Here is a 144179-nt window from a genome sequence, read left to right as displayed (position 1 = left end):
ATTATTGTAAAAAAAAATAGCAATTTTATTCATTGCGTTATTTTCACTACAGTTTCTCTTTAAATGTGTTAATAAGTGTAGAATGTCAAACTTGCATGTAGGCGAATGCGTTAGGTAAGATGTTTGTTCTAAAAACGGCATGGTAAGTACTTTATGACACAATATGCCGGTACAGTGAGGTCCTATTCTAGAACTGCTCAGCATTTCAGGACTTCAGCATGGATTGCCTAAATAGGTCATGAGGCAGATTTCTAGTTTGTATGGAATGAATTAGTGACTCAGAAATATACTTGGGCAACAGTATACAGAAGGAATGACATTAGGTAATATACAGTGAAATCAGGATCGCAGATTGAGAAGTCCATTGTTTTATTTGGAATCTGCAGCACAGTTTCTGGGACTGTTGAGATTTTTGATCATTTTATAAAATATAAGAAATTTTAACGATGGTTACATCTCCGAAGGTCTCTGTTACAGTACTGCGCACACATAAATGGACTGGTCTTGTTCAATGGCAACAGTGTGCAATACACAACAGCATGTAACGGGCAATCATCAGTCAGCTCATTGCTGTAAACTGATGGATGATGAAATTTAAAAAGGAACTCCAGGGCCCTTACTTAATTCACATTTTCTCCTGAGTTTTCTCCCAGGTGATATTATACCTACCTAGTGTAACAGCGCTCGAGAAAGGGGAGCCCAGATGCAGAGTGGACTAGGTAAGTATAACATCACTCGAGAAAGAGGAGCCTAGATGCTGCGTGGACTAGGTAAGTATAACAGCGCTCGAGGAAGAGGAGCCCAGATGCAGCGTGGACTAGGTAAGTATAGAGATGGGCTGAACGGTTCGCCGGCGAACGGTTCGAGGCGAACATCGGGTGGTTCGCCTTCGCCGGCGAAGGCAAACTTTCCCGGAAGTTCGATTCGCCCCATAATGCTCTATGAGGGTCAACTTTGACCCTCTGCACCACAGTCAGCAGGCGCATTGTAGCCAATCCGGCTATACTAAGCCCTGGAGCCCCACCCCCCCCTTATATAAGGCAGGCTCTGGTGGCCATTAGCCTCACTCGTGTGCCTGCTAGAGACAGAATAGGGACAGCTGCTGCAGACTTGTTCTCCTAGGGACAGATTAGTCAGGCTCTTGCCTTCTTAGCTTGCTTAGCTGAATCTTATTGCTATAATAGCGCCCCAGAAAAGCTCTTTTCAGAGCTCATCCTGCTCGTGTGATCAATTTTTTTTTTCTGTGTTTGAAACTGACACTTGTGTTTTTTAGACAGCATTGCTAATTCATACTGTGTGTCCCACTGCCAGCAGCAGCAGCACATTCAGTGACTACTACCTGTGTGTGTGAGACACTTGTGTTGCTTAGACAGCATTGCTAATTCATAATGTGTGTGTCCCACTGCCAGCAGCCCACCAGCATTCAGCAGCACATTCAGTGACACCTGTGTGTGTGACAGGGAGCTGCACATTGTACTACCTACCCAGTACTGCATTTACCTACTACTAGTACCTGTTGTGTTTAGTTAACCCACCTCATCACTGCATACACCTACGTTTGTGTTGAGTGAACCCACCTCGCTGCACATAACTACCTTTTGTGTTGAGTGAACTTGCGTCACTGCATATAACTACCTTTTAAGTTGAGTGAATTCACCTCACTGCATATCTACCTTTTCTGTAGAGTGAACTCACCTCACTGCATATAACTACCTTTGTGTTGAGTGAACTCAGCTGACTGCATCTAACTACCTGTTGTGTTCAGTGAACTCACCTCACTGCATATAGCTACCTTTTGCATTCAGTGAACTCACCTCACTGCATATCTACCTTTTCTGTTGAGTGAACTCACCTCACTGCATATAACTACGTTTGTGTTGAGTGAACTCAGCTGACTGCATCTAACTACCTGTTGTGTTCAGTGAACTCACCTCACTGCATATATAACTACCTTTGGGTTGAGTGAACTCACCTCACTGCATATCTACCTTTTCTGTTGAGTGAACTCACCTCACTGCATATAACTACGTTTGTGTTGAGTGAACTCAGCTAACTGCATCTAACTACCTGTTGTGTTCAGTTAACTCACCTCACTGCATATATAACTACCTTTGGGTTGAGTGAACTCACCTCACTGCACATAGCTACCTTTTGTGTTCAGTGAACTCACCTCACTGCATATATAACTACCTTTGGGTTGAGTGAACTCACCTCACTGCATATATAACTACCTTTGGGTTGAGTGAACTCACCTCACTGCACATAGCTACCTTTTGTGTTCAGTGAACTCACCTCACTGCATATATAACTACCTTTGGGTTGAGTGAACTCACCTCACTGCATATCTACCTTTTCTGTTAAGTGAACTCAACTCACTGCATATACCTAGCTTCCCCCCGAGATGGACAAAATGGACAAACCAGGTAGAGGAAGAGGTAGAGGAAGACCCAGAGGAAGGCCACCTGGCACTGGCAGGTCTGTGCGAGGTGGTGTTGCTGTGATTTCGTGCGGACCTGGACCAAAGTACAGTGCTCAGAAGAAGGCCATAACTTCCCAAAATTGTGAGGATGTGCTTGAGTATTTAACACAGAAGACCTCATCTCCCGCAGCCAGTGCTACCAGCGCTAGTACAAGCACCACATCTGCTGCATTTGACACTTCGCAGGAGTTATTTGGTGGTGGTGGTGGTGAAATCACTGATTCACAGCCACTACTGCAACAACAAGAAGAAGGCGCAGGTACACCACCTCATACGTCTGAGTTAGGTGGCGATAGTATGGACGTAATGTGTAAGGAGGGGCATGATGAACCACCTGAAGTTGGTGCAGTTATGGAGTTGTCTGAGGAAAGCGAAGCTGGGCAGGAGGATTATGATGACGATTATACGGATGCCACGTATGTTCCCAATAGAGGAGATGAGCAGGGGGACAGTTCAGAGGGGGAGCCAGAGAGGAGTAGGAGGAGACGACTCCATGATAGAAGCAGAGGGAGCTCATCCTCAGAAACAGCTGAGGGCAGTGTCCAGCGCCATGTATCGCCAGCTATGACCAGCCAGCCAACATGCCCTTCAATGTCAGCTGCTGATGCCACCGTAGTGGCATCACCCTAGGGGGGCTCAGCGGTTTGGAAATTTTTTAATGTGTGTGTCTCAGAACGGAGCAAAGCCATCTGTTGTCTCTGCCAGCAAAAATTGAGCCGTGGAAAGGCCAACTCTCACGTAGGGACAAGTGCCTTACGAAGGCACCTGGAGAGAAGGCACAAACAGCTATGGGAAGAACACCTGAGGAAAAGCAGCACCCCTCAAAAGACAAGCCACCCTCCTTCTCCTCTTCCTCCTTCAGGTGCATCGTCTTCATCCGCTTTCTCCCTTGAACCTTCACAGCCACCCTCCTTCACACCGCCTCTGCCCTTAAGCGGTTCCTGCTCCTCTGCCCACAGCAGTAGCCAGGTGTCCGTGAAGGAAGTCTTTGAGCGGAAGAAGCCAATTTCGGCCAGTCACCTTCTTGCCCGGCGTCTGACAGCTGGTGTGGCGGAACTATTAGCTCGCCAGCTATTACCATACAAGCTGGTGGAGTCAGAGGCTTTCCATAAATTTGTGGCCATTGGGACACTGCAGTGGAAGATACCAGGCCGCACTTATTTTTCACGAAAGGCCATACCCAAACTGTACCGTGCAGTTTAGAGGCAAGTGGTGTCATCTATTGCGAAGAGCGTTGGGTCAAGGGTCCACCTGACCACGGATGCCTGGTCTGCCAAGCACGGGCAGGGCCGCTACATTACGTACACAGCCCATTGGGTCAACCTGGTGACCGATGGCAGCAAGCAGGGAGTACGTGGCTGTTCAGCGGACCGACTTGTCACACCTCCACGGCTTGCAGGCAGGCCTCCTGCCACCTCCTCTCCTTCTCCTCCAGCTACATCCTCTTCGCTGTCAACCTCCTCCTCCTCAGCTGAGTGTCAGTTGAACTCTAGCGGTGCAGCCATCTCCTCTTCCTCTCCAGCTACACAGCCCCATCTCCCCAGAGCCTACGCTGCATGCCAGGTACGACGGTGTCATGCAATTTTAGACATGTCTTGCCTCAAAGCGGAGAGTCACACTGGAGCAGCTCTCCTGGCTGCTCTTAACAAACAGGTGGAGCAATGGCTGACCCCGCACCAGCTGGAGATCGGCAATGTGGTGTGTGACAACCGCAGCAATCTCCTTTCCGCTTTGAATTTGGGAAAGCTGACACATGTACCCTGCATGGCACATGTGCTGAATCTGGTCGTGCAAAGATTTGTCTCAAAGTACCCAGGCTTAGAGGATGTCCTGAAGCAGACCAGGAAGTTGTGTGGGCATTTCAGGCGGTCTTATACGGCCATGGCACGCTTTGCGGACATTCAGCGGAAAAACAACTTGCCGGTGAGACGCTTGATATGCAATAGCCCGACTCGCTGGAATTCCACCCTGCTCATGTTCTCTCGCCTGCTAGACCAGGAGAAAGCCGTCACCCAGTACCTGTACAACTACAGTAGAAGGACACAATCTGGGAAGATGGGGATGTTGTGGCCCAACAGCTGGACACTGATGCGAAATGCATGCAGGACCATGCGGCCGTTTGAGGAGGTGACCAATCTGGTGAGTCGCGCTGAAGGCACCATCAGCGACTTGATCCCCTACGCTTACTTCCTGGAGCGTGCCGTGCGTAGAGTGGTGGATGAAGCTGTGGAGGAGCGGGAACAGGAACAGCTACGGCAGGAGGAGTCGTGGGACCAATTTTCAGCTGAACCACAGATTTCTTCAACACCTGCGGCACCACAGAGGGGGGAGGATTAGGAAGAAGAGGAGTCGTGTGGGGAAGGAGAGGAGTCAGACTCGGATGATTATGAGGAAGGTGTTTCTGTGGAGGAGGAAGAGGCAGAAGAACAACCGCAGCAGCCGTCACAGGGGGCTTCTGCTGCTCCACATTCCCGTGGTATTGTTCGTGGCTGGGGGGAGGAAGAGGAGTTGCGTGACGTCACTGTGGAAGAGCAAGAGGAGATGGAGAGTACGTCTGGATCCGACTTTGTGCAGATGGCCTCTTTCATGTTGTCCAGTCTGTTGAGGGACCCCCGTATCAAAAAACTCAAGGCGAATGACCTGTACTGGGTGGCCACGCTACTAGACCCTCGGTACAGGCACAAAGTGGCAGACATGTTAGCAATTCAACACAAGGCGGAAAGGATGCAGCACTTGCAGAACAAGCTGTCAATGATGCTTTACAATGCATTTAAGGGTGATGTGACAGTACAACGCAATAAAGGTACCACTGGCAGTATTCCTCCTCCTCCTCACCAGTCCACGCAGGCAAGGACAGGACGCTCCAGCGATCTCGGGGTGATGTCGGACATGCGGACATTCTTTAGTCCAACGCCTCGCAGCAGCCCTTCGGGATCCACCCTCCACCAACGCCTGGACCGGCAGGTAGCCGACTACCTGGCCTTAAGTGTGGATGTACACACTGCGACTGCGAGCAGCGACGATGAACCCTTGCTCTACTGGTTGCGCATGCTTGACCTGTGGCCAGAGCTGTCCCAATTTGCCATACAACTTCTCTCTTGCCCTGCCGCAAGCGTCCTGTCAGAAAGGACCTTCAGTGCAGCTGGAGGCATTGTCACTGAGAAGAGAAGTCGCCTAAGTCATGACAGTGTTCAGTACCTGACCTTTATCAAAATGAACGAGGCATGGATCCCTGAGGGCTATTGCACGACCAAAGACTAAGTCAGTCCCCACACACAGCATCTCTGCCTGCAGGCCGCTTGACTGCCTTCTCTGCCACCACCACCAGGGTCCAGGACTCTAGGCGGATTCCAGAATTTTTAAGGCCGCTGCTAGCAGCGGCTGCTATACTAATTTCTCTGGGGCGTGCACATGCCTGCCTAATTTTTCTGGCTGAACTGCAGGCGGCTGCAACAAAAATACAAAAGGCATGTACATGTGCCCATCCCCCTTCGTGATCATTACCTTGCCGCGGTGAAGGGGCTTGCGTATCACAATGAAGCAATGATCGCCGGCTATATGAGTGTCTCGGGTGGGGGTGGCACACCAAAGATAATAAGGTCGTTGTTTCATTGTGGTCAGACCAAATTTGATCAGCTGGACAGTCACTGTTCTGTCATTCAGCTACATCAGCCGGGAGACCATATGGGCTGAAAAGCCACCATCACCTGCACTCTCGTCATGGTGCGCACCAGTCCAGCATGCCCATCACTACACAAACGGCTGTTTGCAGTCACTGCATACCTTTCACTGCATCTGTGACTGCACATTATACCTGGCAGTCAGTGCATAACTTGCAATTGAATGGATACAGTTTTAAACAATTTAAAAATACAACCATCTACATTTTCAAACAATTTAAAAATATAACCATCTACATTTTAAAACAATTTAAAAATACAACCATCTACATTTTAAAACAATTTAAAAATACAACCATCTACATTTTCAAACAATTTAAAAATACAACCATCTACAGTTTCAAACAATTGAGAAAAAAAAGGCAAAAAACTTGCCCTCCGTAAAACATTCTTGGCAAATGCTTTCGACTTAGTTTGTCTTCCGCTGGGTCAAGGGTCCATCTGATCACAGATGCCTGGTCTGCAAAGCACGGTCAGGGCAGCTACAGCATGGGTCTCAGCAGGCTCCCACTTCGGGCCGGAATCCAACCTTCATTCCCCGCCCATTACCCGTGGTGACAATGTCAGACTTGCCCGCCTCCATATGATTCTCGTGAAAGGAATGTGGTGTCCTCTTTGCCCGCCATAACTGGTTCTCGTTAAAGGATTTAAAGTACATTCATTTCAAATACAGCAAGCCCTCGATAGTCCCCCTGTATTGTTATTTTTGGTCACTACCTCGGGGCGGGCGTGCATGCCTGCCTGCTGCCCTCCTTGCCTGTGTGGTGGTAGCCGTTGCTCAGGCTCCACACCGGATTCCATCCCTCATTCCCCGGCCATTACCCGGGGTCAAAAATGGCAGACTTGCCCGCTTCCATATGATTCTCGTGAAAGGAATGTGGTGTCATCTTTGCCCGCCATAACTGGTTCTCGTTAAAGGATTTAAAGTACATTCATTTCAAATACAGCAAGCCCTCGATAGTCCTCCTGTATTGTTATTTTTGGTCACTACCTCGTCATGCCTGACTGCTGCCCTCCTTGGATGTGTAGTGGTAGCCGTTGCTCAGGCTCCACACCGGATTCCATCCCTCATTCCCCGGCCATTACCCGGGGTCACAATGCCAGACTTGCCCGCCTCCATAGGATTCTCATTGTAGCGGTACTGAACAAGTACCGCTACAAGTAGAAAAGTAATTTAAAAACAAAACGTAAGCTTTTTAACAATGTCATGGAAAGTTGAGAAGGCAGTCACACATTACCTGACATCACTGAGTGAGGAAGAGCAATCTCGCCATGTTGCGCAGTAGTCCAGCATGGCCGTCACTACACAAACAGCTGGTAACTTGCGGTGCATTACACAGTTAGTTTGGTGCGTCAGTGTGAAGCAGTACTCTAATTACACTACCTGATTGATGTATACACATGCAAGATGTTTGAAAGCACGTTAGGCCTGCAATTTAGCATTCAATGTGATTTCTGCCCTTAAAACACTGTTTTGCTTCACATCCAGATTTTTCCCCGGGACTTTTGGCGTGTATCCCACTCCGCCATGCCCCCCTCCAGGTGTTAGACCCCTTGAAACATCTTTTCCATCACTTTTGGGGCCAGCATAATTTTTTCTATTTTTCAAAGTTCGCCTCCCCATTGAAGTCTATTGCGGTTCGCGAACTTTTGGTCAGACCAAATTTGAACAGATGCAGCGTGGACTAGGTAAGTATAACAGCACTCGAGGAAGAGGAGCCCAGATGCAGCGTGGACTAGGTAAGTATAACAGCACTCGAGGAAGAGGAGTCCAAATGCAGGCAAGTAAGTATAACAGTGATCCCTGCGCTTTACTCTGCACAACAGGGACCCCTATAGACCCTGGGGCCCCACAACAGAGAGAGGAGGAGGGAAGAAGCGCATGCAACACCGTGCTGCAGGATTTTTCTTTGACCACCCCATTAATAAGAATATGAGGTATGAGGAATCTGTTCTGTCAAATTGTTACATAAGTGGTCTGCATTTGTGTCTTCATGGAGACATCTGTACATTTCCAGCCAAATGATCAGGAAGAAAAAATCTGCTCAAGGAGTTAGCGCAGTACCATAGGAGCCTTGTAGGATGCTGGATTTTAACTTATAAACAATGAGCAGAACACAGTTCCAACATTTCTACTTGATGAGCTACACTTGATGGTGGTTCAGCTCAGCCATTCCCTTGTGTTAATAGGATTGTTTCCATCACAGGCACTTGACATACTTAGCCCAAATGCTTCAAGTATGTTGAGGTTAATAAGTGGAAAATTTTCTACTTAACCTCGCTCAGATGTCCAGTAGCAAATCCCAGCAGCACACGCGGTGTCTCCCATGTGGCTTCATTAGAATCCTCTATAATGAAACTATTTCACATGTAAAGTCCAAGCTGCGAGACAGACGTTCAGTTACTGGCAGTTCCCCCACTTCTTATGTCAGTGTTTTAGACTAAATTCACAGTAACAGCAGAAATGCAATGGAAGTGGCGTTGCACATAGTGAATCATTCAATGCAAAATACACTTCACTGCTACCATTAACAAGTGCGTTTTGCAGTAATGCTCTGAATGCAGTGCACTATGATGCCGCATGCTGTTATAACGCAACGAACCCGCTGCACTGTGCATGTAGCCTTATATACTTCCCCAATCATCAAAGCTTAATTCTCATTGGTTATAGGATAGAGATGGCCAATGAGATGCAAATAATTCTGAGTTAATGCTCTTGGAGCAACTGTTCATATTTCAGCAGGACAAAGACCCTAAGCACACAGCCAAGATACCAATAAAGTGGCTTCAGGACAACACTGTGAATGTCCTTAAGTGGCCCAGCCAGAGCCCAGACTTGAATCCAATTGAACATCTCTGGAAAGATCTTAAAATGGCTGTGCACCGACGCGTACCATCCAACCTGATGGAGCTTGAGAGGTGCTGCAAATATGAATGGGCGAAACTGCCCAAGGATGGTGTGCCAAACTTGTGGCAAAGGTGCATCAACAAAGTATTGAGGAAAGGCTGTGAATACTTATGTACATGTGATTTCTCCGTTTTTTTTATTTTTAAGAAATTTCCAAAAATCTCAAGTAAACTTTTTCACGTCGTCATTATGGGTGTTGTGTGTAGAATTCTGAGGAAAAATTAATTTAATCCATATTGGAATAAGGCTGTAACATAACAAAATGTGAAAAAAGCGATGTGCTGTGAATGCTTTTCAAATGCACTGTCATTGTTTTTTTTAAAGGTTTGTTATTTCTTCTTACATAGAGAAGCAGACAGTGCTTTCCTCACACTACAGAGTCCTGAGGAGAGACCAGATTTTCAGCAACTTCTGTTCTCCGCCTGTACATGTGATCACTGTGAATGGCCACTATGACTACCTGACTTGGAAACCGCGGATTGGCTGCTTTCCTGACAGCTACGGATACGTCAGTAACAACTGGTTTCGAAACCATTATCTTCGTAGGGGATCATTAGCTGTAAGATTCTGGGTGCCATTTTACTACAGTGCAGTAAAAGAGAGAAATTGTGTACCTTGTTACAATGACCATAAAATGTGTGAGAATATAGTTTTATGTTGCAAATAAGTGATCCTTTGAAGTGACCCAAAACAATTGTTTTTGTAGTATGATAACTTCTTAATGTGTGTGGTCAGAATAAGAGCAAGTTTACCAGTTATTAGCTGTGGTATTCGCTATACTATTATTAGAAGGAATTTTCCTCAAGGGTGTAACTAAGCCTATAGCAATGCATGCAGCTGCAATGAGGCCTGGCCTCTTACCCATGTCTCTGGCTGTACTCCATAGTGATGATGCCAGGCTTTGTATCAAGGTAACTGCCATTAATAGAATGTAGTTTGCACTGTAAAGCTATGTAGTGCCTAGGATGCTGATGATATCAAGATAGCTATTCCCCCACAACCTTTTTCTTGGTTAGGCCCAGTTCACTCTGGCAGAAATAAAAACTGGTCCACTCACGGATCATAACGGAGCGGATCCTAATGGATGCCAACGGATCCAATGTTAAACCTATGGATCCATTCACATTCGTCCATTCGAATGGATCAGTTCCACAGGCTCCACTGAACAGACCACAAGTTTGGTACTGTCTACAGAAAATTTTCTGGACAGTGGAGCTCAGCGGAGCAGAAACGGACGCTGAAGTACTGCAGTGGAGGCAATGAAAAACAGACCCTTAAAGGGGCACTATGGCGACAAATTGTAAAATTTAAAATATGTGCAAACATAGACAAATAAGAAGTACGAGTAAAATGAGTCATAAATTACTTTTCTCCTATGTTGCTGTCACTTACAGTGGGTAGTAGAAATCTGACAGGAGTGACAGGTTTTGGACTAGTCCATCTCTTTATAGGGGATTCTCAGCAAGACTTTTATTCTTTATAAAGATATTCCTTAAAACGGATTTAAACAATGATGCTGGCCAGCTTCAGTGCTCGCTACACAGTTTTTTGGCAGTTGGACAGAGCAACTGCCATTCACTGAGTGCTTTTGAAAATAAATAAATCCCTGAGAATCCCCTGTGAAGAGATGGACTAGTCCAAAACCTGTCACTTCTGTCAGATTTCTACTGACTACTGTAAGTGACAACAACATAGGAGAAAAGTAATTTATGGCTCATTTTACTCTGGAAAAACTATACTTCTTATTTGTTTAGGTTTGCACATGTTTTAAATTATACAATTTTTCGCCATAGTGCCCCTTTAACAGCACACTGTCTTAAAAACAGACCGTTCTAGCCAACAAAATCCACTCTGGTGATGGGGTCCATTTTCACTGATCCGTTTACCACTTAAGTGCCAGTGTGAACCGGCCCTAAACATTCAACCATAATATGTTCTTCCTGTAGGAACCTGCTACTGCTACCTCTGCAAGTATAGCTGCTCTGAAATATAACCAGGAATCTGCAACTCTTGGAGCTAGTATCTGCATCCATGCTCTCATTCAAACCTAGTGTTAACTCCACTTGTTATCTACCTCTTAAATACAAAAATACATTTTGCATCTATAAAAAATGCTCATGTTTCAAGGAAAGCAGGACTCACACCTGTGAAGCAGCAGTGATGTGCCTGATCAGTGGGTTCTGCAGCACAATGAGCCCAGTTTCACATAGGTAAAGATGAGATCGCCGGCACCATCAAATTCAGTAATTATTGCTCTTTAATTGAAGACAGGTAAGGCACGTCACAGCAATGTGACTTACCTGCCTTCAATAAAAGATCAATAATTACTGAATTTGATGGTGCCAATCTCATCTTTACCTATATAAAAAAAATGCTCATTCATACCTATATCCTTCACTACTGTAGCATCCACCTCTGTAGCAGAAGATTAGTACCACTCCAGTGGCTACTGAACATTTCTGCCCATCCACCTCTTCCTTCATGCCTCATACAGCTTCTCTGCCAGATCCTCTACTGGCTGCCATATAATCAAAGAATACAATTCATAATTCTATTTTTCCTTCCAAACCGATCTTGCCCATTACCTCCTTACATTTCCACACTAATTTCCTTATTTCATTCCATCCACAAGCTCCACTCTACACATGGAATTATCCTATACTCCACATTACTCACCTCCATATCCATATCCTAGACTTTACATGAGCTTCTAGCCTTCTATGGTATTCTTACATCCTTACTTATCCCTGTACAAAAATCCTTAATCCAACTGGTTCTGGTTCTCCACGACTTTATTATAAAGAGCAGCTTTATGTTATTATATTGTCCATCGAAGTATTCACATTGGAGCTCAGAGACATGGCAAACAAAAGTTCGCTTTCTTAGAACAGAAAGTATTTGCAAATGCAATAATTCAGTTTGGAGTGAGCTCCGATATGTCTCCCAGTGCATTTCGAAGCTCACTCCAACCTGAATTATTGCTTATTGTTTTACGAAAGCAAACTTTTGTTTTCCATATAATTTTAGCCAGAGGGCTTTTTGGTCCAGTGTGGCCCCTTATACACTCCTGGTTCACCATGAGCTTGCTGGGTACTCTGTAGCTCAGAGATATGTGATTGACCTTCAGTAGTTCTGTTCTGTTCCAGTGGGTGGCATGGTGGTGTAGTGGATACTCCATAGTCCATATTCCATAGTCCATACTCCATTCCATATCCCAGACAGGGCACTCTCTGAATGTAGTTTGGATGTTCTCCCAGTGTCTGCTGGGTTTCCTCCTGGCACTCTGGTTTCCAACCATCCCAAAAACACACAGATAAGTTAACTGGCTTCCTCCTCAATTGGCTTGAGATTCGGATGGACATATGACTATGGTATGGGGATAGATTGTGAGCTCCTTTAAGGGACAGCTAGTGACAAGACTACGTACTATAGTATACTACATATATGGAAGATGTCACTGCTATATAAATACTAAAAAAAAAAAAAAAAAAATCTCCCTGGCTATGCTGATTCAGAAAATAAAAGTTATAGGAATGGGATAGTACATCATATAACTGGGCCAAAATATCAGCATCCTATTATTATAAGAAATAGATTTCATTACATCCTGCATCTGTGACTAGGGAATCTCTATTCATATTGGGCCCTGTCCTGACTCTTGTCTGAATGTTTTCCCAGCATAAGAATGACATCTATGTCATCTGTTATGCGTGGTGCTATTTTTCTGGCAATTAATTTACATAATTACATTTTGTTTTTGTTAGGCTGCCTGATCACCTTTTTTTTCCTGATTTTGTGATTTTCAGAACTTCCTCTCTGCTCTAAAAGATAAGCAACAGCATAATAGCCTTTAAAGAAAAACATTTCTTTGTTACAGCTTACATAACTCCTGCAAAAAAATCTGCAGTGTCCTGCTTTCATGGAAGCAGACAAAGGGTTAACATCCTGTGTTTATATATAAGCTATGTCTGCCGGGGACTGCCAAATTTATGTGCTTGCTGACACCGCGGAGAGATCAAATTACACTTGTGATTACTTACAGATAAGGAGGTCAGGCTCTTTTCTCTAAAAACACACAAGGCACATTTCTCTCTGTTTTCCTTGTGTCCTGTGCAGGAGTTCAGGTGCACTTTAAAAAGCAAATCATCGGCAGGGAGAAGGACAGGGGAACCTTAGGCATTAAAAACACTCCTCAAGAGGCATATTCCTTAGATATTTGTCGGTAGGGCTGCATATCAAGATCACAAGTAAAATGATTTGGATTGTATTTTTCTCAGATATACCGTACACTCATAGGGGTGATCAGGGGTGCATTATAAATACAGTACTGAGATATGCCGTGTAATGGAAATGCAGGCTACAGGTCCTGGAAAACCCATTACATATTTGGATAGCAGCAAGAGGAAACAGTCCTGATAATTTACACAGTACATTCACCCCGTGATAGTGATGCCTGATTAATGACGTAAGATGAACCTAGTCATATCATGCAGTTTCTCTCCTGAATTGGCTGAACCAGGGAAAGATAACTTGTTAGGATACTGTGCCGCCATACGGCTAGTCAGAGAAATTAAACCTTGCTATCAGATGACCACAGCAAAAATATGATTCCTTTTCCTGCTGGAATGCATATATTTGTGGTTTTCTGGCCCTGTCATGCATTCCCAGACAGACGTGTTAACATCCTGCACATAATGAGAACTGGACATAGTCCAGATGGCTTGCTGTGCATGGAGCTCACCCTCCATCAGTATTGGTTCCCTAGGAATGCAATGTACTCTCATCTACACTATGCTATCATTTTCATCCTTTTATAGGGAGCCTGTACTGAGGAACTAGAATATGAACATGAGAGATAACATGTACATTGTGTGTAACTAAAGGTTCCTGCATGCAGTTACGTTTTCTGTGAAGTTTATTGGTGGTGACTGGAAAGGCCTGACGTCGATGACTTCTATACATTTCATACTAAAGTTGGATGAGGTGATGCAAATGTTTAGGGATTTCATGCAGCTTGGAACTAGATAAACAAATGCAGGAGCTGAAAATTCATTCGGTTGAATTCCAGGCTACATGCAATATTTGTCTTATGTTATGGCCAACCTCAGTTACTTAGCATCACTTAACACCAGCACCATGGTAATGGCTGTTTGGGTAGGGCTTTTCTGTAAAGCGAATTGCTGAGGATGTTTAAGCCATGCAGCTCCCAGTACGTGCCATAGAAAGACTGTGTGGCAGCTACATTGGCCTGTGTTGGGTCATAGTCAATTGTGTGGTTAATTTTTTAAAAATAGTTCTCCCAATCTTCATGCTCTTTAAGAAAAATGGGAATAATTATAGATGTGTAGCTTGATGAACTTTTCATTAATGTTACAAAGGGTCACACAGGTCATTTTTTCCCAGCCTGGTTCTTTCGGTTTCCAGGTCATATGTTCAACTCAAGTGAAGACTCCACCCTCTAGGCAGATGACACCACTAGTTTTTCCATATCAGCAGCTGCCGACACCAGCAAGTCCACAGTGGAAGTTCATGAAGAGAAGAGTTTTATCTGGTACCAAGTACTTGCCTTAGTTGGTTCTAAAGTAGTGTTCATCCAATATCCCACTTCAGCTCCACTGTTACAAAGTGCAACTTTTCAGGATAAACTCATTGGTAGCTTTTGGGAAGAAACGTTTCCTAACATGCAAAGCTCCTGTGGTTCAGCAGAATAAACCATAGAAGACACCAGTCAATTAACTAACTTCAATCAGATTTGATTAGGCAACTAACGTTTTTGACTGACTAGATTTCTTCAAAATGTTAACTCAACTCGATTTCAAAAGTCCAGTCAAAGGCCCTGTTGACATACTGTATGTAGGGACACTAAATATGCCTATACACTAACTTGATTTTCCCTGGCAGTGGCATATATGATCAATGCCCCAACATGGCCACCCAATCCTAATTTTAATAGATTTCTGGACACAATCTTTCCAATTTATGGATCGGTCCAGATGGTAGATTTTGGACAAAGGGGGAGGGGTATGCCAGTGATGGGCCTCCGGGTCTCCCCAAGCGACAGTGATGACAGACATGAGTATGTGCATGCCACAGGGTAACAGAGAAGAAGCATTGGGTAGATGAAGACAGAAGGACAAAGACTGGAGGGAACACACCGGCTGAGCAGGTATGACCTTGCTGGGTACTCTGTGACTCAGTGTGTGGCAGTAACTCTAATCAGAGAGGGATCTATCATTTGGCCATATCAGCTGGCCATCTGCCAGTGTATTGCACTCTTTAGGGCCCATTCACACTAGAAGCGCTTTTCTGAGCAGTCTGTGATTGATTAGGGTTTCCTAAAATTGCTCCCATTCACTTTCATTAAAATCGTGGTAAAAATCGCTGCGCTTTTCGTGTACGCGATCGCGAAATCACAGCAATTTTTACCGCAATTTTAATGAAAGTGAATGGGAGCGATTTTAAAAAACGCTAATCAATCACAAAACGCTCAGAAAAGCGCTTCTAGTGTGAATGGCCCGTAAGAGTCTTGATTCAGTAATGACATCAATACAGTTCTGTGCAAGATTTATTTCTACTATTTTTGGTTATTGCTTAGTGCAGGTTGGCCTGTAGCATTTCTATTCACTGGTGTGCAATTACAGGTTTTCGAAATGTAAAGGCAACTCCACTACATTATTATGGGATTATAGCGTAGAACTATTTACATACAATACAGTAATTTACTAATAACGCTGATCCATTATACCATAACTGGATAAATTAGATGTATTCTCAGATCTCACGTATATGAACCATAATGGATATAGGTGTAACTAGGAAATACGGCAACCTATAGTAACCCCTAAAGAAAGTAAGACCTTTAATTTTACAACTGTTTACCCTCTTTGTCCTAATTCAAGGGCTGAACTATGAAATATACTGTATGTACTCAATATACTCATTCATTCTAAGAGCAGTAAGTCAGGAAAAAAGTTTTTACCATTGGCATTTTGACAGCGTGGATGGGTGGTCAGAGAGGCGCATACACACGAGCACTGTCTCCCACAGTGATTGGGTCTCAATCCCTCAGGTGGCATTTCAGGGTCGAGTGCTGTGCAGGTACTTTTGCTATGGAGGGGAGAGGAAGGATGACACACAGCTGACAATGGAGTGGAAGGGGAAAGGCGAACAATGCCCTTGGCCTTCGCTCTAGGGCAGGCATGGGCAAACTTTGCCCTCCAGCTGTTGAGGAACTACAAGTCCCACAATGCATTGCAGGAGTCTGACAGCCACAGTCATGACTCAAAGGCAAATGCATTGTGGGATGTGTAGTTCCGTAATAGCTGGAGGGCCAAGTTTGCCCATGCCTGCTCTAGGGAGATGACCCAGCACTCCAGATCTCATGCATTGGGGACTACCATACACAAGCTAAAGTCTTGGTAGAGATGGCCCTGTCTGTCCGCCTCAGTCAAGAACCATCTAGTGTGTGTACGAGGCTTCAGTCATGACAAGCAGATGTGCTGCGCAGTGTGCATTGTTTGGCATCACTGCTAGAATGAAAGTCCATTATACTTCATAATATCAACCTCTATTTACATTTTTGGTCTTAGTGTTCTTTTAGTTCAATCTCTCATTTGCCGAGGTGGCTCTGGTGTCCATGGAAGACATTTAAGAGCTCCTCCGGCTATGAGTTACACTAACAAAGAAAGTTATAATGCTCTGGCACATTGTGATAAGACTCATTGGAGCCCTGTGTCTAGGTCAGAGCCTTTTTCTGCAAGGTACACACTGGAACTGGCTGATACAGGGCTTTGATGAGTCTTATTACTTACACAATGTGCTGGGGCATTATACATTTTCATTAGCATACACAATAGGTTGTTTTGCTGCCCATATCTGCATGTGACAGATACACCAGTTTTACTTGTCCATGATGCCACTTACATCTGAGATCTAATAAAGGGAGCACATTTCCTGCTTCTTTGGGCCTTGTAGCAACTGCTATGGCAGCTATTTCTGTATTTACATCCCTGGATATTTTAATGAAACAATCTAGGTACAAATGTCTAAGATTGTGTGTATACACCTCTGTTCAAATGGGTCTGTCGAGTGGTAAACTATTTTGAGACATCATATTGTGTGTGCACTGTAACCTATCTGCTAGCTCTGAGGTAACCAGTACTTCATCTTCTTCAGCAACAGCCAGGATATTACAGGTGAGGGTTAACAGTTTAGCGCTGTAGCATAATGCGGTTTCTGTGACTCTCCCAAGACCTGGCACAGTGTCAGGAATTCAGACGGAGGACTCATCTTCCTAATTTGGCGATATCTTTCAGAAGACAGCTTTTGGTGACTTAGGCAAGCGTTTTGGATCTTGAAGCTTGAGCACTGTTGACCTCTGCAGGTTACAGTCTGATACTGCACTGATCTTTTAATTATTATTGTGTATAGCATGACATCTTCCAACGCCCTTTACAAAGTACACAGCCATGTCACTAAAGCTATGTGCACACATTAGATTAAACTCGGCCGAGAGCCACACATTCATCTAGTGTGTGTACAGCAGAGACCTGACGTCACCTAAAGATGCGGCATGCTCCTGCTCACAGGAAGTTGCTCTGTCCTGGACGTTTGTTGTCCCTCAACTCCCCTCCATAGCATTAGATATGCCACTCGCCTACAAGCTAGTGTTTGTATAGAATTGTTGCCCAAGGTATCGAGCCCTGATAAGTAAAAAAAACACACTGCTTACACCTGACAGGTCTATAACTCCGAAGAAATTTCCTGGGGTGCGCTTGGGTCTGGGTAAACCTACTATACCCTCACTGGAGGGGAGCCAACCTCTGACAAAGGTCCTAAAGAGCAAAAAATCATTCAGAGGATGTCTGCAAAAGTAACAAATTTATTAAATACACATCATGTACAGCCCATTAAACAACCCTTATCCCCCCTTAAAAACACGGCCGTGTTTCCTAGTCAGCTGACCTCACACTCTTCCACCCACAAAACTCACACAACAACATGAAGGTATGAGCAATTGGAAAGGCCTCCCCTTTGTGCTCAAACTCCAATGGATGCAATCCTCTGTATGTTGATAATGGAGATTTATAATGGGTGAGACATGCCGCTTTGAATAACAATTAGAGTACTTCCCTTTTAAGCCAAGAGTTCAACGACAAAATTGTCTATGGTATAGAGCAACCAGTATTGCACCGTGGCACCTATGAGCTGTCCAAGATATAACAGTGGCATCACAAAAGTGTCGCTTCCATGGCAGCCTATCAATTGAATACACACTGTTGCCACCAATCAACACAGGATCTAGATGGGGGGTTTTCAGCTTTTGGACCTAGATAACAGGCAATCCACATCTCATGCTCGGCATTTTCCCTGCGCTTCAACCGCAGCCTTAAACATCAACGCCTTTGCTATGTCACAGCTTGTTGTCATGCAGATGCAAAGCCATGCGTATTAGTGAAGCCATAAGCCGAATGTAACATTGCCCGGTCGGGCTCTCACCCCTCAGATGATGTTGATTTCATCCTGAACTTTCAACATAAGTCCACAGTTCCCGGATCATCCGGTCTCCCAGCGCTCTCCACAGTAGAACTCACGGCAGGGTAGTTCACTAGGCGTTCAGCGTGCGCCGCTGTACGGTGTGCAGAGTCAGCCTTTGGTCACGTCCGTGTCACGTGACATGTTTCGCTTGGTATACACCCAGCTTTTTCAAACGCACTTTAGGATTGGATGGTAGTTCCTTTTTATATAGTCACGTGAATTGTATGTTAACCAATCATCTTTCCATTAAAATCTGCCTAGCAACTGATGATGCTGCTTACAGAGCTATTCATGCAGTGATTTTCTCTCGTGCTCCAGCGCTACCCTGTCACACCAATCATAGCACCTTGTCACAGTACTTACTCCTGATCGATCATGGCACACACATGCACAGGTACTGGACCAATATGGCATATTAGATATCAAATACACTTTATACTTTCTTTTACACATTGCTTCATTTTTAGTATTTGTTTACTTTTTACACACATACAGAGACCTCACAGCAGACCTTCCTAGGAGACTGGGAGGTATACAATCGCGGGCCTGACCATCAATTACGCCTAAGGACCGCAGATGCAACCTCCCAATCCCAATACTTTGAGGTCACCTGAACAGTTGAAGTCCACATTTATCCAAATACCCCCCGCTCCCAGAAGGGACCATGAACTTGTATTCCACATGACGCAGGATGTCCCAGGGCCCCCAGGGACTGCCCGGCTTTTAGATATTACACCGCAGCAGAACCTGAGCCCCCCGGGGCTGTCCATTACGCCCTAACAAGGCAAGAAAGGTACCAAGGACATATCGGTGTTTAAACCCCTAGGTGTCAGCGTATGTAATTTAAAAATCCATTTGATTTCCATTTGTTTTAAAGATCTTTCATAATCACCACCTCTTGGGGATAAATTCATCTTATAAAATCCCTTGACCCTGATTTGATCTGGATCACTTGCATGAAACTTCTGAAAATGTTCCCCTAGTGGTGAACCAATTGTAGCATGTTTAACATTACTCACATGTTCCTGAATGCGTTCTTTTAGGGCCCGTGTTGTTTCCCCTATGTACTTTAAACCACATGGACATGTAATCATGTACAGTACAAATTTACTGTTACAGTTTATAAATGACCGAATGTAAAATTCATGCCTCGAGTCTGCATCCTCAAAAACATCAGTTCTTTCAACCAGGTGGCAGACACTGCAGTTCGAACAAGAAAACATCCCCTTGGGGCGCTGAGACACACCCAGCCACATGGCTGCAGATGTTGCCGCCTTGGGCTGGTAGTCCGAGCGCACCAATATGTCGCGTAAATTGGGTGCCCTTCTAGCTGTCATTCTAGGATAATCACCCACTATTCCAGCAATCTTTGGATCAAGCTGCAGTAAATGCCAATGCCTGGACAGGATGCCCCTCAACTGACTCCAATGAGTGCCATACCTTGTAATTAATCTAATTGGATCATCTTTCTTTAAAACAGATTTTTTGTCCTTTCGTGCAATCAAATTCTCTCGTGGGGTAGATTCAGCCCTTATTCTTGCCTCATTTAGTGATTTGTCATCGTAGCCTCTTTCACAAAACCTTTTTGTCATAGCTTCCGATTCAAGGACAAAGTCCTTCTCCCTAGAACAATTCTAGGAAGCCGGTGCCCGACTCTTGCAGGTACACCACTCCTGCTTATGCACACAGTAGTCACAAAAACGGAGATGGCACACAACGTTGCTTCTTCAAGTATTACCAACATAGTTACAGAGCATGCAGAGCACATGACGTTTCGGGTGTTGGCCTTCCTCAGGTGTGATCTCTGCCAGGTGACAGTTGTGCCTCAGAGGAGTTTGCAATCCCTACCATAGTTATGGTCTAATTTCAGTATAATAGTCGAAAGGTGGCAACACATGATTATACATATATTTTTTTTTAATAGATTAGACATCTCATTCAATATGAATTTCAAATCTAATGAAATCATTTTGACTCTAAGCCATTTTTATCATGAACAAAATATCAATTGTAACCAAGAAACACCAGTTCTTTTTTTGGAGTAACCCTATTGGGAGCCACTATAAGCAAATGGGGAGGGGGCACTGGCAAAGTGCAGTTTAGGTGTAGCATAGCTTTCTAGTGAATCAGGCAGTACAAAGCTAGAAGTTGCAGTGATGAGATTGATATTTGACAAGATTTCAAAGATTTTACATTTTCTAGTATGTTTTTTTTAGGGATGCGGGAGAAAACAGGAGTGGCCGCAGGCCGGTCCTAGTTACAGCTTCTTGAAGGTTTTTTTTCACATAAAAACACCCTTTTTTGGAGAGGGACCTCCCCATTGAAGAAATCTACAAAGACTTAGAAACCATTGAACTTTAATGGTTTTACAGCTCTCTTGCAATAAGAGAGAAAGCCAGCATTCAGTCACATCTAGATGTGTTTTAAAGTGTAGATAATGTAATAAAAAAGTGCTTAATTTTTACAATAATTATGTATAAATAATTAAGGGCCTGTACACACTGAAAAACGCAAGCAAAATCGCAAGCACATGCGTTTTTAAAATTGCAGGTGCATGTAGTTTTCAAAAACGCATAGTATGCGTTTTTAAAAACTCATGTGCTTTTGCCTGTGTTTTTGATCCGTTTGCATTTTTCTTGTAATTGCTGATTGGCTAAAGAATCCATTTTTTTCTAGTTTACATTTCAACGAGAATCAGGAAATTGCAGTCTTCTGGGATACTGACTTCTGAAAAAAGCAATGGAATCGCATTGCGTTTTTTCATGCGTTTTTTCATGCGCTGCACTTAAAAAACGCAGCAGGAACTGCGATTGCGTTTTTCTAAAAACGCATCGCACCAGCGTGTACAGGTCATCATGATTTTCATTATTTTTCAAAAGACCTTGCGATTTTAAAAACACAGCGCAAGTGCAGCAGTGTGTACAGGCCCTTTAGTCAGTGTTTGATCATTGTAAAATGTTTTCCTCTCCCTGATTTACATTTGGACATTCATCACATGGTGACATTTTAACTACTGGCAGGTGATGTCACTGGAAGAGGGTTATCAGCTCATGATTGTGCTAAAGTTCAATTATTGGTTACGGTTTCTCTTTAAGTGGTAGAGCCATGTACCCACAGGCAGATGGATCGGGGATCTCCACCCACAAACAATCGTTCCCCGATCCATCTGGCCAATTCTGAAAGCATTGTTGGAAAAGATTGCGTAAATGATAGTTTACACAATTGTGGCAAATTACCAAGAAAGTCAATGGGTATCAGAACAATCCTTCGCAATATGATCCAACAAAACAATTGTTTGAAAACAAGCTATCGATGACTGGAACATGAAAAAGTACAAAACATCGGTTGTAAAACACATTCTCAATGCAGCCAAATGCTTACTGCTAAGACATTGGAAGAGAAGTGAATCCCCAGGCATGGAGGAATTAGTGAGGGAGCTGGATAATGTAGAGTTGATGGAAGACCTTACATACGCTGCTTTAGATAAAACAGAGTTATACAAAAAGACTTGGGCCTACTGGAACTATTTTAGATCCACGGAGGAGTTCCAATTGGTGCTGAATGGACCATAGCCCAGCCCTCACAGGACACGCTGTATAACTAGGCCTGAAGCAGACGTTGGTGATAATATAAAATTATGAAGCTACTTGCAGCTTCCAGGTAGCCGATGACCATACCGGAGACATTCACCCAGGGGACGGGATGGGAGGGGGGTGGGATAGGGGTTTGAAGGGTATCAAAAAACCTGGAACGTTGAAAAGATTGGGTACTTAAAATATTTTTGCTTGATACTCGCTGAATTTCTATGCTCTTAAGCTATATTGAAATGGGTATCCCGGTTGATCTAGAGTCCTTTTTGGACACATATACAAGCTTCATATACCATGTTTAACAAATATATAGATCTAAGTAGATTTATCTGTAAGCATATGGAAATTTTACTGTTTCTTAAAAAGGATTGTATATAAGCAGAATTGGTTGTGAATATATGCTACTACCTTACTTGTTTTTCCTGTACCACATGATTTTCACAATAAAGAATATATAAAAAAAAAAAAAAAAAAAGAAAACAAGCTATCGCCGTGGGTTGCCTGCGTCGTGACACATCAGTTAAACTTTTATTAAACAATGATACGCAATATCATGGATAAAAAGCGAAAATTGCATCGAGGAAGTTATATTAAATGGTCACTAGAAAAAATATGGAAACTTTGCTATTTCTACGGTCAGTGATGCATGCTACACCTCCTTGAGGTGCCCATACAGCACCCTACTGCCTCCCCCCCCCCCCCCCGTTTATTTGCAGCCATTAAAAGACATCTGCCTACATAAACATACACAACAGCATAATAAGCTTTAAAGAAAAACATTTTTGTTACAGCTGATAGAAATCCTGCAGTAAATCTGCAGTTTGTCTACATCCTGCTTTCATGGAAGCAGCCATATTGTTAACATGCTGCGTTTACCAATTAGCTTTCAGCCGTGGCAGCTTACAGCTAAGAGATCAAATTATACTGTGATTAAACACAGATGTGGGGGAATTAGACAGGCTTTAGGGCCTGTTTCCACTACACGCAGATTCTGCATGCAGAAAACTGACTCCAATGAATGCCTATGGGAAATCTGCATCAGAGAAATCGCGTTCAGTGGAAACAGGCCCATAGGCATTCATTGAAGTCAGTATTCTGCAAGCAGAATCTGCGTGTAGTGGAAACAGGCCCTAACTCTCTAAATACATACAGGGTGCATTTCTTAATGTTTTCCTTCAGTCCTGTGAAGAGTTCAGGTCCACTTCATAGGCAAATGCAGACAGCTTCCATTGTCTGCTAGTAAACTTACAGCATGGGGCAGTAACTGCATTCTGATCATGGCAGTAGGCAAAGCCATGTACTTTTCTGTTGCTCTTTGTGGGAGTAAAGGATAAGTGTACTAGTGTGTGAGCTGTCCTATCCTTTTATGTCAGGAAGGCCCACAGAGTATTGCTGCAAAGTATTTTTCTGCAGGCTAATATAAAATCAGCTGTATAATAAAACATTGTTTTATCATCAAGCATAATATTAATAATGCAATTACCAGCTGTCGTATAAAGCATCTGCCCCTCCCTTACATAAACACTACAGCCTAATCTCAACCTTTGTTGTCAAATAAAATAATCATGATGCAACACATAAAAACCAAGGAACTAGCTGCATTATGTTGTAATTGTGCATACACATGAAAGGAGAAAAGACCTTTGTCAGATCTGTCACCTACATTCAAGTCTATGTGTACGAGTTGCTTTCATATCGCAAAAGTGAACATTTCTTTTGGCAGGAAACCGTATGTTTTACCAGCTCAATGAACTATGGGAGAATGACAGCATCTGTAACCCGTACACAACGCATGCAGAGGCAGGGGGCGTAAATAAGTAAATGAAAGGCATCTATCGTAGAGACTACTAGGCTCATGAAAAAACAACATATTTGTTTCCTTTATGGTAGAGATGCGAAAGAGAGCCGCTTATTTAGCATCTGCAGATCTACCATAACCAGTGGTTATTTTATGAAAAAGAGTTACCCTTGAGACTTTATGGGTGTGGGTTTAGACTGGATACACTGTGGCATAGCAATAGAGGAAGCAGCGGTAGTGACTGCACTGGGGACCATGGACCAGAGGGGCCTCCTTCAACTGCTGTGTTGGCTCTTTATTGGTGCCAGTCTGGGAGGGTGAGATATGATTATTGTCCTTGTTGCGATGTTCAGTGTCTGGCCGCCGCTGTGGGTGGCCGCCAGACACCTAGCGTTCGTTTTGTCATTTGCTTTTTTTCAGATTTCTCTTATTGACTTTAACCATATGCGGATCTCCAATGCGGATTTCTGCGTGGCAATTGGATTGGAACGTGGTTTTACGCGTATGTTTTTACGCATAAGCATTGATTTTAACCATATGCGGATTTTCTATGCGGATTTCCGCATGACGGTTGAATGAAGTTTTTTCTATTTAGAACATGCTCTACCCTCATTGGTCGGCCCTCCAGTGGCCATTTTAAAATGATTGGAGTGTATAAATAGATGTAGTTCCCCATCAGGTCCTCCACCAAATAGGAGGGCCTACAAGCAGGAACTTAGCCTAATTGGTTGATGACAGGCCGTCCAGACCATTCTGATTGGCTCCCTAGTGGAGCAAGGAATATTTAAGGCTGATTGTGTTTCATGTATTCAGAGGGCTTGTCAGCTTGAGAAAGAGAGGAGTTGCCTCTCGAAACGTCGTACAGACTTGCCCTTTTTGTCTTTCTGATGCTTTAAATAAATAAAATAGCTTATAATACACTTGAAGACGGTGCTGGGTCTCTTCTCTTGGAGTTTCTGCTTGCTGTTCCTGGAGACAGAGGGACAACGACCAATAGCACGTCGCATCTAGATAGTTGGGTGCTGCCTGTAACTACTCGTCTACTATTGGTGCTATGGTGGTAATGATCACCTCTAGATGTGCTTTGAATAGTCACAATCATTAAACTGCTGCCCATCCCTCTGCTTATACCTCTCTAGCACTGCAGTTGTCTTTGGGAAGTTGTGATGTCCATGTTACTTGATATGTATAGAGTGCTTCGTGGGGCTCAATGTATAACTCGCACCAGGGCCCCAAGCTCCATAGCCACTGGGCATATATACAGTATAATTTTGCCCAGTGTTAGTAATGAATGACATGCCCCCATTACACTAAGGCCTGGGCCCCCATACAGTCCTTTACGCTGCGGTTTGGGATCACCAATGGATTGTCAGCTATACCAAACAAGTGCTATGCCAATAAAAGTGTGGTAAGGTGAACCCACAGGAGCGATTGCGATTAGAACAAATTGTAATTGTGGGTACGGCAGCATTTTTGGAATGTTTGCGACTCAATGTAAAGTATAGGAATTCTGCAAAATGTATTTTTAATTGCTCGTACAAAGCAATTTTGAAACCATTTTACTACCCAAAAAAAAAAAATCCATAACGAAAAGTGCATTTTGAAGGACCAATCAAATTTCTCCACACACCACTCTAAAATAACATCTACTGCTAAAAATGGCAGAAAACGCTGCAAAGAAAGTTGCGCAATACTTTCTGCAGTGGACCCGACCATACTCAGAATCCTGTCCTACCGTCCAGACAACTCACAGGAGGTTTCTATAAAGGACAGGTGACAATGCACATGCAAGTTCACCTATTCAAGCCCAAAACTAAAATGTCCTCATCTGTGATCTGCCTTAGGCTCAGTTCCCACCAAAGTGGATACAAAACGGTATGATAAAATCGCTCAGGAAGCACTGCGCTCTGTCGCAAGTCCGCATGGGACACGAGTACTTGTGTTTCGCATACGGCTACAAGCCTAATTAGAATGGACGCGGTTCTCATAGGCTTTTTTTATTGTGTCCCTGCAGCTGACATTTTGTGTTCCGTTCCAGAAAAATGCAGCAGGTCAGGACATTGCGTTCCAGTTGCTGCAACACGGCAAACTGATGCATTTTTTTTTATTTTTTAACAAATGGAAGTGGATTTTTAACAATAGGATCCACTTTCTCTGTTGAGCAGAGAAACGGGTTCTATTTTTAATGATCGGATCCTCTTCCTGCGTTGAGAGGTGTACAAAAACATACCGAACGGGTGCTTTTACTACACAAGTGGGAACCCCCCCCCCCCCCCCCCCCCCCAAGGCCTTCCCTGAAAAAAATTGTCTGGATAGCATCATATGTTCCTCAAAATCATCTGTATAATTCAGCATTAAAGACACCTTCCTGTGAAAGCCATCAGTGTTATCAGTACTAATACAACCCATTTCCCATCACAGGAGCAGATGGTTCTGTCTAATCTGGAGAATGCAATGTCTAATTTTTCCAAAATCAGATTTTTATTTGTTAGACCAAAGGACAGTTTACCACTTTGCCCCAGTCCATCTCGAGTGAACTAAGGCCCGGAGAAGGTGGGAGAGGTTCTGGAACCACACCTTTCCTGTTTCAACCCCAGGAATTACATTTGAACTGTGCCAAAAATGTGTGAGGACTGCTGCCAATTTGGTCAGCTCATACACATCTCTCCACAATATCCAGCAGCAGCACGCTGTTTTAGGAGCCAACATGAAGCACACAGTCAATGAAAGACTTATTTTAATGAGATTTTTGACCGATATCAATGCATTCACCAAATGTAAAATACAGAAGAAAACATAAAGCTATAAAAAGACTGAGATCAAATAAATATTTGTTATTTGTTTACCAATACTATATTTACATTTTTTTTTTGCTCTTTCGCTGAAAGCAGCTAAAAGTTTCTCAGAAACTTGAGTCTGTTGGTGCAGTAAAGTCAAGAAGCCAAAGCCAGGTCCTGGTGTTATCAGAGTGAGCATCCATACTGTGGTGCAAGATATGGCAAGCAGCATCTGGTCCTGCAGCTTTAGAAATCCATGGAGCTGGTGGCCAGGTAGTCCTTTCTTCCAATTGTGCTGACTTGTTTGGTCTGCATGGCTTCCAGTTTGGGACAGTCTGTGATGCGATGACCCAAACCTCCGCAAAATGCGCAACCTCGGTTTCCTAGGAATGGAAAAGGTCATATATTTACTTATCGTTTCATCTTTAACCATTTCACATGGAAAGATAACTCTGTAGCTGTTATTTTAGGTAAACCCTATAATGTGCAATAGCATACCAAAGCATCATATCCACATAAGAAGCACTGTTATAAAACCCTGTGAAATATTCATGCTGAGCTATGTGTACATTGGTGCTTCTTCACAGGACAGGCGAATACAAAGGATGCTGAATAGATGTGACCCAAAGTCCTCTCTAGGCTTTACTGAAAGGGAACCTGTCTGACACATCCTATGTGGCCCTGCTGGTTTCACAGCTGCAAATTTCAGAGTCATTCTTAGCCTTGTTTCAGCGTTTAGTGATCCACTTACATGCAAGAAGAATGCAGCAAATGAGTGCCAAGACGTTTGTATACCGTGTGCTTGTTCAAAGTCAAAGATTCGCTAATTAGCAAGCAATGACAGCCTTGAAGCGCGTAAGCATAAAACCGGTCAGTGCTTAACCCCCATCATTTCCTGGATGTGAGTGGGTCCTTTTAAAAGACCTGGCAACCAGTGTGGTTAGTGGCATTTGGTGCCCTTATTGCATGTGTGAAGGAGCTCTCACTAGATTCTAGGCTGGAGTGTGGTAGAGCGCCCTGCACACCAACACATCCAAGTTGTCACCTCTTGAACTGGCACTGCAGGTGAGCTGAGCCAACAGGTACTAGACCAGCGACCTTGTTGCATCTGCTGCTGCATCTTCCAATGCTATGCCTTGCAACTCAGTGCTACGTCTTTCCTGCATGAACTGTATTCTGCTGTCCCGCTCCCTAAACCTTGTGGAGTTCTGCGATTGGGACTTAATCCACATAGCCATTGCTGATCCCTGTTCTAATACCAACTGCATCTGCTTACTCTGCATGAATTGCATTATGCTCTACATTCAGCCATATCATCTGCTGCCACTGCTATCATTAAAGCAGGATTGTTACCACAAAAATCAAATTTCAACAGCAACTGGTCTGAGTGTATTAAGTGATAAATATGCTAATCCTGCATTTAAAACTTTAAAAACTTTTTCTGCTGTTAGGATTTGGAATTATCACATACTTAAGCAGCACTGGCCCTTTAATAGTCAGTGTCAAACAGTTGCATGCTGGGGGTTCTTTTTATCTATAATATATTTCTCCACTTCCATTTCCCTGCCTAGCTGCTTATCTGAAACATGATCCCCTGCTCACTTGTGTTTACGAGCAAGACTGAGGTGACTCAGCGATTGGAGAAGAAAAAAAAGTGTCAGGCAGAAATAACATCAGGATTCAGCCTAAACTGTGGGCAAAAGACATGGTTCCCACCAGGGACAAATTCTCTTTATTTACTATATAACATTCACTGAAATCAAAACGTGGACAGTACAATACATGTGTTATGTAAGTAGATCAAGTATTTATCTACTTATGTGTTTTTTTTCCCAGGCACAGTATGGCTAACCCTACTGCTTTAAAAGTGTGCCATTTGGAACTTCCTTACTACAGCTACTGATCATTTCTGCATCTTTACATACATAGCTCATGCAAAACATTGCAAGATCTGTGTGGTGTTGCTCATTCAAATCATTATCACAGCCATTCTGTGGGAGTCTGCAATTGGGAATTGCAAAAGAACTTTAGTGTAATGCAAATGAAGTTAATGCTGGACTTGCTATTCCAATCTGAATCCTCACAATTGGACGAATGCTTTTAGACGGTTTGCCCAGGCGCTTTACTATAGTTATCCATTATAGCCAACTGCTTGTTAAGTCCCTGTAGGTATGCATTATTTTGCATCTCGCTCCATCATATGGTATACAATTTCTGAGGTGTTAGGAGGTTTACATGTTTTTAATTGATCAGTTTTGTGTTTCACCTTGGTATTAACTAATATTGCCATTTACACTTTTTGATACCAATAAATTGAGTCCGTTATACCTGTGTGTACTCTTTAAGAAGTTTGGGTTGGACTCCCTTCTTATGCGCCATTTCCCATTTTATTACCAGACTTGAAGTGTGCATCTCTAAAACCATGTGAAAATGGCAGCAACGATATTTACTGTAACCACAAACCGGAAGTAAGTGTATCCAGCACTTTGGGTGGCGTTTCATGAATGGGTGATCAACACCTTGGAAAAAGCACACTGAGCAGGCAAACTTGAGCCCAGCACACACTGCCATCGCATCCAAAGCAATGGTATGTTTCAATCTTGTACAAAGTGTTTATGTAACATTCACACTGAACTGCAGCAGTTACACTTGCTTTGCTGCCATTCACAATAAACACTTTCTGCAGTTCCGCATACACTTTTCTTTCCTTTGTGATTACAAAGCCTATGCCCTCAACACCCTGAGCATGCAGCAATGGATACAGTGGATAAAGCCCTCTATTAAAGGCTTCCATCTGAAAGGCACTGCAAACCCTCCTATTCCCTCTTGTGCGCCACAATATTTACTGACAGTGCTATGTATGTAAATAAACAACTTTCTTTGACCAAATACAGCACTGGTCACTCCACAGTGAGATACTGCTATACAACGTCTTAGGACAAGGCTTGCAATCATGCCGCAATCCTGCTTCTGCTGTAAACTACATAGTCTATAGAACAGGGAACTGATGCTAAACCCACACAGAATTTCAGGTAGCTAAAAACATGATATTAGAAGGTGACCAAGTTACAGCACATCTATCAATGAGTTACGTAGCATTGCCTTTACTTTTAAACCTAGAGCACCTGAAGAAGTCATATGAATATGGAGGCTGCTATCTTTATTCCCTAATAAACAATGCCAGTTGCCTGCCATTTGTGCGGAAGCTCTGCTTCTAATATCATAAGTCACAATATGAGCATGCAGATCAGATGCTTTTACTCTGGTGTGACTCCATTGGCTGCATGCTTTTTGCAGGTGTGTGACTCAAAAACAACGTAAGCCAAAAGCTCAACATGACAGCCGCATGGCATTGTTTATATAAAAATAAAGATAATAGCCTCCATATTCCTCTGACTTCATGTTGCCTTTTAAAGGACAACTGGAGTGAGAGGGATATGGAGGCTGCCATATTTAATTTTCTTTTTAAGCAATACCAGTTACCTGGCTTTCCTGCTGAACCTCTACCTCTAATACTTTTAGCCATAGCCCCTGAACAAGCATGCAGCAGATCAGGGGTTTCTGATATTGTCAGATCTAACAAAATTAGCTGCATGCTTGTTTCTGGTGTGACTCAGACACTACTGTAGCCGAATAGATCAGCAGGGCTGCCAAGCTACTGGTATTGCATAAAAGGAAATATGGCAGCCTCCATATTCTTCTCACTTCAGTTGTCCTTTAAATAAGGGAACAGTGTGACCCACTAAAGAATAATGAATCAGCGGTGTGTTACAAGCCTTGCTTACATTTCAGTACATAACTGAGGACCAAAAGCTACTGCATAGCCCTAACGAATTACAGCAATGCTTTTAACCTAATTAATGATGCTTTCATTAGAGCCGCTGAGTTTGAACCTTTTACCTATGACAAGTAAAAGTGATTTATGTCATAAGTAACCCAGTGGCACATGCCATGAGTAACCCAGTGGCACATGCATGAAGACAAATCACAAAAAGGAACAATGAGCGGAGTAAAGATTTGGGGTTGCTTACCTTCGATATCCAGCATGGTCTCCTCACCATTGTTGAGCACCTGCAGTACAGGAGGTACGCGCTGCTTAGCCTCCATAAGCAAAGCCTTCAGGTCCATCAACACAGATTCATCTGTCAGGAAGAAATAACCAGGATTATAATTCAGCCACGGTTACCATACAAGAATGGCAGGTGAAGCATGTGTATACCTGCACACAACCACTTACCACATGCTTTGTTGATGAAGGTGGTCGCTATACCAGTGTTACCCGATCGACCAGTACGTCCTATTCTGTGGACTAAAATGGACAAGGAGATGTTACAGGATGCCAAACATTCTAATACATTAAAGGAACACATAATCAGTGTTCCTGTTATGGTATAAGAACATACCTAATGCTCAGGTGCTAGAAAGGTTTCAGTGAACAAAAAATATTTTTAATTTCAACTAAGGATTAATGGTCTTGTTATAAGAATTATTTTTTTTTTTTGTAATTATTTTGGGGGGACACTAGATGTCACCACACAGTCTCCTGATTGGAATGCTGAATCACAGGAAGTGACAGGTTTTATTTATTTTTTTCAGTGGAATGAGCACGGTTGCTGGTTGCAACAGTGATCATTTATACATTAATTAATTAACACTTTGATTGGCTTTGGAAACAAATGTTCCCATGCACCAATCTGAGCAGTACCACGTGATGCCGTAGGCGCACACATGCACCACTTGCAAACAGGAAGGGACAAGTATCTATGTCCCTCAGAGCTAAAGTGCAGTTTTCAGGGATATAGATACTCGACCCACAGGAAGGGAAACTGTTAGGAGGCATAATTAGAAGTTCTTTCATATTTTACTACTGTCTGGTTACCTGTCAAAAAGAGATTACTTTACTTCCTCACATAATAGTCTGTGTAATGCTCAGCAATAGAGATGGTAAATGGGATGCTAATCTTCCTGGCTTGCAAGCAGCTTTTTTTTTTTTGGGGGGGGGGGGGGGGGGTCAGTTCAGACTAGCAAGAAGTACAAAGACAGGCCTAATGCCAAGCTGCAAACAGCTTTACTAGTGGACAGCGCTGGAACGTTAGGCCAGGTGGAGGAGGCTTTATACTATCCCGAGCCTTCCCTCTGCTCAGGTAAGTATCAAACCTGAAGTGGATTTTCCTACAGTTTGCTTTAAACATACATACAACCCAGGCAAATTCTCATATCATCTTTAGTTGACAAGTGTTAAAATCCTGTGCTAAAAAATGTGTACGAGTCCTTCACAAAGCAGCAGCATTCACCTGAGACAGCAAACTTACCATAGTTCTCAATCTCCTCAGGCATATCATAGTTAATCACATGTTGTATTGCTGGAAAGTCCAGACCTTTAGAGGCCACATCAGTAGCAACCAGGACATCCTTCTTCTCTTCTCTGAAAGCCTCAATTGCTTTTGTTCTCTCCTCTTGATCTGATAGGGTGGAAGCATATTAGTTATGCAGTAGATGAAGTGTTGCCGTATTATTCTACTTTAGCAATATCAATACTGTATTATTCCTGCATTCCATACACTTACTACAATATCGCCTTTAGGGCTCGATCACACTATGAAGCCTCGGAGGACTCTGCCATTATAGCGGCTGAGGGTGTCATGCTCTGCCAGATCAATCAATAAATCTATGGATCGATAGAAAACCAAACCAATCCATCACTCAATCAATTAATTACTAATACTATTAACTTTATAAATATCACTAATTGTCACACCTGCAGAAATATAATTTACTTGCAATCAGACGCAGTGCCATAAGTTTTCTATGAGATCCATATTGAGGAAGAAAACAATTCCTAAAGAATTAAATCTCTTATCTAGATTCCCTCTGTGGCAAAGATTCTTATAGAATGATCGATCAGTTAATTAATTGATTGAGTGAGTGATTGGTTTGGTTTTCTATCGATCGCTTGATTTATTGATTGATCTTTGATTTTTTTTTATTCTATCATAGGGTAGATTACTACCATCATATTGTATCTATTAATCGAACACAAATTATGATACATCTGAATCAAAATATAATCACGAAAGTACATCTATCATGATGATTTAATAGGTTGAATATACAAATGCTTATTGTGTTATGTTTATATGGCTATACTGAGGAGCTTTTTTGCCATTGTAGGCACTGTTATTGGCCTGATGAAGCGGGCTCAGACCCGTGAAACGCGGTGCCTGTGAAATAAAAAAATCTTTTGTTACACACAAAGATTTTGTCATTGAGGTAAGCTACCTCATATCCTTTTTCTCATTTTAAGCTGTTTTTAGATGCTTTTATTCTACCAGGGCGCCTCTTTTCCCCTAATTGTGCTTAGTTTACCCCCGCACACTCTGACCGAGGGGTGGTGACAGTCCACCTGTGTGTTCCACCACGGTGGACACGTCCCCTTTTATCCGAAGAGAGCGACCACATCCAGGTCCCGGCTGGGACTAACCCGAGTGGAGTCGGGTTTATGGTCTCCACCTGCTTTCTGCAGTCGGTTGCCCCCTGCAATCCTCCTTTGTGAGTAGCATTTGGATTTATTACTATCTACTTGTACACCGACATACTTTGTTCTCACAGGGTGCCGAGACACCCCCACCACAAGACAAGTTTCAGGGCCATCTTCTATACATACATACATACATACATACATTATAGAAGAGGCACAACATGCATCCATATCCCAGCACTCACCTTTTCCTCCATGTATGGCTACTGCTTCCACCCCCTTCAGAAGCAAGTATTCATGAATTGCATCTACATCTGCCTTCTTCTCTGCAAAGATCAGGACCTGCAACAAAATCAGAAGATATTTTACATCTAGAGGTTAGACATGTACATGGCACAATGCCTGCCGGACTAATCCCCGAGATCATACATTACGGCTTCCTATCAGATTCCTTGTATTTTTGCTTCAGTGCACAATGACCATAAAGGAAACATCCCAGGAGACAGACATTCTCCAAGGAACTATGCAGTCTCCTGAGCCATTTCCTCCTGATCAATCACAGGCAAAGAAGCTGGACAAAGCAATGACATCGCCATGGAGAACCTAAACGGCTCTGAAAAAAAAAAGTTTTACAAGTGAGAATACAAGTCTGTTAATCTTTTAACAGAGCTATGAAACCTATTTGCATTCTCATTGCTTGCGACTCATTTCTATACTGTGTGGATACACAGTGGTAGCTCAGTCCCTCTGCGGTCTTTGGCACTTCTACTCTATAAATCTTCCCAAAATAAGCTTTTGTACCAAATGTGTACAACTTGCACCAGAAAAAAAAATTGTTTTTAAATGATACAATACTCAACACAATGGGCTCGATTCACAAAGCGGTGCTAACCTAGTTAGCACGCCTAAAGGCATTGGGCGTGCTAACTAGGGTGCTAAGTAGTTAGCTCGCACAACGCTTTAAGAAATCGCGCGCAAAGTTATGCGCACAAAACTTTATGCGCGCATAAAGGCTTACTGTGCGCATAACTTTGCGCGCGATGCGTTTCGCATGTGAATTCGCGCACGAAAAGCTCTTTTAGGCGTGCTAAGGGGCTTTTCACAGGCGTGCTAACAGTTAGCACCGCTTTGTGAATCAAGCCCAATATGCCCATTTTCTCATCAGAAATGCAGCTCCTGTGTTAATGTGAGAGTTGATCAGATTTTTATGGCCACTTCTTGCTTAAAATGGGATGGATCAAGATGGATTTTTGTACCTCATACAAACAAAACTGTGATTGCAAATTGATTCACTCTGACACCTAAAGTGGTCTAAAACTCAGCATTTCTTCTTTGCTCTAAAAGATTCCTTACAGCCTTAAACCTGCTAGCACAAACAGAAATTGTAGTAGAACAGCATTCAAACAGTTAAACACTGCACTTTGTCCTGCCATGGAACGCCCCTTCAGCTTAGGATCCAATCCTAAGTGGAGATAGTATCTTTTGTTTACATTCCTCAGTTGTTACATTGTGTGCAACAACTGAGAATAAGCTCTCTCTGTGCTTTAACCTCCCTGGCGGTATGATAAGTGTGGCTGCGCGGCCGTGGGAGTTTTTTTTTCAAATTATTTGTTTTTAGCATGTAGCTAGCCTAGCGCTAGCTACATGCTTCCCCTCTCCCTGCGGTGTCCCCCCCGTACCCACCGATCGCCGCCGGTGCCGCTTGCCCATAAGGAAATCCCGTTCTGAATGGGATTTCATTGAGGGCTTCCCCCGTTGCAATGGCGACGAACGGAGTGACGTCATCGGCGTCACAGGGAATCACGATCCACCCCATAGCGCAGCCTGGCTGCGATTGGCCAGGCTGTGCAAGGGGTATGCGGGGGGGGGGGGGGGGGCCTGTATCGCGGCGGGTAGCGGCGCATCAGCGATCAGACCAAACACGCAGCTAGCAGCGTGCTAGCTGCGTGTTTAAAAAAAATAAAAATTATGTAAATCGGCCCAGCAGGGCCTGAGCGGCACCCTCCGGCGGCTTACCCCATGTCACACACGGGGTTACCGCCAAGGAGGTTAACGGAGTTATCAGCCAAAAATAAGAGCTACAGGCGTAGTTGATCTGCACCTGAGCAGTCCACTCCGGTCCACGTGGCGGTGATTAACAGTGCCGCTTGGGCAGGCGCAGTACAGGCCGACCTTGAGGTCGGCCTGGCGTCATCGCCGGGGACCGGGAGAGCGCTGCGGCAAACGGCTGTGTGCAGAACTGCAGCGAGGGACATGCTGGGACCTTGGGGCTGGAGGAAGCCCCGGGTAAGTTGCTCTTTGTTAATTTTTGGCTGATAACTTCTTTAAGCATACTCACAGTTCAGATGAGCTCACTAGAAGATTTTAATATATACTAAAAACGCAGCTTGAAAAAAAATGCAATGGCAGCTTTCACAGCAGATAAACTATACTTTAGGAACCCGTAATTTGTAAACAGACAATATTACTTTAAAGAGAACCCGAGGTGTGTTTAAAGAATGTAATCTGCATACAGAGGCTGGATCTGCCTATACAGCCCAGCCTCTGTTGCTTTCCCAAACCCCACTAAGGTCCCCCTGCACTCTGCAATCCCTCATAAATCACAGCCGTGCTGTGAGGCTGTGTTTACATCTGTAGTGTCAGTCTCAGCTGCTCCCCCGCCTCCTGCATAGCTCCGGTCCCTGCCCCCATCCCTTCCCTCCAATCAGCAGGGAGGGAAGGGATGCAGGCGGGGACTGGAGTTCTGCAGGAGGCGGGGAGAGCAGCAGACTGACAGTATAGAGATAAACACAGCCAGCTCTGACAAGCTGTTTGTCAGCAGCGTGGCTGTGATTTATGAGGAATTGCAGAGTGCAGGGGGACCTTAGGGGGGTTTGGGATAGCAACAGAGGCTGGGCTGTATAGGCAGATCCATCCTCTATATGCAGATAATATTCTTCAAACCCACCTCGGGTTCTCTTTAACACAAAAGAAAATAAAACATAATAATATTATAATTACTGAATGTTATGTCAGAGTTTCAGACCACTTTAAAACGAGAAAAAATAATGCAAAAGAAAGATGCTTATCTCAGTAGAGGGAAGTCCCTGGATAGTCCAGAGGATTCTCCTCCACCCCACCAATTCAAGGTTGGGACCTTCTGAATATCTTCAACAAGTATTCAAATATGTTCACGTGGTCATACTCCCTGGCCTGCACCACTGAGGGTGCACAAAGCTGCCAGTCCACTGTGCACGAGTGGATCCATGCTATTACACAGGCCATCATTGTGCCTGTGCAGTCTGGCCAGGCTCATTCACGGCAGGAGCAAGACTGTGAATAAGAGGGTCCTGTAGAGCAGCAGTAAGGCAGAGGAGGATCACAGCAGCCTCTCCCGCTACTAAGCACCCCCTCCCCAGCTATTGTCTCTCTGGTAGCCATTCTATCCAGCGAACATGTACTTCTATTGCTGCAGGTTATTATACTGTAAATTATGTAATATTCTGTGCTGTGTGTGGACTATGTATTTTATGGTCCCTTCTACTGTCTGTTTTGTGCATTTGTACAGCTCCACAGAAGTTGATGATGCTCTATAAATAATAATTATGTCATCTACAAGGGTAGAATGATATATAGGCTGCCATATTTATTGTGTTTATAAACAATGCAAGTTTCTTGGCTATCCCCAATTCTGTGTTTCTAATACTGAATGCAAGGTATTTCAAGTCATTTTCAAATACAGTAGAATCCCTATTATCAGGTTCAGACGGGGAGTGCCTTATAGATGTGCTTGCCGGTTTCTTGAAAACTCAGGCAACCGGCCCTAAAATAACATGGCAGCCTCCATATCATTCTGCCCTAACCTCCTCAGAGGTACAGAGCAGTGCCCAAAAGTAGTGACTTACCAAAACTCTGGGCGTGTGTCTTCTACACTTCCTGAAGCTCCCAGTGGTCTTCCTGCATTATCCTATGTGTGTGCTTTCTGAATCGTGCAGGTGACTTGATGTTAGTCAGGTGACACACTGGGACTCGTACATGGAAACAGGAAAGCTGCAAGGAGCTGCAGGAAGTGTTAAAGACGGTGCCTGGAGGTTTTCTGCTGCGCACCGCTCTTCGAAAATCATAGTTCTATCACGTTCTCCCCCAGGCATACCGGTTAATTGAGACTGCTGGATGCCTGATGGACTCTACTGTACGTTTGTTGCACTACTAACCATTTACCTGTAAAGTAAACAAACAAAAATAAAAAACCTCTCTCCTTTCCTTTGTTTTCAAACTCTGAAACAGACTTGCACTGTCCCACCAGTTAAATAAATGCCCTAACTGGCCCTAGTGGATGTGCAGATAGTCATGGAAACAGTCCACTCACTTTACAAACTGTGTTAACGAAGTACAATACAATAAAGCTTTCTAGCATTATTCAATAAAATGCTATGAATTTCTAATAAACTGATTCACTCACTGGAGGTGGAGTCTTCTGCAAACACTCAAGTAGATAAACCATCTTGGCTTCTTCCTTAACATATTCAACCTCCTGTTCAAAAAGTTAAATGTGGTTAGTTGTAATGATTTATCTTATATCACTAGACAAAGAACATTTATATCACACTTTTTTTCATGGTGGACTCAAAGCACCAGAGCTGCAGCCACTAGGATGTGCTCTATAGGCAGTAGCAGTTAGGAAGACTTGCCCCAGGTCTCCTACTGAATAGGAGCTGGCTTACTGAACAGGAAGAGCCGATATTTGAACCAAGGTCTCCCGTGTCAGAGGCAGAGCCCTTAATTACACTATCCAGCCACTAGAGATTATCAACGCAATGGCTTCAATTCATCAAAGGGTGTTCGATAACAAAACCCCAGTCCTTAAAATACCGCATTCGGTATTTTACACTTCACTGTGCTAATTCATCAATATTTTCCCATGTGTGGTAGAGGTTCGTTAAGTTACCGAACTACTAGGCTTCAATTCATCAAAGGCTGTTCGATAACTGCAGAGTGGTGCAGAGCAGCTTGGAATGTCCGTGTGTTGTTACAAGCTGATAACAATAGAAGGCATCCAGACATCCCTTTAGATGTAAAGGTGTTATAGTTACTGTTATTTATACTGCCTCTGCTGCTCTGAATCTGTCGATCAGTCTTTCTTAACATTGTATTTATTTGCCACAACGTAGATGAACTTCCTGGAGACATTACAAATGCCATGCTTGGGGATTTCACCACCAGCATCTTTGCATTATCAAACAGAGCCTGAAAGGGTTACACCACCGAAGGGAATCTGGGGATATATTTTGACCCGTTCTCTCTGCTCACTGCTTGGGGGGGTCTGGAAGCTTGTGTGGAGAAGCCTGTGTGACCTATCAGCGGCACTTGCAGGAAAACAGGGGCTGTTTCTATTGGCTGCCTGCTCCTGCTAATCATGAAAACATTCACACAGAAGGCTTTCGAAGCCTGTAACGACAGGGGAGAGCTTGAGATAAACACCGAATGTGTTAGCGAATGTGGGAACCTTGATGAATTAACATTTGTTGAGCACATGTCGGTAATTTATCTCATTGCTGTGTCATTTCAGCTTCTCATTCGGTAACAGCTTTGATGAATTAACATTTTCTAAAGTGCTTCGTTAAGTCAGCTGTTTTCAGCATTACCGAATGCGGTAATGCTTGATGAATTGAAGCCAATGTTTAATTTTTGGTTGTAACTGGAATTAAGGCAATCATATGCAATTGCTCATGATTTGGATTAGTCCGATTTGGATTAGTTTCATGCAATTTACACTAAAATATGCATCAACTCAGAAAATTGGCCTCTCATTGTTTAACTACACATCCAAGCCATCGTAATGTTTACCTTATATATTAAAAAAAAAAAAAAAAAAAAAAAAAAAAAAAAAAAATGCACCAAAAAAAGGAGACAGAATTTAAAAAGTACCTGTATTACATCCAAGCTGGCAGCTCCTGCTCGCCCCACATTAATAGTAACTGGTTTCACGAGGGCACTTTTGGCAAAATTCTGGATCTTCTTGGGCATAGTGGCACTAAACAATAGCGTCTGTCGCTGACCCTATGCAAACAAGAAACAATGCGCTTATTCAGTAATCACAGCAACCAAAAATGCTGCAATAATTGCTTACACAGTATGCTGGAACGAAAACTAAGTATACTATACGTATCCTACCAGTACGCTTTCTTGTCAGAGCTACACATTGGGCCTACATAACTGCAGCAAAGAAAACTAATTGGAAGTACTGAAAGCTGCAGTCTCAATTTTGTCAGGAAAAAGTGACAGTAGCACAAAATTAAAGCTGTATTCTTGAATTTTAGGAATTATGTATGCAACAATCTCACCCAACTGTGGAACAGCAAAGCATTGATTTTTTTTTTTAAGTTTCAGAATATAAGCGCATCCCTGAGCTCCTGTACAGCTAGAAAAGAAAAACCTTTGTGGGAAAGGTGACAGAGTGGCTCTACGTGTTAATGATGATGTGTCCCTTATCTCTCTGCAATGCCTTATTGCCCAGACTGCCATTACTCTGACTGCTCCAGAGGTTGCCTGGCAAGCCATGACTGGCTGCTTAGGGAAACAAAAAGTCACGTGGCTGCTGCTATTCAACTAAAATTTAAGTACCATCTTATTTTCTGAGAAGTATTGAGCTTGCATTTTCTACATTGTTTACAGGTGGGTCTGACATGACTTATAACTGTATTAGCCAAAGTGCATGGTGTGTGAAGGAACAGCTTAGATGCAGAACCCCTAATACCCTGGAACTCCTCCTCCTGAGAACCGTTACCTTGAAGTATGAGAAGATTGTTCTAATATCCTCTTCAAAACCCATATCAATCATACGATCAGCCTCATCCAGAGCCAGATACCTACAGATGTCCAGGCTTACCATCTTCTTTTGTAGGAGGTCCATAAGTCGACCAGGGGTTGCTACCATCATGTGAACACCCCTAAAGGAGGAAATAAAAATCTTTACTTAAAACAGCAACTATCCTACATACTAAATATTCTGAAGTATTATTTTTTACACTGTAACAAGTGTTTAAAGCACTTCTAAACATACCTAAACACCCACAATGCAGCTATTGCCAGCTAGTTCAGTACTGCCAGTTATCTCCATTATGTGTATTTGCAGCTATATTCCAGAGTAAACAGCCCAGAGGCCTGGAACCCACTACAAATCGCTATGGCTTTAAATGAGCGTTTAGTAAGCAATTTCATGAGCGATTGCTGGCGATTTTAAAAAGTGTAAGCTCTTTGCCAGCGATTGTGTAGCGATTTGCGATTTTAATTCTGATTGGTCCTTTTACTTAATTTTTTTTTTTAGTGTGCAGTATTTTAAAAATACTAGCAAATCGCTCTGTGTAGGTTTTGATGAGTGATTACGACAGCGTTTATATACTTTACATTGCAGAAACGCTAACGCAAAACACTAACTCAAAAATGCTGCATGTCCTGTGTTTGCGATTTTGGTAATAGCAATCGCTCCAGAGGAATTTGGCCCATCCATTAACATTAGCTGAGTGTTTAGGAAAATCGCTAGCGTTTTGAAAACCTCCCTAAACGCTAAAAAAAAAACAAAAAAAAAACAAAAAAAAAAAACGATCTAGTGGGTTCCAGTCCTGAAGCTGTATACTCTGGGATTGACTCTGAAGTATGCTTTAGGCAGATTTCCTACATCCATGATTAACCATCAGCCCCATTTACACTGGTAAATATTGTAAATGGGACTGTCCTCCATTTACTATTGCTTGCTTAACCACTTCCCGGCCGCCCCCGTGCGTTAGGCGGTCGGGAAGTGGAGCCCGCAAGGACCAGCTCACCCACAGAGGCGGCGGTCCTTGTAAGGGCATGGGCGGAGCGATCGCGTAATCCGTGACGCGATCCTCCGCCGGCGCCTGTCTCCGCTCACCCGCCGCAACATCCCGCCGGCCATACGGAAGCGCCGGCGGGATGTTAACCCCGCGATCGCCGCATACAAAGTGTATAATACACTTTGTAATGTTTACAAAGTGTATAATACACTTTGTAATGTTTACAAAGTGTATTATACAGGCTGCCTCCTGCCCTGGTGGTCCCAATGCCCGAGGGACCACCAGGGCAGGCTGCAGCCACCCTATGTCGCACACAAGCACACTGATTTCTCCCCCCTGCCCCAGATCGCCCACAGCACCCCTCAGACCCCCCCCCTGCCCACCCCCCAGACACCTGTTTGCACCCAATCACCCCCCTAATCACCCATCAATCACTCCCTGTCACTATCTGTCAACGCTATTTTTTTTTTTACCCCCCCCCCCCCCTGCCCCCTCCTGATCACCCCCCACCCCTCAGATTCTCCCCAGACCCCCCCCGCCCTGTGTACTGTATGCATCTATCCCCCCTGATCACCTGTCAATCACCCATCAATCACCCCCTGTCACTGCCACCCATCAATCAGCCCCTAACCTGCCCCTTGCGGGCAATCTGATCACCCACACCAATAGATCGCCCGCAGATCCGACGTCAGATCACCTCCCAAGTGCAGTGTTTACATCTGTTCTCTACCCTAAACACCCACTAATTACCCATCAATCACCGCCTGTCACTGCTACCTATCAGATTAGACCCCTATCTGCCCCTAGGGCACTTAATCACCCGCCCACACCCTCAGAATGCCCTCAGGCCCCAGTCCTGATCACCTCGCCAGTGCATTGCTTGCATCTATTCCCCCCTCTAATCACACCTTGAGACACCCATCAATCACCTCCTGTCACCCCCCTAGCACTCCTATCCATCAGATCAGGCCCAATACAACCTGTCATCTAAAATGCCACCCTGCATATGACCGGTTCCACAAAATTCACCTCCTCATAGACCACCTGTCATCAAAATTTGCAGATGCTTATACCCCTGAACAGTCATTTTGAGACATTTGGTTTCCAGACTACTCACGGTTTTGGGCCCGTAAAATGCCAGGGCGGTATAGGAACCCCACAAACTGACCCCATTTTAGAAAGACACCCCAATGTATTCTGTTAGGTGTATGACGAGTTCATAGAAGATTTTATTTTTTGTCAAAAGTTAGCGGAAATTGATTTTTTTTTTTTTCACAAAGTGTCATTTTTCACTAACTTGTGACAAAAAATAAAATCTTCTATGAACTCGCCATACACCTAACGGAATACCTTGGGGTGTCTTCTTTCTAAAATGGGGTCATTAGTGGGGTTCCTATACTGCCCTGGCATTTTAGGGGCCCTAAACCGTGAGGAGTAGTCTTGAAACAAAATTTCTCAAAATGACCTGTGAAATCCTAAAGGTACTCATTGGACTTTGGGCCCCTTAGCGCAGTTAGGCTGCAAAAAAGTGCCAATCATGTGGTATCGCCGTACTCGGGAGAAGTAGTATAATGTGTTTTGGGGTGTATTTTTACACATACCCATGCTGGGTGGGAGAAATACCTCTGTAAATGACAATCTTTTGATTTTTTTTTTTTTTACACACAATTGTCCATTTACAGAGTTATTTTTCCCACCCAGCATGGGTATGTGTAAAAATACAACCCAAAACACATTGTACTACTTCTCCCGAGTACGGCGATACCACATGTGTGGCACTTTTTTGCACCCTAACTGCGCTAAGGGGCCCAAAGTCCAATGAGTACCTTTAGGATTTCACAGGTCATTTTGAGAAATTTTGTTTCAAGACGACTATTCACGGTTTAGGGCCCCTAAAATGCCAGGACAGTATAGGAACCCCACAAATGACTCCATTTTAGAAAGAAGACACCCCAAGGTATTCTGTTAGTAGTACGGTGAGTTCATAGAAGATTTTATTTTTTGTCACAAGTTAGCGGAAATTGATTTTTTTTTTTTTTTCACAAAGTGTCATTTTCCGCTAACTTGTGACAAAAAATAAAATCTATGAACTCACCGTACTACTAACGGAATACCTTGGGGTGTCTTCTTTCTAAAATGGGGTCATTTGTGGGGTTCCTATACTGTCCTGGCATTTTAGGGGCCCTAAACCGTGAGGAGTAGTCTTGAAACAAAATTTCTCAAAATGACCTGTGAAATCCTAAAGGTACTCATTGGACTTTGGGCCCCTTAGCGCAGTTAGGGTGCAAAAAAGTGCCACACATGTGGTATCGCCGTACTCGGGAGAAGTAGTACAATGTGTTTTGGGATGTATTTTTACACATACCCATGCTGAGTGAGAGAAAGATCTCTGTAAATGGACAATTGTGTGTGAAAAAAAAATTAAAAAATTGTCATTTACAGAGATATTTCTCTCATCCAGCATCGGTATGTGTAAAAATACACCCCAAAACACATTATACTACTTCTCCTGAGTACGGCAATACCACATGTGTGGCACTTTTTTGCAGCCTAACTGCGCTAAGGGGCCCAAAGTCCAATGAGCACCTTTAGGCTTTACAGGGGTGCTTACAAATTAGCACCCCCCAAAATGCGAGGACAGTAAACACACCCCACAAATGACCCCATTTTGGAAAGTAGACACTTCAAGGTATTCAGAGAGGGGCATGGTGAGTCCGTGGCAGATTTCATTTTTTTTTGTCGCAAGTTAGAAGAAATGGAAACTTTTTTTTTTTGTCACAAAGTGTCATTTTCCGCTTACTTGTGACAAAAATTAATATCTTCTATGAACTCACTATGCCTCTCAGTGAATACTTTGGGATGTCTTCTTTCCAAAATGGGGTCATTTGGGGGGTATTTATACTATCCTGGAATTCTAGCCCCTCATGAAACATGTCAGGTGGTCAGAAAAGTCATAGATGCTGGAAAATGGGAAAATTCACTTTTTGCACCATAGTTTGTAAACGCTATAACTTTTACCCAAACCAATAAATATACACTGAATGGTTTTTTTTTTAAATCAAAAACATGTTTGTCCACATTTTTTCGCGCTGCATGTATACAGAAATTTTACTTTATTTAAAAAATGTCAGCACAGAAAGTTAAAAAAATCATTTTTTTGCCAAAATTCATGTCTTTTTTGATGAATATAATAAAAAGTAAAAATCGCAGGAGCAATCAAATAGCACCAAAAGAAAGCTTTATTAGTGACAAGAAAAGGAGCCAAAATTCATTTAGGTGGTAGGTTGTATGAGCGAGCAATAAACCGTGAAAGCTGCAGTGGTCTGAATGGAAAAAAAGTGGCCGGTCCTTAAGGGGGGTAAAGCCCACGGTCCTCAAGTGGTTAAAGGGGAACTTCAACCTAAACAAACATACTGTCATCAAGTTACATTAGTTATGTTAATTAGGATAGATGGGTAATATAAACTCTTACCCACCCTGTTTTAAAAGAATAGGCAAATGTTTGTGATTCATGGGGGCTGCAATCTTTGTCATGGATATTGCCATCTTTTTGGTTGAAAGGAGGTGACAAGGAGCAGGAGACACAGTTCCAACTATCCTGTGTCCTGATTACACCCCCCCCCCCCCCCCCGCTGCACACGCTAGGCTTTAAATGTCAAATTCAAAAATTGCACCAAAACAGCAGAACGAGAACAACAAAATCAGAAATCCCATCATGCTTTGCACAGCATCAGGGGAAAAAAGCCCGGGCAATGAGGCTTGTATAAGAAAAGAAAAATTTCTGATGCTGTGAAACTGTTAAAGAAACACAAAGCCTTTTCAGTGCTGCTGAGTTGATTTTTAGCCCGGAGGTTCACTTTAAAGTGGTTTGAAACACAGCATTTCTTCTTTGCTCTAAAAGATTACTTACAGCATTAAACCTCCCATTAAAAAAAATAAAATGAATAAAATAAACAAAATAAAATTGTAGCAGAACAGCATCTAAACAGATAAACACAGCACTTTGCTCTGCAGTGGAAAGCCCCTTCAGCTTATGATCCCCATCTGAAGAGGAGATAACTATCTTTTGTTTACATTCCTCAGTTGCTACATTTTTATCTGTGCTGATAAGAAGTTGTCTCTGCTTCAAGAATATACACCGTACAGAAGTGGTCATTAGAAGATTTTAATATAGAATTACAGCAACTGAATAAAATGCAATGGCAGCCTTCAGAGCAGATAAACTGTGCTTTGGGAACTTGTAAATAAACAATATTACTTGTGCACAAAAGCAAATATGACAACTGTATGGGAGTTAAAAAGTAGGAAAATACATTTTCATTGAATGCTATGTTGTCCCATTACATTGGACAACAAGGTTTTTTTGCTTCCTCAACAATCCGAATAATAATAATAATAATATTATAATAATCCGAACATTTGAATAGCGCTTTTCTCCTGTCGGACTCAAAGCGCAAATGGGCTCAAAATGGGCTCAAAATGGGCAAATGTCAAATCACAAATGTTTTACATTATAACGTAAAACTTTTTTCTACTTCACCAAAACTTTTAGCTGTATCTTATCGATTTGCTGCTGATCACAAAAACCACATCAAAAAGCACCTAACATACCTTTCTAACATAAAAGTACATTTTACACTTTTCGCCATTGTAATGCAGGAGGGGCGGAGGGCCTGCAGAGTGCCGCAGATCTGATGTCATGCGTCGGGTAGGGTGTGTTGATACAGTCAGCTGGAGATTACATTATTGATCATTTTGAAGGGGTGCATTATTATTGCTCATTTCTGGCTGTATAGTGTAATGGTTAAAGGCTCTGCCTCTGACGCAGGAGACCAGGGTTCAAATCTCGTCTCTGCCTGTACAGTAAGCCAGCACCTATTCAGTAGGAGACCTTAGGCAAGTCTCACTAACACTGCTACTGCCTATAGAGCGCGTCCTAATGGCTGCAGCTCTGGCGCTTTGAGTCCGCCAGGAGAACAGCACGATATAAATGTCTTGTCTTGTCTTCTTGTCTTAAAGGAATACTATCGATCCCCAAGTGTTCTAAAATGACAGTGTGCAAATAATGTCTAAGTAGCTGTGTAAATATTTTCCTACTTTTCATGTTAAATATCAGAGGCAAAAGCTGTAATTTATTGAGGGTAGGATTTAGCTATATTGGGACAGATCAATTGCAGAAGGGGTGTCTGCTTCAATGCACAGCCAGAGTTGCACATCAGACTACAGAAAGCAAATATCAAACATATCAAACTCTGAAAGCAAAAAAACAATATGAAAAAGCTGTGAGAATTAGTTACATTTCCTCTGCTCTCTTCAGACACTTCAGTCAGAAACAGAGCTACCAACAGCTGCAGCTCCTGTGTCCTGTCTCTCTCTGTCACACACAGAGCTACACATAGAGTTAACTGATCAAGTGTGAGGGGAATTTCCCTTCTCCTCATGGCTCAGTCAGCCATCAGTTTTGGCGTCAGTAAACTTTGAATGTATTTTGCTAACATTAAACAAAGAAGTTGCTACTAAAATGTATACACCAGTACTTAGCAGCACTTCCCAAACAATTCCTGTGTCAATTGAAAAAAAATATGTGAATCAATAGTATTCCTTTAAGGAAGCAAAATGTTGTTGTCCAGTGAGATGTAACATATCTGCAGATCATTTAATGGTATGTTTCTAGTAGTCAGTGTAAAGGATGAGGACTTACTGCTTAATAGTCTCCATCTGCTCTTTGACAGACATGCCACCAATGCACAGCGCAGTACGCAGGATTGGGAAGTTGTCTTCCTGCAACAACTTGCAGTAATACTCAATAATGCTGTGCGTCTGACGAGCCAATTCTCTCTGCATGAGAAAATATATACGGGATCAGCAAATTATAGGACAATACATGGATACTTCATTCAGAAAAGAGAAGGCAATACAAATAGTGACTGTCAACTGCACGAGGGAAGCCAGAGTGTCTTAACTACAATTCATGGGGCCTCCCAGAAAAACTTGATGGGGCCACTCAATGTTCACACCCTTCCCTTGCCTCCCCTTGCTGCCCTTCTCAGCTTTGAGGCACATCTCACAAGGGTCATAAATAAGTGTGGCCACCATGATCTTCATGCCCATAACAAGTGTAGCCACAAAAACACCTGATCGGAAGTAGTCCCCTGTATCCCACACAGCTCTGGGCCCCCCTGCGGTCGCAGGGGCTGCTCCCCTTTAGATACACCCCTGGGGGACGTTCAGCATTTCTCAGGTAACGCAATTGCTTGGTTATGGAGTTTAGTTGTGAAAGCCGAGCACTCCAAGGTCTTTACTTTGCACAATATTTTATCAAGAGATTTCCAGCCAGTATACAATATTAAATCAGGGTACTACTAGATCATCCCAGAAGGTATGATATTACATGAGCTACAAAATATTTTTGTTGTAGTGATATTCATTCAAAAACGTAAAATTTGGTGTGCATTTAGATTTCATTCAAATTAGCCAATGAGCAACGTTTTTCAAAATCAATACACAGAGTGATAATATAACTTTGCAACAGTACTATTCAAGTCCATAGTAGCCTATGTGTAATGCAGCAATTGGCTCGGCTGCTGTTGGCAGTACTGGCACGTGGCCCTGTCAGGTGAACTGGGTATTTGTGGTGGACACCTGTGGATGTGACCTTCAGCTAGGAGATCCCTTGCATCTAGAAACCTATAGTGCCTTTGCAGTACTGTTGCAGTAAGCTGTGCCATAGCCAAACATTTGGAATGACCATTAAAGATAATGCTCATCCTGGTTATACAGAAGAGAACATCCATAGCTGTTGCCCACTTCCTCCCACATCACGAAAAAAAAAAAAAAAAAAAAAAGGAAAAAAAATGAATACTGGCAAGAGTGCCAACATTAGAGTGGAAAGTGCTCAGCATCAGAAAGTGGCCAACATTGGCAGGGAGTGGGATTAGAATAATGTAATACCAACAAAAATAGTGCCAAGTAGCCAAACAACTCTAGTACAAACTTACTTACTTACTGATTTCTGTAGCAAAATTTGCTATGTCGAAATAATATGTTCCCCAATTACCGGTAAGTATAAATACATTAATACTTTAAGACAAAAAAAAAAAGTAAGAAATCCAAAGAGATATACATACCGATGGGCAAATGATGAGTCCATAGGGCCCTTCCCTCTTTGTGAAAGGTAACCTCTTCTCTTGCTCCAAGCAAAACATTATAACAGGCAATGTAAACACCAAGGTTTTCCCAGAGCCAGTAAAAGCAATTCCAATCATATCTCTGCCGGACAAGCTGCAAAAGCACATGCAGTACAGTTCACACAAACATGTAAACAGAGGATATCTATCTTCCTTATTTATACATCTATAAGCCCTTCACTACACAACTGTGAAAAGATATTTGATATCTTGATTCAGAAGTTCAGAAGGACAAGACAAAGCTTTGCTTAGGAGCTTTAATAAGAAGCTTGTAATAAAACATTATGAATAAACTCTCAAGGTGCCCAAAAATGAAAAGAAGAAAAAAAAAAAGAAAAAGAAAGAAAGAAAAAAAGAATGTGATTTTAGCAAACAATTGAACTTCCGATCCAATAATTGTGATCAGAAGATCCAAAAAAAGACAATTGGAATCGATCCAAAAAACAGATTGATGAAACAAATTGCTTGTTGTCTAATGGCACCATTAATTCTATCCAATCTCATCAAATCAGAAGGTTGATCATTTGCTAAATTGTATCATTAATGGACATCTTAGAGACTCTGTAACAAAATGTTCAGCCTTATTTCTTCTATCCTATAAGTTCCTATATCTGTTCTAATGTGCTCTGAATTACAGCAGCCTTTTCTAGTTGCATTGTCTCTGTAATATATCTAATCTTTTCTTTGTCAAGCTTATTCAACCCAGAGAGGAATGCACTGCCTCTGCTGTGATAGGGAGAAGTTATGCACGCCCCCTCTAGGCTCTGTGTGTGTGCTTTGTTTATTAGTCGCAGACAGGTCTCTGCTCTCAACAAACATCACTTCCTGGTTAATGACCATGTTTTGTTTGTAAACACTGCCTAAAACTGGCGATTAAAAGCCAGGATCGCGGCGGGGAGCGGCGGAACGGCAAAGAGGGATCCAGGAGATCATAGGGACTCGATTGGCATGTTTTTTCTTGTACAAATCAGACAGTACAGATTCTCTTTAAAGTGAATGGGAACCGCATTAAAAAAAAAAATAAAAAATGAAGCAAATACTTAAGGATAAGGAATGCTCTGGGTTGTATAGAGCCTTCCGTCTCCTCTCTCTGTGCTCTCTATCCTGTGCTGGCTCCCCCCGTTTCAATCCCCCGCCGAAAGGGTATTTGGAAGTCTCCGGGAGCAGTGTCCTCCCAAAGACGTGCGGCTCCATACTGCACAGGCGTGAGCATGCAAGAGAGCGTGCTTGCGCAGGCGCAGTACAGGGTCGCCCTTCTTCGGGAGCACTCGGGCTCCCTGAAGACTTCTGAAGCCTCCTTCGGCCGGGTAAAGCAGTATTTGACTAATTTAGTCAAATACTGCTACCGGGTGAGCCAGCACTGGAACGAGGGGACCAGGAGAGGAGCGGGAAGGTTCTATAGGACCCAGAGCCTTCCCTCTCCTTGGGTAAGTATCTGTCTCATTTTTTTAAATGCGGTTCCCATTCACTTTAGGGGCTGTTTCACACCAAAAAGCAGTTTGCAATTAGCAATTTCATTAAAGGGACTTTTACAGAGTTTTTGCTTTTCTATATTTTGTACAGAATTGCAATTGCTGCAAAAATGCTACATGTAGCGATTTTGCAATGTAAAAAAACAAAACACTACAGTGTAAATTGCTTACAATAAAGCACCTTTCAAAATGCTAGCGACTGGAGATTGCTGAAAACTGCAGTGTGAAGCCTTGGTTTCCAAGAATCCTCATCATTAGTGATGGAAAAGTCTAGTAGAACTCATGGAGGAGCATGGGATCAGTTTGGTCAGGTGATAAGATATGTCAGTCTCTGATTTGCTAGCCATGATCATGCGATCACAGCAAATTTGGGTTACTTCTCTGCATTTATAGGTTGCCGACATGTAAATATGACTTTCTCTGTGTTTGAGTTCACTTTTCTTGACTGAAGTGTAATGGACTATCAGCAATCTACAAAATGAGCTCATTTTATGGATGTAGGTATGAAGAAATCCACTTACATCGTGGGGATACCTTGGATCTGGATGGGAGTGGGATGCAGTATTCCTTTTTTCTTCAGTCCTCGTAGTATAGCTAAGAACACAATTACAAATGTAAAACAATGTCCCATGAATTCATATGGAAAAACAATAAAATCAGAAAAAAAAATAAAAAATATATAATATATATATACATACACACACATACATACTCACCAGCAGGAAACTTCATTTCCTTAAAACTCTTGATGGGTGCCGGAATCCCTTCCCCCTCCACCAGAATGTGGTATTTTCGCCAGACACGCTCATGGCGTGCTTTAGACATCATTAGGATATGACGTGGCGCTCGCCAACTATTGTGAATAAGAAAAAAAATATTCAGAAACCTGACCCCTTTTTTTGTAATTTTTAATGTTAGCTCTTAAAGTGAACCAGAGACGAAGCACCCTTGTGTATTTTACCATAGAAATCAGTGGGAACATTAGAGAAAACATTTACCCTGCTCTCTGTTCCATCCTCACTGCTAAAAGTGTCTGTTATCTAGCTGAGATAAGAATCCCGGACTGAGCATTGAGTCTGGCTTTGCTATAATGACTCAGCTATAATGATTCCTGAGCAAAGCCAGCAGGGGGCAGGCTTGGACTTGAAGACAGCAAAGAACACAGTCTCAGCTATAATTATTCTGTAGCAAAGCCAGACCGACTGCTTAGTCGGGATTCTTATCTTAGAGGTGATAACAGGCAAATTAAACAGAGAACAATGTAACAAAGGGCAGATTAGGTGTTTACTGTCATGTTCCCACTGATTTATAAGGTAAAATACATAAGGTTGCTTCATCTCTGGTTCTCTTTAAAGAGGGATTGTCAGCCACAAAATAAAATTCCTTTTACCCACTGCTCTGTGTTCAGTGTGCAACCTGGAACCTCACCCTACATTGCAAGCACTCTAATCTATTCAGAAATGTTTTTGCTGTAATACATCTTATCTCAGTCAGCCTGGCTGTATTCTCACCATCCCCAAAGAGAGAGTGAGAGAAGGAAGCTTGTCATCTCCCCTCCCACATTCCTGCTCCTCACTGATTGAGGGTACGTTTCCATTGGTGCGCTGCGATTCCAGTGCGGAAAACGCATGTGCAATTTTGCATGCGGATGCAATTTCGCACGCGTTTTGTGGCAAAGCATTTTTAACCATGTCAATGCTGGTGTGCTTTTTACATTGTTTTTACACAAAAACGCATGCGAAAACGCATAGAAAAATGCATGCGTTTTTCCTATTAATTACATTGTATGCGATTCGCGAATTCTGATGGCTCTGCCGTGCGATTTTTTTCTGCACAGAAAACGCTAAGAAATCCTGACAAGTGAAAACAGTCCCATCCACTTGTATTGGTTATGCGAATCTGCATGCAGAAAACGCATGCAGATTCGCTCTAGTGGAAACGGGCCCTCAGTGTAGTTCAGTGTGAAGCTGATATATGATCTAGGCCTGTGCTTTAATGTGTTTACAAAGCAAGCTAGCTATGACAGAGATACTAGGAGAGGAAAAAGCATTGGCTTCAGTCAGAGGGAAGCAAGATGGCAAATGCCAGGAACTGAATTCTCTTATTTTACTATATAAAATTCACTGAAATGAACTTGGACAGTACAAAACATCTGTTATGTAAGTAAAGCAAGTAGTTATCTACTTATAAAACTGTACTTTTTTCTGGCATAGTACGGCTGATCCTGCTGCTTTAAAAAGATACAGAAAATCCATCACAGAAAACAAAAAAAACAAATCTATCGCGGTAAGTGGATAATGCAACAGTTTATAAAGATGAAATCTAAAGGAAGTAGTATAACTAGTATTAATAAAAGTATTTACAAATACAAAACTGGAAGATCAGAAAAGTCCTGATATTGTTTGCAGCAGACAGCCTATCTTATTTTTACAACATACAATAGGAAGAAAATCTTGACAAGTAATGTTCACTGTGGCAGGCACAGGCGAGTAAAGAGCAAACAGGCCCCGGAGGGGCCCGAGCACACATGTGCTTCTGTCCACCTTTCAGCAACACATCAATGTTCCAAATGCTGAAAAGCAGACAGAAGCAGATACAAGCATGTTAGTGTGTTCAGGCCCAAAAAGTGAGGACATTTTATATTTTTCCTTCAACTTTATTGGGAGATGGTAAAGCCCATTTACACTAAAAGTGCTACAGAGCAGTGCCCACCGCTCTGCCCAGTCTCTTTCCTGCCACTGCCTGGGCTCCTAATTTAATGACTACTGAATTGGATTCCATCATGACTCACAGTAATGCCAAGCTTGTGCACACTATTCAGCACTGCTGTCTGTGAGAACAGGCCATTAAAGGGAACCAGAGATGAACGATTCACACAAAATAAACATATCAGTTGATGGCTTGTAAAGAATAAATCCTCTACCTGATAATTTCGCCATTCTGGTGTGCCTTTTTGAGTGTTTTTTTATCCATTATTGCTCCAGGAAGTATCCAATATGGCCGCCGGCTCATACCTGTTCTGGTTCCGGGTTATGAGTTGTTCTGAATGTGCTGTCTAGCCTCTGAGACTATAGACAAGCAGGGCTGCTGCAGCCTTTCATCTGTCTACTTTCAACTATTATTCTGGTATGCTTTGTGGCTGCCTGTAGGAAGTGTCTCTCATAGAAATAAAACTGCATACAGTAGATAATGACAGGCTGCACACTGCACACAGATACACTGTTTCAGAGCTTCTTTCTCGGCAGCAGCAGCCCCTCCCATGTCAACAGCTCTGAGTAAGGAAATCTGATCCAGGAGGTGGCAGGCTTGGGCTTGAAAAGACTCCACAGAAGAGTGACTCAGCTATAATGATTCCAGGTCAAACCTCGACTGAATAGTCGGTGGATTCTTATCACAGTTGATAACAGATAGATTAGACTGAGAAGAATAAAACTAAAAGCAGGGTAGGTGTTTACTGTCAATTTCCCACTGATAAATGTAATAAAATACATGAGGGTGCTTCGTCTCTGGTTCTCTTTAAGCCTTGTGCAGACATCTGATCCAAATAGAGAAAAAACAAAAACAGTGCTGCATGTAAGTATTACTGTATGTGTCATCTCACTCACCTTTTAGAAACCCTCACTACCATCCAATAGGACATTGGTACAACTTGCAAAACTTTTTCTACCTAATAGAAGAAAATTTTCTGATCACACAGGCTACACACCCATAGCAAATCAGGGCCTACATATACGAGGTAAGGGGACATAGTTTGCTCCAAAAGGTGTGTGCTATTACAGCTGAATTGCTGACCGTCCATTTCTCAATTTTCCTAAATAAAGATTGGACATTTTACAATATTGGCAAGCTGATCTATTTGCCTGTGGTCTACGAATAAGAGTGTTGTAAGTAACCACAGCAGCACTCATTTTGTGACTGCAATGGGTGTGTAAGTCAAGCAGACATTAAAGGGGAACTTCAGCCTAAACAAACATACTGTCATCAAGTTACATTAGTTATGTTAATTAGAATAGATAGGTAATATAATCTCTTACCCACCCTGTTTTAAAAGAACAGGCAAATGTTTGTGATTCATGGGGCTGCCATCTTTGTCATGGGGGCAGCCATCTTTTTGGTTGAAAGGTGGTGACAAGGAGCAGGAGACACAGTTCCAACTGTCCTGTGTCCTGGTTACCCCTCCCAGCTGCACACGCTAGGCTTCAAATGTCAAATTCAAAATGTAAAAAAAAATAAAAAAAATATTTGCACCAAAACAGCAGGACAACAACAACATCAGAAATCCCATCATGCTTTGCACAGCATCAGGGGAAAAAAGCCCGGGCAGTTTTCTTCTGTGCAGCTAAAAATGAGGCTTGTATAAGAGAAACAAAGTTCTGATGCTGTGAAACTGTTAAAGAAACACCAGGCCTTTTCAGTGCTGCTGAGTCGATTTTTAGTCCGGAGGTTCACTTTAAGACTTACCTTGTTTTTATTGGATCATCATATGTAATTCCTTTTGCCATTTCCTTCACAGACATCAGGGCTATAGATATAGAAAACAAAATTACTGAAAGTAGTAGTTAGTCACTGCCATTCCTGCTCACAGATAGATAGATTCTCACACCATCTCTGTGGGGCAGAAGTGGGTTGGGAGGCTAAAAGTGTTAAACTAAGTTGAATAAAAAAATAAATACATTGAATCTTCTCCTAAGGTAGGTTTGTATATTGTGTTTTAGGGGGCAGCGAACATTTACTTACCTTAGGGGGATGCTGCTCTCTAGCTTCCTGTCTATAAATTTGCCTCCTTCTTGCATCTTCATGTGGCACAGATGAGGCAGTTTGAAGCAGCTGTAGTGGCTGCCGCAATGTATGCAGGGAAATGTATATACAGGTTCAATGATAGTTCCAAGTTACCTTAAGTTAGTGCGTGTAAAAATGGCTAGTGAGATATCAAAATAGATTGACCAATCTCTGATGACTTCATGTGAGATCATTGTCGAAGACAAATTTGGAGCCTTTTTTTATTTTTCCTATTATATTTAGTTATTTACAATATGTGATTGGATTTGATGGCATGGTGATCTCCGTGGTTTAACCATGTACTTGGTTGTCCCAATGCTTATTCTACATATTCTTTCCCAAGTGATTAGTCTTTATTATAGGAAAGGCATTAACCTCTAAACGAACGTGTCATGCCAATTGGCATGAACACGGTGGCTACCCCAGGACCACCTAACGCCGACTGGTGTCAAGTCCTGGGGGCGTGTCTTGCAGGAGATCCCACGGGCCAATGTGCGTGCATCTCCGCTTGAATGTCGGAGCTCCGCTCTGTCATCAGTCGCCGCTAGGAGACTGTTAGACGGTGAAGCCAATATCTATGTACATCGCTGCGGTCTAAGGCAGTGCTGTACTGGGGACAGCCGGGTCACTCAGCTGTCCCCCTGGTAGACACAGGAGCGATCGGCTCTTATAGCCTGACGCCTATGACAGCCGATCGTGGTGATTGGCTGGCTGAAGGGGGGGGGGGGGGGATTTAAAAAAAAAAAAAAAAAGGTAGGTTAAAAATTACAGTCAAAATGATTCTGTGTATTTGCTTGCTGGTGGCTTAAAAGGCTTTAACCCCCTTGGCGGTATGAAAAATACCACCAGGGGGCAGCGCAGCAGTTTTTTTTTAAATCATGTAGCGAGCCGAGGGCTCGCTACATGATAGCCGCTGCTCAGCGGCATCCCCCCAGCCCCGCCGATCGCCTCCGGCGACAGGCGATCAGGAAATCCCGTTCAAAGAACGGGATTTCCTGGAGGGCTTCCCCCGTCGCCATGGCGACGGGGTGGGATGACGTCACCGACGTCGGGACGTCATTGGGAGACCCGATCCACCCCTTGGCGCTGCCTGGCACTGATTGGCCAGGCAGCGCAGGGGTCTGGGGGGGGGGGGCGCGCGCCGCACCGGATAGCGGCGATCGGGCGCGCGGCGGCGGCGATCGGGGTGCTGGCACAGCTAGCAAAGTGCTAGCTGCGTCCAGCAAAAAAAAAAATTATTTAAATCGGCCCAGCAGGGCCTGAGCGGCACCCTCCGGCGGCTTACCCCGTGTCACACGTGTTACCGCTAAGGAGGTTAATTGACAAGATGTGAAAATATCACCTAGGAAAAAACTTAGAGGGAAAAAAGGGAATTGAAAAAAGGCCAAGGTCTCAAAGAAGCCTACTTGCTTTCCATGTAGAGGTTAGTTGATATTTAAACGGGGTGGCTGTGGATTAAGTATTTTTGGACTTCGTAAAAGCTATCAACTTAGTTTCTCAAAGATGTCAGAAGTACACGTTAGAGAGGAACTTCAGCCTAAACAAACATACTGTCATAAAGTTACATTAGTTATGTTAATTAACCACCTCTGTACCATGTGGTTTTTTTGCTGATCGGTGCTGCGTGGGCTCTCCAGCCCGCAGCACCGATCAGATAGCAGCCAGGCCGATCAGACTTCCCCCCCTTTTTTCCACACTAGGGGGATGTCCTGCTGGGGGGGTCTGATCGCCGCCGGCTGCTTGCGGGGGGCTCTTCAAAGCCCCCCTCCGCAGTGCTTCCTGGCCTCCTTCCCCTTCCCTCCCTCTGTGAGCGGCGCAGGACGGATTTCCGTCCTGCGCCTGATGGGATAGGCTTTAGCCTATCAGATGCCGGTTATCCCCGGCCAATCAGAGGCCGGGGATCGCCGATCTCCTCTACGGCGCTGCTGCGCAGCAGCGCCGTATATATGTAAACACCGGGGAAGATCTTCCCCATGTGTTTACATTTACCCTGCGAGCCGCGATCGGCGGCTCGCAGGGTGTTCACGGAGACACCCTCCGTGAACTGACATGGAACGTTTCCATGGAATCCACTTCAGGATTCAGGGGCGTACTTAAGCGTACGCAGAATCCTGAAGTGGTTAAAATAGATAGGTAATATAATCTCTTACCCACACTGTTTTAAAAGAACAGACAAATGTTTGATTTCATGAGGAAAGCCATCTTTTTGGTTGAAAGGAGGTGACAGGGAGCATGAGACAGTTCCTCCTGTCCTGTGTGCTGATCACCCCTCCCAGTTGCTAGGCAACGTGAACAACAACATAGGAAATCCCATCATGCTTTGCACAGCTTCAGGAAAAAAAGCCCAGGCAGTTTTCTTTGATGGGTGGAGCTTAGCTAAAAATGCAGCTAAAAATTATGCTTTGGTAAGAAAAAGTTCTGATGCTGTGAAACTGTTAAAGAAATACCAAGCCTTTTCAGTTCTGCTGAGTAGATTTTTAGTCTGGATGTTCACTTTAAGGTCTGTTGGTTTAGAAAAAACTATTAAGTACCCTTTCTAGAGAGCTATGATTAGGGATCCATACTCAGATTAAAGAAAATAATTAAAGTGGAGAGATTTAGAAAAAGGAACTGCTTAGTTAAAAAGGGGCATAAAAGACCTTTGTTACAAGGAAAGGCTTGCTGAATTAAACCTGATTTTGATGTAGAAATGTCTTATCTTCCAGTCAAAGTATGTAAAATAGATTGTGTGAACATATAATAGACACAAGAGGAACGCTCACCTCTTCCTTCTGTCACACTCTCCAAGATCTTCTCCTCTTCCTTCAGCTGCTTCTCCTTGGCTGATTCTTTTCTGGCTGTTATGAAAGACACAGAAGTACAACTATAATTTGTATTTTATTTTCAGGCTTTGCTAAGTGTACAGAAAATGATAAGGCACGTATTGATTAAAAAAATGCAAATAGAATGGTTTATGAACCTTCTGCCTTCTCCTTTAAGTGTTGATGTTGATCTAGGAGACTGACATTAGACCGGGGTCCCAGGGGAACATCATCTTCATCTCCCCGAAGGTCACTGCCACTGTCTCTCTGCTCTTCTTCTATCACACCCTTCCTTCGCATCTGCAGTCGCTTCTGGAGCTACACAGACAATGGAAACCACAAGTAGGTACGGTAACTATTTTCAGTAAATAAACATACAGTATATAACAGCACAAGTCATTTTGTAATACCTTAGATTACATCATGCAGCTGCTGTAGCACCCTAAAAAAATCAATACGTACAGAGACAATTTGCTGGAAACAAACTGCAGTATTTGGCTTAATAAGCTGGACTTCTTGGAATTCTCATCTCTATTTTATTGGTCGATGGCTTACCCAGGAATCTGGAGAAAAAAAATGGAACACTTCCCACATCACTTCCACCTACAGTGTCTCCAGTGCTGCTTGCTACACTGACCCATTCATTACACTAGGCAAGAGGATGGACGGCTGTTGGGATGCCATGGATATGCGTTTAGCAAATTCATTAACTACTCCTATTCAGGAGTTTATGCCAGGAAGATCAATACGTTATTTCTGTGTAAGACTTTACATACTTGATATTCCTCAATCAAAATGATTGTTCCTGAAGGCTGAAAAATGTACAGGTGTCCACACTATGCCTGATGCACAAAGGTGCATTCATAACATATCCTGTGCGGATACGATGTGCCACATTGCAGTGTCCATCAACATTCACATTACTCACCATTGTGTACGGTCCACCTCTACCACCAGCATTCGGGTTCAATGCCACTCAGCTCTGCTGCATGGGACAAGTGCTGGTATACTGATCGTGCTTTGGCAGAAGCATCAGGCTCCCACTGGATTGCAACAGACCAATGCGAATCCTCCCTCAAACCAAGGAGGATTTTTATTGGTTCACTCATTCAGTGAATCAATGAGAATCCTCCCTGTTCCGAGGAAGGATTCCCACTGGTGTGTTGCAATCCAATGGGAGCCTGATGCTTGTGCTAGGGCTTCCATCAGTACACCAGCACTTCTTCCCTGTAGTGAATCTGAGCAGTGGCACTGGAACCGAAGGCAGCAGATGACAGAAGACAAGGCAAGTCAGAAACGTGTGGAAAACAGCCAAACAAGAACAAAAGCTGTCTGTTCCCATAGGCTTTCAATGATTGTATTGGAATCCATAGCATCTGCAGTGTCATGAAAAATCATGCAGATCGGGATGCGTTCCGATTCCCGGAACAGAGACAGAGACATTCAACATGCCAAGTGTAAACGGATCCTACACCTAACATAGGATCTTTTGACACATCCGATGCTGTGTTCTGTGAAGCGGCCAATATTTGTCACAGCAAATGTGAACCAGCCCTAAATGTCTTTGGCCTGCCCTCCAGTGAGTTGAATTACTTTCAACCTACTGCAAATGTCCCACTATGAACGCTAAAGTTCCTGCCAGAAGGTGCTGTTTTCGCTCTTCCTTCCCCTTCACACTGCAGGACAAGCGACTCAGACAAGACATAAGCAGCATGACCATATAGCGCTCATTCTTAAACTGCTACATCGGTGTAATACAGCTTTCTAAAACACTTAAAGACACAGACATGACTTTGGCAAGGATTTTTTTTTTAGATACGGTGAAAATAGAGCTTTATAAAATATGAATAAATGACAACACGATACAGAAAAGAATAAAACCTCTTGCTCTACTTCACAATCTGAAAATCAGTACTGTGCACTGCTTTCACATGTAATTGCATTTGCTGCAGATATACAGGATTTAACTGATTTTATGAGCTTTAGGAAGGTATAGTCCAACTCCTAAGAAACTAAGAGACAACATACCATCTGCTGTCTTCTCTGCATAAGTGGAATGTAGGGTACATAGTCTTCATCTTCAGATGCATCAACCTCCTCTTCTTCTGCATGGGCTCTCTGTGGAAAAGCAAATACCGTACTAACATTTTTAAGTCAGATATGTAGTAAACTAGAGCAGCCCCTCACTTCCTGTTGTTGGTAAAATTGTCCTAAAGCATGCCACACACAGCTACGGATGCCTTGTGTGTCGTTGCAACAGAAATCACACACATGCACACCAGGTTCACCTGTATGTATGGCTTGTTCAAGAGTACCTTGGGGGGGGGGGGGAATTCATCTGATCTGACATCTACAAGTCACAGCCTCTTTGGAAACCTCCTCCCTCGTTGCCTGCCCCCAGCTTGGCAGCCAACTATGTACTCTGTCTTGAGCATACAATGAAAAGCATGCTTCACTCTTTTACCGCACATGGTTTGCAGTAATGCAATGCTGCTGCATGTGCGTAGGTTGAGACGACAACTATGCAAGTACAAGCTAAATTTTGTTCTCTGCAGGGCTGTGGAGTTGGTACAAAAATCTTCCAGCTCCAACTCCTCAGTTTATGAAACCACAACTCCAACTCTGTTTACCCAAAACGGCTCCGACTCCGTAGTCAAATACTTAACAGGGCTGTGGAATTTGTACAAAATTCATCCGACTCCTCAGTTTATGAAATCAACGACTCCCACTCCAACCCCAGGTGCCCAAAATTTCCCCGACTCCACAGCCCTGGTTCTCTGACAAGACTAGGGCTGTTATGTCCTTAGGAGCTAGACTCAACCCTTTGGGCCCATTCTGCTTCACTTATTCTCCTAGGTGATATTTTCACATTTATCAATAAAAATGCATTTTAAGCCCCTAGTAAGCAAGTACTTTTCACCTACTTTTTATTTGCAGAGTGCTGAATAGTTGTTTTAAACCGAAGATGAAAAATATCAAATGGTTGTAGCGCTCTGTGTGCTATTATAAACTTTAGTAGGTCTCCAGGAATAGTATATAGTGCCTTAGCATTGTATAGAAGATAGATGGCGCTGGCTTACATATGCACAGACGTGACCTGGAATATCTCACGACCTCTTCCCCCTATAGCTCGCTCGCCACTAACCTTTCTCCCGTTGCTGGTCTCCATCACGAAAACACAACGCACTATCCACAGCCACTGTGACAACAAGACCACTTCCGGGACCTGGAAATTACGTCACCGGTAGGCGGAACACACAGCAATAACAAAAGAATACTTCCGTGGTTGCTGATTTCCGGGTCCGGTGACTTCGTGCAGCTGAGCTGAATAGTAAATGTAATAAAAATAAACAAGCGAGCGGAGCGCCATTCTAGTGTTCAGGCGTGCGATGTTCTAAACTGGCGGCGAGCAACAGGGTTCCAACGTATCAGTTCCGGAGCTCAATCTGGCCGCGCCCCCTTCCCTACTATCCTCGTCATCAAGCATGAAGAAAAACAAACAAACATAATGTAATTAGTAGGACAATGAAACTCCCACAAGGCACGACGTTGAATTGAATAATTACAAATTATGGGGGCATGGGCAGCTGCAGCAGGTAGGGCAAAAAATTAAATGCAATAATAAATACTGACATGTGGCAAATGTACAGTCAGCCACAACAGTATAGAACTAGTGGAGGCAACAATATTAACTTGGTCATAGGCCATACACTATTCAATTGTTGCTCAATTTTATTTTCAGTCAGTATAATGATGGAGCGTACATGAAAAAAGAGCACACGGAAATTTGGGTGCCCAGAAAAGCTTATAGAAAATCTTTTTAAGATTACCGTTATTCGATTCTTACAGTGCAAATGACAATAGTAAAATATCAGTAATACATTTCAATATTTCACCACAGCTTTTCTCACACTGAACCCTCCCGCTACCGATACCTAACCTTAATATATAAATGCAAAATATGGCGAAATTTATTACTATTTCCCCTCCAGGGTGCCATGGACGCAGGGGAAAGACATAGCTATTGCTGGCAGCCGAATTACACTATTTTTATAGTAATAATAATCTGACCATTTGTATAGCTCTTTTCTCCTGTTGGACTCAAAGTGCTGCAGCCAATAAAGGACAACTGAAGTGAGAAGAATATGGAAGCTGCCATATTTATTTCCATTTTAACAATACCAGTTGCATGACAGCCCTGCTGATCTATTTGGCTGCAGTAGCCTCTAAATAACAGAAACAAGCATGCAGCTAATCTTTTGATGGTGCTCAAATCAGTGTCTGAGTGCCGCTATAGCCGTAATTCACATTACAGTCTTTGGCAGTGTATGGTGCACCCAAATTTCCCTGCGCCGTTTAGCTTTGTCTCAACCTTAACCACACCTCAACCACAGAGAACCCGAGGTGGTATATGATAATCTTAATAGGACCCAGAGGCATGTCATGTGCACAATGACATGCCTTTGGGTCATTGTACCGCCACACTGCCAACCACCCTTGCGCCACGCTGCACCCCCTTAACAGATCACCAGGCTAGCGACAATCTGCATGTCGCTAGCTAGCTTTATTTATGTGAGGCTGTCAGCCTCGTAGCATCTCCGCCTAGATTCCAGGCTCCCCCCGCCTCTGTTAGCTTCCACCAATAGGAAGCCAAGCCGCAAATTTAGTGGCGAATAGAAAATCCCACATGCATGCGATTGTCACCAAGATTGCTACGTATGATAAGGAGAGAAGTGGGTACAAGTCAAACATTTAAAAAAAAAAAAAAAAAAGACCCTGTAATTGTTGAGAAAATTGATTTTAAATATGCAAAGGTTTTTTTTTTTTTTACTTGTACCCACCATTAATGCTGGGTACACACTATTGCAATTACGATGTAGAATTGTAATGTGAAATTTCAGGTAATTACAAAAATGTACGTGAAACTTTGTGTAATCGTAATTAGCTGATTATAAATATCACTAGTAAACTGACATCCCAAGGAGCTCTGAAAGTAAACTGACATCCTAGGGTGCTCTGAAAGTAAACTGACATCCTAGGGTGCTTTGAAAGTAAACTGACATTCCAGGGTGCCTTGAAAGTAAACCGACATCCCAGGGTGCTGATATCTTATGCTGGGTACACACTATGAGATTTTCTGGTCGATTTACTGTCAGATCGATTATTTCCAACATGTTCGATTTGCTTTCCGATTGTCTTCCGAGCATTTTCCAATCGATTTCCTATTGAAGTGCACAGAAATTGATCGGAAAATGCTCGGAAATCGATCGAAAAGCAAATCGGACATGTTGGAAATAATCGATCTGACAGTAAATCGACCAGAAAATCTCATAGTGTGTACCCAGCATAAGATGTCAGCACCCTGGGATGTCAGTTTACTTTCAAAGCACCCTAGGATGTCAGTTTACTTTCAGAGCACCCTAGGATGTCAGTTTACTTTCAGAGCTCCTTGGGATGTCAGTTACGGTACTTGTCAAAGCATCCTGGGATGTCAGTTTACTTTCTATGCTCCCTAGGATGTCAGTTTACTAGTGATATTTATAATCAGCTAATTACGATTACACAAAGTTTCATGTACATTTTTGTAATTACCTGAAATTTCACATTACAATTCTACATCGTAATTGCAAATTTCAATGCGAAATTACGGTTATGCAAAACTTGTGCTCATCACTAGTTAGGAGGGAGAGGAGGAGACTAAGGGCTCAAACCCACTAGCAGCTTTTTATAAGCGCTAGTAATTTTAAAAAGCTCGTTAATGCAATGCTATGGGGGATTTTTTAAAATCACCTCCCTCTATTGGGATCACACCCATAGCACATTAGCAAGAGCTTTTCAAATCACGAAGCACTCAGAAAAGCGCTCCTAGTGGGTTCCAGGCCTTATATACTGATGGATCAGCTTGAAATTATCTTTCTGGTGTTTCCAGCTTGGGGAGGGGGCAGTCATAATCTCAGGAAGGGCCATCCTGGAAGACGATGGAAGGAACAGGCAACATTGAGGATCACAGCTTATTACCCTTTGAATCCGGAAGATGTCCAGCAGTGCCATCAGCTTCAAAATGTCAGAAACCAGTGGGACCCAGGTACACCCATCTACTGTCCAGAGAAGTCTGGGCAGAAGTGGCCTTCATGGAAGAGTCACAGCCAAAAAGCCATACCTCTCATGCAGAAACAAGGTCAAGCATCTCACGTATGCACAAAAACATAGGAACTGGGGTGCAGAAAACCAGCAACAGGTGCTCTGGATTAATGAGTAAAAATGTGAAACATTTGGCTTTGGCAGAAGGTAGTTGGTGCATCGAAGGGCTGGAGAGCGGTACAATAATGAGTGTCTGCAGGCAATAGTGAAGCATGGTGGATGTTCCTTGAATGTTTGGGGCTGCATTTCTGCAAATGGAGTCAGAGATTTGGTCAGAATTAATGGTGTTCTCAATACTGAGAAATCCATCAAGCAATTTCATCAGGGAGGCCTATGATTTGGCCCCAAATTAAGTCAGCAGAACAACCACCCCAAACGTACAGCCAAAGTAATTAAAGAAAACCTGTAACGAAAAAAATCCTCCCCTGGGGGGTACTCCGGATCCTATTGAGGCTTCCCCCGTCCTCCTCGGCCCCACAGCGGCGGCGATAAAGCTACCCGAACAGCGGGGATATAAATATTTACTTTCCGGCTCCAGAGCAGGCGTAGTATCGGCTCTCCACTCGGAGATAGGCGGAAATAGCTGATCGCTGTCAGGCCGCTCTACTGCGCAGGCGCCAGTCTCCTGCGCAGTAGAGCAGACCTGACGGAGATCGGCTATTTTCGCCTATCTCTGTGCAGAGAGCCGCAACAGCACCCCCGCTGGAGCCAGGAAAGGTAAATCAGCGCTTATCAGGCTTGTCGAGGGAGGATTCCGGGACACTTCGGGGGAACAAGCGATGGACTGCCTGCAGCTACAGGGGAAGGTGAAGCCTCATTGGGACCCAGAGGCTTCCCCCTCTCGAGGTGAGTACACCCCAAGGAAACTTTTGTTACAGGTTCTCTTTAAGAACTATCTTCAGCCTGAAAAAGTCCTGAAAGTAATGGTACAGCCTCCCATAGAGCCCTGATCTCAACATCAATGTGTCTGTGATTACAAGGAGAGACAGAAGGATGTGAGGAAGCCTACATCCACAGATCATCTGTGGTTAACTCTCCAAGATGTTAGGAACAACATACCAGCCGAGTTCCTTCAAAAACTGTTTGCAAGTGGATCTAGAAGAATGGATTATGTTTTGAAGGCAAAAGGGTGGTCACACCAAATATTGCTTAAAGGGGTACTTAAAGAGACTCTGAAGTCTCTTTTTTTTTTAACGTTTTTGTAATAAAATCCTATTAACCTCCCTGGCGTTCTATTAAAATCGCCAGGGAGGCTGCCGGAGGGTTTTTTTTAAATTAAAAAAAAACTATTTCATGCAGCCAACTGAAAGTTGGCTGCATGAAAGCCCACTAGAGGGCGCTCCGGATCCGCACTTTCGATCGCCTCCGGCAATCGAAAGTAACAAGATAGGCCGCAACGAGCGGCCTATCTTGTTTTGCTTTCCTCGTCGCCATGGCGACGAGCGGAGTGACGTCATGGACGTCAGTCGACGTCCTGACGTCAGAGCCGCCCGATCCAGCCCCTAGCGCCGGCCGGAACTGTTTGTTCCGGCTGCACTGGGCTCGGGCGGCTGGGGGGACCCTCTTTCGCCGCTGCACGCGGCGGATCGCCGCGGAGCGGCGGCGATCGGGCAGCACACGCGGCTGGCAAAGTGCCGGCTGCGTGTGCTGCTCTTTACAGAATGAAAATCGGCCCAGCAGGGCCTGAGCGGCGACCTCCGGCGGCATACCCCGAGCTCAGCTCGGGATTACCGCCAAGGGGGTTAAGCATGAATGCCCCCCTTGAATCGCTGCATCCCTGCGGCAGATGAAGGATTTATTACAGGGTAATAGACCTGCAAAGTTCTACGACTGCAGGTCGCAGATTCTGCTGCCCTGGAGAGGCAGAGCTTTAGGCTGTAGCTCTGCCTCTCTGCAATCAATCTCCGCAGATCTCCACCTCCTACCCGCGCTGCTGAGTGAAAGAAGACAGAGGGGCGGGGAGAGGAGGCGTTCAGCAGAGATTGATTGCGGAGGAGGCAGAGCTAAAGCCTAACGCTCTGCCTCTTCTAGGAAGTAAAGCCCTGCGAGCCCGGGAACTTTGCAGGGCTATTACACTGTAATACATCACCCATCTACTTCGGGGATGCAGCAATTCAACAGGAGCATTCATGCTTAAGAGGATTTTATGACAAAAACATGTAAACAAAAAAAAAAAAGCGACTTCAGAGTCTCTTTAACCTCCTTGGCGGTAAAGCCGCGCAGGAGGTTTTCTCAGGCCCTGCTGGGCCGATTTGCTTAATTTTTTTTTTTGCTGCACGCAGCTAGCACTTTGCTAGCTGCGTCAGCACACCGATCGCCGCCGCCCCGCGCTCGATCGCCGCTATCCGTCGCGCTGCCCCCCCCCCCAGACCCCGTGCGCTGCCTGGCCAATTAGTGCCAGGCAGCGCTGAGGGGTGAATCGGGACTCCCAATGACGTCCCGACGTCGGTGACGTTATCCCGCCCTGTCGCCATGGCGACGGGGGAAGCCCTCCAGGATATCCCGTTCTTTGAACGGGATTTCCTGATCGAAGCGGGCAGGATGCCGCTGAGAAGCGGCTATCATGTAGCGAGCCCTGGACTCGCTACATGATTTAAAAAAAAAAACAACAAAAAAAAAACTGCTGCGCTGCCTCCTGGCGGAATTTTTTAGACCGCCAGGGGGTTAAAGGACTTACGAAGCCAAATTAGTGAAAAAAGTTAATTACCTGCATAATCTTTTACGGCACGGAGGACGCCGTCCGCGCCCTCCGTGCCTATCTGCCGGGTTCCCCCGCTCATTAGCCCCCCGGGCCGGCTCCTGACCCCACGGCCCGGGTCAGGCTCCCCTGCCTCTCCCAAAATGGGCGCTTGCTCTGGCCGCGGCTGCACAGTCCGCATAGCCGCGAGTGCGGCTGCGCAGCTCTAGGGACACCCCCTCGATCCACGCTACGTAGACCCGGCGGATCGGCACGGAGGGCGCGGACGGTGTCCTACGTGCCGTAAAAGATTACGCAAGTAATTAACTTTTTTCACTAATTTGGCCTTAGTAAGTCCTTTAAAGGAAAACTTAAGTCAAATAAAAAAAAATGACATTTACTCACCTGGGGCATCCCTCAGCACCCCGAAGCTGGATGGTGCCCTCGCAGCCCCGCTCCGATCGTCCTGTCCCCGCTGGCGGCTACTTCCGGTTCGGCGACAGCCGCCGACAGGCTGGGAACGCGGCTGATTTTCCGCGTTCCCAGCCGCTGCTATCACCCTCTATGCTGCTATAGCGTATATATAGACGCTATAGCAGCATAGAGGGTGATAGCAGCGGCTGGGAACGCGGAAAATCAGCCGCGTTCCCAGCCTGTCGGCGGCTGTCGCCGAACCGGAAGTAGCCGCCGGCGGGGACAGGACGATCGGAGCGGGGCTGCGAGGGCACCATCCAGCTTCGGGGTGCTGAGGGATGCCCCAGGTGAGTAAATGTCATTTTTTTTTTGACTTAAGTTTTCCTTTAAGCCATCTGGGATAAAAAAAAACAAAAAAAAACAGTTTCACTTAACTGGGGCTTCGATCAGCCCCCTGCAGCCGTTGGATGGCTTAAGTATCCCTTTCAAAGGAAGGTCCCAGCTGAGATAGATTGAGCTCGGACCTTCCCTTGAAAGGGAAAAACCACACTACTTCTGTGCCCTCGCCACAGCTTCGCATTCAGCTTGTGGCCCTGGTGAGGTCAGCATCTAGACCAGAGGAGACTGGCTGGATGCAGAGCTGCGGCGAGGGTACAGGACGGCTGCCTGGGGCTGGAGGACGCCCCGGGTAAGTAGATTTTTTTTTTCTTTTAATCAGCTCACATCTTTCCTTTAAAAACTGGGTTCCACGGCTTCCCCAAGGTTAATATAATTTTAATTACTGTATTTTAACATTTAATATAGAGTTCATGGTATGTATATAGAGTGGGGTATACTACTTTAATAGCTGGGCCTTTTTTAACATTGAGTCTCTGGTGAGTCACAAACAACCAGAAAGCATACTTATCACTTAGGGATGGTCAATGACATGCAAATAACAGGTCTGCGCCTAAAAAGCCGTTTGATTATTTTCATCAAATTTTCATGTGCTGAAAACTAATCAAATGTTGAAAAAGAAAAAAAACCCTAAACGTCATGATTGCCACAGAATGAAAAATGGTCTTCACATTTATCAAATTTTTGGATCCTCAAAAAGAAGGGTAGATTGCATTTAAAGAAGAAGTCGTACAGAAATTTTTAGGCAATAAAGATCCTCATTACAAAAACAAAGCATTTAACCCCCTTGCCGTTCCAATTGTTGCGGCAGGGAAGCAGCGCAGCACTTTTTTTTTTTAAAATCATGTAGCTAGCCTAGCGGCTCGGCGCGGCGGGTAGCGGCGGCGATCGCATACCACACGCAGCTAGCAAAGTGCTAGCTGCATGTAGGGGAAAAAAAAAATTATGAAAATCGGCCCAGCAGGGCCAGAGCAATCCTCCCGCGCGAGTTACCCCGAGCTCAGCTCGGGATAACCGGCAAGGAGGTTAAAGGGATACTGTAGGGGGGTCGGGGGAAAATGAGTTGAAGTTACCCGGGGCTTCTAATGGCTCCCCACAGACATCCTGTGCCCGCGCAGCCACTCACCGATGCTCCGGCCCCACCTCCAGTTCACTTCTGGAATTTCTGACTTTAAAGTCAGAAAACCACTGCGCCTGCATTGCCGTGTCCTCGCTCCCGCTGATGGCACCAGGAGCATACTGCGCAGACCAAAGACCATACTGGGCTTGTGCAATACTCTCCTGATGACATCAGCGGGAGCGAGGATGCAGCTGCGCAGGCGCAGTGGTTTTCAGACTTTAAAGTCTGAAATTCCAGAAGTGAACCGGAGGCGGGGCCGGAGCATCGGTGAGTGGCTCCGTGGGTACAGGATGTCTGCGGGGGGGCATTAGAAGCCCTGGGTAAGTTCAACTCATTTTCCCCCGAACCCCCTACAGTATCCCTTTAAAGCTTTAAGTTGCCTGATGAGTTTGAAAGTGCATGTCCTCCAGGCCCACCTTGACTACTTTCATAGATCCTAAAGGTGCCCATACATCTAGCAAAGTATGGGCAGATTTGATCAAAAGACAAATCTCTCTCATTCAATCTGATGAGAGAGCTCTGTCAACTGCCCATACACCACAGGCAGATTCCCAATCAATTTCAGCATGAAATCTCTCAGGAATCAGGCCTTGTGCGCTGCATACATCCGCATTGCCGCCCCGACACTGTCCACCCAGTGTCCGTGTAAAGTGTATACATTACCCCTCCGCAGCCTCCACTTGTCCCCCCACTGTCTTCCGGGATTCCTTCTCTCCATACACGCACGCCCCACGTGGTTTCCTAGTAAGGGCGCACGTATGACGTCACATGCGCCCTTTCTAGGAAACCACGTGGGGCGGGCGTGTATGGAGAGGAGAATGCTCCCGGAGCAGCTGAGGGACAGGTAATGTATACACTTTACATAGGGGGTGTACATTGACATTAGGGGAGACTACGTCAGGGGGGGGATGTTAGTCGGGGAAATTGCACACTGTAACCGCCGCGCACCCGATCGAGCAACATCTTGCAGTATGCGCAGTCAAAAATGCGACCCATTTTCATCCCAAAATTGCTGGTCGGGCATGCACTTGGTGGCATTGATTTTCATCCAAATCGATTATAATAATCGAATTGGATGGTCGATCAGCCAAGTCGCTTGATGTATGGCCACCTTAACTGTTGCTATTTTGGAGGGACAGTCCCCTCTTTGGGAACCCTGTCCCTTAATTTGTCCCTCTTTCAAGACTCATGTACAGATCTATATATATGTATTTTATCTTCTGAAATATGTGTTTGACTCTAACAAGACTAACCATTTCAGCCCGCAGGGATTTTTCACTTTATGCAACAGAGCAATTTTCACCTCCCATTCATTCGCCAATAACTACCACTAATTATCACAATGAATTGATCTATATCTTGTTTTTTCTGTCACCAATTAGGCTTTCTTTGAGTGATACATTTTGCTAAGAATTATTTGTTTTCTAAATTCATTTTAACAGGATTAAGAAAATTTTTTATTTCTCAGTTGTCTGCCATTATAGCTTTAAAATACATACTACCATAATTAAAACCTATTTATTTTATTTTTCCATTTGTCTTGGTTATTACACCATTAAAATTTTGTCCCCATCACAATGTTCGGTGCCAATATTTTATTTGATAATAAAGGTGCATTTTTTTCAGTTTTGCGTCCATCACTATTTACAAGCTTATACATTTTCAAAATGTTCGTAATATACCCTCTTCACATGTATATTTAAAAACTTCAGACCCTTACGTAACTTTGTTTTTGTATTTTTTTCAATTAAAAATTTTATTTGGGTAATTTTTGGTGTGGGAGGTAAACAGTTAATTTTACATGTAATAATGTGGGTTTATTTTATTAAAAATGTAGATGTAGTTTTACTATTTGGCCACAAGATGGCCACAGTGAGATTTTTTTTTTTTTAGTCCTGGAAGTGAGAGCTCGCTTCCAGGAAGCACTAAGAGGACAGGAAACTCTGCCTTTTTCTGCCAGGCACTTAGATCAATGAATGGGAGCTATATTCCCATTCATTGATCTCAGGGCTAACAAGGGGGGGGAGGCACAGGAGTGCACATGTGCAAGAGCGCGCAGTAGCCGCCTAGACATGACAATCACATCCAGGTGGCAGGAATGGTTAATTGACTCCCTTCCTTAGATTAATAAAGAAAAACTTTGAGATGAAATATAGGAGGGGTGCGGCCTTATTAACCACTTGAGGACCCACCCTTTACCCCCCCTTAAGGACCAGCGCTGGTTTGATTGATCTGTGCTGGGTGGGCTCTGCAGCCCCCAGCACAGATCAGGGTGCAGGCAGGGAGATCAGATTGCCCCCCTTTTTTCCCCCCTATGGGGATGATGTGCTGGGGGGGTCTGATCTCTCCTGCCTGCTGTGGGTGGCGGGGGGGGGGGCACCTCAAAGCCCCCCTCCGCGGCGAAATTCCCCCCTCCCTCTCCTACCTGCTGCCTCCCCTGGAGATCCGGGCTGCACAGGACGCTATCCGTCCTGTGCAGCCATTGACAGGACGTCCCCTGTCACATGGCGGCGATCCCCGGCCGCTGATTGGCCGGGGATCGCCGATCTGCCTTACGGCGCTGCTGCGCAGCAGCGCCGTACAAATGTAAACAAAGCGGATTATTTCCGCTTGTGTTTACATCTAGCCTGCGAGCCGCCATCGGCGGCCCGCAGGCTATTCACGGAGCCCCCCGCCGTGATTTGACAGGAAGCAGACGCTCGTACGAGCGGCTGCTTCCTGATTAATTAGGCTGCAGCTGGCGACGCAGTACTGCGTCGCTGGTCCTGCAGCTGCCACTTTGCCGACGCACGTTATGAGTGTGCGGTCGGCAAGTGGTTAAATACAAATGTATTTCATTAAAAAAATTACAAAACGTAAGTTTTTTTTTACATAAAACACATGACCGCAAACGTTCTCATCCCCCCCACACCACCCCCAACCCCAGTTACCCCCAGCTCAATATCCAATACTCCCACCCAATCGGTTGGTACTCATGTGCACATGGATCTTTAATATGGCTGCGCAGCCTAACATAAAAAAAGTCCAGCCTGACACGTACAGGATAATGACAGGATCCGCAAATGGCATTAGAACTCCAGAGCCAAATCGTGGAACACGGTGGAAGCACCAAGTATTGCTGAGCCTCAGCTCCTCACCCAGAGTACATATTACTTAATCTCCGCCAGTGTCAACTGAAGGGGGTAAGTTGGTATAAATGTGATTGAAATAGGAATTGCGAATAGTTAACTTCAACAGCGCCTGCAAGGCGTAATCAGCAGATTCCAGATAACAATTTATTCAATCATATGATATAGCCAGTTGACCTGCAGCATAAAAACCCACAAAGATCTCTTCATTGGCCTCAATTCACAGAGCATTATCAAACGTTTATCAAACACTTTATCAAACGTTTGATAATTTACCTCATGGGTAAAATCTCACTAAGGTGTTATATATTTGTTGAACGTTTTATTGGTAAAACATTCGATAAATATATAACACCTTAGTGAATTTAAAATGAGATTTTACTCATGAGGTAAATTATCAAACGTTTGATAAAGTGTTTGATAAACATTTGATAATGCTCTGTGAATTGAGGCCATTGCATCAAGCAACATCAGCTCCATTGTGTCATAGTTCATATGTCAGCAGCTAATCAAGCAAAGCATAGCCACATGCGTAATTGTATATGCTGCATAGAGCAAGCTAGCTAAGCTCATAATGTGTCAGCCAGCTATACAGCAAAGTTCAGGAAAGCACAAGATCGGATGCTGTGTGCAGCATTCAAGTTGCCTGGTAGTGTGAGATCGCCCAGCGGGCTCTTACTGTGTCATGGTTGCCGAGGCTCAGAGGAGGAGGTGGATCTTGGGGCTAGGGAAGGCTGGAGGACTGCACAGATGCAGTCATGGAAGAGGACAGCGTCCTCGATCGATTTCGCCGGCCCGATGGAAAGAGCAGGAGAAGCCAATCAAAGCGCAGGGCAGCCGGGTCAGACGGCGGGGACACAGAGCAGGCACGCCTCTCAGCACAGCAACAAACAATGCAAACATATGCAGCAGGGACAAAAGCCCATAGATGTAAAAAACAAACAAACGGAATTATGTATATAAAGAGGCAGCGGCACATCAATGAATGGATCATTCAAAAACTAACAACATGCCCGGAAACAAGGAAATGGTAAAGCATGTATGCATAATGCCAAACCTATAGAGCCAGCCCATAATGGACATAAATGTGGTCTATATAACCCAAATTACAGTTTACTAATAGTAGCCAAGTGACGTATGTGAGATGCCCCGGCGAGACAAAAGCGAACCCCCAGCCTCAGACTGAGAGGAACGCAGCAACAGTGGTGGCCAGGTACACAAACTTAAAGGAGACCCATGCTAAAGTGGCAAAAAAAAAAAGGGAAGCATAGCTAGTATTTACATTTAAACCTGGGTGCTTAGTTGCATCCAAGTCAAAGATCCATCTGGCTTCCTTCTGTAAAAGTAAGCGATCCATATTTCCACCTCTTTGTGAACCATGGATTCTGTCTAGACCCACAAAACGCAAAAAATTGAATTTCCCACCATGAACTGTTTTGAAGTGTTAATTGTTAATATGAAGGACAATGAACCAGGATAGAAAGGTCCAGTGTGGTTTGAATAAAAAAAAAATATTTTTCTTATGAAATCTTTATGGGATGCTTGACTAAGTGTGTGCTGGGGGCATGGTTAGGGGTGTGGCAAGGGCAGTCCCTCTTTCTTATCTCAATAAAGTGGGAGGTATGTACTTTTTGGAAAATGTGGGAGCTGTGAGGGAGGAACAAGGTGAACGATTCCACCAAGACATTAAAGAGATAGAAAGGAGATACCAGGGAAAATGGAGCCTTACAATGAGGGCAGTTGTATCATCTGGAATGTCTCTCTGAAGCATCCAAGTGTAAATGCACCAAAAGGAGCCTCACAGGGAAGACTAATCGGGTTTAGTCTGTGTAGGTGATTGAACTAATTTCAATTCAAATAAAGTTTTATTACAATTTTTCCCATGAAAATCCTTAATTTTATAAGTCTTTTTCCATTTATTTTAAGGTATTGCCTTAGATAAGTTACATAAATTGTCAGGAAACGTGATGTCCTATAACAAAATGAAGGTCATTTTTGGATTCAACGCACAATAATACAAAGATTAGGTGGAATGACCAAACCAACTCTTGAAAGAATGTTTGCAGACCTGTGTAATTACAAGTTGGCAATTGGCCATGGAATCTTGTATACAGCTTGAAAATGGACCCATCAAATCTCACTAAAGTGGAATTGGATTGGTCCATTTAACACTGCATCAACTCCAAAACATTTGCATCTTATTAAAAATCCCTACTTCTTGGTTCTGCAGTTCTAGCCACACCCAAAGCAAGTAGTATTTATTTCAATTGCTCACAAAAGTTTTCTACACATACTTCGTGTTTACCGCCAAAAAGTGCTAGCAATTTTGTTGTTTTTATAGCAATTTGGTGTGAAATAGCCCATAGGATTTAATTGACAAAGTGCTTTTCAAAACACTGGAAAGGGTTGGTGGTCAGAATAGCTGTTCAAAAACCTGCCTCTTATTCCACTCCTCCAAAAGTGAAGATGGTTAGAAATTAATTTTCCTATATCTTCCTAATGAAACACTTGCACACACCAAGCAAAGGAGCAACGCACCAGGTCTTTTTTCAAAACTTGAAGGAACTTTATTTTTCGCCTTTTTTCACACCAGACTGAGGCCTTGATGAGAGACTTCATGTAGACTTCCTGGTACTGTCTTGAGGACTAAGGCCCCGTTCACACTGCACACGTTTCCAGCCGCGTTTTGGAACCGCGTGCACTTGGCTGACACGCATGACATCAGACATTGCATAGAGTGCAATGTCTGATGTTCACACTGCATGCGTTCGACCTGTGCGGTCCGGGAACGCATGCTGCATGCATTTTTTGTAAAAACGCGTGGCTGTCCCATTCACTTTTCAGTGATGGGACCAGCCACACAACGCACACAAACGCGGATGGCGTGCATTCGTACGCGTTGCGTTCCGCGTGCGTGTCCGCGTTTGTAATGTGAACAGGGCCTTAAAGGGAACCAGAAAAGGTGATATGAAAAAGTAGTAATACATACCTGGGGCTTCCTCCAGCTCCATACACGCTGATCAATCCCACGCCGCCATCCAGCGCTGCCCGAAGCTACGAGAACGGGCTCTCGTCGCTGACGTCAGAGCCAGGCTACGCAGGAGAAGTGCGCCCTCTACGTACCCGTACACTCCTGCAGAGATATGCGAAGAGCGCACCTCTGCTACACTTATGCTTCATACACACTTGAGATAAAAGTCTTTGGAAAATGAAAGATCACAGACCAATTTTACCCCCTTCCATGTAGTATGAGAGCCATACTCTACACAGTCTATTCTATGGAGCTGCACTCCCCATCAGACAGAAATCTTTGCAAGATGCTGCACACAAAGATGCCCGTACACACTCAAAAGATCATTATCTGCAAAAGATCTGTTCCTGCAAAAAATCCATTCCTGCAAAATGCATTCATAGTCTGAGATCTGCAGATCCTCACACACACTTGGTTTAACAGACTTCATCTGCATATCTGGCAATCATCTGCAGATCTGAAAATCCATCCTGGTGGATCTGATCTGCAGATGATTGTCTGTTAAACCAAGTGTGTATGAGGATCTGCAGATCTCATAGACTATGAATGCATTTTGCAGGAATGGATTTTTTGCAGGAACAGATCTTTTGCAGATAATCTTTTGAGTGTGTACGGGCATCTTTGTGTGCAGCATCTTACAAAGATTTTATCTGATGGGGAGTGCAGCTCCATAGAATAGACTGTGTAGGTATGGCTCTCATACTACATGGAAGGGGGTAAAATTGGTCTGTGATCTTGCATTTTCCAAAGACTTATCTCAAGTGTGTATGAAGCATTAGACTGAATCCGACTGATGGAACAGCGGGGAGCCGGTTCTCGTAGCTGCGGGCAGCGCTGGATGGTGGCGTGGGATTGATCAGCGAGTATGGGGCTGGAGGAAGCCCCAGGTATGTATAACTTTTTATCCTTCAGCTATGGTTCCCTTTAAGAGATACCCTAGGGCCACTTAAGGTCTCCTCTAGAGGCTAAAGGTGCGTACACACACACTACCGCCGGCAACGACGGGTCCACCGGACCCTCCCGCTGGGCGGACGGTCAGCCGACAGTAGTGCGTGTGTACACGCTGTCGGCGGACTGATAAAGCAGTCTCTGAACGATCTGCTCGGCAGATCGTTCAGAAACAGCCTTATCAGTCCGCCGACAGCGCGCATACTGCCGGCTAAAGACCGCCCAGCAGAAGGGTCCGGCGGACACGTTGCTACATTTAGTAGTGCGTGTACAGACCTCAAAAGCACTAATCAATTTAGAAAACGTATGGCGTGTACACACTTGAAAGGTTAATGAAAGATCTTAGATCAATTTTACCACCTTCCATGTAGTATGAGAGCCATGCTACAGTCTATTCTATGGAGCTGAACTCCCCATCAGATAAAAACCTTTGCAAGATGCTGCACACAAAGATGCTGTACACATTCAACAGATCAGTATCTGCAAAAGACCCGTTCCTGCAAAATACATTCTTATGCTGGGGATACACGGTGTTTCTGTACCGTGTATAGACCAGCTGATCCAGCCAGCTGATAATATTCAGCTGGCCTGATCAAGCCACTCGACTCCCACCGGCGGACAATGGCAGGGAATAGAGCGCTGATAAGGAAGCGCCGGCGGGGACGAGCAGCAATCAATCCGCGCAGACGAGCGGGGACGCGGCTGGGGTCGATGCGGCGGCTAATCGGCCGCCGGATCGACCAGTGTATTCCCAGCAATAGTCTGATATCTGCAGATCCTCATACAAACCTTGTTTAACATACATTCATCTGCATATCTGACAATCATCTGAAGATCCATCCTGGTGGATCTGATCTGCAGATGAATGTGTTAAACAAGGTGTGTATGAGGATCTGCAGATAAGACTATGAATGCATTTTGCAGGAACAGATCTTTTGCAGATACTGATGAATGTGTACAGCATCTTTGTGTTCAGCAACTTGCAAATATTTTTATCTGATGGGGAGTTCAGCTCCATAGAATAGACTGTGTAGAGTGTGGCTCCCATACTACATGGAAGGGGGTAAAATTGGTCTGAAATCTTTCATTAATCTTTCAAGTGTGTACACACCATTAGATGTACAGAGTAACTCGAGGGAAGGGAGGGGTTGGGGTAAGGGGGAGTTATTGAAAATGCAGTTTGTCTCACTGCGTCCTTGCTTTTCTCTGCTTTATTGCTGTATTTGACATTTTTTGTGAGCAAACTAAATTTAAAAAAAAGAAACAAGCCTCTTTCAGACAGGCAGTTGAAGGTAGTAAATTCACTGCCTGTTAGCTGCTCTCATGCATTGGCTGGGGACTTACCATTGCTCAGTACTGGCGGTCTACAGGCATACCCATATCCAGGGCCGGATTTGTACTTACCAGTGCCCTAGGCCTGCTGTCACCAAGCGCCCCCCGACACCACCAAAAAACATTCTGTCCAACTATCTGACTAGCGATCACTGGTTTGAATGGGCTCATTTCAGTTGTGCTGCTTTGCCCCTTGTTGGACAAATAATCAGTGGATGCTCTGTCCTCTCACGATTCCTGGAATTTGCGCTCCTGCCCGAATGTGCACAGCAGCCGATAGTGTTCTGGGCATGCATACTTGAGAAATTACAGTGATGTATGACCGGTACTAGTCAAGAATGCATAACACTATACTGGCCTCTGTTGCTGTGCACATTTGGGCAGGAGCGGGAAATTACAGGGAGCGCAAGTGGCCAGAGCATGCGCTGCTTCTTTATCCTCTGTGCGACTGGCTGCAGTCAGAGCCACAAACAGGTGACAGGGAGCGCGAGTGGCCAGAGCATGCGCTGCTTCTTTATCTTCTGTGAGACTGGCTGCAGTCAGAGCCACAAACAGGTGACAGGAAGCGCAAGTGGCCAGAGCATGCACTGCTTCTTTATCTTCTGTGAGACTGGCTGCAGTCAGAGCCACAAACAGGTGGCAGGGCAGAGCAATGGAGAGAAGCCCATCCAAAACAGAGAACCAGTAAGTAGCAAACATCCTGTCAAGACCAACTTTGGATGCTCTGTTGTAATTAGAGCAGACCTAAACTCAGAACTTCCTCTCTGCTCTAAAAGATACTCAACAACATAATAACCTTTAAAGAAAAAACATTTCTTTGTTACAGCTGATACAAATCCTGCAATAAACCGGCAATGTGTCTAATTCCTACTTTCATGGAAGCAAATATATTAACATCTTGTGCTTTAAAATAAGCTTATATGCTGTGGCAGTCAGGTGACACAGGGAAGATATCAAATTACAACTTGTGATTAGACACAGATGTGGAAGAATTAGAAAGGCTCTCTAAATACATACATGGTGCATGTCTCTGCATGTTTTCCCTCTGTCATGTGCAAGAGTTCAGCTCCACTTTAAAGCATCTGAATGACATTTATTTATATTTGCTGAATAATCGATGTATCTCTTTTGAATGCTGAATGTACATATGGTGGTGTGCTCTAACATATTGGCAGTATACAGGAACAAAGTATGAAGAAGGCTTATTAGCAGAAAGCTTACACTTTCTTTTAACCACTTGCCGACCGCGCACTCATACCGCGCGTCGGCAAAGTGGCAGCTGCAGGACCAGCGACGCAGTATTGCGTCGCCAGCTGCAGGCTGATTAATCAGGAAGCAGCCGCTCGCGCGAGCGGCTGCTTCCTGTCAATTCACGGCGGGGGGCTCCGTGAATAGGCTCGCAGGCTAAATGTAAACACAAGCGGAAATAATCCGCTTTGTTTACATTTGTACGGCGCTGCTGCGCAGCAGCGCCGTAAGGCAGATCGGCGATCCCCGGCCGGGGATCGCCGCCATGTGACAGGGGACGTCCCGTCACTGGCTGCACAGGACGGATAGCGTCCTGTGCAGCCCAGATCTCCAGGGGGGGCCAGGTAGGAGAGGGAGGGGGAGGATTTCGCCGCGGAGGGGGGCTTTGAGGTGCCCCCCCCCCCCCGCAACACCCGCAGGCAGGAGCGATCAGACCCCCCCCAGCACATCATCCCCCTAGTGGGGAAAAAAGGGGGGCGATCTGGTCGCTCTGCCTGCACGCTGATCTGTGCTGGGGGCTGCAGAGCGCACCCAGCACAGATCAGCTACAACAGCGCTGGTCGTTAAGGGGGGGTAAAGGGTGGGTCCTCAAGTGGTTAAGCTAATAAATGGTATCATCCTGATTCAAAACTCTCTGCTTTTGCTGATGGCTAAGATGGTACAATGCTCTACTGCTACAGGAAAGCAGAAGGATGCCAAACCATAAACACCAGCATAGAGGTAGCAACAGCTCCGGTGACAGTTTAGCAATGAAAGGGAAGCATACAGCATTTTTATTCCAGGCTGCAGCAGTTCTCATAGATGATCGGAGCTGAAGGACAGAAAATGAGTCAGGAAAGCGTTAACTGAAGCAGAGACGAGATTACTGGCTAGGAAGAAAAAAAGCAATAAATTAGGCCTAGATAAGAAAGTGTAATTTACAACTGCTGGGGTCAGTGTCACAGCTGTAAAAGAGAAGGCGAAGAAACTAGCAGAAATGTTTGTGAATCCCTGCATTAGAATTCAGCGGAACTTAGTTTTATCTGCTTTGTAATGTAAATCCCTGGTATTTCTCACATCCACTTGTACTGTATGTCAATCATATAGATAATTGTATCCTCAGGTGACAGTTATGATTGATCCTGATTGTTATAACACACCAGGAAGTGAGAGATGCAGGGATTGGGGAACTCTGGAATTCATCTATTAGTGCAGAGCAGGGCGCTGGCTGGCTGCGCTGCGGGAACAGAAGAGATTATTTACTTTGACATATGACCTCTTCTCTCTCCAAGTCCTGCCGCCCTTCTGATCCTATCGCCCTAGGCCATGGCCTTTGTAGAAATCCGGGCCTGCCCATATCACATCTGAGTGTGACCGTGCTCAGATGACACTTTTACAGCCGCTGCCACTTGGCTGCATTTAAAGTGAACCAGAGACGAAGCACCATCATGTATTTTACCATATATATCAGTGGGAACAGAGAAAACATCTACCCTGCTCTCAGTTCATTATTCCCTGGTCAGCTTGCATCTTATCAGCCCTGATAAATTCCCTGACTGAGCATGCAGTCTGGCTTTGCTCAGGAATTATAGCCAAGTTTCTTCTGTGAGGTCTTTTCAAACCCAAGCCTGCCCCCTTCTGGCTCTGCTCAGGAATTATAGCAGAGTCATTATAGCAAAGTCAGACTGAATGCTCAGTCGGGGATTTTATCAGGGTTGATAACAGGCAGGCTGAACAGTGAAGAATGAAAGAGCAGGGTAGGCATTTTCTCTAATGTTCCCACTGATATATATGGTAAAATACATGAGGGTGCTTCGTCTCTGGTTCACTTTAAAGGTAACCTGAAGCTAGCATATGGAGGCTGCCATATTTATTTACTTTTAAACAATACCAAATGCCTGGCAGCCCTGCTAATATATTTGGCTGCTGTAGTGTCTGAATCACACCAGAAACAATCATGCAGCTAATCTTGTCAGATTTGACAGAGATGTTAAACTCCTGTTCTCATATGCTTATTCAGGGTCTATGGCTAAAAGTATTATGCTGGGCATACACGGGTCGATCCGGCGGCCGATTAGCCGCCGGATCGACTCCCGCCGCATCCCCGCTCGTCCATGCGGATCGATTCCCGCTCGTCCCCGCCGGCGCTTCCTTATCAGCCACTCGATTCCCTGCCATTGTCCGCCGGCGGGGATCGAGCAGCATCATCGGCCCTGCTGATTATTATCAGCTGGCCGCATCAGCTGCTCGATACATGGTACAGAAACGTACTGTGTATCCCCAGCATTAGAGGCAGTAGATCAGTAGGACAGCCATGCAACTGGTATTGCTTGAAAGGAAATATGGCAGCCTCCATATACCTCTTATTTCAGGTTCCCTTTAAATTGCAGCTCAATGGTGCTAAGGGGCGTCAAATAGGACGCTGAACTGCAGTCCATCTGAAAGAGCTTAAGAAGGCTCCTGCTTCCTCCACCTTCTCCCTGAAGGTAGCCATACATCTAGTGATGTATGGGCAGATTTGACCAAGAAAAATCTCTCTCTGATCGAATCTGATAAGAGATCTGTCAGCTGCCTATGCCCCGCAGGCCCATTCCCGATCAATTTCATGCTGAAATTGATCAGAAATCGGCCTTGTGCGCCGCCCTGATGCTGCGCCCCCCTAAATGAATGTTAACACCCCCCGGGGCTCCGTATAAAGTATACATTAACGGTCCACAGCCTCCACTCGTCCTCTGTTGCCTACGGTATATCTCCTCTGCGTACAAACATGCCCCATGTGGTTTCCTAGTAAGGGCACGTGTGTGTGGTGTCGTACCCACGCCCTTACTAGAAAACCACATGGGGCGAGCGTGTATGGTGAGGGGAATGCGCCCAAAGCAGTAGAGGGACGAGCGTAGGCCATGGACAGGTAATTTAGAATTTACACTAGGGGAATGCGGGGAATGACACATTCTTCATTGGGGGACAGCGCTGGGTGTTTAGCCGACAAATTGCATGCTGTTCCCGCGCACCCAATCAAGCAAGTCGGCCCTATAATCTTGCAGCATGCGCGATCGAGAATGCAACCAATTTTCAGCCCGAAATTGGTTGCATTGTCGGTTGGGCATGCACTTGGAAACACAGATTTTCATCCAATTCGATTATAATAGAATCAGATGGTCGATCGGCCGCCAAGTTGCCTGATGTATGGCCACTTTTAGCTCGCTGCTTTATGTTGGCAAGCCTTTGAGAGGAAAGATCAACAAGCCAACTGCTAGTGCTGCCTGTATACAAGTAACAAAAACCTCACACTAAAGTCTAAAGGAGGAGAGGAAAGGTTCAGGCCAAGTTTAGTACATTAACATATTAATCAAAGGTGTCCTTTGAATATAGACTTTTAAAAGGTGGACCTGAACTCTTGCACAGGACAGAAGGCAAACAGAGAAATGCACCCTGTATGTATTTAGAGAGTTTAGCCTGTTTAATTCCCCATCATTTGTGTAATCACAAGTGGTAATTTGGTCTCTTCCATGTCACATGACTGCAACAGCAGAGATGGCAGATAAGCTCATATGAAAGCCCAGGCTGTTAACAATATGTCTGCTTCCATGAATCAGGAAGTAGAAAGTGCAGATTTTAGGATTAGCTATAACAAAAATGGTTTTGTTTAAAGGTTATTATGCTGATGTGCATCATAGAGCAGAGAGGAAGTTCTGAGTTCAGGTCCACTATAGAGGATTCACGTTTTCTGAACAGGTATGCAAGAGACTAGTAAGTGAAGCGTCACATACAAAAGAAATACCAGATTCAAATTCACCTGTGTCCAAATGTCATTTAATCTTCCTGAATGAAAGATTTTCACAGTATAAAAAAATAAAAAAAATGAACAAAAAAACAAAACAAAAAACACAGCAAAGCCAATATACACTTGGCGAACAGAACGGTAAGAAAATCCAATGCCAAATCCAGAGAACTGGACCTGCTCATCCTGCTTATAAGTCCAGCATTTCATGGTATATTCAAGCATAGCACCAGCTGTCAGGTAAAAATAACTTGGAAAAAAAATACAGAAAAACAAACAAAAAAAAAAAACTTTTAAAAAGTCATTATTTCTGTCTCGCTCTACTGTAGCCAGATGCATGATTTTGGTTGGTAAAAGATGCAGGGAAAATACACACAGCAGAGGTAGAGGGAAGGTTAAAAGGTGCTCTAGTTAAAATGGTTGCACAGCATCCCCAAAGTAACCTCCGGAAGGCTTCACAGAAGATGCACGGCGGTGAAACAGGAGTGGTACAAGCGCTTGATAAAAAGGATAAAATGTAAGAGATGTGATAACAGATTCAAGACGGGTCCTCAAGTCCTTTGTACATTATGGATACGAATGTCATTACAAAGTTTCCAACCTGTCATTTCAAAGGAATTCATTATAAATATCAGCCTTTCAAGATTTACTTTATTATGGTACTTTAAACACCAAGTCATGCAGTAAGTTTACTTATTTTGTCTGCATCTTTTTACAGACCTTTAGAGGAAGATTTACTAAAGTCAAGTTTCCCTGTGATCACAAGTAAATCATTCTCTAAAGGTCCGCAGACAGTGAAGCTTGATGGCCCTTAAAGGTGGAGTCTAAAAATTAGCATTTGGTGCTATGAATGTCAGACTAACCACAGAACAGATTTTAGCAGGCTGACTAGAGAGACTTGCAGTAATGGCAGAGCTGGGCCCACCATCATGCAAAATTCTAGGTATGGAATAAAAAGGGATGCGGTCAATTCATTCTTTGCTACAAGACGGGGTTACAGTAAAATTGTGTGTCTAGGGAAATGCATCCTCTAAGAAAAAGGATTTCTAGCAGGTTAAAGGAAACAGGTGATTAAAAAAATAAAAAAAAGAATATACTTACCTGGGGCTTCCTCAAGCCCCTGGCAGCATAAGACTCCCTCGCCGCAGCTCTGCTCCCAGACGGTTTCTCGGGGTCCGCTCCATTGCAGAAGCAGAGCCGGTGAGGTCAGCAACTTCTGCACCTGCGCAAGTCTGCAGCTGCGCCACTCACGGTCCCGCGGCAGGGAGTGTTTTGCGCAGTATTTCTGCGCAGAGTGCTCTCGGCCACGTGAGCGTGATCGCGAGCGACTCGGCCACGCGCTCATAGGCGCAGACGCCGCTGACCTCGCCGGATAGGTATCTGCAATGAAAGGAAGATCATCTGGGAGTGGAGCTGTGGCGAGGGACTCGTAAGCTGCCAGGGGCTGGAGGAAGCCCAAGGTAAGTAGATCTGTTTTTTTAATCGCCTGATGTTTCTTTTAGGTAATGTAGCTAGCAGTTATGTCTCTGGCTGTAATTCCACAGAAAGAAAACTACATGTAGTGTTTAGATGCAGCCCCTAAGACTAGCGATCGTCTTCCTGGCAGTTGAAAAATGAACACAAAATTGATAGTTTTCATATTTTCACTTGGCGTGCTCCTAATGACTTAGGAGGCTGGCATTCATGGTTTACGGAAAGTAGTGATCCAAGACAATCCAAGCAAAACAGCATAAAAAGATTTGTTCTTCAAGCAGGCAAATATCTGTACCACTTCTATACAGGGGAGTGATGGGGAAGGAATATCATTCCATACAGTTCCAACAATGGGGAGAGGAAAGCAAGGGCCTTAAAAAACAGTGGATGCCATGATCATAAAAAAGTAAATTAAAAAAAGGGTAGAGGGATGTGGATATAAAAACCATTTAAAACTGCTTGTGAAAGTTTGTAAAATGGAGTAGTGGGGATCCAGAGGTCATGTGTCTCGTTAAAATGTGTATTGGTGACGGAGGATAGGGCATGTAGGAGGTGCAGGCATCATTGTGCCACATTCGAAGTGGTTTTCTTCAGGCTAAAGTTGGTCCAGTTTACAGCAACTTTCTGTCGTGTCTGCTTGGCAGAGTCCAGACAGAACCTAGAAAAGAAAGGCGGATTCAGGTTAAAGCCAAAAATTTTATAGAGTTCAAACTCGCTGTGTTTGGAGGAAGAAAACTGCTGCCCATGACCCCCAAAACACCGTCCCCACCGTCAAGCATAGGGGTGGAAACATTTTGCTTTGGGGGTGTTTTTCTGCTAAGGGCACAGGACAACTTAATCGCATTAACAGGAAAATGGACGGAGCCATGTATCGTGAACTCCTGAACGACAACCTCCTTCCCTCTGCCAGGAAACTGAAAATGGGTCGTGGATGGGTGTTCCAGCACGACAATGACCCAAAACATACAGCAAAGGCAACAAAGGAGTGGCTCAAGAAGAAGCACATTAAGGTCATGGAGTGGCCTAGTCAGTCTCCGAACCTTAATCCAATAGAAAACCTATGAAGGGAGCTCAAGCTCAGAGTTGCACAGAGACAGCCTCGAAACATTAGGGATTTAGAGATGATCTGCAAAGAGCAGTGGACCAACATTTCTCCTAAAATGTGTGCAAACTTGGTCATCAATTACAAGAAAAGTTTGACCTCTGTGCTTGCAAACAAGGGTTTTTCCACTAAGTATTAAGTCTTTTATTGTTAGAGGGTTCAAAAACTTATTTCACTCAATGAAATGCAAATCAGTTGCTATCTTTTATTTAAGGTTATTTTTTTCGATTTTCCTTTTGATGTGCTATCTGCCACTGTTAAAATAAACCTACCATTGAAATGATACTGTTCTGAGACTTCATTTCTTTGTCATTGGACAAACTTACAAAATCAGTGAGGGGTCAAATAATTATTTCCTCCACTGTACATAATGAAATATGACAATTTTTGTATTGACAAATTATGTTGATGACATTTTTTAATGACTCAAGTGTGCAGGTCAAATATCGTGGTGGACTTATACGAGGTCGACTTCTATTCCAGGATATATAATATATATTTGATATTTATTACTTTCTATGTAGCTGCCAAAGTAGGTTGTACTAATCTGACCATCTTACCGGACTAGTTATCACTTCATGGGGGATTCTCAGTATTTCCTTCATTTTTAAAGCACTTCGTGGATAGCAGTGCAACAGTCCAGCTGCCCAATTGGTGGCATACAAGTAGGCTGGCCAATAAGTATCTATCCATCCATCTTGTATGCCACCAATTGGGTCCATTGCCATATATCGTTTACAAGAAATGCTTTGGAAAAAAATAAACGAACAGAAACCTTGAAGATTCCCATAAGATGGACTTGTCTAAAACTTGTCAGTAATAGGATAGGAATGGTCACACTACTACCAAGTTACGTGGGAAAAAGGTAACTTCGAGTGCATTTTACTCTAGGACAAACATGCAAAATTTGGCATCTCAAATCAGGAAACAACAACATGTAAAATACTACTATGTTCTTGGGATGATAGACGTTTGAGCCAGTACCTACATAAAAAAATAAAATTACCGCAGCACATGAAAAATTGTAGAGCTGCAAAGCAAAAACCTAACTGGGTAATGGACAAAATAGTGGCCAACTTTTAGCAGGTTTACTTTCCATTTTATACACCAAATATTGAACATTTTGTTCAGACGCACCCAATTGCATTAAAATTTCAGCGAGTCATTTATTGCTCACCTCTTAAAATATTCTACTTCTCTATCAGTCTCATCCATCTCCATGCTGTCCAAATCTTTAGGGAGGAACACATCATCTAGAAGGGAAAGGTAAAAAGTAAATACATCAAAATCGCTAATAAGGGGTCCCTTATTTCATCTAAGTAGATTAAAAGCACAAGACCTCTGTCACGGACGGTTGCGGGGCCGCAGGCGCGTCCTGTAACCGCCCGTGAAGAAAAAAGCGATCGCACTCGATTCCCTGCATCGATTGCGCTTCAAATCGATACAATCTGGGTTGAGTGTGTAGGGGGAGCTGAAGTCCTTTTCTTAGCAGAGAGAACACCATCCTAAAGGCTGGATGGCTCTTTTGATATGCTAATGAGCCTGGGCCCAGAGAGCCCCTGGCTTCAAGCTGTGCGGATGGCCCATCCATCAGGTATAAGGTGACACCTAGCTGATCTCATGTAGATGTTAATTAACCAAGGGGTGATCAGGATGCCTAGGTGCAGCCAGGCAGGCTACAAATCTCCGGGAGGTCTTGACACCTTGCTCACTGGTAAAGATCAAAGGGAAGTTAGCAGCTAGAACACATCCTGAATAAACCTGAGTCTCATAGCATAATCCATAACTTCCCAGATCTGTCATATTTCTGGGGTTCCTGAGATGGCAGCTTCGCCAAACGTGGGGGAAGTGTAGCATGAGCCCCGGTGCTGGTTCTGAGGAAGTTTCAGAACATTCTGAGGTAAGGACTGCCAGTTAGGCAGTTTGAAAATGCCCTGATGATACCACAGGGGTCCCACCCCTCATGTCTGGTATCAGGGCGCTGGGTAAATCGAGACAGACCTGAAAATGTTAATAAATCTGCCCTGACCTGTACGGTTCGGTGAGATAGAGCCCATATATGGGTAGATATGATTTCTAGCCCCCAGGATAAGGGGAGGGCTCATCTCATCTTCTAAGGGGGTGTATGGCTCCCCGCCCTCACTCCCTCCTACTGAAGCAGGGGCATAAGAATGGCAGAGGACCCAAACTCAGTGTCCTTCACACTGAAACATCTTGAACTCATCAGATGCCAGCTTGAGGATATGCTGGCATCCACCTGGTCTGAACTCTGAACTCAAATTGAAACCCAGAACTCTGTTTTCCCACAAAAAGGACATCTTTCCAGGAACTAAGTATTTTTCTCCCTTCTTTTATTTTTTATACTGGCTATTACTGTCTTAATAATTGTGATTTTAATAATTGTCTGTATATATTAATTATTTATATTGCGTGAATAAACTACTTTCTCCAAGTCATTCACTGTCCGCTACCCTGCTTATCAGCACACACACAGAACTGATCCCGGGTCTCTGAAGATACGCTACTGTTTGTTTGTTGTTGGCTAGACAGAATACCGTGTGTTTAACCGTTTTATTCGCAGGACTAGTCAGTCAGTTAGTGGGCTCCACGGTCCCATGGTAACCGCGGTGGTGGCAGTTTACTCTGAACCAGTAGGTGACGTTGTAATTACCCGTGTCTCACAGGCTCCCTTCTGAGTTGTCTGCGGCTAATTCTTAATGGTTCCTGCGCATTGACTGCGACCAGAGTTCGCACGATCTGTGCGCTGGCACCGTTTAGAAGGCTAAGTGCGGTCAGCCACTAGGGCTCCTGTGACAGTGTTAGGCAGCGGTTGGGACCTGTGTTGTGCTGAAAGTATCTAAGATAGCGCTAGCGCTATCAAGAAACGAACTAATTCGTTGGTGTAGCTGGAAGGCAATATTTTTTTTATATATACAGAGAGACTGTGTAGCCAGTACCCCTCCCCAAAAGTTTTATTTTATTTGGCGTGGAAATGTCCGGGAACTACAAGAAAATGTGCCTGGCGGACCTGCAAAATCTTTGCCAAGAGAGGCATTGATGTCGGCCGCAAGAAACAAGGGGACCTGGTAACGGAATTGTTTCAATGGGATACCCAGCAACTGCAGGAGCTGGATGTGTCTGCTGAGGTAGACGCTGACCCATCTGACTCAAGGCAAGGGGAACCAGAGACTGAGACTCCTGACCGTACAGAGGTTGTGCATCCTGAGGGCCCTGCATCAACAGTTACGCGGGAGAATGTCAGTGTGGACCCCAATCCCAGAGTTTCTGAAAGTACTCGCCTGGAACCGGCCCGTACTGGACTGTCCGTTTGTACTGATCCGCTAATGCAGCAGGCATTACAAAAGCTGATGGACACTGACCTGGACAAGTACCTGCAGTACATGCGTGAGGAGCGCCAAATGCGGGAGGAACGGGAGCGGCAAGCCGCTGCTGCTGCAGCCGCAGAGGCGCGGGAGAAACGACAGCATGAGCTAAACATGGCAAAAGTGCAACAGGCCAGCCGGAGTTCACCGCCCAGCCTCCCTGCTGAAGGAGCTGCACCACCCGTAAGTGCAAAATTTAAATTTGCTAATATTGAAAAAGACACAGACATTGACTTGTTTTTGCGGTCTTTTGAAAAAGCATGCCGTCAGTATCGTCTGTCCCAAGACCAGTGGGCCAGACATCTGACACCTTTGCTGCGCTACAAAGCGCTTGATGCCTTCGCAGAATTGCCTGCGGAGAAGGATAATGATTATGCTGCTATAAAAGACGCTATCATTACTAAGTACCAGCTGACGCCAGAAGCCTATCGGAAAAAGTTCAGGGCCTGGCAGAAAAAGCCTTCGGATTCGTACCGAGATGTGGCCAGCAGCTTGCTCACCACACTCCGCCAGTGGACACTAGGCCTCACCAAAGGGTCTTATGATGTCCTGGAGGACTTGATAGTCCTGGAACAATTTCTGAACAATTTCTGAACATTTGCCCTGCTGATGTACGCCAGTTTGTGCTAGAACGCAGGCCGGCTTCAGCAACTGTCGCTGCAGACCTTGCTGAGACTTTTGCAACTACCCGGGTGGCTGATACCCGCAGAACTGTCCCATCCAGCTGGAGAGGAGGTCAGCCCAGTACCTCGGCAGACCCTCCTGCCCCTGTGAGCCGTCCGCCACAGAGGCCACCCAGCGCAGCTGCTGCACCCAGGCCTGCAGCGCCTGGAGAGGTCACCTGTCACTACTGCCGCCAGCCCGGACACATGAAATTCGACTGTCCGGAGCGGAGACAGACACCACCAGCACCTGGATCATCTGCATCACCTGCACCTCACCCACAGCAGAGGCAGCCCGCCAGCGAACCACAGCCTGGATCATCAGATTTTGTCCTGTTTGCCCGCGGAAAGGAAATCCGCGACCGAACCGACCAGCAGCAACTTGTTAGAGTGAACGGCAAAGTTGTCACCGGATTTCAAGACAACCGAGCTGACATCACGTTAGTTCACTCACATCTTGTGCCAAAGGAGAGCATCAGCTCCAGCCGATCCCTTGCCCTTACTGGAGTAGAGGGCACCCTTTTTCACATAGCCCACGCGACAGTGAAGCTGGATTGGGGAGTGGGAGGAATCCAAGAAAGGGTTGTTGGGGTTATGAAGGATCTCCCAGTCCCTGTGTTGCTGGGGACTGATTTGGGCAAGCTTGTGTCCTACTATGAACCTGCCACGACCGCCTTGTCGCTCACGGAAGGAGACGGACTCTCCACCCACCACCAGGTACTTTATACACTTGGGGGAGCACCAGGGGGAGGTGGGTTGAATGTGCCCAGTTCAAGGGTACCAGGTTCAATAGTGCCTGCTTCAAAGGCACCTGAGTTTGATGTACAGACTGTCTGTTGTGATGATGCTGTAACTGTACCTGAGTTTACTGTACAACCTGTCTGTAATGAAAAAATGTCTATACCTGTCAATGTCATTACTGCATGCAATGATGATTTGAGTAATGTCCGTCTGTGCCATTCTGACAGTGTACCTGTGCTAGCAGTACCGCGCAGCTGCACTGCTCAGAACCCGAGCTCAGAACAGGTGGAGGGGGTTCCGGCCTCCTCCCCCTCCTCTGACCGCAGGGATGAGACCTTTCAGCCGCTGGCCTCGTGTGACATGAGCCAGTTGGCTGAAACTGACAGCGCCGTATTCTCAGCCGCACTACAACGTGACCCAAGCCTGGAGGTGCTCAGGCAGCAAGCCGCTGAGCCCCTCGCAGACGGGGCCGCTTTCAAGGTGTACTGGGAAGGTGGGAGACTGTACAGTGAGTCTGTACAGCCCCCTACAGGTAGATCCCACGCGAATACCAAATGGCTTGTGGTCCCGAGTGCGTTCAGGGAACATGTGCTGAAATCCGCACATGGTAATCCTCTGACAGGGCACTCAGGGGTCCGCAAGACACTTGCCGGTATTCGGAAACAGTTTTATTGGCCCCGGATGAACAGGGATGTAGCAAACTACTGCAGAGCATGTGCCGTCTGTCAGGAGCTGGGAAGGTCCAGGGATCCCCGCGGGGTTCCCTTAGGTCCACAGCCACTTAGCAGGGGAACCCTGCGTGGGCTGGCTGTTGACCTAACCAACCCACTGCCCGTTGTCAGCAGTCCCGGCAGACACCACGTCCGACTGCAGTGGCGCAAACGCCCTGTCCAGAATGGTCCATGTCGGGTCAACCCTGAGGGTAGCAGACCGCGCCCGGTCCAGGGGAACCGAGCCACAGGCTCCAATAGGTTTTCCCGCCGCACCGGCAACCCGAGACCCGTCAGCCAGGTTGGCCGACGCGCAGCGGGCAGCCGACCCCAGAACGCCAACGGGGAACTAGATCAGATCTCGCAGGCTAGCGGCAACGACACACATCTTGCTGATGAATGTCTATCTGCCTTCTCCCCAGGGAGGGCTGTCACGGACGGTTGCGGGGCCGCAGGCGCGTCCTGTAACCGCCTGTGAAGAAAAAGCGATCGCACTCGATTCCCTGCATCGATTGCGCTTCAAATCGATACAATCTGGGTTGAGTGTGTAGGGGGAGCTGAAGTCCTTTTCTTAGCAGAGAGAGCACCATCCTAAAGGCTGGATGGCTCTTTTGATATGCTAATGAGCCTGGGCCCAGAGAGCCCCTGGCTTCAAGCTGTGCGGATGGCCCATCCATCAGGTATAAGGTGACACCTAGCTGATCTCATGTAGATGTTAATTAACCAAGGGGTGATCAGGATGCCTAGGTGCAGCCAGGCAGGCTACAAATCTCCGGGAGGTCTTGACACCTTGCTCACTGGTAAAGATCAAAGGGAAGTTAGCAGCTAGAACACATCCTGAATAAACCTGAGTCTCATAGCATAATCCATAACTTCCCAGATCTGTCATATTTCTGGGGTTCCTGAGATGGCAGCTTCGCCAAACGTGGGGGAAGTGTAGCATGAGCCCCGGTGCTGGTTCTGAGGAAGTTTCAGAACATTCTGAGGTAAGGACTGCCAGTTAGGCAGTTTGAAAATGCCCTGATGATACCACAGGGGTCCCACCCCTCATGTCTGGTATCAGGGCGCTGGGTAAATCGAGACAGACCTGAAAATGTTAATAAATCTGCCCTGACCCGTACGGTTTGGTGAGATAGAGCCCATATATGGGTAGATATGATTTCTAACCCCCAGGATAAGGGGAGGGCTCATCTCATCTTCTAAGGGGGTGTATGGCTCCCCGCCCTCACTCCCTCCTACTGAAGCAGGGGCATAAGAATGGCAGAGGACCCAAACTCAGTGTCCTCCACACTGAAACATCTTGAACTCATCAGATGCCAGCTTGAGGATATGCTGGCATCCACCTGGTCTGAACTCTGAACTCAAATTGAAACCCAGAACTCTGTTTTCCCACAAAAAGGACATCTTTCCAGGAACTAAGTATTTTTCTCCCTTTTATTTTTTATACTGGCTATTACTGTCTTAATAATTGTGATTTTAATAATTGTCTGTATATATTAATTATTTATATTGCGTGAATAAATGACTTTCTCCAAGTCATTCACTGTCCGCTACCCTGCTTATCAGCACACACACAGAACTGATCCCGGGTCTCTGAAGATACGCTACTGTTTGTTTGTTGTTGGCTAGACAGAATACCGTGTGTTTAACCGTTTTATTCGCAGGACTAGTCAGTCAGTTAGTGGGCTCCACGGTCCCATGGTAACCGCGGTGGTGGCAGTTTACTCTGAACCAGTAGGTGACGTTGTAATTACCCGTGTCTCACAGGCTCCCTTCTGAGTTGTCTGCGGCTAATTCTTAACGGTTCCTGCGCATTGACTGCGACCAGAGTTCGCACGATCTGTGCGCTGGCACCGTTTAGAAGGCTAAGTGCGGTCAGCCACTAGGGCTCCTGTGACAACCTCTATACAGCTGGAATCTTTATTTAGCTTGGCAACCAGTGCATTATGGTTTATATGCATCCCCGTGAGCAACAGATGATGTCACATCTAGGAGGCTGCTAACACCTCACAAAACCAAGGAAGTCTTGACATTGCAGCTGTGCTCCCAATGATTCAGCAACTACTTGAATCCCCATGTACTACTCCTAAGTAATATAGACCGTGTAAAGTATTCGTTTCAGAACAAAATATTAGTTAAAATACATGCAAACATAACAATCAGAGGTATGTTTCTTTCAGAGTAAAATGAGCAATAATTTACTCCTTACTTTTCTATGTTGTGTAAGCTATATCAATGCGCTATAGCAATAAAACAAATCCAAGTCCGTACAGAGTGCGCTATCACAAGGTCAGGCAAACCTCTAAAAATCTATATACAATCGTTTAAGCACACATCCTAAAAATTTTTGGATGTGCGCTTAAACGATTGTATATAGATTTTCTCCTATGTTGCTTTCACAACAACTAGTAGAAACCTGAGAACTGACAGGTTTTGAACTAGTCCATCTCTTCATGGGGGATTCTCAGCAAGGCTTTTATTCTTTATTAAGACATTCCCTGAAAAGATCTAAACAATGATGCTTGTCAGCCTCCCCGCACACTTGACAGTTGGACAGAGCAATTGCCATTCACTAAGTGCTTTTAAACAACCCCCCCCCCCCCCCCCGAACCCCCATGAGGAGATGGGCTAGTTCAAAACCTGTCAGTTCTCTCAGATTTCTACTAGTTCTACTACAGCAACACAGGAGAGAAGTAAGATATGACCAATTTTACTCTGAAACATACTTCGTGTGTGTTTACATGTATTTTAAATTTTATGATTTCTGTGATAGTGGCCCTTTAAGGTTTTCACTAGAGGCATCCTGTAACTACTTTTCCCCACCACCATGCTCCATTTATACTGCCTAGATTTGTGACCAATTTATGCTAAAAGTAAGCCTGACGCGAGGAATACTGAGGCTGCCATATTAGCACTTTAGAAAGATTACCCTTTGCCTGGCTGTTCTGCTAATCTTGACTTAGAGAAACCATAACCTAGAATTGAACTTCATCCCTATCAGTAGCGGATACCCCCTTTCCCACAATAAATTTTTACCTTTCTCAAAAGGATCATCAGGGGGCTCTGTATGGCTGATATTGTGGTGAAACCCCTCCCACAGTGTGATGTCAGCGCCTCAGCACTGAGGTGCTGACATCACACTGTGGAAGCCTTGACCTCAATTCACTAAGCAGTTTAGACTAGTCTACTGATGGTTTTAGTCTACTCATGGTTTGGTGTAAATCAGTTGCATCAAAAGGTAATTCACTAATTATCGAATGTTTTAGACCTGGTCTAAAACATTCAGTAATTGCACAATTCAAAGGCAAATAAGGAGTTACCACGTCCAATTTTTTTGACAGATTAGACCAGCTGATTTCTGTCGGTAAAGTACTTCTGTGAGGTATTTTAGACGGGAGGATGGAGCTTTTTGAAATAATTATGCAGAAGTATAATTGTATCCAGAGGAGAGCTCGTCAGAGGAGAAGGATGTCAGTCATAGCTAATCATATCTTTAGACCTCATACGGTAATTAAACCTAATTACCAAATGTTTTAGACCAGGTCTAAAAACATTCTGTAATTAGTGAATTCCCTTTTGATGCAACTGGGTTTACACCAAACCATCCGTAGACTAAAACCATCCGTAGACTAGTCTAAACTGCTTAGTGAATTGAGGCCATTGTGGGAAATAACAGCCATTTCCAACTGCCAAAAAAGCAAGCAGCAGCTACTTCCACCAACATCACCTGCCAGCAATAAAAAATATTGCCATGTGATAAAATGTCAGAATGTAAAGCAGGGAGAGGAAAGATTTTACAGTCGGCAAACACTGAAAATCTCAACCTCCAACCATACTTCTTATTTCAGGTTTTCTATAACTAGCAGAAAGTTTACTAATTGTAACATACCAACTGAACCACTTGGTCTATCCGCTCTGTTCCTACTCTTCTTGGATTTGCTTTTGGATCCAGCTGAGGCTTTGACCTCTATCCTTTCAGATCCAGCTGGCTCACTTTTTTCTTTCTCTGGCCTGGAATTAACAGAATTCACAGTGTCTGGTCCATGTTTTGAAGTATCTTCTGTTTTCTCAGGTAAAGGCCTCCGCTGGGCTTTTGTTCCAGCTGTTTGTATTTTGGAAGGCGCTACTTCTCCAGTAGAAGGCTCACACTTTCGTGCTTGGAGTTTCTGTTTTTTTTTGTTCTTTGTACGCACCCCAGAACAGGAAGCTCCTGTTTGGCTTTCAAGTCTCTGGTTTTCAGAAATGCTCAAAACCTTGTTATCTGGAGGATTGGCAGAGTTTTTCTCTCCACTCTCCCCAGATTCTGAGTTCTTCTGGGACTGAACCCAGATCATACGAGAGAGATTAGGAACAGCACTTAGCCTTTTCACAACACCATTTTCTGCAGACTGATTAGATATACTGATGTCCTCTTCAGTCAATTTTGTATCCTGGCATTTTGAAACACCAAGATTAAGTGGTGACAGGTCAAGGTCAATCTCTTGGAGATCAGAAGAACCATTAAGGTGGGAGAGCAAGTCTGTCTGCTCCAGCACAGCTGCTTTTTTGGGGAAATCATTGACATCAAGATTTAAATCGTAGACACTGAAGCTCGCTCTAATAGAGTCTTTGATGGTATTTTTGATTTCTTCAAGTCGACTGGTTAGAAAACTATTTACTCGCTCCAACTCCAGCTGAGGCCAGTGGAGCAACTTGTCTTCTACAGACTGAGCTGCTGTGTCTTCCACAGATGAACTAGAATCGTCACATGACTTCGGTGCACTAGTTTCTTCAACGGTTTTCTCCTAGTGAAAAGGAAATAATGTAATCAGCAGAATAATCTTTAAAATGCAGATTAGCCTGTTATCACTGGATAGATAGACTACATACACATGTCAACAGATTCAATATTCAGTTTATAGTGCTGCGCTTATCCCTTCACTAAGGTCACAATCATATATTAAAAATACCAAGTCTTAATATGGTGGATCGCTCCACTTCCAGATTACCAATCCGCACACAATTCACTTCACTCTATAGTAGTGCGATCACTTCCTCCAATATCACAAGGCCATCCCTAGGCTGTGCTGCAAGAAAACACCTTAAAAGACAAAGAAAACATATATAGTGCAACCTGTTTTTACTTCTATTATATCACCCTGAAGTGACAGCCATTCATTTACATACAGGATGTGACAATACAGAAGGGGCCCACCACCTGCGGGTCTCAGGCGCTCCCCCCCCTTTGTGTCCCTGCTCACTAAGTTCACGCCTGAGTCAGCGTTCAAATCTGCCACCAGAGCACTTCCACATGGACTTTATCTAAAAGCAAACTTAGAAGAGCGGACCATGTGTAAAACCTCCTTTAATACTTAGATTAAAAAAGCAAGTAATGCCCGTACATAGTTAAAAAACAAACAGCATTGTATATCACCATCCATCTGGTCAGGCAGGATTTCAGCGTCTCGCGTCTCCTCTAACCTCCAGACCGCCTCATAGACTCGGCTTCCGTGTGCTGTAGCTCCGCCCTACCGGTTTCGTCACGCCACGTGACTCATCAGTTGAGTCACGTGGCGTGACGAAACCGGTAGGGCGGAGCTACAGCACACGGAAGCCGAGTCTATGAGGCGGTCTGGAGGTTAGAGGAGACGAGAGACGCTGAAATCCTGCCTGACCAGATGGATGGTGATATACAATGCTGTTTGTTTTTTAACTATGTACGGGCATTACTTGCTTTTTTAATCTAAGTATTAAAGGAGGTTTTACACATGGTCCGCTCTTCTAAGTTTGCTTTTAGATAAAGTCCATGTGGAAGTGCTCTGGTGGCAGATTTGAACGCTGACTCAGGCGTGAACTTGGTGAGCAGGGACACAAAGGGGGGGGAGCGCCTGAGACCCGCAGGTGGTGGGCCCCTTCTGTATTGTCACATCCTGTATGTAAATGAATGGCTGTCACTTCAGGGTGATATAATAGAAGTAAAAACAGGTTGCACTATATATGTTTTCTTTGTCTTTTAAGGTGTTTTCTTGCAGCACAGCCTAGGGATGGCATTGTGATATTGGAGGAAGTGATCGCACTACTATAGAGTGAAGTGAATCATGTCAACAGATTGCCTGTGCTCCCTAGTCTACAGTCACTGCTGAAACAAATATATCAGGGCTGATAAGTGATCTCTACCACATGCCACTGGTACAAAACATGGACAGGAACCACAACAATTTTTTTTAGAGAGCATGCTTGAATTGAGGCTGGGAGCACCCTTGTCTGCATTCCTGCTTTTTATTCTGGATTTTGATAGATGCATTTTTAGGCTTTTGTGCCGGTTATGCTTTTTTTTTATAATCTGTCTTTCCGGTGCTTGTCTGGTCGCTAAGTAGGTATGTGACTAAGAATGAATGATAGAGGGCGCTCATGCTATACAGCCTGTTTTAGTTTCTATCGATGGTATGGTTATCAGCCTAAGGACTTTGTGGTCAAATAAAAAGTATCTGCAGAGTTGCATTATTTTCTATAGAACGTATAGGTATAATTAATTTAAAACTTGAGCGATTTTTTATGCGCATATAATTGATTTGATTTGTTTAATTTTTACATTTTTAAGGGGAACCAGCATGCTCAAGGATGTGTGTGTGAATGAATGGGAAACAACCATATATACAAGAGATATTATATATCAAAGTATTTTTATGCATAGGCAGTAATAGGTTGTGATTACTTATGTCCAGTGCACCTCTTGCTATTATACAGACCTTGTACTTTTTAAGAGGTGGGGAAAAGGGGAAAACCCCACCTTAGATGGTTGCAGTAGGAGGCAGAATATGGTTATTGAAGGATTTATTTTATTGTAATATCAGTAACTTATATGACAAGAATTTAGGCAGCGTCCTCCAGTGTCTAATTTATACTTAAAAGCACCCAATGCATAAAAAACAAACTTATTTTAAGCTGTCGCATAAATAAGGAGAGTTAGTGCAAACTTGCCTCTCCTGAAGGATTTGTTTCAGTGTATCTTCAACAAGGTCTCATTCAAGTACAAAAATCTACATGTTTCACGGGTGCTTTCCAGCTTCATGTCGATAGAAACTAAAACGGGCTGTATAACATGAGCGCCCTCTATCATTCATTCTTAGTCACATACCTACTTCGCGACCGGACAAGCACCTTGTTGGTACCATTTTATTTCCACAGCACAGACCTGTAAGGGTGCAAATACACCTTCGAGAAAAACTGCTGCCCAAAATGACCACACAGTTTTGTGATCAGCTTTGCATGGACACTGCTCAACTCAGCAAAGCACTGCACAACCTCAGAAAATTCTCGTAGCAAAAAACTACGTGGTGAGTGCAATTTATACTACCAGATTTCTGGAGGAGGCAAACCTAATAAAACTCAAGTGAACATGTAGCCTCAATGATAAGGAGGGTCCCGACGAGAGGTGCCAGGACAGAAGAGGAACCAGGAAGCCTGTATGTGATCCAGAGGCTTCACTCTTAGGTAAGCATTTACTTTTCGCCCCAAGCTTTGGCTCTGGTTCATTTTAAGAGCTAACTCATGTCCTACACTCCCTCTATCTTCACTCGTCTGGGACAAACCACTTAGAGAAAATTGATATTCAACTATTTTTGAAAATGTAGAGTGGATTCTTTAATTTATGCAGGGCTATAGCGCCGACCTGGAATTTCATGTGTAGATCTAGTTATCTAGGGTTATCCATATGCTGGATGAGTCAGAATTGTGGCTAACACATCAAGTAAGGTGATGAGTGCAGCATGTACGGTTTCAACACCATGCACCCAAAGCAAACAATTTTGGTTGGAAGGCATATAGTTTGGGCAGCAGAGTTGTACCCAATCACGGCACACAAATATACTTAATCCCCAGTGCTGAAGCCATGCTCCCTAGGTAATGAAGGTGGAGGGGAGTTTACATCCTCCTCTTTGGGTCCCACGGGAAAAAAAGAGCTTTACAAATGTTTTGTTGTTGGCTATATGGTTAAACATTGAAATAGGGTTAAAATGTAAGCGTGCGTTAGGAATGAATTAAGCTTTGTGGAGGGTAAGTAAGGCATCGTAAGGTGGGTAACATGGGAGGGTTAGGTAGGTTTAACAGGAAGGACAATTGGCTTTCTGATCATAGTCAATTGTAAGGTAAGCAACGAGACAGTAGTGACTAGACACTGCTGAAGAATACATTGACCAGCCAAAGCACATGTGTAATGAGAATGCCACTCCAGATATGGCCACCATGCAGATTTTAGCTTTCATTATTGACCAGTAGATCCGGTAGCATGCCATTGGAACTTATCTTTGCAGCTTTCTAGAGCTTTTTGTTTTTAACACAGATGACCGTTGTCGCGGCAATAGAGGTTTACTTCTGTTCCCTAAAAACTCATCTTATTTTGAAGGTTATAGCTGGACATGGGGGAACTCACCTTCTTCCTCTGCTTGTGTCGTGCCCTCTTTGCAGCTTTATTGCTGCTGGTGGCCTTAGGTTCAGTACTGTTTATAAAATCTAACAGTTCATCTACATCACGGTGGTCCACAGCCTGCTCCTCTAGAGGTCGCTTCTGTGGAACCTCTTCTTTCCTCTTTGTCAAACGTGATCGAAGCTTTTCACGCATTTCTGGGTAATTTCGACTTGTAGGTGCAGGTGGTGGCTAAAGTAAAAGTAAAAACTTCTATTAAAGAAATGTAAATACATAAAAAAATACAGCAAAAATGTAATTGTAACTCACTGACGTTCACAAATTTATAAACTTTGAAGTAGTTGGTATAGTTGTAGGAATCTCAAGCTCTTCTACAAAGAACAAGGAATAGGTCTTACTGTGTTGTGGCCAAAAAACTCGCAGTAGCAGCAGTCGCAGAACTTGCCATCCCGCTGGTTGGTGGAAGATGATGTGCAGGAACTACGCTCTGAGCTGCTGTCTTCATCTTCCCCCAGACCCTCATCTGTCGTTTCACACGGTTGTAAAGTAGAGCAGCTTGATGAATTAGAAAACTTGTGTCCTCGACAGGTTGTATCCCTGAAACATTGAAAGGAGCTACATATGATTATTTTAATGAGGATGACTGCACTTTACAAGATATAAAGGTTCAGTTATCCTAAAGTCTGGCCCTGCTCAAAAACGCAAAAAAAAAAAAAAAACTCAAAAAAAAAAAAAAAAAGGAACTGCCTGTGCTGAACTAGTAACTAGCTTTTACCAACTGAACTGGTAGTCAGCGATTCCAGGACGCCCACCTGGCTGCTGGTCATTTCTCCCCCAGCAAAAATAACCCTCAGCAATCAGCTGGGGGTCAACCTTGTGGCACTTTCTGTGGGGAATAATGAAAAAATACAAGTCTTGCCCAAAACCTGTTCCATGATGTCCATAATATTTGCAGTGTGGGGAGAGGGAGGATTGCTTGCTGAAGTTGCAGTTAGGTGGGTTGTGGTAATGTGGGGGTAGATGAAGGCACTTTTTGGAACGTCCCAAGTCAGAACTGCTTCCTTTATGGGCAGAACCCTACAGTATACAAGGCTAGCTGCACTTTCTATAACTTTAGTTAGCATGAAAGAAATCAATATTTTATCGGATAAACTAGTTTTGTACCATAAAGAATGCAACAACTAATGCATAACTCATTAGTTATTCCTAAGACTGTAGTGTAATATATTAAAGGGAAGGTTCAGGGAGGGTGGGGAAAAAATAAAAATCAATTTCCACTTACCTGGGGCTTCCTCCAGCCCGTGGCAGGCAGGAGGTGCCCTCGCCGCCGCTCCGCAGGCTCCCGGTGGTCTCCGGTGGCGCGCCCGACCTGGCCAGGCCGGCTGCCAGGTCGGGCTCTTCTGCGCTCCAAGTCCTTGTACTTCTGCGTCCCACGCCGGCGCTCTGACGTCATCGGACGTCCTCCGGGCTGTACTGCGCATGCGCAGTAGTTCTGCGCATGCGCAGTACAGCCCGGAGGATGTCCGATGACGTCAGAGCGCCGGCGTGGGACGCAGAAGTACAAGGACTTGGAGCGCAGAAGAGCCCGACCTGGCAGCCGGCCTGGCCAGGTCGGGCGCGCCACCGGAGAGGCGGCGAGGGCACCTCCTGCCTGCCACGGGCTGGAGGAAGCCCCAGGTAAGTGGAAATTGATTTTTATTTTTTCCCCACCCTCCCTGAACCTTCCCTTTAAAGGAAAGTTTAAATGGATGCATACCCAAGATGAACTGTTAAGACTGACTGTGGCAGCTTCTAATATGCAATATGCTCTGATGCAACTTAAAATCTATGCCACCAAACCATGTCTGATAAACCCAGTCCAGGTTTGTTGGATCACATAAGCCTTCCAATAGGCGCCATTATGCCTTTGTGGATGCCAAAAAGACTAAAGCTCCAGTACCCTCCTTGTCAGCCATTGGTTAGATGTATTTATACAGTACATGTTAATTAGGTCTCCTCTAATAAAGGCTCAGACACATCCCAAAAAAAAGCGTACAATCAACTCAACGACATGACTGACCGCACAACAACCTGTTCACACAACCTGTATTTCCACACAGCCAAACCAACTACACTACCAACTCATACATAATGTGCACAAGTGGGACAACAGACTGCACAATATAGCTGCATTCTAAACAAGTACAAGTCGTTTAAACAATTTGTACACGTGGCCAATTGCACTATAACAGCCCAACAGTGGATCCGCCGGTTGGATTGGGCAAATGGCCTGTTATCAGTCGCTTGTCTAGTTTGCCACACGTACACACCCAACTATCGTCCAACAGATCAGGTTTGGACAATAGCTGGGTGGAAAAGTTGCACATATGTATGGGCCTAAATTGGTCTTTTCTCCAGACAAAATAAGCCCAGTTTATCTAACCTTTCCATTTTGTTACTAGTCTCTGCACCTGCTCTAAAACTGCAATATCCTTCCTGTAATGCAGTGCAGTGCCTATAAATGAATTCCATATTCCAGATGCAGCCTTACTAGAGTTAGAGTTAAACAGGGGCAGTACAGTAAAACCCCAGTTATCCAGAGCTCCATTAACCAGAAGTTTCAAGCAACCAGAAAAATAAAATCCTGGACTTGCAGGAGCTACTTTTACACTTCTTTATACAGTAATGTCCCGCGCAGCATCTCCGCTCACAGCCACTAGCCCATGGTCCCTACCGGTGCAGAGGCCGACCACCTCTTCTGTGTCTGCGCCGCTGTCAATCAAGTCCTCGTACTGCTCAGAAGCAGTAGTTCTGTGGTCAATGTGGACTTTGACAGCGGCGCTTCACGCAGGCGCAGTAAGGACAACCTCGAGGTCAGCCTCTGCACCGGCAGGGCCCCCTGGCCGGTGACTGTGAGCTGAGATGCTGCGTGGAACAGGTCGGCTTTAAGGGGCCGGTGGAAGCCCCCGGTAAGTATATCATGGGGCAGCAAAATTTGCTTTGTTTCCTTAAAGTCTGTCCTTTGTTCTGTATTAATGTCAAACTAATGTAATTAAAAACAAATTGAGTTTATGACAAGTAGACAGTGTGGAGTATAGTACTTTTTTTTAGCTAGGCCTCTTTTTAACAAGCAACCAGAAATTACACTTTACAGTTTTCATTTCCCTTTTAATGCATTCTAAAATTTTATTTGCTTTAGCTGCACCGGATTATTTAACATGTCAACAAGTACTCCCAAGTATGATGTCCCCCATTCATATCCCGTTTATTTTCTGTGGTGCTAGACTGTTGGTACAACGAAAATGTATGACTTTACATGAGTTGATGGTTCTGCACAATTTTGCATCATCAGCAAAAATTGCAACATTATCTTCTACTTAATCAACCAGGTCATCAGTAATTAAACTGAGGAGTGCTGATTTAGTACTGACCCCTGTGGACACCAATGGCTAACGTCACCCATTTTGATTAGGATCCATTGACCACAACTCTACCTTCTGTCCATTAGCCAGTTCCCTATTCATGCACACACTCTTCCCCAGTCCTTGCATTCTTAACTTTTGCACCAGACTATTGTGGGAAACCGTATTGAAGGCCTTTGCAAAGTCCAAATTTATTATATCTGCAGCATTCCTAATATCCATGTAAGCATTCAATACAATACCATAACATTTCTATAGCGCTTTTCTCACATAAGACTCAAAGCGCTTAGGCTCTCTCAGATTCAGTAATTTGTAGTAGGATGAAGTATTCACACAACAAAAGTTATATTTCTGCAAATGCCAAACTGAACAAGTGGGTTTTCAGTCTGGATTTAAACACGTCCAGGGATGGAGCTGTCAAAACATAGGGGCAGCATGACAGAAGGCTTTAGGACCAATAGTTTCCAAGTGGACTCTGGGTATGACTAGATTATTAGAACCTGTGGATCTGAGAATGCGGGGATTGCTATGCAGCTGTAACATATCTTTCAGGTATCCAGGGCCCAGATTATTCAGGGATTTAAATGTCAGTAGGCCGATCTTGAATAGCACCCTCCATTCTATAGGTAGCCAGTGAAGGGAGTGCAGGACTGGGGTTATGTGGCAGTGACGGGGTTGGTTGGTTAGCAGTCTGGCAGCAGTACTCTGTATCAGCTGTAAGCGGTATAAGACCTTTTTTGGAAGGCCAGAGTAGAGAGTATTGCAGTAGTCCATTCGGGAGGTAATGAAGGCATGAACTAAAGTTGGTAGATCTTCTGGGGGGGAGGTGAAAATAGGATGATTTCACCACAGCAGAGATGTGCATTCTGAAGTTTAAATCCCCATCAATTAGAACTCCCAGGCTACGCACATGATCAGAGCTGCACAGATCCGTGCCTCCTATTCCCAGTGGTGAAGACTGCAAGTTAAGTTGTTTTGTTGTCATACGCTGCCCCCCGATCAGAAGGACTTCAGCTTTGTCTGCATTCAGTTTCAGCCAGTTGTCATTCATCCATTGCTGTAGTTCACGTAAGCAGGCGTTTATAGTTAGAGTTGGGTCTGTAACACCAGGCTTGAAGGAAAGATATAGTTGGGTGTCGTCCGCATAGCAGTGGTATGTCAGGCCATGTTTTTGGATTAGTTTTCCAAGCGGTAACATGTAAATCGTGAAAAAAGGGGGAGAGAGGCTTGAGCCCTGGGGCACCCCATACTTAACTGGTACAGGGGTGGACAGGAAGGGCCCCATAGACACTTTTTAGGTTCTGTCACTCAAGAAGGATTGGAACCACTGAAGAACTATGCCATCAATGCCGCAGTATTCCTGTAGTCTGTTTATCAAGATGTCATGGTCAACTGTATCAAAGGCTGCAGAAAGGTCTAGCAGTATGAGGATCGAGCACTCTCCTCTGTCTCTTGTCATGAGCAGGTGGTTGCATATTTGGATGAGGGCAGTTTCAGTGCTGTGGTGTTTCCTGAAGCCAGACTGGAATGGGTCATAACTGTTTTGTAGGATTTTGGCTTCTAGCTGGAGGTATACAGCTTTTTCAATTAGCTTACCCAGAAAGGGAAGGTTAGAGACAGGTCTGTAGCTGGTCATTGCATCTGGTTCCAGGGAAGGTTTTTTTGAGGAGAGGCCTGATTGCCTTCTTCAGTAAAGCAGGAAATATCCCTGATTGTAAGGAACAGTTAATTTTGAGGAGTACCGGTACAAACAGGTTTGGGCAGTTCAACATGAACTGTGTTGGGCCAGGATCTAGGTCACAGGTAGTTAGGCGGAGGTCAAGAAGGATGCTTAATGTGACTTCATCAATTTCTTTGAAGTTTGACCAAGGTGTTACATTGTCTCTGCTAATGATCTTCGGCACTATATTAGGCTCAGATGCTGTAAGTTGTATGGCGGACCTTATAGCGGAGACTTTGTGAAGAAATGGGCAAATTGCTCACAGAGGTCCTTTGAAGACTCGATTTTAAGTTTTTGACATGCCGGGTTGCAGAGTTTTTCCACTGTGCGGAACACTTGGGCTGGTTCGTTATCTGCATTTGCAATATCTTGTGATAGGATGATTTTTTTCCCCGTGATTACCTTTTGGTAGTTCTTCAAGCGGAGGATTAAGGCATGTTTGTCTTCTGGGGACTGAGATTTGCGCCACAATCAAGTTTTCGGCCTCATCTTTTCAGCTCTTTTACAGAGTTATCAAACCACTGTGCATGATGGTATGGAGTAAGATATTTGTTGCACAGAGGAGATTCAGGGTCTAAGCTGGAGTCAGTAAATTCATCAAAGCTAAGGTTATCTCGGATATGTTGAGGTGTTAGGCCTCTTGCACACTGCAAGTTATTCCGATTCAGATTCCGCTTTTTAATCAGTTTTTACATCCGATTCAGATTCCGATTTGCAGTGTGCAGGGAGCAAACTGCAAATCTGAATCTGGATCGGATTTAAAAACTGATTAAAAAGCGGAATCTGAATCGGAATCACTTGCAGTGTGCAAGAGGCCTTAAGCTGCAATATTTTATTTGATTCTTGAACTGGTATTTGACAGCTGGTATTGAGAGGGAGAGGTGGATAGTGTAATGGTCTGACCAGGCAACAGGATTAATTTCCACATTGGCTATTGACAGCCCAGTATGGAATTGAAGGTCCAGAGTGTGACCTTTCCTGTGAGTAGCAGAGCTGATTGATTGGAAGAAGGCCAGTTCATATAAGGCACGAGGTAGCACTATTCCAAATTGTGAAGAGGAGTCATCCACCCATGTATTGAAATCTCCAAGAACAATCCATCTGGGGTGTTCCAGTGTTAGGTTGCATAGGAGATCTACAAGTTCAAGTCGGAGTCCTTTTCTGGTGGGCGGTAGATCAGGCATATGTTAATGTTTTTCTCAGCTGAAAGTTGCACCCCCAAACATTCAAATGAGTTGGTAGGTCCTACGGTAAGTGGTCTGATTTTAAAAGCTGATCTAAAGCAAAGTGCAATCCCTCCACCCCTGCGTTCTTTCCTGTTGCAGTATATCACGGAATAGTATGTTGGTACGGCAGCCTCCAGGGTGGGGCCAACTGGTTCAGAAGTAAAGGTTTCAGTCAGGCAGGCCAGATCAGAAGACTATTAGATCATGTATGATTGCGGTTTTGTTGTTTATCGATCTGACGTTACAGAGGACAGCCTTAATGGGGCTACCCTGGGAGCTAGGGTCTGAGATTGAGGACTCCAGGATACAACAGTCTCCAGATGTGTGGCTGTCATCTCTGCTGGATTGTGCTGGAGCTATTAGGGTTGTTGCCTGGGTGTACTCTGTAGATTTTGTCAGAGATATTTTGGTTCTGCAGTGAAGCACGTCTTTTCCCACGTCCTCTAGATCCTCTTGTCTTTCTGAAGATTCCAACAGACTTAAGTAGAATTATTGTTGATTTGTCAATTGGATAAATATTTCTTGGTTGGTATACAGCGAGAAGTGTCTCTGCTGAATATTGATGTTTACACATTAGAATGGACAAGAGACAGCTCAGGGCTCCTGCTGAGAAAGGCCCTATTTAGAGTCAAGGTGTGAACTTTCTCAGCTCCAGCTGGTATCCTGCAGAGATCAAAGGGCCTGTGTAGACTGAATTGTCCTTACACAGAGATGTATGGATGGACAGCATGGATTTGAAAACACAGTCCTTTATTTAGGAGTTTGAAGATATATATAACATATGTAGAAAAATATAGTCTATTGAGCATAGATGCTGTAGATAATCGATGAGTTACTCACAGGATAGGGAGAAGGCGGGCACAAAGACGAAAGTCTTTAAGGTCTCAGGTCAATTCCAAGGAAGGTGTGCAGTGTACAGCAGTGGGTGATTCCAAGGAAGATCCAATCCAGCTTAAATCTTTGCCGTCCCAAGTAATCCAGGTGTTCTGAAAGGTTATAGGTGTTGCTGGAGACATGAAGCTTTAGAATACACTGAAATTTCGGTCCAGTCTTTCCATTAAGAGGTGTAAAGTAGCAGAAATGAGATGTAATGCCTGGAGCAGCCTTAGAGAGCAGCAGCACCAGTCTGGGCGCGCTCAGTACCTCCAACCCAACACGTTGATAATCACCACCTCATAAAACTTGAGCAAGTTAGAAAAACAATACTTGTTCTTGGTAAACCCATGTTTATGCTGAAAAATTTGATTATTTTCTGCCATGAAGTCTTGTATAGCATCTCTTTGGGATAACATGTTATGCTTACAAGCCTATATAGTTCACAGGATAGGATTTTGTACCCATCCAAAATAATTGGAAAATGCGGGCTGTACGCCAATCTATTGGAATTATCCAATTTAAAGAGTAACTGTTGGGCATAAAATCAAAAACCAATTCTTTACTTTTATCTGGTAAACAATAAGGATGCTAACCAGGCAATCCGAAAGTAAAAATCACTATCACTTTTGTTGATAAATGATCATTCCCCCCCCCTCCAATTTACCTGACTGATTTGGTATGCACAAAATTTGATACACAAAAAGGAAGTTGCAGGGCATGCTGGGTTGTCCTTTTTTGCTTCTGTACTTGCCTTCACACTTAACTAATGCAGCCTGATTGGCAGAAGCCTCCTCCCCTACTGTTATTCCCTCCCACACCTCTGTTCATCTCGGATTGGCCAATATTTCTCATGCTGAGACAACGCACTTTCTATAGTGAAGGGCGGCCAAATCAGGCAGAGGAGACTAAGGGAGGAAATGACATCAGAATTGGCTTCAAAATAGTCACACTTGGGAAAGGGAAAGGCTACGGATGATTTTCTCTTTTTTTTACTGTAGAAAAATCATTAAAATCACAAACGTGGACAGTGCAATACATTTTATGCAGAGCAAGTACTTATCTACTTGTGTTTTTTTTTCTGAGATCATATTGATGACTGCTCCTCTGAGTCACAAAAGATAATGTAAAGATATAAAGGGGTTTATACTGTAGATAACCAAACTTAATTCCCTTAGCACCCAAGGATTTATTTCTTCCGGGCAAGGTGCCTTATTAACACGCAATCAATTTTGATATTTACCAAAACTGCCGAAAGGAGTCATCAGGCAAAAAAAACAAAAAAAAAAACCACTTTACTCACCTGGGGCTTTCTCCAGCCCAATGCAGCCGACTGTCCCGCACTGACCGCTCCTCTACGCTGCCGCCCTGGTCTCCCTGCAACGGTGCAGAGGCCCTTACTGCGCGAAGCATCATTGTCAATCATGGACACGTTGTCTGCGGCGCACTGCGTGGGCGCAGTAGTTTTGCACCTGCGCAGTACTCCGTGGGCAACATGGCCATGATTGACAGCGGCAGTAAGGACTACCTCTGCACCATGCAGGAAGCCTGGGATGGCAGCGGAGAGTGGAGCAGTCAGTGTGGGACAGTCTGCTGCTAGGGGCTGGAGAAAGCCCCAGGTGAGTAAAGCTTTTTTTATGTTTTGCCTGATTACTCCTTTAATATGGCAAGATGATGTCCTATGAGACCACAATGTTCACTCAACACAAATTAGTAGAAAATACATACATAAAAATGTGCATAAACACATTCACATGCACCATGTCAACCATAGACAAAGTATATGAACTCTTTCCCTAGTTCATATACACAATTTTGATATTTACTCCCTTCTTCATACTCCTAATCGTCATTCTGCTCCTCTAAAAAGGTCATCCTGCAATGATCATTTCTTTCTAAAGATGCATTCAAGCCCTTCTTGTGAGTCTATGTAGTGTGGATTGTCATATGTAGCTACATTGTATTTAATGCAAATCAGCCAGCTATGCTTTTCTGTAAATTCTACCAGAGAGAATTTGAACTCTTAACGCCTCATTAAAGTGGACCCAAATTAAAAATACACGATTTCACACATCTACTTTTAAAGACCATGCCTCAAGCAAAATAATTCCAGAGGTTCCTCGAGATCCAAAAATGATTTGCTGGGTTGCTCCAGGGTAAAAAGGTTGAGAAAGGCTGCGATAGAAGATCGGGAGTGTGATTTTTCTGGTCAATTTTTATGAAAATTGTATGGTGTGTGGTAAATTGTCAATTACTTAATGTATAGACCCAAGCAATTTTTCCTGAGTTTTCAATCATTTTTCTCATAACTGGGGAAAAATTGAACATACGTGTGTGGTACATTGGTCAGATTTTTGAATTGTTACATTCAATCAAAAATTGACTGATTCTTGAATTGAAAATATTTTAAAAAAATTGTATCGTGTGTGGCCACCTTCAGATTGCCAGCTATATGTTTAGAATTTCCTTGAACTAATTTTTCTTTTCTATAAAGGTTATCATGCTGTAGCTAATCTTTTAGAGCAAAGAAAACATTCTGAGTTTACGTCCAATTTAACTTATAAACATTTGCATATTTCAAGTAAAGTACAAAGTTAACTGTGAGCCAAAACTTTGTACTAAAAAACCTGTTAGTCGTCCATGGGAAAGGAATATGGGGACAAAAAAAATTCCCATAAACGTCCGCTGAAGTAGTTTTGTATAAGAAATCTTTTAGACATCCATGGATTATAGATGCAAAAAAAAAAACACGTATAGATAGTGGCTGAAGTCTAAGGGTTGAAAACAGTGAAAATTCTGGTCTTAATCCGGCCGAAAAATCAGCTGAAAGCCATTTCTGAACCACTCTAGTAAGGGACAGGAAAAGAGTTGGAGGACTCGTGTAGAGGCTATGTAGAGCCATCTCACTCAGTGGCATTGCTAAAATCTGGTCTCTAATATACAAATTATTTTAAGGAAAAAGAGCTCTTCAATTAATTGACAGTTTCCAGTATGCAGTCTTTATTACCTGGTTGTGGTTCCAGGAGTACTTCCACCCTGTAGTGCATTTGTGCCACTACAGTGCCCATTGCAAGGATGGCTACAGGCAGAGAGTGGTGGGGGAGGTGGGTTTACTTTTAGGAGCGATGAGCTGGACCCTGTTACATGAGGACTTCTGTGAGCTCCTGAAGATGGACAGACCGTGCCTTTAGAGGCCGCAGTGTGAGACGGGAGGCTTGTTGAGAACGGTGCTACAGGACTGGGTGGAGAGAGGTGTGGCGGAGGAGGACTGTGGGGAGAGATTGGCTGCCCAGACGAGAGTCCGGTGGGACTGTTTGGAGGTGCACTAGGATCCGGATGGCGACTGTGTTCTGAATGGAAAGCTTCCCCTGGAAAAAAATAAAATCATCATGCTAAGTACACACACGTCTTTAAATAACTGCTACAGCCACGCAAACACAGCTGCATTTCAAAACACTTTATAACTGGATCAATGAACAGTGGTGAAATGCTCCCCCCCCCCCCCCCAAAAAAAAGAAAAAAAACCCTAGCAGGCTTACAATTTGTATTAACCATAAGAAATTTCAATTTGCAATTACACACACTTATTTAATTTAACTTGGTTAAACACCAAAGGATAAGTAGTACGTAAAAACCCTCAAGAAAGCCTAAACCACTTTAGCTGGCATGGTTTATTATAGAACACAACAGTTAAAGGTTCGCTAGTATTTACAAACATGGACTTTCTTTGATGGCCTAATTTAGGGCCAGTTCAGACAGACGTCTTTCAAGTTCCAGCGTCCCATTCTGCAGAGTCTCGTCTGGGGGCTTGCAGCAGCAATCGGTGGCGTCCAGTCGCGATCTGCATTTTCCATCCCCACAGGGGGACATGAAGATGCGGCAGTTAATAGACTGAAAGCCGCATAGACAGGGAAAATCTGGATCGGAATGCGGTGTTTGCGTACACGACGGTAAATGGCTGATGTTAATGCTACCATTCACTTTAATGGGAGCGTTGTATCAGACGCTAGCTGTAATCGCCGCCAAGCGTTCGTGTGAACTGACCCTAACCAAGTAGCTAGACACCCTACGTCAGTCCAGCAGTGAAGGTCCCAAATGTCAATGGCTATATACCTTGGTGGCACGCTCATTTCAGGTGTGACATTTTACGTAGGGATGGTTAATGAGATGCAAATTATTGCGAGTTGATGCAGGACTAAGCACGTTTTGTATGTAATTTTATGCAGCTTGAAAATGGACCGATTTGTACCTCAGCAGCATTTGATTGCTGCATAAATGTGCATACAACATTTGCATAATGCTGCATCAACTCAAAATTCGCATATCATTTACCATTCCTAATTTTAGGTTACAGACTAAGAACGTGGAAGCAGCTAGTCAATATGCGTTGAGTATATAATGAAGCATCTTCCCCGCCTAGTCCCACCACCAATGGATTTCCCCCCATAAAGGTGTGCAGTAATGAGTCCTGTAGGGGTACTGCATCACTACCTCAAGGTTCCAGCCTCTGGGAGCTCCTCAGTTCAGCTGCTCCCCACAGCATGCACATTGGCCCTCCTGCAGTCACAGTCAGTCTCACTCTGGAATCAAACTGAATAGCAGCAGAACCAGACGGCACTAGATGATGGCAGCAGGGAGAGGTGGACAATACTGTAGCTTGGTTTGGGGAATTCCAATAATCGATCTCCCACATTCTCAGAGGAATGCTGAATCCAAGTACACATTTACAGCATTTACCAGAATGAAAGTGAACTGTGGTTTACACAGCAGGTTATCTCTTTTCTGCACATTATTATCTAGGGCAGGCATGTCAAACTGGTCCTAAGAGGGCCAAGATCCTCACACATTTTTGATACAGCTCAAATGAATTGATGGGTCTGAATCAGGAAAGGTGTGGTCCATCAGGTTGAACACATTCCTCTCCTCAGTCCATCCTAAACACTGGCATGGATCTGGCCCTCCAGGCCTGAAGTTCGACACATGTGATCTAGGGAAATGTGTGACAACTGAAGTAAATGGTAAAGGTGTGTGCTCAGGACCAGCACAAGTGTGACAACAGAACACTGGCAGCATCTGTTCTGATATAAGCTTAATAGTGCAAGCATGAAATGTGCAAGTAGCCCACGGCAACAAACCTAAATCCAAATTCAAAATGCACACCTCAGACAGGATGCAAGACAGCAAGGAAGTGAATACAACAGTCACTATGACCCTTATTCATACGTCTGATTCAGGTTTTAGCCCACTAACTTTTTACATAAGATAGCCATTTCCAATATGCACATGGGCTGTAGAAGGACCAGTTATGAATTTGACAACTTCATGCCTGGAGTCTTCCATTCATTGATTTAACTGTAATAAAAAGAAGTCTTACCTAGCTATAAATAACTGTACTTTGCACCTGCTTTCTAAATAAGCTCATTAAACTCAGCCTAGCAGTCAACTGAATTTCATCAGCAAGGAAGTTCATGAAGAATTTTACAGTCATTACAGCACAGAAGCTATGTTGCTTTAATGAACCACGCAAATTATGGGTGAGGCTTTAGGTTAACATGGCAAGTCTGCAACCAGCAAAAAAAAAAAAAAAAACCACCGAAACAAGTATGCACCTAGTTATCAGCCAAATTAATGAAAATTAGGTTTACTCACCTGGGGCTCTCTCCAGCCCCTTGCAGGCGACTGTCCCACGCCGACCACTCCACTCCCCGCCGTTCCCCCGGTCTCTGGGCTCGGTATTCAGGCCGACTGCAGGGTCAGCCTTACTGCGCCTGCGCAGTTCGTCATGGCCCAGTTGGCCGCGTTTGACAGCGGCGCTTCGCGCAGCCGCAGTAAGGCCGACCCCGCGGTCGGCCTGAATAACGAGCATGGAGACCGGGACAGCGGCAGGGAGCGGAGGGCGTGGGAGAGTCAGCTGCATGGGTCTGGAGAGAGACCCAGGTGAGTAAACCTCATTTTTATTAATGTGGCTGATAACTCCTTTAAAACAAACCTGAACTGAAAGTTATAAGTCAAAACAAACTGGCCATACTTGCCTCCCGTGTAGTTAGTCTCTCCTCTCCTGCATCCTGTTTCTCCACTGATCAATGGAATTCTCCTTTCATCATTTTGAAAAAGGCCATTAGCCCATAACAGCTTCCTGGTCAGAACACTTAAACTGTAATATCACCCACTTGAGCCGTAGGGAAACATTGACATTACCTTGCTAGTCAGTTGTCCTTTCAGCTTTGGGGCCTTGTCTACATTGTAAAGCGCCAGCGCAATTGCTAGCACATTTCCCTGCGCTTTTCGATTTAAGCGCTTTTCTAAGCAATTTTCAAAGTGCTTTTGTGTGACAATTTTTCCCTGATGACACTCAGGAAGTGAACTCTTTGACCTGGAACAGAATAAATACAATTTATTCTTAAAAGCGCTGGGGAAATCGCTATACAAAGCACTTTTTCAAGCACTTTGCGGTTTCACTATACTATATATTGAAGCGCAAACGCTCAGGAAATGGTGCAGGAGCCGCGTTTGCGATTGAAAAGAAAGCTCATCGCTCATGTGAGAAGACTCACAGAGCAACATTGCACAAGCACTTTTAAAGCGATTTTTAAAATCGCCAGCACTTAAATAATCGAACACGCTCACAGTGTGAACAAGCCCTAACGGATCACAACTGATTTTTTTCACACCGTTAAAAGGCTATTCCACAAAAAGTAGTACATTTGCTTAGACATCCTGGCACTACACAAATTTTGTGAAATTAAAGCTTATTGAAAAAAATATTTCCATTTCAGGTTTGCTTTGCTGCAATGGGTTCACAGGTGCAGCCTGGTTTCAGAGCACTTCCATTCTACTCTTCATGCAGTGATCGCATGGAAGGAAAGACTGCCCTGTTTGTGTGACTCAGTTTTACAGTGTTAGAAATCGTGGCCAATTATAATCTGAAAATCTGACTGTCCAAGACTTGTTTCTTTAGCCTCATTTTTGTAGCATATGTATGTATATTTGTAGCAGAGTATATAGCACAGGTGGGGACATCTGTATTCCTGTCATTTGCATCTTGAATTCTTCATTTACTGAAATGGATGATGGTTAGCCTGTCCTGGCACAACCTCCCTGCTTTCCTATTGGATATACTTAAACCCAAGTTCTTCTACTATTTGATCTAGTTTCCCTCCATTTTAAATTTTATAGATTTAGGTTTATCCTCTATTTTTATGCTTCACACTAGCTCACCTTCATGCTACCACAGCCTTTTATCAGATACACTGGATTATGCATTTGGTTTTTGTCTTTGTTTCAGTAGACCGTGGTTTTGATGCTGCACAACAAGTCTATCAAGGGTAACAATTCCCCCTTGCAATTTGTTTTTCTGTGCATATACAACCTAATATACCTACCCTTCAGTTGCTTAACTATAGAAACAGAGCCACGTTTTTTATTTTCCCTGGTGACGAGGGAGAAGAAAAGCGACAGACTGAGGGAGCACATGAATCTGCCTCTGACCCTCCTTACCTTCTCAGAGACCCAACATGACCAAGTGTCAGTTGACATGAAATGGCCCTTGTGCTAGACACACTGCTTCACCATGCACATTTTGTGAAGAGAGGTTGATGGACATTTAACTAGTACACTATCTAGGGGTCCACTAGACTGCTGCCCTTTATGTAGGGTTTGAGCCTTTGACCAGGGTTCTAACCCTGGATCAAGCCAGTTTGTAAAACAGAAAGGAGTCTTTGCGCAAAGCTCCCTAATGATAAGTGGCTGAAGCACTTTTCACCTGCCAAAAGAGCAGGTTCTAAATGTTCTGTGTATTCTTTGCCGTGTTATACTGTTCACATAGGTATAAAATTACACCACAGATTGTTCTCGATTGTGCACAGAGTTGCTTGTTTCTTGTTCAACGATTGCTACTGTGTATACGAAGCACATCAAGTGGGGACATTGGCCTCAATTCACTAAGATCATGCTGGAGATGAGGCAAGAGTAAACTTGCCTCTGCACAGTGAGTTATCTTATCTCTTCATTCCTTACGTTACCGCCTCTGTAGTTAGAAACTAACAAAATTTTCAGCCTTATTTCTTCTATCCTATAAGTTCCTATACCTGTTCTAATGTGGTCTGGATTATTGCAGCCGTTTCTAGTTGCACAGTCTCTGTAATAGATCTAATCTTTTCTTGTCAAGCCTTGTCGAGACAGAGGAATGCACTCTCTCTGCTGTGATAGGGAGAAGTTATGCACACCCCCTGCAGGCTCTCCTGTGTGTGTATGAGTCACAGTCTCTGCTCACAGCCAGCGTCTCTGCAAGGCTCTTGGAGCTGAGACATTTCAAACAGCTGTGAGTGCAGAGAGATCAGTGCAGAGCTCAGACAAGTAGCTAAGGAAACATGTGGGAGTAACATTACAGCAATCAAGTCACATTTGAGGGGAGCTTCTGCAAACAAGCACCTGCTCTGATGTATTTCCTGTTTGACGGCTATCTTCATTGTTTACAAAAAACAAAAGTGATTTTATCGCCAGGAAAGCAGCGGGAGCGGCGAAAATGACAGAGGGGGCTAGGAGAAGACAACAGGCTGGTACGTTTATGTAAGATATTCACAGTACAGGAGTCTCTTTAAGTTACCTACTCTGTAGTTATTTTCACACGCAGTTAATTAACACCCTGTCTTTAACTTTAGAATTCTGGAGTTATTTTAAGGATTGAAGAGTTAACTTAAAGACAGAAGCGTTAATTTTAGGTTTGCCTGAGGTAAAAGGTTTCCTGAATACTACATGCCTCATCACCATGGTGATAACTCTAGAAACCTTCTTAAAGACAGGAGATAAGCTTAGTGAATTGAGGCCATTATGTTCCGCAATGCTTGCACTCCAGAACAGTTGAGGTGTCATTCCATTACCATATTACTTCATTCTTGCTGCAACTCTTGTTCCGGTTTGGGATGTTAGGTCGTATGGTTGTACATTTACAAGGCAGCTTCATCATAACTCATTTAGTACCAGTTTATACTTACCCCAAGAGGTCCAAATAAGTAGGTCCTACATATTTTTGAATGAGTCTGCTAGGAAACAAGTTAATGTGTGCCGTAAAAAAAGGGCACTCAAGGCATATTTTAGAACATACAAAATTAAGTGTTTACTAACCTGGGGATGATGGCCTATGGCACATGCTTTTGAACTGTTTTGGAGATTTACAGAAGTTAAGTGAGGTAGGGAGTGTTCCTGTGCTGGTTCCAGATGGACTGTATGGACACACCTTCAAACCAGACAGTTTTGATGTCTTGCTACCACGTTCTGGAGACCCTGGAAGGCCACTGCCTTTTTCACCTGCACAAAATGGAATGTACAGTTAACTATGATGGACACAAGACTATGGTAAGGATTAGATTGTAAGCCCCACTGAGCTGGAAATTCCTAGGTGATGCAGAAATCAAAACTGATCCACCCTAGTCAGGCTGAATGTCTTATTTGGCAGGACATTTCGAACCATAGTAATAAAGGATAATTCTAGAATATACTGAAAAAGAGATTTTCTTACTAGGTACATACAGGGTAAAAAAAGGGTCTACTCTTCACCCCCCTGAACGAACCCAATAAAAACTGGAAAAACATTGCAGAGTGGCGACAGTGGAGAAAAAGCACACTACAATACAGAATAACTTCAAAATGATGTAGCATCCAGGGTTGCCTCAAACAGGAGTGGAAAAAATAATAATAAAAAAAAAACAGGATTGCAACGCTGCATTCATGCAAACGCCAGTAAAAGTCCAGCACAAACCCTCCCATGCACTTGAATGGGAGCGCTTAACAATGAGTCCCGGATGCCAGGGGTAAACGCCCGCCAAGCATCTGTGTGAACCAGCCCTTAGGCTTTCACTGCTTTAACCAACAGCGCTTTTCTTCAATTCTCTAAAGCTGATCTCACTACCAGTGCTCTGGACCCTATTCCCTCTTCTCTTATACTTTAGCGCTCTTCTTGCTTCATCCCTGCTCTAACCACTATTTTCAACCTCTCCATCTCAACTGGCATCTTTCTCATTTAAAAAGCAATCCTAACACCACTAATCAAAAAACCTTCTTTGGACCTTGTAGCCCGTTCTATCATCCAGTCTCACACTTCCCCTTGGTTTCTAAACTGCTGGAACGAAATCTATTCACAACTGACTTCTTGTCCTTGTTAGACCCCCTTCCAGTCTGGCTTTCAATCTCACCATTCCACTAAAACAGTCCTCAAAGTTGCAAACTATCTCATTGCAAAAACCTAAAAGGCTCGTTTACTGTACTTCTACTCCTTGACCTTTCCTCTGTCTTTGACACAGTCTATCACCCACTACTTCTCCAGACACTCTTGTCAACAAGTGTAAAGGGCCTAGCACATTATTGGATTAGCTTTGACATCTCTATACATCTACAGTGCTGCCCATAATTATTCATACCCCTGGTAAATTTTGACTTAAAGTTATTTATTCAACCAGCAAGTAATGTTTTGATGGGAAATGACAGATGTCTCCCAAAATATAATGTATAAGAGGCATTGTGGAAAAAAAATTCTCAGCTTTTATTTACATTTGAGCAAAAAAAGTGTCCAGTCCAAAATTTTACATATCCTTCTCAATCAATAGAAAATCTTTATTGGCTATTATAGCAATCAAACACTTCCTATAATTGCAGACCAGGTTTTTGCATGTTTCCGCCGGTATTTTTGCCCATTCATCTTTAACAATGAATGATCTTTATCTTCCTCCACATATTCTCAATTGGATTCAAGTCAGGACTCTGGCTGGGCCACTCCAAAATGTTAACGCTGTTGTCAGCTAACCATTTCTTCACCCCTTTTGCTATGTGTTTTGGGTCATTGTGATGCTGAAATGTCCACTAGTGCCCAAGGCCAAGTTTCTCTGCAGACTGCCTGATGTTAAGAATCCTCATGTATTGCTCTTTTTTTATGGTGCCGTTTACTGTGATTAGGTTCCCTGGTCCACAGGCTGAAAAGCACCTTCAAAGCATTAAGTTCCATCCCATGTTTGACAGTGGGGATGGTGTTCTTTGGGTTGAAGGCTTTTTTAATTTTTTTTTTTTTTTTTTTACACCAAATGAAGGAAACATTGTGACCAAACAATTCAATTTTTGTTTCATCTAACCAGAACACAGAAGACCAGAAGTCGTTTTTGTCCAGATGAGCATTTGCAAAGGCCAAGCAAGCTTTTGTGTGCCTTACCTGGAGAAATGGCGTCCACCTTGGTCTGCATCCGTGGAACCCAGTGTCCGTTGGATTGTCGGCCTTGAGACATTGCCAACAGCAGAGCCCAGATTCACTGGGATGGCCTTGGTGGTGATCCCTGGATTCCTTTTCACCTCTCTCACTATCCTCCTGGCCAGCGCAGGTGTCACTTTTGGCTTCCGACCACATCCTCTGAGATTTTCTTCAGTGCGGAACATCTTGTATTTTTTAATAATACTTTGCACTGTAGCCACTGGAACTTGAAAACATTTAGAAATGGCCTTGTAGCCCTTTCCTGACTTATGAACAGCCACAATGTGCAGCTGCAGGTCCTCACTGAGCTCCTTTGTCTCAGCCATAACTGTCCACAAACCAATTGCAGAGAGCTGCTGTTTTTCACCTGTTGAGTTGTTTAAAACAGCTGTTCCCAATTAATCAGGGTAATTGGGTTGCTTTAGAACAAGCTTGGACTATTTGGAATGGTATAGAACGTTGGATTTGCCCACATACTGTGACAGTTTGTGAAGGGTATGAATAATTTTGGACTGGACACTTTTTGCTCAAATGTAAATAAAAGCTGAGATTTTCTTTCCACAATAATGTCTCTTGTACATTGTCTTATCTTTTGGGAGACACCTATGTAATTTCCCGTCAAAAATTGACTTGCTGGTTAAATAAAGGTAACCAAGCCAAAATTTGCCAGGGGTATGAATAATTATGAGCAGCACTGTATCTCTCTACATGTATAGATTTCACTGAAAACACAAAGTATCCCGCTGTTACAGGGAACACAATGCAACTACCACTGAGAACTTAGCCTCATTCTTGTGAACAATTCCAGTTTAAAAAAAAAACAAAAACGCAAAAAGAACTTTGACCCAGTGCATACCAAAACCGCTAGCAGTTTAGGGAGCAGATTTCAGAGCGATTCTAGGCATGTTTAGAGCGGATTTCTAAACATGCCTAGCGGTTTTGGCTGCGTTTTTGTGTAGCAGATTACACAAATTGTTACAGTAAAAGCTGTTACTGAACAGCTTCTGTAACAAAAATGCCTGGCAAACCGCTCTGAAGTAGCCTTTTTTCAGAGTGGTTTACGTTTTTCCTATCCTTTACATTGAGGCAGAAACGCTTCTGCAAACCGCAAGCGTGCAGCAGGAGGCACGTTTGCTACAATCCTCAAACCAACATTAACCGCTCGGTTTGACAGGCAGATGTGGCCCGCGGATCGCGTAAAAAACCGCTCGGTTTGTACTGGGACTTAATCTGTTCTGCTTCTACCTTTTAGAGTGCTCACTTACCCGCAGAAGATCCTCCAATGCTTCCATTAGAGTGCTGCGAGTTCCAGAGGCCAGATAGCTTGTGGGCCGACAAGAAGGAGCTGGGGTCCCAGTCCCCAGAGTTTCCATGGCAAGATGATGAAGAGGAGGAGGACGATGATGTGGAGGAAGAGGAGGAAGATGAGGACGAGGAGGAGGATGAGGAGTGTGACCCAATACCACAGGACTGGGACTTGCAGGACGTATGCGACAGAGACACCTGTTAGAAAGAAAGCAAAGCAAGATTTTACATTCTGACTGGCAGAAGGAAGAGAACTGCAACTATTGATGAAGTATCTTTAATGCATTTCAGCTGGGCAGCATTTAAACAGGTAGCATTGCTGCCCAATATGTAGTTTTGATAAACGAATTGTCCAAGAAAAGCCTTGAATACAGATGTAGTCACAGCGTTCAAGTAACTTACATAGTCACGAAAACAAAAAATTGGAATTTTAACGTTGTACTTCTCTATGGTGTTAATTTACAGACCTGCAAGTGCATAATAAAAGCAGTAAAATACATGACTTTAATATTCTGAGTCATGGTGGTGAATTATTGTGGTTACAAAATTGTGTAGTAAGGCTTTCTGAATTGATATTAGCGTACTGTGATACGGAAGACTGCTACTGTAATAAGGAAGAAATCTCTTGATCAGCCATTTCTTTCTACAAAGAGGTTTAGCAATGGAAAGCTGGATATCTGTGCATTAAATCTGATGTGAAAGTTTTCCTCTAGTGAAAGCTGTACATATAATGTGGCATATCTGCATGGTTTTAAAGTTCACTGCAAAAGAGTAATTTATTTTTTCTTACCCGGCTTCTAAGCTAAACATCTAACATTCCATCATTTTACTGAGTGCCCAGATTTTACAGAGCCAGCAGTCTAAGCTTCATATTTGTGAAAAAAACAAAAAAAACAAAAAAAAAAATCAGTTATAGGACAAAGTCGGATTCAGCTTCATAATTGTATACTTTGCACACAGTCACACCTGTTCCAGTCCCTGCACCAATGGCCAATGCAAAGACTTTCGGTTTCTTGTAGTATGGCTCAATCCCTTCTCATGGAGGAGACTATGCTGCTATGTGAAATATGCCTTCTGGTCCAGAATGCAAATTAACTATATGGACAGGTAAATGATCACTATATCACCAATATCAGTCATCTAATTTATGCAACACTGCTTCCATGAACAGAGTAGAGCCCTACAACGGACAGAGCAATGAAGGCAATCAATCGCTCCTACCTGCTCAAATAATGTAAAGAGTCCCCTTTCTCCAGCTATCTTTGCCCTCTGTATGGAACCCCTCGCCTATACAGTCCATTTCTTGGCCCAACTAACAAGGCTACAAAATTGGCCCAACTACTTATAAAATTTCCCTTTTTGAAGATCTGGTCTTTACCATCACAAATTCTTTAGTTTCTGTTCCCAAACTACTAAGTCTTCTAGATCAGGGGTAGGGAACCTTGGCTCTCCAGCTGTGATAAAACTACAAATCCCAGCATGCATTTGCCTTTATTAATCATGACTGTGGTAGTCAGACTCCTGCAATGCATTGTGGGACTTGTAGTTCCTTAACAGCTGGAGAGCCAAGGTTCCCTACCCCTGTTCTAGATGATTTTAAGAAAGTTTCTGGCCTTTCCCCTAATATACCAAATAAGAAGTACTCCCATCTAATCTGCCAAAGCCTGTGACTGATACCCCATCTTCCAATTTCTGATTTAAAATTCAGCTCAAATATGTTAAGCATCTTGGAGTCAAGCTTACCAGAAATCCGGCTGAGACGTTTTGCTACCAATTATAATCCTATGATTGCATCTCTCCTCTCCCTGCTGAGATCTTGGGTCGAAATTTCCATCTAGCTTTCTGGGCTGGTCCACGCTGTCTGTATGACCATCCCCCCCTAAGATTTTATCTACTTAAAACTTCCTGTTTCAGTCCCCAAGCCTGCCCTAGTCCAGCTTCAGCAAATGACCAGATTCATACGGTCCAATAACACCGAAGAATAACTCAGGTGCATGCAGCTTCCTAGATTTGTAGGAGGGCCAGGTTATCCAAATTTGTATAACTATTACCTTGCAGCCAAGATTGCTCATGTTCCTCCGACCCAAGCCAAGTCTCAATTGCCCCTTTGGGTTAAAATCTTCCCTCTTATGGCCATATATGCTTACGTCCATAATCTGGACATATACCTACCTCCTTAAAGGGATACTTAAGTCTGGCCAAAAAAATGAGTTTAACTCACCTGGGGCGTCCCTCAGCCCCCTGCAGCTGATCGGTGCCCTCGCAGCTCCGGTCCGATGCTCCTGGACCAGTCGGCGACGACTTCCAGTTTCGCCGTTACTGGCCGACAGGCATGGGAACGCGAGTGATTGTTCGCATTCCCAGCCACAATAGCACTCCCTATGCGACTATTGCGGCAAGAAGGCCGCTATAGGCGCATAGGGGGTGCTATTGTGGCTGGGAACGGCCGGTTCACTGATTGCCTGGCTAACGAACCGCGGGCCGGGAGCGCGCATTCACACGCGCGATCGGCCGTGGGAGCGCACATGGTTCCTGGACGTAGTTTCTACGTCCAGGAACTAAAATAGGTTAAAGATGAATCAGAACAGGCATACTAAGGGCCCGTTGTGCTGTGGGAATCGCCGCGGTAAAAATTTGGATGAGGATGCGAAACTCCCATGCGGTTAAATGCAAATTTTCATGCGAATTCGCATACAATTTCGCATGGATGATGATGTATGCGAACTTAACCATGGCAGTGCCTGTGTGCTTTTCCATTGATTCCATGCGAAATTGTATGCAAATTCGCATACCAAAGCCGCATGCGAATTCCCTATTAGATTGTATGCGACTCGCATAGCGGTATGCGAATTCTGATGGCTCTGCCGTGCAGATTTTTTTCTGCACAGAAAAACGCAAAGGAATCCTGACAAGTGGAAACCATCCCATTCACTTGTATTGGCTATGCGAATTCGCATGCAGCAAACGCATGCGAATTCGCGATACTGGAAACAGGCCCTCAGGCCAGTATCTTAGGCTATTGTCCTATCTGGTATGCCTGTACTGATTCATCTTATATAAATCCTAATAGCAAGGACTGGTGCTCCGTCTTGCATTTACTGTTCTATACTGATCTGCATATTTGTTCTGCACCAGTGGCTGAAAAGTTCTCAGGCACAGGATCAACAGAACAGCCAGGCACCTGGCATAGTTAGAAGAATAAACAGGACCGCCTTCCAAACTCTCTACCTATACGGTCACTGAGCACAAGAGCCAACAACTGGAAGGCAAGTTTATAAAGCCAGCACCATTAAAGTGGTTCCGAGACGAACTTTTACACATTGCATAATTGTGTTCCTTTCCCATTGTTTATAGGGCATTCCTCAAGCCAAATACTTTTTGTTTTTGTTTTAATTGCCTATAAACTAAAAAAGCCACACCCACAGGTTTTCAGAGAGCCTTGCCAGTAGCAAGGGCTCATGGGAGCTCAGTCTGGGCAGGAGGAGGGGCAGGTGTTACTAGCCATTGATTTCAGAGGCAGAGGGGAGGAGGGAGGAGGAGAGGGAATTGGGCTGATGGCTCAAGATACAGATAAGCCTGCCTCTGTGTAATGTTTACAAACAACATGGCTGCTGTCATTGTATCACAGGAATAAATAATCATTCTATTAAAACTGTTTGCAGCTAGATTTGCTGTGTAAATCATCTAAACTTTAGATAAGATATATAGACAAGTTACTTGTTATAGTTAGTTTTTCATCTCGGATCCGCTTTAACAAAAATATCAAAAAGCAAGCACCAGTTGACATTTCTGAGGAGCCCGGGATACCTGGTTGTCCAGTCCTGTCAAAGGTTATTAGTACAGCTGCTGAACAAAAATGACACTAAGTAGACCGCTCCAGACCCTCATTCACGTAAAAGCTCACAAAACATTAAGTCCAATGAACTAGTAGACAATTTTGTGCTTTGCCGTATTCCAACCAAACCCAAGAAACCACACACAAACATTTGATGCAGAAGAGACCAATCTGGTTTTCTTAGTCTGGATCTTTGCAGCTTAAAGTGTACCTGAAATTAAACGGAGATGAACTGGAGGAAAGGATTTTTACTTACCTTGGGCTTCCTCCAGCCTCCTGTTGTCTGTCAGCTTCCTACCCAACGCACCGTTTTTTAGTTGTGCCATTGTCCGCCCTGTAAAGCAGTGTTGCCAACTCATCCCTTTAAATACGGACACATTAAGTTATATGGGTTCTGGTGCTTCTCACACATAATTAGTGCCTAAACTGCATATAACTAGCCACAAGACATGTATAATTCATAAGCGTCCGTATTTAAAGGGATGAGTTGGCAACACTGCTGTGAAGTCTGACTTGGATCAGATGCGGACTACCACATATGCGTGGTTTCGGCTGGGTAGCGGCAGAACAGCAAGAGTCAGCAGCATGCGTTGAGGATGATTGAAATCTACACCCTGGCAGTGATAACCACTCCCAACCAAGTCGTAGATTTCAATTATAATTACCAAAGCCTGGCACACACCTTGCAATTTTTACTTCAGATCCTATTAAGCAAGTGATCAAATCAATATGCAGATATGATATCAATCGGATATATTTATTGTATTTATAAAGCACCAACATATTACGCAGCGCTGGCTATAGACAAAAGTTAGTGTACACACGTGATTTTTTTTTTTTTTTTTATTATTCCAATTCGATTTTCTACCATTTCTCTGATTGGTTAAAGGGACTCCGAGCAGTGCAGAAACTATGGAAAGATGCATATCATTTTAAAGCTCTCTTTCTCCTCTTTCCAATGATATATAAACCGCCGCACTACGCCTTTTAGTTTTCGCTATTTTCGCGATTGAAATTGCCGCAGCTGTGATTTCAATCGCGAAAATAAAGAAAACTAAAGGCGTAGAGCGATGGTTTAGGTGTCGCCAGAAAGAGGAGAAAGAGAGCTTTAAAATGATATCCATCTTTCCATAGTTACTTGTATTACACAGGACGACACTTTCCCCAGTGTCAGCAGCTCCATTCAGCAGAAAAAGTCGGCCTGTGTAATACAATGTAACCATGGAAAGATGGATACCATTTTAAAGCTCTCTTTCTCCTCTTTCTGGCGACACCTAAACCGTCGCTCTACGCCTTTTAGTTTTCTTTATTTTCGCGACTGAAATCGCGGCCGCGGCAATTTTAATCGCGAAAATAGCGAAAACTAAAAGGCGTAGGGCGGCGGTTTATATATCATTGGAAAGAGGAGAAAGATAGCTTTAAAATTATATGCATCTTTCCATAGTTTCTGTACTGCTCGGAGTCCCTTTAATCAATCAAAATCAAATAGACAAAGGACATACACATAGAATAGCCAGTTTTTCCAATATGTCCAATCTACTTTTTCGATTGAGCTTGGGATCGGACACTGCCAATCAGTAGGATGTACTCCCCCCCCCCCCCAGATTTGATCATTTTCTTAATAGTAAGTATGATTTTAAGTGAAAAATTCATGGTGTATACCAGGCCTAAGGCTGTAAATAACATTCCTATGAATTGTCTCAAAGCTCGAAGAACATAACACAAATCAGTCTATTTTTGTATAAACCACCTCACTATATTTCCCACGTAAATTAGCCCCATGCACTTCAACAGAAAAGTGCTCTTTTTCAATATACCCCAAGGCACACTGCAACACAAAAGTTGAAAAACTGGAAATATACCTTTGTTATGTCAAAGTCCAGAAACTGCATGCAGTGGATTTCAGCAGCTCCTATTATAAAAACACTGTTACCCAGCAAGCTTTGTTCTCCATATATAAATTGCACATAAAATAGAGGCAATCCTGAGAATCAGAAAAAGATACTACAAATTATAGAAAGCCATTATCTCATGGCTTATAAGAAGCATGGGTAGCAAGGTGTGAACTTTTTACTACAGAAAAGTGTTTTTAACCGCTTGTAGCATACTCTGGGGCTGAAAAGGAAGAATGTAGAAGTCCCATCCACAAATGTAACATTGCCTTAAACGATTTAGTGCCCCAAATATATCTGTAAACTACTTTTTTGTCTAAAATAGGTCCCTATAAGTCTCCTAATTTTTCATTTTTATTTTTACCTCGCCATGTGCCTTTGCTGAACTGTACTGGAACTGTGCAGTGCCAACAGGATAGTGAGAAGGTTTTTTTTTTAGCTACAGTAGCAATTTTAACTCAAAATGCAAAGAAAAGAAACTTCCCATTTCAGATAAGATCAGGACACTGATAATTGAAACACTAGGAATGCAATTATATTGTCTGACAACACCACTGCGAACACAGCCTTTTGCCAGATTCCACCGCGCTGATGTTAATGTACCATTAAAATATAAATGCATTATATTTCTAGTATATAGGGATTAAAACCAGGCAAAAATTTTAAGAAAGTGGGCTCCCTCCTTCACATACACACCACTGCAAAGAAATGATATTCACTCCTTGCATACTTTTTATGTTGAGGATCCATGGGAAACTAAGCAGCTTTACAACCTCTGCAGCTAGAGCTATATACACATGCTGGTTTGAACTCTGCCATGGTGGACAATGAAGACTGCCTTGCCTGAGAATTTTAAAGAAACCAGTGTGTACAGAGCTGCATGACGTATGCCATTCATTGTCCTCCACAGCAACATAGTGACATCTGTGCAGTGCCAATGCAGTACAGTCGCACAAGGATCGAGTACCGATCCCTGCTGGGCGACAAATGCCTTGATGTGTAGGCAGGTTATGCAATGTGCAGAAAAAGAAAAAAAGTTTGGATTTATGCATATGCTGAGACTCTGAAAGCGGTCATCCTAAAACAAAAATTCTCTGAGTGTGTGTTGTACTGGTCATTTTTTTTGTAGAATTGTTATCCTTTTGAATGAGGCTACTAGTGGTTGCTTTTATAATCTCTCAGCAAAGGTCTTCAAAGCATAATAAAATTTGCCTTGCAACTAACAGAAACCTAAAGCTCCTCCAACTGCAAAACTGGTCACATCAAGTATGACATTAAAAGGTTCTGCTAGCCGGAACCCCAATCTACAGAGAAAAAAAAAATTCACAAACCGCAAACAATGAAAATAACCAAAGGGTGGACCTAAAAATAAAAATGTAAGCTCAATTGCCATCAAGTGTGTAATGCAAATCACTTTCATAAATGAAGATATGTCTTAACTGCCTTGCTATGCAACATAGGGGCCCGTTTCCACTATTGCGTTGCGGAATCGCCGGCGAATCACCACAGGCGAAATCGCGTGCGGGTGCAATTCCGCATGCGTTTTTTGCTGCGATTTCGCATAGGTTAGGGTAATGCGATTTTAACGATGTCACTGCCTGTGTAAATTAACATGGGTACCTATGCAAAATCGCATGCGAATTCGCTGCAATAACGCATGGGGAAAACGCATGCGATTTCCCTGTTAAATATATTGCGTGCGATTCGCCTGCATTCCACACGCAATCGATTTCTGAGGGCTCTGCCGTGCAGAAAAATCCTGTACAGAAAAACGCACAGCAAAACTGACAAGTGGAAACAGGCCCATCAACTTGTATTGGCTGTGCGAATCTGCATGCGGGCAACGCATGCGGATTTGCGATAGTGGAAACGGGCCCTTAAAAGATAAAGCCTCTCCCCAATAAGCAAATGGCAAAGCGTAATAAAGCAAAAAGCACAAATTGTAGAAGTATGGCGCCCTGAATAGCAGGAAGCCATCTGCTCATTCAATAAAAAAAACAAAAAAACATGGCTAGAATACGCACTGCTAACGGTTGCTCTGGCAATGCCTGCCTCTCCTCTTCCTCCACGCTCTTCCGGCAACTCTGGCAGATCCATATCGGCATTTCCCCCAAGAGGTTCTGCGCCAAGGAAGGCATGAAAGAAGTGGGAATCTCATCCATAGAGAGCACCCCATTGTGAGAAGATGAACCCAACCAATCTTTCCTTTCCCGGTGACACAAAAGGCAACACGTTTGTACAAACTCACTGGAAGAGGGCAACACCTACAATAAAGCACAAGAGCAATGGATGTCAAGACAGGAACAACCACAGGTGACAACAGGTGTTAAATTGTCTAAGTGGCCATGTCTCTACAAACTGGTTGCTTACATTTTGGGCACCTATAACGTGGTCTAATGTGGTACAGGATAAAATCAGGGTGGAAAAATTAAAATGTAGAATTTAGGAGCTTTCATTTGTACCTGAGATGGTGCAGTATCTATATTTAACTGGGGCTTCCTCCAGCCCCATGATTGCCGTGGGTGGACCGATGTCCACCGCTGAAGTCTCCAGTGAAAAGCTGATAGTTTGGCCAGTCACACTTTTCTGCACATGCACAACAGCAAGACAGGGGAGCATACTTGGCCGGGCATGTGAAGCCCAACTGGCCAAAATTATCGGCGCTTTCTACAGGATAATGGGAGTGGCCGGGGAAGACAGCAAGGGAGCCAATGGTACTGGAGGAAGTCTCATGTAAATATAAATATCAGGGCTGTGGAGTCGGAGTCGTGGAGTCGGTGCACTTTTGGGTGCCTGGAGTCGGAGTCGGGAAAAAATGCACCGACTCCTAATGAATTTAAACTGTAATTAAAATAGAAAACATGATAAAATGTTCTATTTCTCAGATAATAGTCATCATAAATAATTTATACATACAGTAATAGCTGTGCTTAGTCCACAAAAATGAAATCAACCAATCAAAATGAGTTACTTGTGCTGCTTCAATAAAAGCAGTCCCCGTATTTTTAAAGTCAGATATACACATCTGATTGTGACTGTATACATGTTGTGTACACAGGAATCTCATATATATATATGAAATAACATCTATGCAGTAAGTATAAAGCCTGATGTGTAGCCATGCCACTAACAGAGATGGTCAATGAGATGGAAATAATTCTGCGGTGATTCTGATTTATGCAAATGTACGCACTCTGCTCATGAAATCAAATAATTTGATATGTTAAAATTTGGTTTGGTGACTACGAATTAAATGGTACCTGAGAAGGATGAAAAAGAAAAGTTTTATACATACCTGGGGCTTCTTCCAGCCCCCTTCAGGCTAATCAGTCCCTTGCTGTCTACCTCCAACACCTGGATCTTCTGCTATGAATCCTGGTAATTCAGCCAGTCAGCGCAGTCCGGCCGCATGCCGCTTCCACAGCCAGGAGCGTTCTGCACCTGCGCAACAGTGCTGCGCAGGTGTAGTACGCTCCCGGCGGCGGAGTGTGTGCATGCGCACTACGCCAAACTGGCTCAAGTACCTGGACTCATAGCAGAAGATTCAGGTGGCGGAGAAGGACAGCGAGGGACTGATTAGCCTGAAGGGGGCTGGAGGAAGCCCCAGGTATGTATAAAACTTGAATTACATCTGTCTCAGGTTTACTTTGTTACACAGTAGTACTATACTCTACATATGCACTCTCCACAGTGCTTCAGGGAATCCACTGAGAATGTTATGCACATTGAACACAGAGGTGTTGTCTATCACCCATAAACCTGGTTCAGATTGTGCATGAAGAATGTGTAATAGAGGAAGAATCCCCTCATTCTCCTGCAGAGTACCTGCACATCACTCTTACATGTACCCACAGTTACATTGCCTAGGACCCGATAGATGTTCTTTGGTTTGGCCTGTACCTTTTACAAGTACTCTTACCAAGGACTAGTTTTAGTCTATGACTAAAGGGAATAAATATGACTGTCTCCATATCCTTCTCACTTCAGTTGTCTTTTAAAATTCCTAAGCATTGGCAGTTAAGAGACAAATTTCATGTTACATACTTTCAATCAACAAGATTGTAATATGCAAATTAGAGCAGTCGGAGTCGAGGAGTCGGAGTCTGTGGAATCCTAAACTGAGGAGTCGGTGGATTTTTGTACCGACTCCACAGCCCTGATAAATACTGCTGCTATCTGCATCTCAGGTTTTCTTCAAGAAATCAGTTACTTTAACCATTAAGAGCTAGCGGAAATTTTTTTTTAGAAGCCCTGGGCACCTGGCTCCTGGGTCAGGTGCAGCATTGGTCTGCTTTTTAACTCCTCCGGTAGAAACCTACAATATTGTATTGACATATAAAAGCAAACACACAGTCCGCACGCATATCTTCCTACACACACACCAGATGTATGATCTCTTGTGTACACCACAGACACTCCGGATGATCTTACTGTGTACACCACACAGTCTGGATGTATGCTCTTCCTGCGTACATAGCTGGGAACACACGATAAACTTCTTTTGAAAATGAAAGATCAAATAACTGAAGATAATCTTTGTTATATATATATATATATATATATATATATATATATATATATATATATATATATATATATATATATATATATATATATATATAATTTTTAATTTATTTATATATTTTTATTTTCACCATCTTTGGAGGTCTTTTATAAACTGTCTCTCAATCTTTCAGATTCATCCCAGTGGATCAGATCTGCAGACAATGGTTCCTTAAACAAGGTGTGTATGCAGAATTTAATTGTGTTGTAAAAAAGACGGACTACAAAAGCGTCTCAGTTCTTTTGCATGAACTGATTTTTTTTATGTGTACAAAATCTTTAGAACGAGTAGTCTTTTGCTTTGTACACACTGTGCAATTTCCTCTAAAATAGATGGGTTGAAATTTGATAGGTCCGATTGATTTCCCGATCACCTCTATGATCTATGATCGGGGGGGGGGGGGGGGGGGGACGACAAATTGGAAATACTTGATTCAACCAGTCTGACGGGAAAGTGCATGGTGTGTACCATGCATTAACCTTCCTGACAAACCTCTGTGGCACATTGATTCCTCAACTTCAAAATACTTCTCGTGTGTACCTCACAGAGGCACTTGGCATCGTACCAGACCTGTTTTTGTATATGCTCCATCTTATTGCCTGAGGAAGCAGGTCACTACTGTGAAACACGTATTTGACTGGAGTATGTAAATAAATTGTTTTGCTGAAAATTGAAAGGCATTTTCTTGCGTCTGCCCAGAGGTGGTAAGTCCACCACTACCTCCTCATTTTTAAACGTTTTAGATCTTTTTATCCTTCTAGCACCTCTGTATCCATACTACGTTATACACAGCCACCCTCGGTGTAGGGGTGTTACCCCTTTTTTTCCTTGATCTACAGAGGGAGACTTCTTAATCCTGAGTGGGCTCTCTGTGTCCCTCTGTTTCTTTTGCAAGAACCCCATCGATTAACCTACATGCACATGTTATGCATGCCTTCATGTAAGCAAGATGAAATATTAGTTTGGCACCCATCCTTGCAGTGTAGGAGTTGAAAGAATTGCCTTTTGCTCAGCAATAGGGTTGCTCAGTAAGATGAAAGTAATGAGTTGACGCAGGATTTCGTAAATTATGTATGCAGCTCTATGCAGATTGAAACCGTACCAATCAAATTCCACCTTGACTTTAGGCAGTTGTCCATTTATGCCCACAGCTGGCCCAACTCCTCACATCATTTACTACAAGGTCAATTTAAAAGTAAACATTGGGTCCATTATTTATTTAAGTTAATTAAGTTTTCTTAAAGGGAACCTTGACAAAAAAAAAAGTTAAGTTTCACTTACCTGGGGCATCTACCAGCCCCCTGCAGCCATCCTGTGCCCTCGCAGTCACTCACAGCTAGGGATGATCACAGATATTCAAATTATTCAGAGTTGATGTAAATCTATGCAAATTCTTATGCATATATATGCAGCTTGAGGCTGGTTTCCCAGTGGGACGTTAAAGTCTCACGTTACAGCAGCCAGTAACGCAGTCTAACTCACAGCACTGTAAAATCAATTGTGCTGTTCACAGTGCACACGTTGCGTTAGATAGTAACGCAGCACGTTTAAACAAAGTGCTGCATGCTGTACGTTATACTGGGCTAAGCAGCGTTCGACTGCTTGCACATGCTCAGTAATGTTGGAGGAGGAGGTCTCCCCTCCCCCTCCGCAGCCAGCCACATGGCTAATTAATATTCACTGCACTGCAGAGACTTGTGGTAGGACTGTAGTATTGTCCAGATCATGAACGAATCGTTCATTTGATCCGGATCTTTTTTGTGAGTCAAATCATCCGGTTCACCACAATGAAAGATTCGGTTCACAGTGGATATCTGTCTGGAAGAAACCGGAACATACAGAATGTACAGTGCAGGGAAAGTCCTGTCCTGCTAGTCATTTCACCCATTCTGCTTCCCTAGTAAAATGATTCAAATGATTCGGTTCAAAGATCCGGACTTCCTATCACTAACCTGGAGCGGCTGCTTTGAGAGCTGCATAACGCAGCTCAATCTGACGTCCAACTTCAACACCACCATAACGTCCCCTAAAACGCAACATCTTGGTGTGTAAGTAGCCTGAAAATGGACCAATCAATTTAAACCTGGGTTTAAACGGTTTGGTCCGTTTTCAAACTGCATACATTTGCATAAAAATTTGCATAATTTCAGATTTGCATCTCGATCATCCCTACTCACAGCTCCTCTGGTCCCCGCCACCAGCTAGTTTTGTTTTTGCCGACTGGGCAGGCCGCCACGCGTACCTTTGCAGGCATTCCCACTGGTGCAGGAAGCTATCGCGGACATTAACACATTTTTACTCATTGCAGCTTCAACGAGTAAAAAATGTATGCGTTAATGTCCGCGATAGCTTCCTGAACCAGCGGGAATGCCTGCAAAGGTACGGTAAGGTGTGGCAGGCCTCCGAGTTGGCAAAAACGAAACTAGCTGGCGGCAGGGACCCGAAGAGCCGTGAGTGACTGCGAGGGCACAGGATGGCTGGTAGATGCCCCAGGTAAGTGAAACTCACTATATATTTAAGGTTCCCTTCTGTTAACATGAATCGCAAGTGTTAAAAATTAGTGCCATTATCTATCCAATTAAGCCAGTCAAAGTCAAATTCAACCTGATAGCCTGTATAGTAAATAGAAGGCAAAACAGCTGGAAAACAGTGAGAGAAGGTTTCTGATTAAGTTTTAGTGCTGAAAAGTTCAAAAAAGTAATAACTTCTGTGTTTTGAAACTGAATGAAACTAATTTTACATTAGACTGTCATGGCTGCTGTTTTAAAAACTCATCTTAAAGAGGAACTCCAGTGAAAATTATGAACTGTAATAAAAAGTGCTTAATTTTTACAATAATTATGTATAAATGATTTAGTCAGTGTTTGCCCATTGTAAAATCTTTCCTCCCCGATTTACATTCTGACATCACATGGTGACATTTTTACTGCTGGCAGGTGATGTCAGTGGAAGGAGACACTGCTTGCTTTTTTGGAAGTTGTAAACAGCTGTTATTTCCCAGAATGCAACAAGGTTATCAGTCAGGACCTGAGAGCTGTAATGAGCTGACATAACACTGTGGGAGGGGTTTCACCACAAAATCAGCCATACAGAGCCCCCTGAATATCAGTTTGAGAAAAGGAAAAGATTTCTCATGGGAAAGGGGGCATCAGCTACGGATTGGGATGAAGTTCAATTCTTAGTTACGGTTTCTGTTTAAACTTGAAAATAATCATAGGAGACTTGTGTTACTAATGTTCCATTTACTAGTAGTAATACATACACAATGAATTAACTCCTAAGTTTATCTTCACTCCAGGTCAGCTTTAACAGTCCAACCCTTGTATTAGATTACTTTAGCAGGAGGAGATCCATTAGGCCCGGGGCCCACTAGCAGTGGTTTTGAAGCATTTGCGGACCACCAGCAATTGGCAAAAGTGCTATAACATTGGAACCCAATGAGGATTACTCAGCTGCAGCTCCGTAATCGCAAAGTGCTGCCTTAAAAGGACTCCGCTTAAAAATTAAAAAGCTTTTATACAAACCTGGGGTTTCCTCTAGCCCCATACGCTCGGATCGCTCCCACGCTGCCATCCTCCGCTGCCCGCTACACTGTCTAGACACAATTGACGCACATTTCCCAACAGATGGCACAAATTGCGTATCAGTTACAGGAGGGTAAATCCAAAATAAGGGATTTGTAATCCTTGGCCTAAAAAGCAACAAGCCGAAATATACACAACCCATTAGCTTCCTAACCCCATAGCATAAAAAAGTATTTGAGGTATTATAGGTTTTAGAAGAAATATTTAACAGAAGAAATGGGGGGTGGGGGGGGGGGGGGGGGGAAATCACACATGCGCACTATAAAATACAGCTCTAATCCCTGACTGAATATCATTATCACCCTAAAACAGCAAACATTTGAAATCTTCAGAGATTACAGCAATAATAACGTCAAGAATTTGAGTCCGAATGTTATGCTGGGTACACACAATGAGATTTCCCGCTGGATCGATCAATTATTTCATGTTAAGTATGCAAAATCGACAGGCTGTATCGATCGAAAATTTCGGAAATGATCGATCCCGCGGATCGAGCGGGAAATCCCATTGTGTGTACCCAACATTAGGTCAATAAGGTTTCTGATACAGTACTTTACCAGACCTATGCTATACTTGGTAAATTAAAAACCATAGAATGTCAAGAAAAGTTACATAAGGGATACACAATCTGTTCACTACATCATAAATTATACACAAGAAAAAAAAATCTTAACCAAATGTCACAAGAATGCACATATGCTAATTAATCTATTGTGATTAGTCCAAACAAAGGGAACTGTTTATATAGTTGTCCATTGCAGTGGCATACGTACAGTGATGTGAAAAACGATTTGCCCCCTTCCTGATTTCTTATTCTTTTGCATGTTTGTCACACTTAAATGTTTCTGCTCATCAAAAACCGTTAACTATTAATCAAAGGTAGCATAATTGAACACAAAATGCAGTTTTAACCACTTAAGGGCCTAGGGCTTTGAATTTGAATGAATTTTGGCTCCTTTTCTTGTCACTAATAAAGCTTTCTTTTGGTGCTATTTGATTGCTCCTGCGATTTTTACTTCTTATATTCATCAAAAAAGACATGAATTTTGGCAAAAAAATGATTTTTTTAACTTTGTGCTGACATTTTTCAAATAAAGTAAAATTTCTGTATACATGCAGCGCGAAAAATGTGGACAAACATGTTTTTGATAAAAAAAACCCATTCAGTGTATATTTATTGGTTTGGGTAAAAGTTATAGCGTTTACAAACTATGGTGCAAAAAGTGAATTTTCCCAATTTTAAGCATCTATGACTTTTCTGACCACCTGACATGTTTCATGAGGGGCTAGAATTCCAGGATAGTATAAATACCCCCCAAATGACCCCATTTTGGAAAGAAGACATCCCAAAGTATTCACTGAGAGGCATAGTGAGTTCATAGAAGATATTACTTTTTGTCACAAGTAAGCGGAAAATGACAGTTTGTGACAAAAAAGAAAAAGTTTCCATTTCTTTTAACTTGCGACAAAAAAAATGAAATCTGCCACGGACTCACCATGCCCCTCTCTGAATACCTTGAAGTGTCTACTTTCCAAAATGGGGTCATTTGTGGGGTGTGTTTACTGTCCTCGCATTTTGGGGGGTGCTAATTTGTAAGCACCCATGTAAAGCCTAAAGGTGCTCATTGGACTTTGGTCCCCTTAGCGCAGTTAGGCTGCAAAAAAGTGCCACACATGTGGTATTGCCATACTCAGGAGAAGTAGTATAATGTGTTTTGGGGTGTATTTTTACACATACCCATGCTGGGTGGGAGAAATATCTCTGTAAATGACAATTTTTTAATTTTTTTTTTACACACAATTGTCCATTTACAGAGATCTTTCTCCCACTCAGCATGGGTATGTGTAAAAATACACCCCAAAACACATTATACTACTTCTCCTGAGTACGGCAATACCACATGTGTGGCACTTTTTTGCACCCTAACTGCGCTAAGGGGCCCAAAGTCCAATGAGTACCTTTAGGATTTCACAGGTCATTTTGAGAAATTTCGTTTCAAGACTACTCCTCACGGTTTAGGGCCCCTAAAATGCCAGGGCAGTATAGGAACCCCACAAGTAACCCCATTTTAGAAAGAAGACACCCCAAGGTATTCCGTTAGGTGTATGGCGAGTTCATAGAAGATTTTATTTTTTTGTCACAAGTTAGCGGAAAATGACACTTTGTGAAAAAAACTAATAAAAATCAATTTCCGCTAACTTGTGACAAAAAATAAAATCTATGAACTCACCGTACTACTAACAGAATACCTTGGGGTGTCTTCTTTCTAAAATGGAGTCATTTGTGGGGTTCCTATACTGTCCTGGCATTTTAGGGGCCCTAAACCGTGAGGAGTAGTCTTGAAACAAAATTTCTCAAAATGACCTGTGAAATCCTAAAGGTACTCATTGGACTTTGGGTCCCTTAGCGCAGTTAAGGTGCAAAAAAGTGCCACACGTGGTATCACCGTACTCGGGAGAAGTAGTACAATGTGTTTTGGGGTGTATTTTTACACATACTCATGCTGGGTGGGAGAAATAACTCTGTAAATGGACAATTGTGTGTAAAAAAAAAATCAAAAGATTGTCATTTACAGAGGTATTTCTCCCACCCAGCATGGGTATGTGTAAAAATACACCCCAAAACACATTATACTACTTCTCCCGAGTACGATAGCGATACCACATGATTGGCACTGTTTTGCAGCCTAACTGCGCTAAGGGGCCCAAAGTCCAATGAGTACCTTTAGGATTTCACAGGTCATTTTTGTTTCAAAACTACTCCTCACGGTTTAGGGCCCCTAAAATGCCAGGGCAGTATAGGAACCCCACTAATGACCCCATTTTAGAAAGAAGACACCCCAAGGTATTCCGTTAGGAGTATGGTGAGTTCATAGAAGTTTTTATTTTTTTGTCACAAGTTAGCGGAAATTGATTTTAATTGTTTTTTTCACAAAGTGTCATTTTCCGCTAACTTGTGACAAAAAATAAAATCTTCTATGAACTCACCATACTCCTAACGGAATACCTTGGGGTGTCTTCTTTCTAGAATGGGGTCATTTGTGGGGTTCCTATACTGCCCTGGCATTTTAGGGGCCCTAAACCGTGAGGAGTAGTCTTGAAACAAAAATGACCTGTGAAATCCTAAAGGTACTCATTGGACTTTGGGCCCCTTAGCGCAGTTAGGCTGCAAAACAGTGCCAATCATGTGGTATCGCTATCGTACTCGGGAGAAGTAGTATAATGTGTTTTGGGGTGTATTTTTACACATACCCATGCTGGGTGGGAGAAATACCTCTAAATGACAATCTTGATTTTTTTTACACACAATTGTCCATTTACAGAGAGCTTTCTCCCACCCAGCATGGGTATGTGTAAAAATACACCCCAAAACACATTATACTACTTCTCCTGAGTACGGCGATACCACGTGTGACACTTTTTTGCAGCCTAGGTGCGCTAAGGGGCCCAACGTCCTAACCACAGGTCATTTTGAGGCATTTGTTTTCTTCTATGAACTCGTCATACACCTAACAGAATACATTGGGGTGTCTTTTTTCTAAAATGGGGTCAGTTTCTGGGGTTCCTATACCGCCCTGGCATTTTACGGGCCCAAAACCGTGAGTAGTCCAAATGTCTCAAAATGACTGTTCAGGGGTATAAGCATCTGCAAATTTTGATGACAGGTGGTCTATGAGGGGGCGAATTTTGTGGAACCGGTCATATGCAGGGTGGCCTTTTAGATGACAGGTTGTATTGGACCTGATCTGATGGATAGGAGTGCTAGGGGGGTGACAGGAGGTGATTGATGGGTGTCTCAGGGGGTGGTTAGAGGGGAAAATAGATACAATCAATGCACTGGGGAGGTGATCAGAAGGGGGTCTGAGGGGGATCTGAGGGTTTGGCCGAGTGATCAGGAGCCTACACGGGGCAAATTAGGGCCTGATCTGATGGGTAGGTGTGCTAGGGGGTGACAGGAGGTGATTGATGGGTGTCTCAAGGTGTGATTAGAGCGGGGAATAGATGCAAGCAATGCACTGGCGAGGTGATCAGGGCTGGGGCCTGAGGGCATTTTGAGGGTGTGGGCGGGTGATTGAGTGCCCTAGGGACAGATAGGGGTCTAATCTGATAGGTAGCAGTGACAGGGGGTGATTGATGGGTAATTAGTGGGTGTTTAGGGTAGAGAACAGATATAAACCCTGCCCTTGGGAGGGGATCTGCGGGTGAACTATTGGTGTGGGTGGGTGATCAGATTCCCCACAAGGGGCAGGTTAGGGGCTGATTGATGAGTGGCAGTGACAGGGGGTGATTGACGGGTGGCAGTGACAGGGGGTGATTGATGGGTGATTGACAGGTGATCAGTGGGTTATTACAGGGAAGGACAGATGTAAATAATGCCCTGGCGAATTGATAAGGGGGGGGTCTGAGGGCAATCTGAGCGTGTAGGCGGGTGATTGGGTGCCCGCAAGGGGCAGATTAGGGTCTGATCTGATGGGTAACAGTGACAGGTGGTGATAGGGGGTGATTGATGGGTGATTGATGGGTAATTAGTGGGTGTTTAGAGGAGAGAATAGATGTAAACACTGCGTTTGGGTGGTGATCTGATGTCGGATCTGCGGGCGATTTATTGGTGTGGGTGATCAGATTGCCCGCAAGGGGCAGGTTATGGGGCTGATTGATGGGTGGCAGTGACAGGGGGTGATTGATGGGTGATTGACAGGTGATCAGGGGTGATAGATGCATACAGTACACGGGGGGGTCTGGGGAGAATCTGAGGGGTGGGGGGGTGATCAGGAGGGGGCAGTGGGCAGGGGGGGGGGGGGGGAGATAAAAAAAAATTAGCGTTGACAGATAGTGACAGGGAGTGATGGGTGATTAGGGGGGTGATTGGGTGCAAACAGGGGTCTGGGGGGTGGGCGGGGGCGGCGGAGGATCGCGTCACGGATGACGCGATTGCTCCGCCCATGCCCCTACAAGGACCGCCGCCTTTGGGCATGAGCTGGTCCTTGCGGGGTCCACTTCCCGGCCGCCTCTGTGCGTTAGGCGGTCGGGAAGTGGTTAAATGATGGTTTTTATTATTTAGTGAGAAAAATAAACTCCAAATCTACATGGCCCTGTGTGAAAAAGTGATTGCCCCCCTTGTTAAAAAATAACTTAACTGTGGTTTATCACACCTGAGTTCAATTTCTGTAGTCACCCCCAGGCCTGATTACTGCCACACCTGTTTCAATCAAGAAATCACTTAAATAGGAGCAATCTGACACAGAGAAGTAGACCAAAAGCACCTCAAAAGCTAGACATCATGCCAAGATCCAAAGAAATTCAGGAACAAATGAGAACAAAAGTAATTGAGATCTATCAGTCTGGTAAAGGTTATAAAGCTATTTCTAAAGCTTTGGGACTCCAGCGAACCACAGTGAGAGCCATTATCCACAAATGGCAAAAACATGGAACAGTGATGAACCTTCCCAGGAGTGGCCGGCCGACCAAAATTACCCCAAAAGCGCAGAGAAAACTCATCCGAGAGGCCACAAAAGACCCCAGGACAACATCTAAAGAACTGCAGGCCTCACTTGCCTCAATTAAGGTCAGTGTTCACGACTCCACCATGAGAAAGAGACTGGGCAAAAACGGCCTGCATGGCAGATATCCAAGGCGCAAACCACTTTTAAGCAAAAAGAACATTAAGGCTCGTCTCAATTTTGCTAAAAAAAAACCCCATCTCAATGATTGCCAAGACTTTTGGGAAAATACCGTGTGGACTGACGAGACAAAAGTTGAACTTTTTGGAAGGTGCGTGTCCCGTTACATCTGGCGTAGAAGTAACAGCATTTCAGCAAAAGAACATCATACCAACAGTAAAATATGGTGGTGGTAGTGTGATGGTCTGGGGTTGTTTTGCTGCCTCAGGATCTGGAAGGCTTGCTGTGATAGATGGAACCATGAATTCTACTGTCCCGCCATCTGTTCGTCAACTCAAGCTGAAGCGAACTTGGGTGCTGCAGCAGGACAATGACCCAAAACACACCAGCAAATCCACCTCTGAATGGCTGAAGAAAAACAAAATGAAGACTTTGGAGTGGCCTAGTCAAAGTCCTAACCTGAATCCTATTGAGATGATGTGGCATGAAAAAAGGCGGTTCATGCTAGAAAACCCTTAAATAAAGCTGAATTACAACAATTCTGCAAAGATGAGTGGGCCAAAATTTCTCCAGAGCGCTGTGAAAGACTCGTTGCAAGTTATAACAAACGCTTGATTGCAGTTATTGCTGCTAAGGGTGGCCCAGCCAGTTATTAGGTTCAGGGGGCAATTTCTTTTTCACACAGGACCATGTAGGTTTTGAGTTTTTTTCTCACTAAATAATAAAAACCCTCATTTAAAACTGCATTTTGTGTTCAATTATGTTATCTTTGACTAATAGTTAACGGTTTTTGATGAACAGAAACATTTATGTGTGACAAACATGCAAAAGAATAAGAAATCAGGAAGGGGGCAAATGTGGACAACGAGGCAGGGCGGCAGTTCTACAGGTTGTGAATGAATCAGTGTATGGCAGCCTTTAGTATGCCGCTGGTGAGCTGGGCACAGGGTGAGCCGAAATGACTGCTCACCCTGCTGCTGCTGTAATTCCCAGCGGCATTAAATACTATTGCCCCTCTGAGTCATAGCAACTTGGAGGGAGAAGTAATTCTGGGTCCAGCGATCACCGGAATGCCCGATTTACCATCGGGCGTGATGCGTACTACAGAACTAGTGCGATAGAGGCGCGCCCTACTTACAAATCACTCTAGTTACATTTCAGAGATACAAAGTTGTCTTCATGTGCAAAATATACAATACTGTTTATTACATATTTTGTTAAATGTTACAGTACAGAGCTGCGCAGATGTGACATGACGCAGCTATTGGCTGTCGCTCAGCCATATTGATCCGCCTGTAGTATCGCTGGCCATGCTGTACACATGCCTGATTATTGGCAGAGGTTACTGGTGGCTCAGCTGACTTTAATCTAGCATGTTTATGGGCCTTAATGGTCTTGAAGCTCATTCCAGCAATGTGCAGGTCTACAATTTTGTGCCATACACGCTTCAATAGCTCTTTGTTTTTGCCCATGGTGTTGGAGAGGTTGAAATGGAAGGAACTGATTCTATGGACAGGTGCTTCTAGGTCCCATTCACACTTGAAAAAGGCAAACCACTAACGCTAGTGTTTTGCGCGGGTGATTATCGCAGTATAATTATTGTACAAATCCACATTTGATGAGAGATCGCGATTAGCGATTCTATAGCATGCTAATCGCGATTGCTCCTGAATCGCTCAAAATGCTGCATGTAACGCGTTTGTGATTGCCACTAATTGTGAAACACCCGCGATCGGCGGCAATCGCAGCAGTGAGATCACTGCCATAGTTACTTTTGCACTAGCGCTTTAGCGGCAAACGGCAGCTAATCGCCAAGTGTGAATGGGCCCTTATACACATGAGTTATGATCAGAAGCATTTGTAATTTATTGCAACGTGTGCCACACGTGCACATGGCCAATCTGTGGGAGCCAGAAGTATGAGCTGTAATGCATCAAAATACTTCACTCAATGACATGGAATTGGAGGGAGGGACACACCCAAAATCACAATGGCATGCCAGTGCAATTGAGTTTGCAATTTTTGGTGTGAAAAGGTACATCACCAGTAGCCCTCCTCCTCCCCCTCCAACAATGGAGGTAAACAACTCCTTGAAAAAAGGGGATTACAGTAAATCACCAGTAGAACAAATATTTGCTCTTCTCCATAAGAATGAATAGGACCAAATGTAAATTATGCACAGGACCAAATGTAAGTTTAACACAGGTTGTGCTTCACCAGCAATCACATTTTATGTCACACTTTAATGCTGGGAACACACTATGCAAATTCCCGACCGAACCGTGGGAATTGTGCAATTATTTCCGACATGTCCGATCAGTTTTCGATCGAGTTTGCAAAGTTATTGGAACAAAAACTACATTTGCCTTCTTGAAAAATAAGGATTTTGCAAAGATTCAGCTCCCAAGATACATCACTGCTGAATATGCAAATCCTGCATTTCTGCCCCTAAAAGGACCATATCCAGAAATGCTGGTGTATAGTGGGCCTATAATTTATGAGCTATAGGCTCACTGTACATCAGCATTTCTGTCCCTTGCCAAATAGGTTCAGAGGGTCCCAAGTGTCGGAACGGCGAGTTTGAGGGAGAAGGGGGAAGTTGCCTTTCCCATTGGGATTTCGCATTGGTTAAGGGCTCTAACCAATGAGATCCTTCTTGCCAAGAATTATCTTTGGACAAAAAGGAATGGGCGAAAGTTTGAGGCTAGGTTTACAGCGGTCAGTTGCATAACACGTGCTATAATAACTGAACTGCAATAGAGACTGGACATAGACATCAACTCCCCTCGCGGTAATCCCGAGCTGAGTGTTAGGAGCTAGAAGCAGCAAGCCTGATCTCAGCTCGGGCTGGCTGAAAACGCGGCTCCCATTGATTTCCTGGGTCCAGCGCACGATCAGCGTGATCCAGGCTTCTCTCCCCGGCCACCAGGATCCCCTTAACCTCATTCTTGCTCCAGGATCCCAGTGGCCAATCAGGATGGCAGAGTGGCGTGACAAGTGGACGTGAACTTTTGCACAGGGCAGACGGAAAACAGAAATGTGTCCTGCATGTATATAGTTTAGCCCGCCTAAACCCCCATCTGGACCCCTCGATCTGCTGCACAGGACAGAAGGTAAACAGAGAAATGCTGCCTGCATGCCTGTCAAGAGTTTAGGCCTGTCTAATTCCTCCTCATTTGGCTCTAATCACAAGTTGTAATTTGATCTCTCCCCTTTGTCACCTGACTGCCATGGCAGATAAGCTCATTTGAAAGCACAGGATGTTAATATAGCCATTTCATTCCCAACTGCTTCTGCCTCACTGTTACAGATTTTTGCCTGAATTTTGGCTACTCTGTCTGCAGCCTGCACCGACCTCTGCCCGGATTTTGCCAACTCTCTGCCTGCCGCCTGCACTGACCTCTGCCTGGGTTTTGACTACTCAGCCTGCCGCCTAAGACTGATAGTAAAGGGAATAAAGTCCAAAAGAAATCACGCTTCTACTGCCCCGATTGTGATATCGCCCTCTGTACCATTCCGTTTCAAAAATATACCACACGCAGGTGTATTAGGTACTGTATATATGTACATACTGTATAGTCTGGTGCCTTTTTGTACAGTTTCACTATTTAAAGGGATACTGTAGGGGGGGGGGGGGTCAGGGGAAAATGAGTTGAACTTACCCTGGGCTTCTAATGGTCCCCCGCAGACATCCTGATGTCACCAGGAGTGTATTGCGCAGGCCCAGTATGGTCTGTGTCTACGCAGAACGCTCCTGGTGACATCAGTGGGAGCGAGGACATGGCAACGCAGGCGCAGTGGTTTTCAGACTTTAAAGTCTGAAATTCTAGAAGTGAACCGGAGGCGGGGCCGGAGCATCGGTGAGTGGCTGTGCGGGCACAGGATGTCTGCGGGGGACCATTAGAAGCCCCGGGTAAGTTCAACTCATTTTCCCCCGACCCCCTACAGTATCCCTTTAAGGTCATTTATAAATGTAATTATTTTAACATTTTTTAAATAAATATATTTGTATCCAATCAGGCCATACCCCTTCCATCGTTTATTTCAAAGGGTTTCTTTCTATTTCAACAATTGTGTTCCAGACTTCTTTATACACAGGAGGTTTACCAGGCCTTTATTCTGATATATTTTGGCGAGTTAAAGGAGTTGTCAGGGGAAATAAAGCAAAATGAATGGTACTTACCGTGGGCTTCCTCCAGCCCCCAGGACCTCCCTCGTCGCAGCTCTGCCCGAAGCAGTTTGCCGGAGCTCCGACCCGGTCCCCGGCGATTACGTCAGAGCGACCTGGAGGTCGCTCTGTACTGCGCCATCGGCGCTGTCAATCAACGCCACGTGGGCCGGAGCGGACTGCGCAGGCGCAGTAGTTCTGCGCTAATAGCGCAGGACGCTATTGCGGGAGGGAACACGAAGAAAGCTACTCGTTGCCCATGGTTTGCAGGCGCAGTTGCCATCGATTTAGAAGTCGACGGTGCAGTGATACTGAAAGTAGCTGGCAGCTGGAGAAGCGTGGCGGACTGGCGCAGACAGGAAGGCTGCAAGGGGCTGGCAGATGCTCCAGATAAGTGAAACACTATTTTTATTTCAGGTGCTTTAACCAGCCAGAATACCTGCTTACAGATTGTGCAAAAGTATCAATTCTGAGAAATCGTTTTTTTCCACCTAAAAAAAGCCCCAAACAAACCAGGCCTATGGGGTCGGAGGTTTTATAACCTGAGGAGTCTCAGTCAGATGATTTTTGTACAGAATCCACAGCCCTGGTAAGTATTAGACTAAATAGAGTCAGAGCCATTTTGGGTACCCGGAGTCAAAGGTTTCCTAAACTGAGGAGTCTGATTCGGAAGATTCTTGTACAGACTCCACAGCCCTGAAAAAAACTGATTGACAATAAAAACTACCCCTCAAGTTTGAAAAAAAAAAAAAAAAAAAAAAAAAAAAAAAAAAAAAAAAAAAAACTTTCTACACAGGGCTATGCTTGCTTTACACATTACGGCCTCATCTCCACCTGTGTTTCTGATTGCGTTTTCAGCAACGCACAGTGATGCAATTTGCAAGGACATCAGCAATAGCAGTGACTTTTCCACCCATGCTTGGCGATTCAGTGTGGAACCGCAACACATGGTTGCATCATGTGCAAACGTGTCTGATTCAATTTATTATAACAAGTTATGATCAGATCTGAGAGAACTCATGGAGCAGTATGAGATCAGTTTAGTCAGGTGATAGATATGCAAGTCTCTGATTTGCTAGTCATGATCATGCGCTAAAGACAGATGTGATCACAGCAAATCAGCGCTTTCAATTCTATCAGCTACCAAACAAATCACATGCTTCTCCATGAATTCTCCTGTCACTAAATGACAAATGGAATCACTATTGCATCCCAGAGAATCGCTTAACACCTCAGGTGCCATGCATTGGGACGACAACCTGAGTTGCAGGCAGCATTAAAGTGGAGACGAGGCTGTACAAGCTGAACACTATTTCCATCTCTGGGAGGGTGTGCAGCAGGGTTATGCAAGGACTTATGTACAATGAACAATCATAAAAAGGTAGAGAGGTACTTAGATGCTGTGGAGCTTATCCCCTCCAGAAAAGGTATGCAGTGAAGACTGTAGGACAGGAAGAGTGGCAGGAGGATGCAGCTGCAAAGGTGATGGTGGGTAGGTGAGTTTCCCCATCTAGAGTGGTACAGGTAACCAGCAAGCTCATGGTGAACCAGAACTCAGAGTGGTACAGGAGGCAGTTCTCACACATAAGGGGCTGTGTATGGGGAAGGACAGTACCAGTCTATGTGCAGAGAGGAGAGGTGGACGCCTGCCTCCTGGACAGGTGTGCAATGAGACATGACAGACCGGGGAGAAGGGCTACATACCCCCGTCTACTATAGCGGATGACAGACACCTAGGGGGTGTGGCACATACCTGTCCTTTCCCCACATCTTCCAGCCTCTCTCTGGCATCTGTCTCTGCTCCATCAGAAGTAGGAGAGCCCTTTCCCGGCCTCTGCTGGCCCACTACACGTTCCCTGCGGGTGTTTGCCTGCTTGTTCCTCCTCCTGGTCATTGCTTGATCGTCTGCACTATTCCTTCAATTCAACCAGCTGGCCCCGACACCGCAAATATCCCCCCCAAAGTCGACAGCCCAGTCCTGGACGCTTTGGACAGGACAACAGCCAATATGGCGGCCTGCTGGAGACAATTGCCACGCCCCTTGCCAACAGGGTAAAGGTTACAGTGCAGCGGGCATCTAGTGTGAACCCGAGGCTTCGAACGCCATATTACCTGCTGGCAATTTCCTAGAACGCATTGCAGAGACCGGCATAAAATAGCGGCGCCATGTTTACTCAGGGCAAATGCAGCGAAGCTATACCATCGGACAAATGGCTAATCTGAATGCCTTTTAAAAGATGAGGAGGAGCGACAGAAGGCTGTGGCAAACCCCTGTGGGGTGGGCTGGTTTCACCAAGCGCGCCGGGCAAGACGTGAACTGCTAAGTTAGAGCTCAGCCAGACAGAAAAGGAAATACTCTATTGAAATTACAAGTCTGCCAGAATTTAGTATTACTTTAAAACCAATTGGTAGGATAAATAGCAAGGTTACTGAACAGGAAAATGCGGCCAATGATATTTTCAATTATTTCTATGCAAATTTATATATTTATGGTGCCCATACACAGTACAATAAAATCATTTGATTTTTCTGTGCAAGCAAAACGATCTAATAGAGAGGAAATTGAAAAGAATCTTTTTTGATCAATAAAAAATGATTGGGGTTGGTGTATAGGCTTGCTATAATACACCAGTGGGGTACTTAGCCGTTAGCCGGGCGCATCCTCTAGGTGGCGACAAAACTCCACCAGAGTTACATCTTTCCCTACTATCCATGTCGGCCTGGAGGAGGAATAGTAATTAGCGCCACCTGCCGGATGCGCCCGGCTAACGGATAAGTACCCACCAGTGGTTCTGGATGTCAGCCTGG

General features: G+C 44.0%; 2 protein-coding genes across 5 annotated transcripts; both read right to left on the bottom strand.

The window, feature by feature from the left end:
• Positions 1–26712: 26712 nt before the first annotated feature.
• LOC137563953 (probable ATP-dependent RNA helicase DDX41) lies at positions 26713–60533 on the bottom strand. The gene is made up of 17 exons (XM_068277081.1): positions 60425–60533; positions 59308–59397; positions 57438–57597; positions 57241–57315; positions 54161–54221; positions 50416–50552; positions 50221–50293; positions 48168–48321; positions 46742–46878; positions 40014–40176; positions 39155–39286; positions 37689–37760; positions 33493–33589; positions 32082–32231; positions 31007–31078; positions 30801–30911; positions 26713–27152 (listed from the first exon to the last, which is right to left on the bottom strand). The coding sequence occupies exons 1-17, from the start codon at positions 60446–60448 to the stop codon at positions 27016–27018; spliced, it is 1845 nt and encodes a 614-aa protein (XP_068133182.1). The 5' UTR covers positions 60449–60533; the 3' UTR covers positions 26713–27015.
• Positions 60534–81536: 21003 nt separating this feature from the next.
• Positions 81537–143383, bottom strand: LOC137563952 (protein FAM193B-like). Of its 4 annotated transcripts, none has more exons than XM_068277076.1 (10): positions 143125–143383; positions 125459–125698; positions 117668–117905; positions 114293–114475; positions 108177–108537; positions 98348–98564; positions 97956–98180; positions 93435–94329; positions 85227–85302; positions 81537–83605 (listed from the first exon to the last, which is right to left on the bottom strand). In XM_068277076.1, exons 1-10 carry the CDS (start codon positions 143263–143265, stop codon positions 83509–83511), a joined length of 2673 nt encoding a protein of 890 aa, XP_068133177.1. In that variant the 5' UTR covers positions 143266–143383; the 3' UTR covers positions 81537–83508. The 4 variants fall into 4 exon arrangements, with proteins under 4 accessions (XP_068133177.1, XP_068133178.1, XP_068133179.1 ...); XM_068277077.1 differs by having other exon boundaries at positions 98348–98546; XM_068277078.1 differs by lacking the exon at positions 125459–125698.
• Between the last annotated feature and the right edge of the window lie 796 nt (positions 143384–144179).

This window comes from Hyperolius riggenbachi, chromosome 3, assembly GCF_040937935.1.
Source record: "Hyperolius riggenbachi isolate aHypRig1 chromosome 3, aHypRig1.pri, whole genome shotgun sequence".
NCBI lineage: Eukaryota > Metazoa > Chordata > Amphibia > Anura > Hyperoliidae > Hyperolius > Hyperolius riggenbachi.
This window is presented reverse-complemented; position numbering and strand designations above follow the sequence as displayed.

Coding starts and splice junctions, on each gene's coding strand:
- LOC137563953 (XM_068277081.1), bottom strand. CDS start 60,448: ATGGAGACCAGCAACGGGAGAAAG. Junction 39,287..40,013: donor CAATCTTCTCATACTTCAAG/GTAACGGTTCTC, acceptor TTGTTTGCATAG/GGTCAGCGACAGACGCTATT. Junction 30,912..31,006: donor CTTCATCAACAAAGCATGTG/GTAAGTGGTTGT, acceptor TCTTCCTGACAG/ATGAATCTGTGTTGATGGAC.
- LOC137563952 (XM_068277076.1), bottom strand. CDS start 143,265: ATGACCAGGAGGAGGAACAAGCAGGCAAACACCCGCAGGGAACGTGTA. Junction 108,538..114,292: donor CCATAGGCCATCATCCCCAG/GTTAGTAAACAC, acceptor ATTTTTTTCCAG/GGGAAGCTTTCCATTCAGAA. Junction 98,565..108,176: donor ACTCCTGGAACCACAACCAG/GTAATAAAGACT, acceptor AATCATATGTAG/CTCCTTTCAATGTTTCAGGG.